Below are 104,250 nucleotides of genomic sequence, written 5' to 3'. Positions count from 1 at the left end.
GGAGGTATAACGACAGGTGTTGCTTGAATCCAGGCACATGTGGGGAGTGGGTGGTTTGGCCGAGAGTGACCAGTTTAAACCAATGAGAATGTCTTCCGGTGTAGCTGTGGATCTGTGGACAGAGTGGAGTAGCGATGTGATGGCGTTCTGAGTTTGCAGGAGAAGGTACCTGGGGAGGGGGTGGTTTGGGTGGGAAGGGACGAGTTAACCAGGTAGTTGCAGAGGGGACGGTCTCTGCAGAAGGCGGAAAGGGGTGGAGATGGGAAAATGTGGCTGGTGGTGGGATCCCATTGGAGGTGGCGGAAATGTTGGAGGAATATGTATTGTATGCGATGGCTGATGGGGTGGAAGGTAAGGACTAGGGGGACTCTGTCTCTTTTGCGACTGGGGGGGGAAGCAAGTGTGGAGCTGCGGTGTATCGAGGAGACACAAGTGAGGGCCTCAACTATGATGGGAGAGGGAACCCCATTCCCAAAAGCTGCGTGGTACCACGTATTTTCACTCTCTGGTAAACTGCACGCCCACGCCATTGATGGAGACAGGGGACAGGGGGCAAGAAGGGTCTTGACCAAAAAACATTATCCATTCCTTTTCTTCAGAGATGTTGCCTGTCCAACTGAGTTACCCCAGCATTTTGTGTCACCCTTTCTTGCAATTTCAGCAAGACTAAGGAGATAGTGATCAACTTCAGAAAGCAAAGTTGTACACTTGCCCCAGTTTGCATTGATGGTGCTGAAGTCGAGATGGTTGAAAACACCAAATTCCTTGGAGTCAATATCACCATCAACTCCTGGACTACTCACAATGAAGCAACGACCAAGAAAGTACACCAATGTCTCCACTTCCTCAGAAGGCTTAGGAAGTTTGGCATGTTGCCTACAACTCTCACCAACTGCTACAGATGCGTCATAGACAGCATTTTATCAACATGCATCACAGCTTGGTTTGGGAACAGCTCCATCCAAGACCGCAAGAAATTGCAGCGAGTTTTGGACGCAGCCCAGACCATCACACAAACCAACCTCCCTTTTACTGGCACCATTTACACCTCACGCTGCCTCGGCAAGGCCAGCAGCATCATCAAGGATGAGTCATACCCTGACCACTCCCTCTTCTCCCCTCTCCCATCAGGCAAAAGGTATAGAAGTGTGAAAACGTACACCTCCAGATTCAGGGACAGTTTCTTCCCAGCTGTTATCAGGCAACTGAACCATCCTACCACAACTAGAGAGCAGTGCTAAACTACTATCTGCCTCTCTGGTGACCCTTGGACTATCTTTGATCAGAATTTGCAGGCTTTACCTTGCACTAAACGTTAATCCCTTATCATGTGTCTATACACTGTAATGGCAATAGACAATAGAAAATAGACAATAGGTGCAGGGGTAGGCCATTCGGCCCTTCAAGCCAGCACCGCCATTCAATGTGATCATCCCCATGGCTCAATTGTAATAATGTATTGTCTTTCTGCTGACTGGATAGCACGCAACAAAAGCTTTTCACTGTACCTCAGTACACATGACAATAAACCAAACTGAACTGTACTGGCTATGGGCCAAACGCAGGCAAATGGGACCAGCCCAGTATGCCAACTTGGTGGACGTATAAAGTGGGCCGCCGAGCCTATTTCCATGTTGTACAGCTCTATAATTCTCTATGCACCTTTACAGGCACCTTAATGCCACAACACAAACAAATATACAATAAACAATAATAACATTAATTGGGAGATACAAGGAACTGCAAAAAGAAACAAAGTGCTGGAGTAACTAACACACTCCGGAGAGAAGGAATATTTACCTTGGAGGACTTACACAGTTCCCGCTGCATCAAAAAATCCCAGAGTATTATAAAGGACATTTCTCACCCCGGACACTCCCTGTTTGAACTGTTGCCGTCAGGCAGATGGTACAGATCTACAAGGACAAGGACGAACAGACTAAAAAAACAGTTTTTACCCCACTGCTATTAAAGCACTAAATGTAGCCGCCAAGGAACGCAGGGGCGATACATACTAAGGGACTGTGGTACACTGTGAAATCGACAGAAGGATGGAGGGTTGGGTGTTTATGCGTGCTATTTTCATGATATTTATTTTAGTTGTTTATCTTTTAATATTTTATCTTGTATGTATCGTTAGCTTTTAGAAATGTTTGAATGGTGCACTGACTGGCTGACATTTTTAAATTTCGTTGTACATGTTACAATGACAATAAAGAAACTATTCTATTCTAGTGACATTTGAGGTTGGGATCCTTCATCAAGTTTCCTCCCAGCTGTTTTCAGACAACTTGATGGTCCTCTTATCAGCTAGAGTGCAGTTCTGAAAACCCATCTACCACATTGGAGACATTTGAACTATCTTTAATGAAATTTTATCACACTTTATCTTGCAGGAAATGTTGTACCCTTTATCCTTTACGTGATTTTAATCATGTCTCGTCTTTGCTTTGACTGTAGAGCATGCAAACAAAAGCTTTTCACGGTGTCTTGGTACATGTGGCAACAATAAACTCAACTAATGTAAACTTAACAAAACCTAGACTGTGTAATCAGACCATGATAGTGGAAGCCGGTACATTGTGCAAACTGTATAGTCCTTTGTGTTTCGTTGTTCTGACGTAGGGTTATACATAGGATTGTGTTGGTTGGTCCAGGAAACTGATGGTTGACAGGGAGAAGCTGTTCTTGAACCTGGAGGTAACGGTTGCGCAGAGACTGATGTTCATGTGAAAATGTTTCCAAAAATAGCTTTGTTTCATCTCATTACAGCAAAGCATTTATTTTCTAAATGGGGTGAGAATCCAGAAATCGGAGGTGCAAAGGGACTTGGGAGTGTTGGTGCTGGATTCCCAAAAAGTTAATCCCCAGGTCAAATCAGTAGTAAAAATAAGCAAACACAATGCTCGCATTTATTTGAAGAGGGCTTGTATACAAGTACAGGGATGTAATGTTGAGGCTCTATAAGGCGCTGGTCAGGCCACATTTGGAATATTGTGAGCAATTTTGGGCACCATATCTGAGGAAGGATGCGCTGGCTCTGAAGAGGGTCCAGAGGAGGTTTATGAGAATTAGCCCAGGAATGAGTAGGTTGACCTATGATGCGCGTTTGTTGGCACTGGGCCTGTACTCGCTGAGGTTTAGAAGATTGACGGGGTACCTCATTGAAGCATACAGAATAGTGAAAGGCTTGGATAGAGTGGATGTGGAGAGGATGTTTCCACTAGTGGGAGAGTCTCGGACTAGAGGTCATAGCCTCAGAATTAAAGGACGTTCTTTTGGGAAGGAGAGGAGGAGAAATTTCTTCAGACAGAGGGTGGTGGATCTGTGGAATTCTTTGCCACAGGAGGTTGTGGAGGCCAAGTCAGTATTTTTAAGGCAGAGATCGATAGATTCTTGATTAGTACGGGTGTCAGTGGTTATGGGGAGAAGGCAGGACAATGGGGTTTGGAGGGAGAGATAGATCAGCCATGATTGATTAGCGGAGTAGACCTGACGGGCTGAATGGCCTAATTCTACTCCTAACCCTTATGACCTTATAAAGCTCCATGCTTTATTTTAGGAAAACAGCTGGAACTAAAATCCAGAAACTGATGTAATATAGGATTTCTGATCTCAAATGTTAATCCTGATTCTCTTTCCACAAATGCTGGCTAACGTGCTGAGTGTATCTTGCATATTCTGCGTTTTATTCCGTTTACCAGCGTTTGCAGCCGGTTAATTTTCACAAAACATTGAAATGAATAACACAAACCATGAATATCTTCACTAATGTGTTTGATGCAGCAAGGCCTTTCAGGTTTGGAAATCTGCCTTTTTACCTGATCTGCCATGTGTGATTTCAGACTCACTAATGTCATGAATTATTAATTAGAAACATAGAAAAATAGGTACAGGAGTGCAGAGCCATTCGGTCCTTCAAGCCAGCACCGCCATTCAATATGATCATGGTTGATCCTCTAAAATCAGTACCCCGTTCTTGCTTTCTCCCCATATCCCTTGATTCATTTTGCCCGAAGAGCTAAATCTAACTCTCTCTTGAAAACATCCAGTGGATTAGCCTCCACTGGCTTCTGTGGCAGTGAATTCCACAGATTCACATCTCTGGGAGGGAAAGTTTTTCCTCATCTCAGTCCTAAATGGCCTACCCCTTATTCTTAAACTGTGACCCCCCTGGATCTGGACTCCCCCAACATCGTAAACATTATTCCTGCATCTAGCCTGTCCAATCCTTTCAGAATGTTATATGTTTCTGAATAGAATAGAATAGTTTCTTTATTGTCATTGTAACATGAACCATGTACAACGAAATTTAAAATGTCAGCCAGTCAGTGCAGCATTCAAACATTTCTAAAAGCTAACGATACATACAAGGTAAAATATTAAAAGATAAACAACTAAATAAATATCACGAACAAAGCACGCATAAACACCCAACCCTCCATCCTGTCGATTTCACAGTTACCACAGTCCCTTAGTATGTATCGCCCCTGCGTTCCTTGGCGGCTACATTTAGTGCTTTTATAGCAGTGGGGTAAAAACTGTTTTTTAGTCTGTTCGTCCTTGTCCTTGTAGATCTGTACCGTCTGCCTGACGGCAACAGTTCAAACAGGGAGTGTCCGGGGTGGGAAATGTCCTTTATAATATTCTGGGATTTTTTGATGCAGCGGGAACTGTGTAAGTCCTCCAAGGTAGGGAGAGGGCAGCCGACAATCCTCTGGGCGTTGTCAATGGCCCTCTGGAGCGCTTTCCTCTGAGCCGCTGTGCAGCTGGTGTACCACACGCATACACAGTATGTTAGTATGCTCTCAATGGAGCACCGATAAAAGGACAGCAGCAGTCTCTGAGTGATGTTATTCTTCCTGAGCACCCTCAGGAAGTGCAGTCTCTGCTGGACCTTTTTCAGCAGCGCAGTGGTGTTCACGCTCCACGTCAGGTCCTCCTCAATATGGATTCCCAGGAAGCGGAAATCCGCCACCCTCTCTACACAGTCCCCTCTGATAGTCAATGGTACCATGTCCGTTTTATTCTTCCTGAAGTCTATTATTACTTCCTTTGTCTTTAAGGTGTTGAGGAGCAGGTTATTTTCTTCACACCACACTGTCAGCTGCTCCACCTCATCCCGGTAGGCGTACTCGTCCCCCCCGGAGATGAGTCCCACCACCGTAGTGTCATCCGCAAATTTGACAATGGTGTTGCTGTGGTGGGCGGGGGTGCAGTCATGTGTGTAGATGGTGTAGAGCAGGGGGCTCAGTACGCAGCCCTGTGGAGAGCCGGTACTGAGGCTGAGGGCCGTGGATGTGTGATGGCCCACTCTGACTCTCTGGCTGCGACCTGACAGGAAGCTATTTATCCACGTACAGGTGGAGTGTGGAAGTCCCAAGTTCCCCAGTTTGTCCACCAGTTTGTGGGGAAGGATGGTATTAAAAGCAGAGCTGTAGTCCACAAAGAGCATCCGCACATAGCTCCCCCGCTGCTCCAGGTGAGACAGTGCAGCATGGAGAGCTGTGGCTACAGCGTCCTCTGTAGATCTATTTGCTCTGTACGCAAACTGGTGGGGGTCAAAGCTTCGGGGCAGAAGTGATGTGATATGACCCCGGACCAGTTTTTCAAAACACTTCATCACCACTGGTGTGAGTGCGCCTGGCCGGTAGTCGTTGAGGCTGGAGATGTTGGTTATTTTGGGCAAGGGGACCATGGTGGAGGACTTCAGGCAGGGTGGGACAGTGGACTGGGCCAGAGACTGGTTAAAAATCCTTGTAAAGACTCCAGCCAGCTGGTCTGCGCAGTCCTTCTGTAAGACATCCTCTCATCCTTCTAAATTCCAGTGAATTTCTTTCATCATATATCAGTCCCGCCATCCTGGGAATTAACCTGGTGAACCTACGTTGCACTCACTCAATAGCAAGAATGTCCTTCCTCAAATTAGGAGACCAAAATTGCACACAATATTCCAGGCACGGTCTCACCAGGGCCCTGTACAACTTCAGTTGGACCTCCTTGCTCATAAACTCAATTCCTCTCGCAATGAAGGCCAACATTCCATTAGTTTTCTTCACTGCCTGCTGTATCTGCACGCTTACATTCATTTGAAATGGCCCTGCTCATTACTCAGTACAGAGAGCAGGTTTCAGAACACATTAAATTCTGTCCTCACCAGTCATATCTTTTGCTGAAACTTGATCACGGGTGTAAAGATGAAAAGGCACATTTGCCTGTTGTTTACAAGACTCCCTTACTGCCTATTATGCCTCCCGGCATAGAAACATAGAAACATAGAAAATAGGTGCAGGAGTAGGCCATTCGGCCCTTCAAGCCTGCACCGCCATTTGATATGATCATGGCTGATCATCCAACTCAGTATCCCATCCCTGCCTTCTCTCCATACCCCCTGATCCCTTTAGCCACAAGGGCCACATCTAACTCCCTCTTAAATATAGCCAATGAACTGGCCTCAACTACCTTCTGTGGCAGAGAATTCCACAGATTCACCACTCTCCGTGTAAAAGTAGAGGAGCATGTAGGGGAACCACTCCTGTCTGCCATCACACCCAGTAGTGTTGATTCCTTCAGTTGCTGTTTCCGTAACATATTTGTTTTACGAGACAGGGTTGTTAGCCCTGTGCTCAACCCTCCAACCTGGAGGACCAGTGGATCGCTCTTCGTCTTGCCTCTACCCTTTGACCTGTCCAGCATGGGAGACCCTAACAGGAGACGAATCTCCCGCTGACATAGCTCTAGGGGTCACTGAGACACGCAAGCTCCCCGACCACGACAAGGTTGCAAGCCGACGGAGAGCTACAAGACACAATCTCAATGAAAAAACAAATTATTATCCAGAAAGAATAGACACAGAGTGCTGGAGTAACTCAGCAGGCCAGCCAGCATCCCAGGAGAACATGGGTGGGTGATGTTTTGGGTCGAGACCCTTCTTCAGGTGCTGATTTGACCCAAAATGTTACCTTTCTATGTCCTTGTATTAAACTAGCATCTGCTATCCTTGCTGTCCTTGCTGTCTCCTCCCATCCCCCAGCCTTCGGGCTCCTCCTCCTTTTTCCTTTCTTGTCCCCGCCCCTGATCAGTCAAAATCTCCTCTGCTATCCTTGCTTGTACAGGTAATAATCCAGTCCTTTGGAAAGCGACATAACGGCTTTCACGAAAATCACAAGGCATTTTTTCAAAGTACATTGTAATCTGTTCTTAAGTACATATTTTATATATGTTTATTTGTTTGAATCCAATTTAGTTAAAATTGTTAACGAGCAGCAACAATCACATTTGTAGCATGTTTTACAGATCTATGCCAGTTATTTATGTTACTCCCCACAGGACATGAGAAGAGAATACAATCATCTTTCAACATTAATGAGTTATATAACTGTGGGTAAACTTCATTTGAAATATGGCACATCATAATGTGGTCCTCAACCTCGGGAGCATAGTATATTTATAAGCAATATTACAGGATATTGCTATTGAGGGAGTGCAGCATAGGTTTACAAGGTCAATCCCCGGGATGGCGGGACTGTCATATGCTGAGAGAATGGAGCAGCTGGGCTTGTACACTCTGGAGTTAGAAGGATGAGAGGATATCTCATTGTTGAGGGCTTGGACACGCTAGAAGCAGGAAACATGTTACCGATGTTGGGGGAGTCCAGAACCAGGGGCCACAGTTTAAGAATAAGGAGTAAGCCATTTAGAACGGAGACGAGGAAACACTTTTTCTCACAGAGAGTGGTGAGTCTGTGGAATTCTCTGCCTCAGAGGGCGGTGGAGGCAGGTTCTCTGGATGCTTTCAAGAAAGAGCTAGATAGCGGAGTCAGGGGATATGGGGAGAAGGCAGGAACGGGATACTGATTGGGGATGATCAGCCATGATCACATTGAATGGCGGTGCTGGCACGAAGGGCCAAATGGCCTACTCCTGCACCGATTGTCTATTATCTATTGTCTACAGGAGACTTCTGAGGTTATAATGATATTGAGGTAATTTTTCAGAAGGTTCACAGAAATCTTTTTACATAATGTGTAGAACATAAGGAGCTGGGTTACATCATTCAGTCCTCAAGCCTGCTCTGCCATTCAATCAAGATCAGTGCTGATCCTCTCCAAATATTATTTTCCTGTTATCCCTAGATTCTCTTCATGTTCAGAAATGTATCCATCTATGCACACATCATATCAGAAAGACAATTTGCAAAGATCATGCTTCAGAACCAAGTTTTGAAATTATTGTAAACCAAAAACTAAAACAATAAATTGTTTGCAATATCCCGGGTATTGGGGAAGCTAACGGCATGTTGGCCTTCATTGCAAGAGGATTTGAGGACCTGATCCGTCATGGGTATTACCTCCCTACTATCATAGGATGTCAATGGCTCTCCACTCTGCACTGGTCCACTTGGGCACCAAGAGCACAGATGTCATTGACAACACTGTACAGCTTGGCGTTGTACACTAAAATCATCATCAAACGTAGGGAACTCATCCCTATGCAATTGGATCTTCGACTTCCTCGTTGGTGGCCCTCAATCAGGATGAACAAATACTTTCTCCTTGCTGATTATTAACACAGAGGCACCATAAAGTTACATGCTCAGTGCCCTGATCTGCTCTCTGTATACTCATGGCGGTATAACACCAAACACCAAACCCAAACCAATTAGGAGCAGACCAGGGCATTCGATCCAATTTGAGATACCATCTACCAAGACAGATGTGCACAGCAATTTGTTCTTCCCCTGCACAATTAAAGCATGGAATGGTCTTCACCCTACCAGAGTTACCATGGTAATCATAGTTACCTAACCAAATGCAACTAAATTTAAGGTAGCTCTTTCTTCCCAAAAACTCTTTCTGGCTTAAGTCCTCCCTTCACCACCTCCAGTTTAAACTTCATTTGGAATATTTTGGAGGACCAAGAAACCAAGAACCAAGAACCAGTAGTCAGACAACTCCAATGCCATTTTTAAATTTGTCAAAGATACCGCTGTTGGGGGATAAACAATGGGCCGGCGACGATGAGACAAAGTCCAGGAGGGAAATCAATAATCTATTTGAATAATGCCAGAACAACAATTTTGCTCTTAACATTAGCACGATCAAGGAGCTGATTGTTGACTTCAGGAAGGGAATGCCAAGGGTCCCACAAACCTGCCTTCATCAATGGTGGTGGTGGAGAACTTCAGCAGTTTGAAGTTTCTGGGCGTCCAAATCTCTGAAGATCTGTCCTGGGCCCAACACATTGACGCAATTACAGAGAAAGTTCATCAACTTCCTCAGAAGTTTGGAGAGATTCAGCAGGCCACTGAATACTCTATCAAACTTTGCCAAGTGTACACGATTGTCTGCATCAAGTTTTTAAGAAGGAACTGCAGAATCTGGAAAATCGAAGGTAGACAAAAGTGCTGGAGAACCTCAGCGGGTACGGCAGCATCTATGGAGAGAAGGAAATAGGCAACGTTTCGGGTCGAAACCCTTCTTCAGACTGCATCAAGGCCTGGTTTGGTAACTAAAATGCCCAAGGACAAAGGAGACTACAGAAAGTGGTGGATATTGCCTGCTTAATCACAGGTATTAACCTCCCCACCATTGAAAGCATCAACAGTAAGTGCTGCCTTAAGAGGCAGCTAACATCATTTAAGGCCTGCAACACTTTAATCTAGCTGCTACCACCGGGAAGAAAGTACAGGACCCTTAGAGCCATGACCTGTAGTTTGAACAACAGCTTCTTCCCATCAACTATCAGGCTCTTGAAGCACCCTGCAAAATCTAACCATCATCTTACCCCAGCACTGAACCACTATGGATTTTGTATAAGGTTGCACTCATGTACTTTGGCTTGCACTATTATGGCCTGGCTAGTTAGTGCAAGTGGTAATTTATTATATCATTGTTAATGTAGATTTATCTATTGCTTTGTTGAGATCATGTTCCCAGGCAAGAATTTCATTGTTCATGCGAAAGATAATGCAACACTCTTTAACTCTTGAGTAATAATTCTCACAATGCTCCTGGACCAAATGCATGAAAGCAATAAATGTCCATGAGATGGCAGTAATGACTGGGGTTACCAATATTCATGCCATTAAATCAGATGTTAAAGCAAAATTATGTAATTCTGTATTATAATTAACTAATTAATACACTTGCCTAACTATAATAGACATTGTATGCTGAGAGAATGGAACAGCTGGGCTTGTACACTCTGGAGTTTAGAAGGATGAGAGGATATCACAGTGAAACATATAAGATTGTTAAGGGCTTGGACACACCAGAGGCAGGAAACATGTTCCCGATGTTGGGGGAGTCCAGAACCAGGGGCCACAGTTTAAGAATAAGGAGTTAGCCATTTAGAACGGAGACGAGGAAACATTTTTTCTCACAGAGAGTGGTGAGTCTGTGGAATTCTCTGCCGAAGAGGGCGGTGGAGGCAGGTTCTCTGGATGCTTTCAAGAGAAAGCTAGATAGGGCTCTTAAAAATAGTGGTCAGGGGATATGGGGAGAAGGCAGGAACTGGGTACTGATTGGGGATGATCAGCCATGATCACATTGAATGGCGGTGCTGACTCGAAGGGCCAAATGGCCTACTCCTGCTATTGTCTATTGTTTATTGTTTTAGCTATATCGCAAACGCTAATGTTCATTTTTGAATATTTCCACTTCTATGATATTTTTTCATTATTAATTTAATTAATCTCCAAATTGTCATGTAACAGCTGTAAGACAGTGGTGAAATTTGTGAAATTGTTTTGTAGCCTTTCAGTGTTGCAACATCATGCGTTGCTAAGGTGTAAACAAAGAAACATAGAAACATAGAAACATAGGTGCAGGAGTAGGCCATTTGGCCCTTCGAGCCTGCACCGCCATTCAATGTGATCATGGCTGATCATCCAACTCAGTATCCTGTACCTGCCTTCTCTCCATACCCCCTGATCCCTTTAGCCACGAGGGCTGCATCTAACTCCCTCTTAAATATAGCCAATGAACTGGCCTCAACTGCCTTCTGTGGCAGAGAATTCCACAGATTCACCACTGTGTGAAAAATGTTTTTCTCATCTCGGTCCTAAAAGACTTCCCCCCTTATCCTTAAACTGTGACCCCTTGTTCAGGACTTCCCCAACATCGGGAACAATCTTCCTGCATCTAGCCTGTCCAACCCCTTAAGAATTTTAAGAAGGAACTGCAGATGCTGGAGAATCGAAGGTACAGAAAAAAGCTGGAGAAACTCAGCGGGTGCAGCAGCATCTATGGAGCGAAGGAAATAGGCAACGTTCCTCCCATCCCCCAGCCTTCGGGCTCCTCCTCCTTTTCCCTTTCTTGTCGCCGCCCTCCCCCGCCCCGATCAGTCTGAAGAAGTGTTTCGGCCCGAAACGTCGCCTATTTCCTTCTCTCCATAGATGCTGCTGCACCCGCTGAGTTTCTCCGGCTTTTTTGTGTACCCTTAAGAATGTTGTAAGTTTCTATAAGATCCCCCCTCAATCTTCTAAATTCTAGTGAGTACAAGCAAGTACGAGTGTAAAGTGATGGCTCGTCACACCTTCTGCAGATTGCTCATTTCTTTCCCCAGCTTCTCCTCACAGACTGCATCTCCAGGGATGGTGCCTGGTCCGCTGAGTTACTTCAGTATTTGATATCCTTTTTTGTCAACCCACATCTGCGGTTTCTAATTTCTACTAACTTATATCCTCGAAAATGACCTGTTAGTCACCTAATTTTCTTAGATGGGGGAGGGGTTAATATCAAATTTCCAAATTACTAGTTACGTCCACAGGATGTGAAAAGGCTCATGAGAGTCAAGATGTTGAAGGCATTGGTGTAACATAATGGAACAGTTCTACCTCTGGTCCAAAAGAGGTGAGATAGGTGTAGCCTTAGCACCGAGCCAAAAGCAGCAACAACGACCAGCCTCAAGAGCACCTAGCAGTTGGACCTGCTCTCCGAATACTACAACTGAATGTTGAAGGCCTCTCTGCAGCCAAGTGACGCCTCATCGAAGTCCTTGCCCACCAACACAGGACTGGACATGGCCCCTGCTTGGCCAGCCTTCACAAATGGGGCAGCAGTCCAACCCCACGGTGTGCTTGTGGAGAGCAGCAAACAATGCAACACATCATTGAAGCATGCCCTCAACAAAGGCTCAAAGGAAGACTTGTCACCCTTCATACAGCAGATCAAGAGGCAACTGCTTGGCTAAAGGACTTTGCATTCGCTAAATACCGAGCTTTTGACAGATTTAAGAAATCATGGAATTTCATATCACTATTAGCTTATTATTATCATGTGCACGGAGATACATAAAAACACTTTGTATACGTGCCATCAGAACATGAATACTATCTAAAGACACAATTCCGGAGTAACTCAGCAGGTCAGGCAGCATCTCAGGAGAACATAGGTAGGTGACATTTCAGGTTAGGACCCTTCTTCAAACTGATTCCAAGTCTGCTTGACCCACTGAGTTACTCCAGCACTTGGTGGTTTTTTTTTTTGTTAATCGGCATCTGCAGTTCCTTGATAAGATGAAGACTTTACATTTTTGCTATGAGATCCGCACTTGTATATTCTCTCATGTAGGAATGTCATTCTCCTCATTCTCCCTCTTAAGACCTCTCGGACCCTACACATTTCAGTGTAGTTTCACTCTTCTAAACTTCAGGAAACACATGCCTAGCTTTTCAAAGTCATAGGAAGGGAATGGGAGCTGATGGGCTATGGAAAAGCAGATGGAGAAAACTTGGATATGATACTGTTGTAATATAGCAAGAATGAATGACTGAAAACTGGAGGTCTACGCTGTGAAAAGACATAGCACCAGTCCTCATTTTGAGGCAATGCTGCACTTCGAAAACATTTAAAAGGATTTTCTACATTTTTAGAGTTTTATCACAAAAAGATTACGAAAGTTTAAAAATGAAATTTATTAACCAAATTAGATAGTCAGCAGTTTGTAGGATGTCAATCCACCATTGACACCAATAGCAAGGAACAAAGTCAAACATAGAAACATAGAAAATAGGTGCAGGAGTAGGCCATTCGGCCCTTTGAGCCTGCACCGCCATTGAATATGATCATGGCTGATCATCCAACTCAGTATCCCGTACCTGCCTTCTCTCCATACCCCCTGATCCCTTTAGCCACAAGGGCCACATCTAACTCCCTCTTAAATATAGCCAATGAACTGGCCTCAACTACCTTCTGTGGCAGAGAGTTCCAGAGATTCACCACTCCCTGTGTAAAAATTGTTTTTTCACACAGAGTGCTTTTGCCGAAAAAAGGCACAAAGTGCTGGAGTAACTCAGCGGATAAGGCAGCATCCCTGGAGAACATGGATAGGTGAAGGATCCCTCTTCAAACATGAGGAATATTAGTTCTCAAGAATTCTCTGTTTTACTAAGCTTCAGTCTTGAAATGATTAGTCGAAGAACTGCAATTATACAGTCAATAGTTTTGAATGTAGATTATCTTGTTGAACAAACTAATCACATCAATGTTAAACTCACCTTGCTCGATCTAAAGGAAGCCCTACACCTGACTCATTTCCTCCTGCCCTGACGTAAGGAAGAGAGTTAAGACTGTGTTTATATGGAAACCTTTATCTATGCATGATATACAGCTCTTCACTGATTTCCATATCCACCTGCAGCTGAAACCGCACAGATTATAAACTGGAACTGACAACGTTCGGCAAACCTTAGGAGCAAAGTACAAGATATTGTGGAGGAGGTAAGTACAGTACTATAAAATGACACTTATTTCAATTTTTTAAATTTCAAAATAGACTTTATTCAAGTAATAAATATATACAATGCGTGAACCGTGCGAAAAATTCATCCGACATTTTTCGGAGTCTATATAAATTGTTCAATACAGTTTATACATTTTTCAAATTCCACGAAACTGTCCCCCACTGACACTTATTGCGACTTAAATATGAAAAAAATGAAATGATGTAAAAATAGCTAAGATTCAAGTTATCTTTATATTTATACTGTACACACTGTTGAGCAAAGGTTTTGTGTGGGATTCAATGCAGTGAATCAATAAGGAATGATTCTTTCTGCTAGAATTCTATGTTTCTATGTTTCTAATTTGAGTCAGTGACCAGAAGCACAGATTTCATGTAAATGACCGAGACAAAGAGGAAGTATATTTCAACTGAGTGAAGTTGCAATTGGAAACATACTTTCTGAAAGAGTGGTGGAAACTGATTTGAAAGGCGTTTGTCAGTAGAGTTGGGGTTAAGCTCTTGCAGGGAACTAGGACAGGCACAATGAGACACGTTTTGGTAGCTCTACACGATAGTATTCTGTGACACTAAGTCTCGATTTTAGTTTGCAAGCCTATTCTGCCCTGAGAATGTTGCTTTATTTAGCCTGCTCTGCATTATCCAATCTTTCAATTTTCTGTTTCCACTCCCTGCTTCCCTTTCATTCTCCTTTCCATTTTATCCAATTCTTTGGTGGTAAATCAGTAGTAAAGAAAGCAAACTCAACGCTAGTATTTATTTCAATCATCATCCTCATCATCATCGTTGAAAACATTAGTGACGCAGTGGGTTACACAAAAAAGCTGGAGAAACTCAGCGGGTGCAGCAGCATCCATGGAGCGAAGGAAATAGGCAACGTTTCGGGCCGAAACCCTTCTTCAGACTGATCGGGGTCGGGGGTGGGTGGGGACAAGAAAGGGAAAAGGAGGAGGAGCCCGAAGGCTGGGGGATGGGAGGAGACAGCAGGGGGGCTGAGGAAGGGGAGGAGACAGCAAGGACTAACAAAATTGGGAGAATTCGATGTTCATGCCCCCGGGGTGCAGACTCCCCAAACGGAATATGAGGTGCTGTTCCTCCAATTTCCGGTGCTGCTCGCTGTGGCCATGGAGGAAACCCAGGACAGAGAGGTCGGAGACGGAGTGGGAGGGGGAGTTGAAGTGCTGAGCCACCGGGAGGTCAGCTTGGTTATTGCGGACCGAGCGGAGGTGTTCGGCGAAACGAAATGATCTTCCAACCTCATCTATTGCGTCCGCTGCTCTAGATGTCAGCAGTGACGCAGTGGTGCTGGTTTGCGATGGGCACAGTGACAGACGCACCACACATCTCTCTCCACCGTGCAGCTGGCAAGCTCCTCTTTTGTCTCTACACATGCGTCCTCCATCACCGTCTTCAGTGTTGGCCGTCCCGGGTCATGTCTTCCATGGGTGGGTTCCCACAGCACAACCTTGTTCGCTGGCATTTCTGGGTGGCGCTGGCAGTGACCAGCGAGCCTCATCCTTCTCCACCTGATCTTCTCCGTCAGTGGTGGAATCTCCCCGTGGAGCTGGGCGCTGGTGATGTGGTCCCTCCAACTGACATTTTGAACCTTTCCGAGCATTCGGGTGCAGGTACCATCGAGAGACTTGGACAGTGCTCGAGTAAGAGTCCATGCCTCATACCCGTACAATAATATGGTCTCTACAGTTGCATGGAACAATCTCAGTTTGAGACCCTTGGACATCCGAGACGTCCAGATTTTCCTCATGTTATTCAGGGCTTTCCATGCGAGCGCTTTCCGGACCTTGATGTCATTCTCCGCATCATCGCTCCCAGGTATTTGAAGTCCTCCACTTTTTTGAGAGATGCACCGCCACTGGTCTTTAGAGGCTCATAGTCACCAACGTTGAACGGCATGTACTCCGTCTTCTTGGTATTGAGGTGGAGGCCCACTTTCCCGCACTCCGTCTCGACCCGGCCCAGCAGCTCCTGTGCCTCTATAATCTGGTCTGACAGCAGCACAATGTCATCAGCGAAGTGGAGGTCTGACAAGTTGACTGGCCCGATTCTTCTCGAACGCCTTGGGGTGATTGTGAAGCCGAGGTCCTCATGTTCCTTGAGCACCTGCCTCATGGCATAATCAAGGACAATGACGAAGGGAAAGGGTGCCAGCGTGTCTCCCTGTAAGATCCCGGCGAAGATCTCGAACACTTTGTTCTGGGGTGACAACCTTGACCTTGGTGCCCAAGTAGACATCCTCAATTGGTCTAAGGAGACGAGGAGGGATACCCGTAAATCCTCATCATTTATCATCGATGAATCGAGTCAAACGCCTTCTTGAAGGTTAGGACGATGGCAGGTTGTTATTCTTCATCTCCTCAATGATTCTTCAGAGGGCAAGGATCTGTGTGACCATGTTCCTCTTCTCTCTGAAGCCGTTCTGATTATAATGTAGATTTGTGTCGATAGCAACCCTAATCCGGTTTAGAATCAAGCGGAGTCAAGTAGTTGTTGAATGCCGAGGCCTACACTAGGAGCTGGATGGAGCAGCTCAAGGAGGACCTGAAGGAGGCCAAACCCCAACTCTTTGAGGGGTTCGACAAACTAAAGGAGGAGGAGGTAGCGAGAATGATAGAGGGAGTAGAGCCAGCCAACGGATGGCAAGCGGTATAGCGAGGCATGGAGGGCCGTGAACGAGATCAGTGGCAGGAAGAAGACCAAGTCAGGTCAAGTCAATGGGAACTCTCCAGAGGACCGAATCAACACATGGTTTCATCCACTTCAAGAACCTGCTTGGGTCACCTCCAACTGACATTGAGGAAGATGAGGAGATCGAGACTGTCCTCATGGATGTACCATGGAGGAGAAGTGAAGACCTCGCTGAAGCAAGGGAAGAGTCCAGACCATGAAGACATCCCTCCAGAGGGGTTGAAAAAATGTGACTTTGACGACATCATGCTCAAGTTCTGCAACACAGTGCTAATGACGAATAACAAGCCAATACAGTGGTCACAATCCAACATCCCCGACCCCAAATCTGGGAGCCTGAACAAGACGGACAACTATCGTGGCATCAGCCTGACATATGCCTTGGCCAACGTCTACAACTGATTTATTTCAAGAGGGCCGGTGTACAAAAACAGCAATGTAATGCTGAGGCTCTATAAGGGCTGGTAAGGCGGCATTTGGAATATTTTGAGCAATTTTGGGCACAATATCTGAGGAAGGATGTGCTGGGTCTGGAGATGGTCCATAGGAGGTTTACAAGAAGGATCCCAAAAATTAGTGGGTTAACCTATGATGAGTGTTTGCCGGCACTGGTCCTGTACTTGCTGGAGTTTAGAAGAATGAGGGGGGACCTCATTGAACCATACAGAATAGTGAAAGGCTTGGATAGAGTGGACGTGGAGAGGATGTTTTCGTTAAAGGGAGAGTCTAGGGCTAGAATTAACGGACGTTCTTTTAGGAAGGAGATGAGGAGGAATTTCTCTAGCCAGAGGGTGGTGAATCTGAGGAATTCTTTGGAGGCCAAGTCAGTGGACATTTTAAGGCAGAAACAGATAGATTCTTGATTAGTATGGTGTCAGAGCTTATGGGGAGAATGGGGTTCAGAGGGAGAGATAGATCAGCTGTGATAGACTAGATGGGCCGAATGGCATTTTACTCCTATCACTTATGACCGTATAACCTTATGACCTTCTTCTGATAGAGCCACACAGCATGTGTGAGGCATCACTTAGAATAAGAGAACCTGATTTTCTAAAATGTTAATGCCAATCTAATTCATATAAGGTTAACATCCTTAGTGATAAATGCTTTATATTAACTATCCATTGGATTTGTTGTAAGGTCAGAACAATCTGAAGATATATTGCTCAAAATCAGGTGGCAGAGGTGAACCCAGTCCAGGTGACGTTGCAAGGTCCCTCTCACAAACAACTGGGTACGTGTCGACATTAGGCGAGCTATTCTATAAACGAGTGAAGTAACAGCCAGAACCAGAAGTGCCTCAAACAGGCAGCTAATATCATCAAAGACCAGGGGCGGCACGGTGGCTCAGCAGCGCTTGCAGCGATGGAGACCCAGGTTCGATCCCGGCTACGGGTGCGGTCCGCGGTGATGTTTGCATTGAGTTTGTACGTTATCCCCGTAACCACGTGGGCTTTCTCCGAGATCTTTGGAGAACGGAGACGAGGAAACACGTTTTCTCACAGAGAGTGGTGAGCCTGCGGAATTCTCTGCCTCAGAGGGCGGTGGAGGCAGGTTCTCTGGATGCTTTCAAGAGAGAGCTAGATAGGGCTCTGAAAAATAGCAGAGTCAGGGGATATGGGGAGGAGGCAGGAATTGATTGGGGATGATCAGCCATGATCACATTGAATGGCGGTGCTGGCTCGAAGGGCCGAATGGCCTCCTCCTGCACCTATTGTCTATTGTCTATTGTCTATTGTCCTCCCACACTCCAAAGATGTACAGGTTTGTAGGTTAATTGGCTTGGTATAAATGTAAATTGTCCCTAGTGTGTGTAGGATAGTGTTAATGTGTGGGAATCGCTTGCCGATGCGGACTCGGTTGGCCACAAGGCCTATTTCCGCACTGTATCTCTAAACGAAACTAAACTAAACCCAAGCTGTCCTGGCCACGCTCTCATCTCACTGCAAACATTGGGAAGAGGGTTCAGCAACTCAAACACCCAGGAACAAAGTAGATGACAGAGAGTGTTAGACACTGCTGGGTCCATCCTGACCTCCACACCATTGGAGGGATTTATTGGCAAAAAGGCAGCTAATATCATCAAAGGCCCACATCAGCCATGTTACATTCTCATCTCGCCTCCACCATCATGAGCCTGAAAATCATGACCTCCAAGTTCAAAAACAGCTTCTTCCCAGAAACCTTCAGGCTCTTGAACACGGCACAACACAAAACACAACCCTACCTCGAAACTGCCCAACTAGGCTCAACTCTGGACTTTGCTTTGGATGTTTTATGAACTTTTGATTTTACACTATTAGGGCCAGGTTATCTAGTGCCCCATGATTAATTTGTAGGAAGGAACTGCAGATGTTGCTTTAAACCAAAGATAGACACAAAAAGCTGGAGTAACTCAGCGGGACAGGCAGCATCCCTGGAGAGAAGGAATGGGTGACGTTTTGGGTCGAGACCTTCATACTTCTTACATGATTAATTCATTGTATTATTGATTATTGTATATTTATTTGTGTGTGATTACGTTAATGGGATTCAACAGCTGCAGTAAGTGAGAATATTATTGCAGTACATGTGCCAATTACACACCAGACTCTTAAAAGATCGAATATTCGACTGAAACGAGCCACGTTGTCTGTGCCGAACATGCTGTCAGGCTAAACTAATCTCATCTGCGGAAAGACATTCTTGCCATAGAGGGAATACAGAGAAGGTTCACCAGACTGATTCCTGGGATGGCAGGACTTTCATATGAAGAAAGACTGGAATTTAGAAGATTGAGGGGGGATCTTATAGAAACTTACAAAATTCTTAAGGGCTTGGACGGGCTAGATGCAAGAAGATTGGTCCCGATGTTGGGGAAGTCCAGAACAAGGGGTCACAGTATAAGGATAAGGGGGAAGTCTTTTAGGAACAAGATGAGATTTTTTTTTTTCACACAGAGAGTGGTGAATCTGTGGAATTCTCTGCCACAGAAGGTAGTTGAGGCCAGTTCATTGGCTATATTTAAGAGGGAGTTAGATATGGCCTTTGTGGCTAAAGGGATCAGGGGGTATGGAGAGAAGGCAGGTACGGGATACTGAGTTGGATGATCAGCCATGATCATATTGAATGGTGGTGCAGGCTCGAAGGGCCGAATGGCCTACTCCTGCACCTATTTTCTATGTTTCTATCAGCCGGCACATGTTCCACATTGCTCCATTCCCGGGATATTCAGCCTAAAAGGTTTTAAACCCACTATCATATCTGCTTCCAGCACCACCCACAGCAACTTGACCCAGGCATGCACCACACCCAGTGTGGGTGTTGTGAGTGCCTGATACCACTGCTGATGGGGGGTGGTGGAGGCAGACATGACTGTGGTGTTTAACCTGTTCACTGCCAAGTTTTTTTTACACTATTGGCCATCACCCAAGTTTGCTCGGGGCTGCCACGGAACAGGTTAAAGGTCATTTAGACAGACATATGAATATGCTGGGAATGTGTAAAAACACTGCTGTCTGCTGCCTGTGTAAAAAACATGCTCCTTTAAACCCTGCCTCTCTCACCTTAAAACTAAGTCCTCTCGTCTTTGACATTTCTATCCTGGTGGGAAAGATCTACCCTATCTATGCCTGTCGGAATTTTCTATACTTCCTCCCAGCCTCCGGCTATCCAGAGAAAACAATCCAAGTGTTCCCAAGCTCTGAAGATAGACACCGAATGCTGGAGCAACTCAGCGGGTCAGGCAGCATCTCTGGGGAAAAGCAATAAGTGACATTTCGGGTCGAGACCTTTCTTCAGACTGCATGTCTGGTTTAAAATGTGGAGGTAGAGTCGGAAAGCAGGAGGAGGCACAGAACAGGGGCAGCGAGAGAAGGTGTCGCAGAACTCTCGCCAGAGAGAGGAGGAGAACGTCTTCAAAGTAGGCACACCTTGAGGAGATTTCACAGTGGAGCGGACAAAATGAGCAGGGAGGAACTGCAAAGATTGATTGAAAGATACAGCATGGAAACAGACCCTTCGGCCCACCGAGTCCATGCCAACCGCCAATCACCAGTTCTCTGTTATCCCACTTTTCCATCCACTCCCTACGCACAGAGGGTGATTTACAGAGGCCAATTAACCTACAAGCTTGCATATTATTAGGGTATGGGAGGAAACCCATATGCTCACAGGGAGAATGTGAAAACCTCACACAGACAGCACTTGAGGTTAGGGTGGAACCCGGATCTCTGATACTGTGAGGTAGTAGCTCTATCAGCCCCTGCCTCACCGCCAACTGTGCATGGACACTAATGGACCATAAATAATGAAAACAGCACTGCAGACGACATCTTTCCACAGAAGATAGACATAATTGCCGGAGTAACTCAGCAGGACAGGCAGCATCTCCGGATGGAAGGAATGGGTGACGTTTCAGGTGGAGACCCTTCTTCAGACTGAGCTGAAGGGTCTTGACCTGAAACATCACCAATTCTTACCATCCAGAGATGCTTCCAGACCCGCTGAGTTACTCCAGGAGTTTGTGTCTATCTTTGGTGTAAACCAGCATCTGTCTCTTTCCACAGAAGTTGAGTGATCTTCGGAGTACTTTCAGCATTTAAAATTAGATTTCAGATTTCCTGCAGCTGCTGAATTTTTGCTTTTTGACCACAGAATGAGGTCTATGATTCAATACCAGCCAAATGCAAATCAAATTGAGTTTAGTTTAGAGATACAGCAAGGAAACAGGCCCTTCGGCCCATCGAATCCACACCAACCAGCGATCCCCAAACATTAACACTATCCTACACACACTAGGGACAATTGCATACTAATACCAATCCAATTCACCTACAAACCTGTATGTCCTTGGAGCGTAGGAGGAAACCGAAGATCTCGGAGAAAACCCACCCGGTCACGGGGAGAACGTACAAACTCCATACAGACAGCACCCGTAGTCGGGATCGAACCCAGGTCTCCGGTGCTGAAAGCGCTGTAGGGCAGCAACTCTACAGCTGTGCCACATTGCAGCCCTGTGTTGTGGGAACTATTTTATCTCCTAGGATGGAGGGCTGTACTGTTGCCAGAAAGTCTAAACTGAATCCAAATCACCACTCTGATATAACCATATAACATATAACAATTACACCACGGAAACAGGCCATCTTGGCCCTACAAGTCCGTGCCGAACACAACTTTTTTTTCCCTTAGTCCCACCTGCCTGCACTCATACCATAACCCTCCATTCCCTTCTCATCCAAATGCCTATCCAATTTATTTTTAAATGATACCAACGAACCTGCCGCCACCACTTCCACTGGAAGCTCATTCCACACCGCTACCACTCTCTGAGTAAAGAAGTTCCCCCTCATGTTACCCCTAAACTTCTGTCCCTTAATTCTGAAGTCATGTCCTCTTGTTTGAATCTTCCCTATTCTCAAAGGGAAAAGCTTGTCCACATCAACTCTGTCTATCCCTCTCATCATTTTAAAGACCTCTATCAAGTCCCCCCTTAACCTTCTGCGCTCCAGAGAATAAAGACCTAACTTATTCAACCTATCTCTGTAACTTAGTTGTTGAAACCCAGGCAACATTCTAGTAAATCTCCTCTGTACTCTCTCTATTTTGTTGACATCCTTCCTATAATTGGGCGACCAAAATTGTACAACTTACTCCAATCTGCGAGGCTTCCTCCGTGGTGCGGGGTGTAACCCCTGTCCCACTTAGGAAACCTGAACGGAAACCTCTAGAGACTTTGCGCCCCACCCACTAGGTTTCCGTGCGGTTCCCGGAGGTTCCCGGGGGTTTTTGTCAGTCTCCCTATCTGCTTCCACTATCTGCAACCTCCGGCAACCACCTGCAACCTCCGGGAACCGCACGGAAACCTTGGGTGGGGCGCAAAGTCTCCAGAGGTTTCCGTTCAGGTTTCCTAAGTGGGACAGGGGTATATAAGTCTCAAACTGAAGGAGGGGAAAACAAGAGTCCATGAATGCTTCTCATTACCTTTCCCTTCAGAACCATCACTCATTACCTGTTGTTAATCTGGCACCAGAGCGGCTGTCGTTATCTCATGTGCAATATATGCTTTGACATATTTCAGGCTTTCAAAAGAGGTGATCAAATCTCCTGACCTGGACCAAAATGGGGACATGTTTTGAAGAGTTGAGAATAAGGCAGAAGATCAAGAAGGCACGGCAATCCAAGAGCATGTTGGTAGTTGTTGTTTATATTGCACTCTTTCTGGACTATATTCTGCTGACTGTTGTTGGTAAGTTCAAATGTAACTTTACCTGGGGAAGGTAAAAAAAAACATCCCATGGGTGGGTATAAGGAACAAGCTGCCAGAGGAGGTAGTTGAGGCACATTCTATAATAGTAGCAATGTTACAAAATGTTGAGATTTAAAAAATCAAGTCTGCAATTTATCCCATCAGATAAAGCATAAAAAAGAAGTTTAATTTGACACCTGATTCACTTTCATATCTCAAGTATTTAAAAAGTTATGGCCATTTTCATACTCGGAAATTAGCATCTTGTTCCCTATTGATTTTCTATGGACATAACAAAAAAGCTGTGATCGTGGACAGTCAAAAGCCCATAACTTTCTTAAAAATTAAGAGAACTGAATGAAATTTTCAGTTATCATAGATTGAAGCATTCTGAAACAAATATAAATCAATCTTACTTGGATGACCTGAAATTAAAGCATATAATTAGTTAGTTACCCAATTGGAGCTAATTTCAAACTTCAATTACTAGATCTAAACATCTATCTATTTCTTAATGAACGATTAAACATTTTTAAATAGCCTAAGTGTCCAAATAATATTCACAAATAATTCACAATAAAACATGATTTTTAAATCTCATTTACATTAATTTATCGGCCAAATGGAAGGAATTTAGTGTTCAATTGCTGTAAATTAAAGTCAATTTAAATCAGCTTTCTAGTGGGATCCTGTGAACGCGCTGGTTTAGAACGTTCACATTGCGCTAGATTTGTGCACTCAAATGCCCAGAAAAATACTGCGGGATATAATGGGCCCAAAATGAGCTACTCGCAACATTAACCTTTGTATAAAGGGATCTTAAGAAGCCCTTTTTAATGTAAAAATAAACAGCCTACCTTCTGTTGTCTGCTGTATGAGACCCTGCCGGTTGCCGGTGGTCGCGGGTTTAGAGGTTAATTTTTAAACTACTACAACAATTATATAAAGCCTTTAAAACTAAAAATAGCTAAAGCGACGGAATATTCCAGCGATTTTCCGTTAATAATTAACTAGGCTGAACATCCTCAATTGGAACAGCCTAGGGAAAATCGCGTTTTAAAACCCCGCCCCCCTCTAAACGGCGCAAAAATCGCGCACACGGGCTGGGACAGATTTTCAGCGACGCTTCAGGTAGGCTTTGCAACATACCTAATAATAGCAATTAAGATATATAGAAACATAGAAAATAGGTGCAGGAGGAGGTCATTCGGCCCCTCGAGCCAGCACCGCCATTCATTGTGATCATGGCTGATCATCCCCTATCAATAACCCGTGCCTGCCTTCTCCCCATATCCCTTGACTCCACTAGACCCTAGAGCTCTATCTAACTCTCTCTTAAATCCATCCAGTGATTTGGCCTCCACTGCCCTCTGTGGCAGGGAATTCCACAAATTCACAACTCTCTGGGTGAAAAGGTTTTTTCTCACCTCAGTCTTAAATGGCTTCCCCTTTATTCTAAGACTGTGGCCCCTGGTTCTGGACTCACCCAACATTGGGAACATTTTTCCGGCATCTAGCTTGTCCAGTCCTTTTATAATTGTATATGTTTCTATACGATCCCCCCTCATCTTTCTAAACTTCAATGAATACAAGCCTAGTCTTTTCAATCTTTCCTCATATGACAGTCCCGCCATCCCAGGGATCAATCTCATGAACCTACGCTGCACTGCCTCAACCACAAGGATGTCCTTCCTCAGATTAGGAGGCCAAAACTGTACACAATACTCCAGATGTGGTCTCACCAGGGCCCTATACAACTGCAGAAGAACACTTGGACAGGTACATGGATTGGGAAGAGTTTAGCAGGATATGGGCCAATGGGCCTAGAAGGGGTGTCTAGGTCAGCATGGACATGTTGGCCTGCTCCCATACTGTACAACTCTATGACTCTATTGGAGTTCAGGTGCAGATGGAGTAATGAGGGACTTTGGCGGGCCTGAGGTTCCTTCCGCCATGTTTCTGTAATAGTTATAATATTTCAAGTCTGTGCACCGACCAATGTCACGTTCACAAGTTACAGGAGTAGAATGAGGCCATTCCGCCCATCGAGTCCACTCCGCCATTCAATCATGGCTGATCTCTGCCACCTAATCCCTTTTCCCCACCTTCTCCCCATAACCCTGACACCCGTTCTAATCAAGAACTTGTCTATCTCTGCCTCAAAAAATATCCACTGACTAGGCCTCCACAGCCCTCTGTGGCAATGAGTTCCACAGATAAAACACCCTCTGACTAAAGAAGTTCCTTCTCCTTTTTAAACGAGCGTCCTTTAATTCTGAAGCTATGACCTCTGGTCCTAGACTCTCCCACCAGTGGAAACATCCTCTCCACATCCACTCTATCTGTGCCTTTCATTATTGTGTGAGTTTTAATGAGGTCCCCCCTCAACCTTCTAAACTACGGTGAGTACAGGCCTGAGTTCAGCTCCACCGGCCTTCCCTCACTCCCTGTCCTGTTACTGATCTAGTTCTTCTTAGTCTCTGTATTTGCCTCAATCTTCTCATCTGCCTCACCGTAGACTTGGCTCTCACATCCCTGCCAGTCTAGTTTACACCTCCCAAGGGCTAGAAAACCTCCCCGCCAGGATATTGGCTACCCTCCATTTCAGGTGCAAACCATCCCTCTTGCATAGATCACATCAGCCCCAGAAGAGATCCCAATGGTCCAAAAACCTGAATCACTTCCCCCAGCCCTGCCTGCCTAGGCCTACACGATCTTGCAGTTGCTGAACACTCCCCTTCCCATACTGACCATTCTGTCACAGGCCTCCTCCACCATCGGCTTTGTCGCTAATTGGTTCAGGTAAGACTGTAAACTGTCCGAAACCGAAGTACCCGGGGAAAAGATACACGGTCACAGGGAGAACGTAAAGACTCTGTACAGACAGCACCCGTAGTCAGGATCCAACCCGGGTCTCTGGCGCTGTAAGTCAGCAACTCTACTGCTGAGCCCCGTCACAGAATAGACAATAGACAATAGACAATAGCTGCAGGAGTATGATCATCCCCTGCCTTCTCCCCATATCCCCTGACTCCACTATTTTTAAGAGCCCTATCTAGCTCTCTCTTGAAAGCATCCAGATAACCTGCCTCCACTGAGGCAGGGAATTCCACAGACTCACCACTCTCTGTGAGAAAACGTGTTTCCTCATCTCCGTTCTAAATGGCACACTCCTTATTCTTATTCTTTAACTGTGGCCCCTGGTTCTGGACTCCCCCAACATTGGGAAACTGTTTCCTACCTCTAGCGTGTCCAAGCCCTTAACAATCTTATATGTTTCAATGAAATTGAAAGCTGGGATGTAATGTTAAAATTGTACAAGGCATTGGTGAGACCAAATCTGGAGTATGGTGTACAATTTTGGTCGCCCAATTATAGGAAGGATGTCAACAAAATAGAGAGAGTACAGAGGAGATTTACTAGAATGTTGCCTGGGTTTCAACAACTAAGTTACAGAGATAGGTTGAATAAGTTAGGTCTTTATTCTCTGGAGCGCAGAAGGTTAAGGGGGGACTTGATAGAGTTCTTTAAAATGATGAGAGGGATAGACAGAGTTGATGTGGACAAGCTTTTCCCTTTGAGAATAGGGAAGATTCAAACAAGAGTACATGACTTCAGAATTAAGGGACAGAAGTTTAGGGGTAATATGAGGGGGAACTTCTTTACTCAGAGAGTGGTAGCGGTGTGGAATGAGCTTCCAGTGGAAGTGGTGGAGGCAGGTTCATTAGTATCATTTAAAAATAAATTGGATAGGCATATGGATGAGAAGGGAATGGAGGGTTATGGTATGAGTGCAGGCAGGTGGGACTAAGGGGAAAAAAAAGTTGTTCGGCACGGACTTGTAGGGCCGAGATGGCCTGTTTCCATGTTGTAATTGTTATATGGTTATATGGTTATATGAAATCTCCTCTCATCCTTCTAAACTTCTAAATTGATCGACTGGGCTTCTTTTCAATGGAATTTGGAAGGATTAGAGGGAATCTTATCGAAACATATAAAATTCTTAGGGGATTGGACAGGTTGGGTGCCGGGAAAATGTTCCCGATGTTGGGGAGTCCAGAACCAGGGGTCACAGTTTAAGAATGAGGGGTAGGCCATTTAGGACCGAGACGAGGAAAAACCTTTTCACCCAGAGAGTTGTGAATCTGCAGAATTCTCTGCAACAGAAGGCAGTGGTGGCCAATTCATTGGATGTTTTCAAGAGTTAGATATAGCTCTTAGGGCTAATGGAATCAAGGGATATGGGGAGAAATCAGGAACAGGGCACTGATTTTAGATGATCAGCCATGATCATATTGAATGGCGGTGCTGGCTCCATGGAAACATTCAAAAATTAGGTGCAGGAGTCGGCGATTCGACCCTTCGAGCCAGCACCGCCATTCAATATGATCATGGCTGATCGTCCAACTCAGTATCCTGTACCTGCCTTCTCTCCATACCCCCTGATCCTTTTAGCCACAAGGGCCACATCTAACGCCCTCTTAAATATAGCCAATGAACAGGCCTCAACTACCTTCTGTGGCAGAGAGTTCCACAGATTCACCACTCTCTGTGTGATAAATGTTTTTCTCATCTCGGTCCTAAAAGACTCCCCCCTTATCCTTAAACTGTGACCCCTTGTTCTGGACTTCCCCAACATCGTGAACAATCTTCCTGCATCTAGCCTGTCCAACCCCTTAAGAATTTTGTACGTTTTATACCTTACAAAACTTACAAATCCCATCTGCAATTGCTTCAGTGTAATGTTTATTATCTGAATGGTATCTGAATGGTGGCCGATTAGGAAAAGAGGAGATGCAACGAGACCTGGGTATCATGGTACACCAGTCATTGAAAGTAGGCATGCAGGTGCAGCAGCCAGTGAAGAAAGTGAATGGTATGTTAGCATTCATAGCAAAAGGATTTGAGCATAGGAGCAGGGAGGTTCTACTGCAGTTGTACAGGGTCTTGGTGAGACCACACCTGGAGTATTGCGTACAGTTTTGGTCTCCTAATCTTAGGAAAGACATTCTTTCCATAGAGGGAGTACAGAGAAGGTTCACCAGACTGATTCCTGGAATGTCAGGACTTTCATATGAAGAAAGACTGGACTGTCTCGGCTTGTACTCGCTAGAATTTAGAAGATTGAGGGGGGATCTTATAGAAACTTACAAAATTCTTAAGGGGTTGGACAGGCTAGATGCAGGAAGATTGTTCCAGATGTTGGGGAAGTCCAGAACAAGGGGTCACAGTTTAAGGATAAGGGGGAAATCCTTTAGGACTGAGATGAGAAACACATTTTTCACAAAGAGAGTGGTGAATCTGTGGAATTCTCTGCCACAGGAGGTAGTTGAGGCCAGTTCATTGGCTATATTTAAGAGGGAGTTAGATGTGGCCCTTGTGGCTAAAGGGATCAGAGGTTATGGAGAGAAGGCAGGGATGGGATACTGAGTTGGATGATCAGCCATGATGATATTGAATGGCGGTGCAGGCTCGAAGGGCCGAATGGCCTATTCTTGCACCTATTTTCTATGTTTCTATGTCTATGTTTATGCTGTGGTCAATGGAATATTGTTCAATGTCGGTTTACTGCGGTGATTTATTTTCGATTTCAGTGCCCATCATCCCCAGTTTCCTGTATGAAAAGCATCAAGCAGAATCTATTGCTGCAACGTCACCAGAGCTGCCATCCACTCCACCCTCTGTCTTTTCTCATCCTAACCGCAAGGTATTTGCTCTCGAGGGGAACACTACGGTGGCTGAGGTTGAGCCCGGAGGTTTTGAATGGAGCAATGCAACAGGGGTGACGACTCCTGACATGCTGGCCGCCCAGTGCCCCAAGAATGATTCATTTCTCGCCGAGGAAAATGTTCGCTTTGGACTGTTACTGGCTTCCAAAGCCATTGTGCAGCTGGTGGTGAATCCATTTGTTGGGGTACTGACCAACAGGTAAGTGAGGAATCACCTGTGGCAGCAGCAGAGGGCTGGCCATCCAGGTCCGTATACACCAGTGTGCCACCCCCCAGATGCTCCAGTCTGTTGTTCCCCGGCTCCGCAAACTGAGATTAAGGTCTCGGTGACCATGACACCAAATCTCCACTTTATACCAAAATTGGGCCGAGTAGGATTTGTTCATTCATTCTGAATTCAAGAGTCAAGAGTCAAGAGTCAATTTAATTGTCATTTGGACCCCTGGAGGTCCAAACGAAATGCCGTTTCTGCAGCCATACATTACACACAAATAGACCCCAGACACAACATAATTTACATTTTACATAAACATCCATCACATAGCTGTGATGGAGGGCCAAAAAAACTTATCTCTCCACTGCACTCTCCCCCCCCCCGATGTCAGAGTCAAAGTCAAAGCCCCCGGCTGGCGATGGCGATTGTCCCGCGGCCATTGAAGCCACGCCGGGTGGTGCGAGGTCGCACACCGGGTCTTGGTGTTGTAGCCCCCGGCGTGCGCTCGCAAAGTCCCGCGGCACTTCCAGCCGCGCGGGGCAGTGGTGCTAGGCCCCGCTCCAGGAGCTCTTCGACCCCGCAACTCGGGCGGGAGAAGTCGCCGTTGCGGGAGCCCTGAAAAGCGGTCTCCCTCCACGGATCCGCGGGCTCCCGGTGCCGCCGTCCGCAGACCCGCAGTAGCAGCCTCCGAATCAGCAGCAGCAGCGGCATCGGCAGCAGCAGCAGCGGCAGCAGCAGCGCTCCTCCACCGCTCCACCCGCTCCGGTCTCGGCCAGCTCCGCGACGGTGAGGTGAGTCGGCACCAGAGTCCCCGGCTTCTTCCCGTTGGAGGCCGCTCCTCGTTGCGGCCTCAACGACAACTGAGACCCGACGAGAAAAGGTCGGGTCTCCAGTGCAGGGAGAGATTCAAAAGTTTCCCCCCCCCCCCTCCCACCCCACCCCCATCCCCCCACACACACACACCCCAACATAAAATAACAAAAACTACATAAAAACACAGACAAAAAATAATAAAAACGCGGACAGGCTGCAGAGGCCGCTGCTGGCCAGAGCCGCGCCGCCTACCGGCTAGTTAGGACATTCTGATTATTGTTAAGGGCTTGGACACTAGAGGCAGGAAACATGTTCCCGATGTTGGGGGGGTCCAGAACCAGGGGCCACAGTTTAAGAATAAGGAGTAAGCCATTTAGAACGGAGACAAGGAAACACTTTTTCTCACAGAGAGTGGTGAGTCTGTGGAATTCTCTGCCTCAGAGGGCAGTGGAGGCAGGTTCTCTGGATGCTTTCAAGAGAGAGCTAGATAGGGCTCTTAAAAATAGCGGAGTCAGGGGATATGGGGAGAAGGCAGGAACAGGGTATTGATTGGGGATGATTAGCCATGATCACATTGAATAGAAACATATTGTAGAAACATAGAAAATAGGTGCAGGAGTAGGCCATTCGGCCCTTCGAGCCAGCACCGCCATTCAATATGATCATGGCTGATCATCAGTTTCCTGTACCTGCCTTCTCTCCATACCCCTGATCCCTTTAGCCACAAGGGCCACATCTAACTCCCTGTTAAATATAGCCAATGAACTGGCCTCAACTACCTTCTGTGGCAAGGAGTTCCAGAGATTCACCGCTCTCTGTGTGAAAAATGTTTTTCTCATCTCGGTCCTAAAGGATTTCCCCTTTATCCTTGAACTGACCCCTTGTCCTGGACTTCTCCAACATCGGGAACAATCTTCCTGCATCTAGCCTGTCCAACCATTTAAGAATTTTGTAAGATTCTATAAGATCCCCCCCCAATCTTCTAAATTCTAGCGAGTACAATTCGAGTCTATCCAGTCTTTCTTCATATGAAAGTCCTGACATCCCAGGAATCAGTCTGGTGAACCTTCTCTGTACTCCCTCTATGGCAAGAATGTCTTTCCTCAGATTAGGAGACCAAAACTATATGCAATACTCCAGGTGTGGTCTCACCAAACCCTATGCAACTGCAGTAGAATCTCCCTGCTCCTATACTCAAATATAGGCGGTGCTGGATCAAAGGGCCGAATGGCCTACTCCTGCACCTATTGTCTATTGTCTATTATTGGTCCTTCAATTGCCACAGGCAAAAGCTAGTTAGTTAGTTAGTTAGTTTACTTTATTGTCACATGTACTGAGGTGCAGCGAAAAGCTTCCGTGGCGTGCTAACCAGCCAGCGGAAAGGCAATGCATGATTAAAATCGAGACATACACAGTGCACAGATACATGGTACGCGAGGACTCGAGATTTAAAAGTGTGGAGCGAGTGTAATATGTGATTGTAGAGCTGCTTCTGTGGTTGGCACATAGAAACAAAGAAATTAGGTGCAGGAGTAGGCCATTCGGCCCTTCGAGCCTGCACCGCCATTCAATATGATCATGGCTGATCATCCAACTCAGTATCCTGTACCTGCCTTCTCTCCATACCATATAACCATATAACCATATAACCATATAACAATTACAGCACGGAAACAGGCCATCTCGACCCTTATAGTCCGTGCCGAACACATAATCTCCCCTAGTCCCATATACCTGCGCTCAGACCATAACCCTCCATTCCCTTCCCATCCATATAACTATCCAATTTATTTTTAAATGATAAAAACGAACCTGCCTCCACCACCTTCACTGGAAGCTCATTCCACACAGCTACCACTCTCTGAGTAAAGAAGTTCCCCCTCATGTTACCCCTAAACTTCAGTCCCTTAATTCGCATGTCATGTCCCCTTGTTTGAATCTTCCCTACTCTCAGTGGGAAAAGCTTTTCCACGTCAACTCTGTAATACCCCCTGATCCCCTTAGCCACAAGGGCCACCTCTAACTCCCCCTTAAATATAGCCAATGAACTGGCCTCGACTACCCTCTGCGGCAGAGAGTTCCAGAGATTCACCACTCTCTGTGTGAAAAAAGTTCTTCTCATCTCGGTTTTAAAGGATTTCCCCCTTATCCTTAAGCTGTGACCCCTTGTCCTGGACTTCCCCAACATCGGGAGCAATCTTCCTGCATCTAGCCTGTCCAACCCCTTAAGAATTTTGTAAGTTAGTAGTCGCCTAATAAATAGTCGCCTGGGTAGTTTAACATTGCTTGATCAATCTAGAGCGGGCCCTACCACAGAGGCGCAGAACTGGTTCTTCACCTAGGTAATGAGGTAGCGCAAGTGACTGAAGTGTCAGCAAGGGAACCTTTGGGACCAGTGGCCATCATTCCACACGTGACCATAATTCTATGAGTGAACATAACTCTATATTCTATTAGTTAAGTAGTCATGGAAAAGGATATGACTGGAACACAAGTTGTGGCCATGGATTGGGGTGAGGCTGATTTTTGAAGCATTCAGCTGGAATTTGCGGATGTGCATCAGGTGAGTCTGTCGGCAGGTATGGGAGCGGCTGGCAAGCAGGAGGCTTTCAAAAATGAGACGGTAAGAGTACAGGAGCAATGTGTTCCTGAAGGGGTGAGTTTAGAGAACCCTGGTTTACACGAGAGGTCAAGGGTCGGGTCAGAAAAAAATAAAACACATCAGATTTAGACAGTCGGGATGGAGTCATAAACTCAAACAGCACGGAATAACGTGCCCATACTGACCACGATGGCCAATCTCCACTAGACCCACCTGCCCAGGGGTGGATTAACCATTAAGCAGACTAAGCACGTGCTTAGGGCACCAGGGCCAAAGGGGGCACCACAAAGTTGGGAAAAGGGTGAAAAGAAAAAAAAACAAATGAAGATTTGTAAAAAAAAAAAAAAAAAATTGATAAAACTAGTGCAAATTGATCATAATGTTCTGTTTCTTGATCATGGTGCACCGTAGGGTTATCTTCCCAGGTGTACCACAAGGTCAACAACTAAAATGGACTGGGCCAGTGTGGAAAGGAGGGGGGCACCAAGATTGGTCAGTGCTTAGGGCACCAGTGAGCCTTAATCTGCCCCTGCACCTGCCCATGTTTAGCCCACATCCCTCTCTACACCTTTCCTATCCATGTGCCTGTCCAATTGCCTTTTAAATGCTATGGTATCTGCATCAACTACTTTTGGCAGCTCATTTCATATACCTACCACCCTCCCTGTGAAAAAAGCTGTCTCTCAAATTTCTACTAAATCTTTCCCCTCTCACCTTCAAACTATATGCCCTTTGGTTCTCAGATTCAGATTCAGATTCAGATTCAATTTTAATTGTCATTGTCAATGTACAGTACAGAGACAACGAAATGCATTTAGCATCTCCCTGGAAGAGCGACATAGCAAGTGATTTGAATAAATAATAATAAGTGTCCGGGGGGAGTGGTGATTGGCAGTCACCGAGGTACGTTGTTGAGTAGAGTGACAGCCGCCGGGAAGAAGCTGTTCCTCGACCTGCTGGTTCGGCAACGGAGAGACCTGTAGCGCCTCCCGGATGGTAGGAGGGTAAACAGTCCATGGTTGGGGTGAGAGCAGTCCTTGGCGATGCTGAGCTCCCTCCGCAGACAGCGCTTGCTTTGGACAGACTCAATGGAGGGGAGCGAGGAACCGGTGATGCGTTGGGCAATTTTCACCACCCTCTGCAATGCCTTCCGGTCAGAGACAGAGCAGTTGCCATACCACACTGTGATGCAGTTGGTAAGGATGCTCTCGATGGTGCAGCGGTAGAAGTTCACCAGGATCTGAGGAGACAGATGGACCTTCTTCAGTCTCCTCAGGAAGAAGAGACGCTGATGAGCCTTCTCGATTCCCCTACTCTGGGTAAAAGACTAGGTGTTCACCCTATCTATTCCCCTCATGGTCTTATACATTCCAAGGAATAAAGTCCTAGCCTGCCCAAACTCTCCAAATGGCTCAGGCCCTCAAGTCCTGGCAACATCCTCGTGAATCTCGTTTGCCCTCATTCCACCTTAACAACATCCTTTCTATAGTAGGGTGACCAAAACTGAACACAATACTCCAAATGCGGCTCGCCAATGTCTTGTATAACTGTGGCTTTAAGAGTGATGAAGGCCAATGTGCCAGTAACTTTCTTGACCATCTCACCTACATGTGACACCACTTTCAAGGAACTATCGAGCTGCACTCCCTCTGCCCAACACACTTCCCAGGGTCACTCCGTTCATCGTGAATGTCCTGATCTGGGTTGACGTCACAAACCACATCACCTTGTAGTTATCTGCATCAAACTCCATGAAGCATTCCTCCATACTTGCCCAATGGATCAAGATCCTGCTGCAACTATTGACAACCATGTTCCCTATCTACAATACCACCCACAGGTGTATGGTTCCTGAACGTGGGTGTGCAGGTGTACAGGGTGGCGAGGAAGATATTTGCCACTTCATTGGAGCTGGTATTGATACCACGATACAGCTGTACAATAAACAATAGACAATAGGTGATGGAGCCAGGCCACTTGGCCCTTCAATGTGATAATGGCTGATCAGTACCCCGTTCCTGCCTTCTCCCCATATCCCCTGACTCCGCTATTTTTAAGAGCCCTATCTAGCTCTCTCCTGAAAGCATCCAGAGAACCGGCCTCCACCGCCCTCTGAGGCAAAGAATTCCACAGACTCACCACTCTCTGTGAGAAAAAGTGTTTCCGCGTCTCCGTTCTAAATGGCTTACTCCTTATTCTTAAACTGTGGCCCCTGGTTCTGGACTCCCCCAACATCGGGAACATGTTTCCTGCCTCTAGTGTGTCCAAGTTGAAGGTGAAGCCACACTTAGAGTAATGTCTGAAGTTCCAGTTGCCCTGCTATAGAAAGCATGTCATTAAGTTGCAATTGATTCACAAGCATTTTACCTGGACCTGCGGACTTGACGGCATGAGAGGAATAGATCGGGTAGATGCACAGAGTCTCTTGCCCAGAGCAGGTGAATCAAGGACCAGGGGAGATAGGTTTAAAGTGAAGGGGAAAAGATTTAAGAGGAATCTGAGGGGTAACCTTTTCACACAAAGGGTGGTGGGTGCATGGAACAAGCTGTTAGAGGAGGTAGTTGAGGCGGGGACTATCCCAACATTTAAGAAACAGTTGTCTAATAGGATAGGTTTAGTGGGATATGGACCAAAAGAGGGCAGGTGGGACTAGTGTAGCTGGGACATGATGGCCGGTGTGGGCAAGTTGGGCCGAAGGGCCTGTTTCCACACTGTGTCCCTCTATGACTATGACTCTCTGAGAGGTTGGATTGGCTGGGACTTGTTCCTTCACAGTGAAGGTTGGTGAGGGGGTGACCTTATTGAGGTTTACAAGATAATGAAGGGCACACTCACAGTTTTTTTTCCAGGACAGAGGATTCTAAAACTGGAGGGCAGAGGCTTAAGGTGAGAGGGGAGAGATTTAAGAGAGACCTCAGTAGCAACATCTTCACAGAGAGTAGTCCTTATCTAGAATGAGCTCCTACAGGAAGCCGCAGAAACAGAGACAGTTACAACTTTCAAAAGACATTTGGACAGATATATAGATAGGAAAAGTTTAGATGAGTATGGGTCAAACGCCCACTTTGTTAGCATGGATACATTGGGCCAAAGGGCCTGTTTCCATGCTGTGGAGTTCTATGACTCTGGGCTCTTATTTCATTTAAAATGCTTATTATCCCATTCATTCTGAGTCCAAAAGTGCGTTCTTCATTGCAGCTAAGAAGCTGTTGGAGTATATAAAGGTATTTCCTCAATACTGAATATATAAAATGCAAGATCTAAAAGTACAATATCTAAAGTACAATATATAAAGTATAATATGCCTCATGAGATTGGGTAGATGCAGGGTCTCTTGCCCAGAGTAGGTGAATCGAGAACCAGAGGACATAGGTTTAAGGTGAAGGGGAAAAGATTTAATAGGAATCTGAGGGGTAATGTTTTCACACAGAAGTGTGGTGGGTGTACGGAACAAGTTGCCAGAGGAGGTAGTTGAGGCAGGGACTATCCCATTGTTTAAGAAACAATTAGACAGGTACATGGATAGGACAAGTTTGGAGGGATATGGACCAAACGTGGGCAGGTGGGACTAGCGTAGCTGGGACATGTTGGCCAGTGTGGGCAAGTGGGCTGAAGGGCCTGTTTCCACACTGTATCACTCTTCGATTCTATGTAAAGTTTACTCTTATAACACCAGGACTGCGGATTCTGTCATTCTCAGTGTTTTTGGAATAAAACCTATTTTCTTCCTTCCAGAATCGGATACAACATTCCAATGTTCACGGGCTTGCTGATAATGTTTGTGTCCACAATAAGTGAGTAGACCCTTGCAGGACATTTAGTTGGTGTGATGCATGGGACATTGCTGGATGCTGACAACATTGCCCAGATTCTTTTCAAATGACATCAAATAACGCATTTCAAATGATTTGGTACCAGAGGCTTTTGACCAAAGTGCAAATCTTCAAGATAATTGCACATTTGCAGAATTGAATGTAGATCAAGAGTGATGATAGCCCAGGAGAACCTTTATAACCGAGCTGGTGATCACAAGGTTCACACCACATTACAGCATTGCATTCGACAGCAGAGAGTGGAATGACTGAAGAAGGGGGGGGGGGGGGGGGGGGAGAAGTCGTGGAGAGAGGGCCTGGTGATCTCACTGGATCTCAGGATCTCACTGTAAAAATGAAAACAATTCCTTTAGTTTTGGTTTTATTTCGTTTAGAGATACAGCACAGATACAGTCCCTTCAGCCCACTGAGTCTGTGCCGACCAGCACTATCACTATCCCACACACTAGCCCTATCCTACACACATTAGGGAGAATTTACAATTTTACCAAAGCCAATTAACCTTCAAACCTGTACGTCTTTGGAGTGTCGGAGGAAACCGGAGCGCCCGGAGAAAACCCACACAGGTCACAGGGAGAATGTACAATCTCCCTACAGACAGTTCCCGTGGTCAGGATCGAACCCGGGTCTCCAGCGCTGTAAGGCAGCAACTCTACTGCTGCGCCACCCTTCTGCGATGTGGAAAAATATGTGGCATTTTGAAAGCTCATTCATATTCTTCTTCTTCCTACATGACAACCCCTCGCGCCTTGTCGACAGTGTACGCTTTCTCCAACACCTACATCCAGCTATTTGTTGCTCGGTCCCTTCAAGGAATTGGCTCGTCGTGTTCCTCTGTGTCAGGTATTTCTACCGATGTTGATGAATTCTAGTGCCTTAGATTGATTGATTGAAAGATACAGCACGGAAACAGGCCCTTCAGCCCACCATGTCCGCGCCGACCACCGATCACCCATTCACACTAGTTCTATGCTATCCCACTTTCTCATTCACTCCCTACATATTCAGGGCAATTTACAGAGGAAGCTGTTGAGTTTAGAACTTCATTCAGGCAGAGAGTGCTCGAGGACGGAAGTTCTTGCGTAAACGAGTTTGTGAAATGGAGGGATGATTATGAAACAGAAATGGCAGGCTGGAAGTTGAGCCAATAACTCCACCGCAGTCAGAGTAATTAGAGAGAAAACTAATGTGCCATGATCATGGATGTGGTGGCAAGCAAGAGTTCAGAGGTTACCTGGTCACCACGAGCAACCAGGTGGACAACAGCAAAGATCCTATAGCCAGCAAGATAGTCCACTCGACGAAAAAGACGTAGTACAGTCATGGGCAGATTCACGTGTAACTTTCGGCCCCATTTCTGTAACCGGCTTCCGTCTCCGCACCAAAGATCCCAAAGATAACTAGTGCGGAGACGGAGGCCAGTTACGGAAACATCCTCGTAAAAATAAAAGTTCCTTGGTAAAAATCTTCTCCTCATTTTCAGAATTTTTATTTATTAACACAAACTGTTCCCCTGCAACGTTGATCACACTGCGAGCCGGGTCGGGTCGGGTCGGGTTACGGAAATGGATGAAAAAAAGGCCCACGTTCCGCTCCGTTGCGTACTACACGTCAGCCCGTTGCATTTAGCAGGAGTGGTCTATCTTGCTCCGCTATAGGATCTTTGGACAACAGGTTTGCCCAGGAGTTTTCAAAAGCAGATCCCTGGGGATTAGAAACTCTGGTCAGCTGAGACATCGAGCTGGACAACACAAAAACATGTCCTCTCAGCCATCTTAAATATGCTCCACAAGTTGGTGTACTGGGCTCATCCTAACGATGCAATAGTGACATTTAAGATGCATTTAGATAGGCACGGCTAAGCTGGAATGGAGGAATATTCATCACAAGCAAGCAGATGAAGTTAGTTTAGCTTGGTAACATTATTCAGCATGGGGTTTGTGAGCCAAGGGGCCTGTTTCTGTGCTGTACTTTTCTTTGCTCTATGCTCTATAGACTGTAAGGGTGCCTGAGTTGTTACAGAGTTATATAGAACATAGAACAGTACAGAAACATGCCCTTCAGCCCTCAATGTCCATGTCAAACATGTCAGTTAGACTCATCTCTACAGCCTGTAAGAAACCCGCCCCGCACATCTCCTTGAAACTTTCCCCCTCTGACCTTAAAGCTATGCCCTCTAATAGAAACATAGAAAATAGGTGCAGGATGAGGCCATTCGGCCCTTCAAGCCAGCACCGTCATTCATTGTGATCATGGCTGATCGTCCCCTATCAATAACCCGTGCCTGTCTTCTCCCCATATCACTTGACTCCACTAGTACCTAGAGCTCTATCTAACTCTCTCTTAAATCCATCCAGTGACTTGGCCGCCACTGCCCTCTGTGGCAGGGAATTCCATAAATTCACAACTCTCTGGGTGAAAAAGCTTTTTCTCACCTCAGTCTTAAATGACCTCCCCTTTATTCTAAGACTGTGGCCCCTGGTTCTGGACTCGCCCAACATTGGGAACATTTTTCCTGCACCCAGCTTGTCCAGTCCTTTTATAATTAAAAAATGTTTCTATAAGATACATCCTTCTAAACTCCAGTGAATACAAGCCTAGTGTTTTCAATCTTTCCTCATATGACAGTCCCGCCATCCCAGGGATCAATCTCGTGAACCTACGCTGCACTGCCTCAATCACAAGGATGTCCTTCCTCAAAATACGAATCTTTGACACCCTGTGACTGTCCACCGTATCGATGCTCCAGAGCGAGTATGGAATCATATTTCTTAGGGAGGAAATGTAGAATTAAAGAGAACTAGACCAAGTGCAGACCCGTTGGGTCTGCTCCCCCAACGCAGCCGTTCCCTACCCGTAGCCCCCACGGGAGACGTGGTCCTCCAACTGAAGGTTCGAGCACTCAGCAGTGCGGCTGTTTTTAAATGGCGTCTTTGAGGCGAGAGGCGGGCGCCAGCAGCCGTTATGGTCACTGGCCAGCAGGGGGCGACAAAATGAGGGTGGGGGGAGGGGGGGGGGGGGGGGGGGGGGAAATTATTTTTATTAAAAATGTGTACATAAACACGACAAAATTTAATGTGGAGTGGATACTTGGAATGAAAAGTGAAATCTCTACCAAAATGGAAAAATTCTGGGCGTTTGTGGGTCTGGTGTTGGCGTAGCAACGAATCAAAGGCTGGCACCCACAAGTCAGGCACACCAAAATGATCGCCAAAACCGGTCAAGAACAGAGTTTTAGTAATATATATAAGATAGATAGAAGATATAGATATAGATAGATATAGATAGAAGATAGAGATAGATAGATAGATAGATAGATAGATAGATAGATAGATAGATAGATAGATAGATAGATAGATAGATAGATAGATAGATAGTCCATCATGAAGTACTTCAATTTAAAGGAGATGCAAAGATTATTGACCTGAGAGTAGATCAATAAGATTGAGTGAACAAAATGGGAAAATGTTGGCTTGAGGTACAGTCACACATCACGGAAACAGGTCCTTCTACTCAACTTGCCCATGCTGACCAAGATGCCCCATCTACGCAAGCCCGAGCTGCCCACATTTGGCCCATAAACCTCCAAACCTCTCCTATCCATGTCATGTACCTGTCCAAATATAGGCAGGGGAAAAGATAAAAAAGACCTGGAGTAACTCAGTGGTGCAGGCAGCATCTCTGGAGAACGTTTCAGGTTGGGACATTCTCAGCTCCACTGCCTAATCACCTAAAGGTAGGCATACTTTGAAGAACTCCTCTTACAATGTTGCCTGGGGCCGCTGAATTACTCCATCGCTTTATATCCTTTTCTTTAACCAGCATCTAAAGTTCCTTGTTGCTACAGGGGAAATAGTTGCTGTCTTTACCCAGAATGGAGACTAGAGATCAAACTGGTGAGTTTACCTTCTTTCTTAGGATATCTCACATCTGAAAGATAGCGGAGTCAGGGGGATATGGGGAGAAGGCAGGAACGGCGTACTGATTGGCGATGATCAGCCATGATCACAGTGAATGGCGGTGCTGGCTCGAAGGGCCGAATGGCCTACTCCTGCACCTTTTGTCTATTGTCTAATGTCTATCTCCTTAATTTTGAAAGAACTATGTAAACTCAGTCAAAATTATGTAAGGCACAGATAGGGTAGACAGTCAAAACCTTTTTCCCCAGGGTGGAAATGTTAAAGATTAGAGAGCATTGTTTTAAGGTGAGAGAGGCAAACTTTTCACTCAGGGAATAGTCCTAATCTGGAATGAACCTGCCCGAGGAAACTGTAGAAACCGTAACAATAATGATATTTAAAATACAATAGGATAGATATATGGATTGGAAGGGTTTCAAGGGATATGGACTGTGAAGGCAAAAGGAACTAGCCCAGAATGCCAACTTGGTTAGCATGGACAAAGTGGATTGAAGAACCTGTTTCTGTGCTGTACAGCTACATGACTCTACAAGATAGACACAAAATGCTGGAGTAAGTCAGCGGGACAGGCAGCATGGAAGACTGAAGAAGGGTCTCGACCTGAAACGTCACCCATTCCTTCTCTCCAGAGATACTGCCTGGCCCGCTGAGTTCCTCCAGAATTTTGTGTCTATCTTGAATCCAGCACCAGGGGCCACAGTTTAAGAATAAGGAGCAAGCCATTTAGAACGGAGATGAGGAAACACTTTTTCTCACAGAGAGTGGTGAGTCTGTGGAATTCTCTGCCTAGGCAGGTTCTCTGGATGCTTTCAAGAGAGAGCAAGATAGGGCTCTTAAAAATAGCAGTCAGGGGATAGAAACATAGAAACATAGAACATAGGTGCAGGAGGAGGCCATTCGGCCCTTCGAGCCGGCATTGCCATGGCTGATCGTCCCCTATCAATAACCCGTGCCTGCTTTCTCCCCATATCCCTTTGACTCCACTAGCCCCTAGAGCTCTATCTAACTCTCTCTTAAATCCATCCATGGGGAGATATGGGGAGAAGGCAGGAATGGGATACTGATTGGGGATGATCTGCCATGATCACATTGAATGGCGGTGCTGGCTCGAAGGGCCGAAGGGCCTACTCCTGCACCTATTGTCTATTGTCTATTGTTTGATGAAGACTGGTCAACAGTTGCAAATGATCAAAGCATTGAATGAATGGGAGCTGAGGCAACTCATTCACTATAGCTCGAAGGACAATGAAAGTGAACCAAGACACTGAGAACGCTGATCCATGAGGTGAAGTTCCTTTGTTTCTCATTGATGATTCATGTCTGTGTGTCTCACGGTTTCTATCCTTGTAGGGTTGGGAATGCTGGCCAGTAATTACACTGATGATGATGAAAGAGGCAAAGCCATTGGAATAGCCCTGGGAGGGGTTGCACTGGGCGTCCTCAGTAAGTCATTTCCAACCTGCAACAGGATTGAATATATTTTTTAGGAACAAAAAGGACCAAATATTATATCGTGCGTTTCACTGTAAGGGTCACCTTCGGAAGGGGGAATTGAAAGTAGAGGGATGGGGAGGAGAGGATAGGGAAGGAGATAAGTTGGGGTGTAGGGAGTGCAGGGGGAGAGAGGTGGAGGAGAATTGGGAATGAAACTGGGAGGAGTGGGAAAAGGAAGGATTGTGGGGGTGGGGGGGGGGAGGTGGAGGGGAAGGGGAGTGCAGGTGAAAGAGGATGGGTTGGGAAGGAAGGGAGGAGAGGAGAGGAAGAGAAGAGCAGGGGGAATGACAGACAGTGAAGGGGGTTATTGAGAAACGGGGTAGGCATGGAAGAGAGGTATGAAAGGGGGGACGTGGGAACGAAGGAGGATGAAGGGGTTTGTGAGAGGAAGGGAGAGCGAGAAGGAGGAATTAGAGAGGCCGGATGCAGAGTTTTCCCATGTGATTCCTATCGGAGCAAGAGGTGTAGAAATAGATGGAGAGGGAAACCCAAGAAACCCTCACCCAGGACTGCACCACCGCTCATTCCAAACTAATTTGTCGAAAGAGTGCAAAGAGAATAAAATGAATTGTCCGCTGACTGATGCTTTGAGATGTTTATCTGCCCGAACACGGATTGATTCCAGCTGTTCTACTACTTGTAGTTGGAGCACCTTTTGGAAGCGTGATGTATGAATTTGCAGGGAAGTCATCTCCTTTCCTGACCTTGGCTGCCTTGACTTTACTCAATGGAGGTTTGTTCAATTTAAATCATAAAGGCCCTGTCCTACGATGCGAATTTACCCAAGGGCTCTAGCGAGTTAAAAAAAAAAATCAAACTCGTGGTAAGTACGTAGAATGTACGTAGCGGGTACGTCGGAGCTCGTGGATGTCTCGTAGCGGCTCGTAATGCTAACGGCGGATACTCGGGAAACGCGGAAACTCGTGAATTGTGAAAAATTTCCAAGAGTAAAAAAATACTGGTGATGAAATACCACGATTCTGATTATATTTTTAACTTGGGAGAGCTCTAGGGTAAACTCGCATCATGGTACAAGGGATTAAAGATAGCCTGATTTGTGAAAAGGTTTTGTGGACAAAATGTCCTCCTGTTGACTGTTCCACATCAGGTGACTTGTCGGAGAACACCCCTCTGCATCATCCTTGAAGAAGGCAGCACTGACTGACCTCATGTCGAGAGACACAGGAAACCACAGATGCTGGAACCCTGAACAAAACACACGGTGCTGCAGGAACTCAGCAGGTCAGGCAGCATCTGTGGAGGGAATGGCCCAGTTTTTGCTCCACCCCAACCCGCTGTCTCCCCTCCACTCCATCGGTCCTGGCCCGAAACGTTGCCTGTCCATTCCCCTCCACGGGTGCTGCCCTGACCTGCTGAGTTCCTCAAGCATTGGTGTTGTGATCTTTACCCGAGCCCAGAAAACAACAAGAAGCTGGACAAGCTGATTAAACGGGCTAGCTCAGTGCTGGAGGGGAGAGTGGACTCTGGGATGGATGTGCTTGAGAGGCGTATGAGGCACAAGGTGCAGGTCATCCTGAAAAACCCCGTGCATCCCCTCCATGTCATTCTGGAGAGTCAAAACAGCACTCGGAAAAACAACCGACTCCTCTCCCTGCGCTGTAGAACGGAGCGGTTCAGGAGATCCTTCACCCCTGCAGCCATTAGATTTTATAATTCAGACCCCTAGGCTGTAGGGGGATGCATTTTTGCATGGTTTAATATTATAATTGTGAATTATTGGTCTTTTTAAGTATTTATTGCTCTCAGGTAGTGTCCACATTGTATTTTATGTATTTCCTGTCTGCATTCGATTTGAATGTGTGGGTTTGTTGGCTGAGGGCTTCTGGACATCTGAATTTCCCTGAGGGGATCAATAAAGTATTTTTTATTATTATTATTATTATTATTATTATTATTATTATTATTATTATTATTACCAGAGTTTCAATGAGTCTCTTTTCAAATGTGTCAGCCGGGATTCTGTGGATGTGTTCTCACCATGTGAAGAATTTCAGAATAAATGCTTGGCCTGCTATTGAAAAGCAAATTATTAATTCATTTCATTTGATTATGTGCACCCCTCTCTCAATATAAATTTAGGTTCATGTTTATTATTGTTGCACGTATGTCCTGAGGAACAATACTTTGTTGTGTATGCTGTCCAATCAGATCAGATGATACTATACATAAATACAGTCTGAAGAAGGGTCTCGACCTGAAACGTCACCCATTCCTTCTCTCCAGAGATGCTGCCTGTCCCGCTGAGTGACTCCAAGATTTTGTGTCTCTCTTCGGTGTAGACCAGCATCTGCAGTTCCTTCCTACACATAGCCTTTATAACAAGAGGAATCAAATATAGGAGCAAAGAGGTCCTTCTGCAGTTATACAGAGCCCTAGATAGACCACACCTGGACTATTGTGTACGGTTTTGGTCCCCTAATTTGAGGAAGGACATTCTTGCTATTGAGGGAGTGCAGCGTAGGTTTACAAGTTTAATTCCTGGGATGGCGGGACTGTCATATGCTGAGAGAATGGAGCAGCTGGGCTTGTACACTCTGGAGTTTAGAAGGATGAGAGGATATCTCATTGAAACATATAAGATTGTTAAGGGTTTGGACATGCTAGAGGCAGGAAACATGTTCTCGATGTTGGGGGAGTCCAGAACTAAGGGCCACAGTTTAAGAATAAGGAGTAAGCCATTTAGAACGGAGACGAGGAAACACTTTTTCTCACAGAGAGTGGTGGGTCTGTGGAATTCTCTGCCTCATAGGGCAGTGGAGGCGGGTTCTCTGGATGCTTTGAAGTGAGAGCTAGATAGGGCTCTTAAAAATAGCGGAGTCAGGGGATATGGGGAGAAGGCAGGAACGGGGTACTGATTGTGGATGATCAGCCATGATCACATTGAATGGCGGTGCTGGCTCAAAGGGCCGAATGGCCTACTCCTCCACCTATTGTTTATTGTCTATAATCCATTTTCTCTAACAATTTACACTAGTTTAAATCACCTGCTGTATATAGTAAGTTGACGAAATTGTGAAATCATTTTAAAATTGATTCTGAATTCTGTGACTAATTGGTTAGGTCTCCAACTTTGGATTCTACAACCCACCATGCCCACCCCAGAGGTAAGCAACCATTTGTTTTCAACAATTTCTATATCCATTGAATCACTTGCATGTAAATGTCCTGCTGAACTGGTTATATATCTGAAGGTGACTCACACAGCATATTCTGACAGTATCAGAAACTAAACTGTAAGGACCAGAAATCAAACGTTTGATTAATAGTATACAAATAATAGTTATCAGCATAGTGAAGGTGTACATGCCAGCCCGTATCTATCTCACTGTTATTTCTTTTATGCGTTTAGAGTCAGAAAGGCTCATCGCTTTTAACCTTGCTGAGAGACCCATATATTCTAATCGCCACTGGTAAGATCATCACTTCTTTGTTCAATTGAGATCTGCTTGAGGGTGGCACGGTGGCGCAGCGGTAGAGTTGCTGCCTCACAGCGCCAGAGACCCGGGTTTGATCCTGACTATGCGTGCTGTCTGTACGGAGTTTGCACGTTCTCCCCGTGACCGCGTGGGTTTTCTCCGCGATCTTCGGTTTCCTCCCACACTCCAAAGATGTACAGGTTTGTCGGTTAATTCGCTAGTGTGTGTAGGATAGTATTAGTGTGCGGAGATCACTGGTCGGTGCGGACTCGGTGGGTCGAAGGGCCTGTTTCTGATCGGCACGCCCGATCCACCCGTCGAACAACTGCGCCACCGCCGACCAGAATGCGCCCGACTCGCCCCACAGGCCTCCCAGGGGACTGCGGAGAATCCGGGCGGTGAGGCCTGCCTGGGCCGACGAAACCTCAGTGGCAGCGGCGATGGGAGTATCGGTGGCGACAGCCTCGATGTATACGGTGGTGGAGCCTCGACAGCAGTGTGAGCCTCGGCATAGACAGCGGTGGGGCCATGGCGGCTACAGGAGCCTCAGCGGTTGTGGGGTCTCGTGATTGACCCGCGATCAGCGGTCGATGAGCGTGACGGGGGGGAGGGGAAGACAATGGGGATCCGGCGTGGGGGAGGGGGGGGGGGGCACTCTAGTTTTAGAAACCTCTGCCCAGAGGATAAAATGGCGTTTGATTGTTCATTCATTCGTTCCTGTTTAAGCGCTGTCCACACGGCAGCCAGCCAACAGTCGCTTGCCTTTTTCTTTTTGTTTTCGTTTTAAATTTAATTTCAATTTCACGTTTTTGTTATAGGGAGAGGTTGAGCAGGCTAGGACTCAAATCCTTGGAGCGCCGGAGGATGAGGGATGCCCAAAATCATGAGAGGAATAGATCACGTAGATCCACAGTCTCTTGCCCAGAGTAGGGGAATCGAGAACCAGAGGATATCGGTTTAAGGTGAGGGGGGAAAGATTTAATAGGAACCTGTGGGGTAACTTTTTAATGGAAAGGTTGGTAGGTATATGAAACAAGCTGCCAGAGGAGGTAACTGAACCAGGGATAATTGCAATGTTTAAGAAATATTTAGACAGGTACATGGATAGGACAAGTTTAGAGGGATATGGGCCAAATGCAGGCAGGTGTGACTAGTGTAGATGGGACATATTGGCCGGTGTGGGCAAGTTGGGCTGAACGGCCTGTTTCCACGCTGTGAGACTCTATAACTCTTTGAAAGTTGACTGTTCCTGAAGTTCTTTGGGCTCCACGAATAACGATTGTTCAACATCAATGCAGGTACAGGTACCTCAAATCTGAAACACCTTCACATTATCTTGAACAACAGATATCCCTGTGGGGTACACACTGGGGGGAAATAGATGGACTGGTGGGGCTTCTGAAGACAAGACAAGAGACAAGCAAGAGACATTTATTGTCACAGTGAAATTTGTGGTCACCTTACAGCCATACAAATAAAAAAAGAATACAGAACACGATAGTCTTTAACACAAACATCCCCAAACAGCGGAATCAAGTTTCCCACTGTGAGGGAAGGCACCAAAGTTCAGTCATCCTCCTATGTGTTCTGTTGTTTACCCATGGTCGGGGCCTCCTGAGCCCCCCCCCCGCTCCTCGCCGGGATGATGGAACTCCGTCGTCGGAACGGGAGACCTCCGAATCAGCCACCTCCAACCGGAGTCCACAGGCCGCGCTGGGCGGAGATTCACGCTGGCGGCCCTCGGCAAAGGGTCCCAGGACTCCACAATGTTGAAGTCAGCGCCGCCCGCGGCTGGGAGCTCCGCAAACCACAGCTCCACGATGATGAAGCAGCAGGTCCAACACTCCGGAGCTTCAAAGGACGATCCGGGTAAAGCGTCGTCCGCCCCGCGATGAATCCAGTGCTGCGCCGCCGCCGAATCATTGGCCGGTCTCCGGCAGGAAAGGCCGCACCAATCCAGTTGGTAGGGGGGCCAGAGGGGGGTGAGGACGCAACTCAGAGAATAGTTGCATCCTCGCCAGGAGATGACTGGGAAACGGTCTCCCTCTTAACCAACCCCCCTCCCCCACACAGAAAAGCTAAATAAATCCTCCAAAACATACTTTTAAACAAATATAGGTAGGTTACATTTTGGGGAAGAAGTCTGAAGAAAGGTCTGATCCAAAAATGTTATCTACCTATATTCTCTAGAGATGCTGCCTAACCCACTGAATTACTCCAGCACATTGAGTCTGAAATATTTTGTGTCTGAAATGTTCCATATTTATTCAGGCTTTCAGCACGGATTTGCCAAGTGCAAATTCAAATGAGTTTACTTTAGTTTCGAGATACAGCCTGGAAACAGGCCATTCGGCCCACTGAGTCTGCGATGACCTGCAATTCCCGCATACTAACACTACCCTACACACACGAGGGACAATGTATAATTGTACAAACCTGTACATCTTTGGAGTGTGGGAGGAAAGAAAGAGATTAGTTAAAACAAATGTAGGTCCCTTGCAGTCAGAAACAGGTGAATCATGGGGAACCAGGATATGGCGGACCAATTGAATAACTACTTTGGTTCCGTCTTCACTAAGGAAGACATAAATGATCTGCCGGAAATAGCAGGGGCCCGCGGGTCAAAGGAGGTGGAGGAATTGAGTGAAATCCAGGTTAGTCGTGAAGTGGTGTTGGGTAAATCTGGATTAAAGGCCGATAAATCCCCAGGGCCAGATAGGCTGCATCCCAGAGTACTTAAGGAAGTAGCTCCAGAAATAGTGGATGCATTAGTAATAATCTTTCAAAACTCTTTAGATTCTGGAGTAGTTCCAGAGGATTGGCGGGTAGCAAACGTAACCCCCCTTTTTAAGAAGGGAGGGAGAGAAAAACGGGGAATTACAGACCAGTTAGTCTAACATCGGTAGTGGGGAAACTGCTAGAGTCAGTTATTAAAGATGGGATAGCAGCACATTTGGAAAGTGGTGAAATCATTGGACAAAGTCAGCATGGATTTACGAAAGGTAAATCATGTCTGACGATCTTATAGAATTTTTCGAGGATGTAACTAGTAGCGTGGATAGGGGAGAACCAGTGGATGTGGTGTATCTGACTTCCAGAAGGCTTTCGACAAGGTCCCACATAAGAGATTAGTATACAAACTTAAAGCACATGGCATTGGGGGTTCAGTATTAATGTGGATAGAGAACTGGCTGGCAAACAGGAAGCAAAGAGTAGGAGTAAACGGGTCCTTTTCACAATGGCAGGCAGTGACTAGTGGGGTACCGCAAGGCTCAGTACTGGGACCCCAGCTATTTACAATATATATTAATGATCTGGATGAGGGAATTGAAGGCAATATCTCCAAGTTTGCGGATGACACTAAGCTGGGGGGCAGTGTTAGGTGTGAGGAGGATGCTAGGAGACTGCAAGGTGACTGTATAGGCTGGGTGAGTGGGCAAATGTTTGGCAGATGCAGTATAATGTGGATAAATGTGAGGTTATCCATTTTGGTGGCAAAAACGGGAAAGCAGATTATTATCTAAATGGTGGCCGATTGGGAAAGGGGGAGATACAGCGAGACCTGGGTGTCATGGTACACCAGTCATTGAAGGTAGGCATGCAGGTGCAGCAGGCAGTAAAGAAAGCAAATGGTATGTTGGCTTTCATAGCAAGAGGATTTGAGTATAGGAGCAGGGAGGTTCTACTGCAGTTGTACAGGGTCTTGGTGAGACCACACCTGGAGTATTGCGTGCAGTTTTGGTCTCCAAATCTGAGGAAGGACATTATTGCCATAGAGTGAGTGCAGAGAAGGTTCTCACCAGACTGATTCCTGGGATGTCAGGACTGTCTTATGAAGAAAGACTGGATAGACTTGGTTTATACTCTCTAGAATTTAGGAGATTGAGAGGGGATCTTATAGAAACTTACAAAATTCTTAAGGGGTTGGACAGGCTAGATGCAGGAAGATTGTTCCCGATGTTGGGGAAGTCCAGGACAAGGGGTCACAGCTTAAGGATAAGGGGGAAATCCTTTAGAACCGAGATGAGGAGAACTTTTTTCACACAGAGAGTGGTGAATCTCTGGAACTCTCTGCCACAGAGGGTAGTTGAGGCCAGTTTATTGGCTATATTTAAGAGGGAGTTAGATGTGGCCCTTGTGGCCAAGGGGATCAGAGGGTATGGAGAGAAGGCAGGTACGGGATATTGAGTTGGATGATCAGCCATGATCATATTGAATGGCGGTGCAGGCTCGAAGGGCCGAATGGCCTACTGCACCTAATTTCTATGTTTCTATGTCTATGTTTCTAAACCGGAGATCTGGGAGAAAGCAGAAACTCCGTACAGACGGCGCCCATGGTCAGGATGGAATCTGGGCCTCTGGCGCTGTAAGGCAGCAACTCTACCGCTGCGCCACCGTGCCGTACTAATGAACGTGTGAGCAGGCGGGTGAGATTGTGCGTTTTATTTTCTCTGAAGGAAGTTTGATTTTCGCCAACATGGCGGTGGCCATGCTAGAACAGGCCCTGCCCCTATGGATGATGAAGACCATGTGTTCCCCTAAACTACAGCTGGGTATGAGATCAACAAAAACATTTGTTTACAAAGCCGACGGTAACGGACAAGATCAGCTCCCTACCGCCTCCACATCTTCATTAATCCCTGTCTGTTTCTCCGCATAGGTCTGGCTTTCTTGCCCTCCACCATTGCCTACCTGCTGGGCACAAGTCTCTTCGGAGTCCTTGCCAATAAAATGGGCAGGTAGGAACAACGTGAGATGTGAACTGGGTGTCATGGTACACCAGTCATTGAAAGTAGGCATGCAGGTGCAGCAGGCAGTGAAGAAGGCGAATGGTATGTTAGCATTCATAGCAAAAGGATTTGAGTATAGGAGCAGGGAGGTTCCACTGCAGTTGTACGGGGTCTTGGTAAGACCACACCTGGAGTATTGCGTACAGTTTTGGTATCCTAATCTGAGGAAGGACATTCTTGCCATAGAGGGAGTACAGAGAAGGTTCACCAGACTGATTCCTGGGATGTCAGGACTTTCATATGAAGAAAGACTGAATAGACCCGGCTTGTACTCGCTAGAATTTAGAAGATTGAGTGGGGATCTTATAGAAACTTACAAAATTCTTAAGGGGTTGGACAGGCTAGATACAGGAAGATTGTTCCCGATGTTGGGGAAGTCCAGAACAAGAGGTCACAGTTTAAGGATGAGGGGGAAATCTTTCAGGACCGAGATGAGAAAAACATTTTTCACGCAGAGAGTGGTGAATCTCTGGAATTCTCTGCCACAGAAGGCAGTTGAGGCCACAGTTCATTGGCTATATTGAAGAGGGAGTTAGATGTGGCCCTTGTGGCTAAAGGGATCAGGGGGTATGGAGAGAAGGCAGGTACAGGATACTGAGTTGGATGATCAGCCGTGATCACATTGAATGGCGGTGCAGGCTCGAAGGGCCGAATGGCCTACTCCTGCACCTATTTTCTATGTTGTTATGAACACAAACTGGATCAGACCTTGCTTACAAATAACTCATTCCATGTAGACACAAAATGCAGGAGTAACTCAGCGGGACAGGTAGTATCTCTGGAGAGAAGGAATGGGTGACATTTCGGGTCGAGACCCATCAATGTTCTTTATTAGTGTCAGATTCATCACGTGAATGGGCTTCAAAAGTATCTAAACCTCATCTTCAAATTGGAAAGGTATTATATAGAAACATATAAAACATAACATTTTGAAGGGATTAGACATTTGGGGGAGTCCAGAACCAGGGGTCACAGTTTAAGAATAGGCCATTGAGGACTGAGAAGAGGAAAAACAGAGAGTGGTGAATCTGTGGAATTCTCTGCCACAGAAGGCAGTGGAGGCAAATTGACTGGATTTTTCAAGAGAGAGTTAGATATAGCTCTTAGAGCTAAAGGAATGGGGTGGGAGATTGCAACTTTCACCCTGTTTCGACAAATGCAATCAACCTGGTGTGCACAATCAAATAAGATCAAATAGAACAAGTTGTCCTACAACTTTAGGCTGTGCACGCCATATGCAAGAAGTAGAAGTTAAAGGAATCAAGGGATTATGGGGAGAAAGCAGGAGCCGAATTTTGGATGATCAGCCATGATCATATTGAGTGGCGGTGCTGGCTCGAAGGCCCGAATGGCCTACTCCTGGACCTATTGTCTATCTAAGCCTTTCATTGTTCTGTACGTTTCAATGAGGTCCCCCTCATTCTGCTGAACTCCAACGAGTCCAGGCCCAGTGTCGACAAACGCTCACCATATGTTAACCTACTCAATCCTGGGATCATTCCTGTAAATACTTCACTGTCAACAACACTTCTTGTTTACAGTGGGCGCCAAACCTTTTGTGCGTTAGTTAGAAACATCTGCCGCGCACTTTGTGTGTAGGAGATATGACAGGGGAATAATTCCCGATCCGGGAAGGAATTTGGACAGTGTGGGGTCGACTTTCCTGGGGAGCAAGATGTCCAGTCACAGAATCATACGGAATGGAAACAGGTCTTTGGACCTAACTTGTCCATGGTGACAAAAACGCCCCATCTAAGTGTGTCCTGTTTACCATCATTTGGCTCACATCTCTCTTAAGGGCCTGTCAAACTTGGGCGTCATTTGCGTGTCACACAGGTTGCGTGCAAAGAATTTGTACATCCCAAAGTCCTAGGGCGCCGTGCACGGCCGTGCGTCACTGCCTACGTCACCACGTACCATGCGTGCGTCGTGACGCGTAAATTATATCGCATAAATTACGAGCAAATTACGCCCAAGTGGGACAGGCCCTTTAGACATTCCATTCCTACTGTCCTCTGAATTTGTTTACTGTATCAGCCTCAACTATTTATTCTGGCAATTAGATACAATTGCTGCAGGAACTCAGCGTGTGAGGCAGCATCTATGGAGAGAAGGAATAGGCGATGTTTCCAGCCGAGACCCTTCTTCAGACTCGTTGTTGTGGGAAAGAAAGGAAGAGGCGGAGACAGTAGGATGTGGGAGAGCTGGGAAGGGGAGGGGAAGCAAGGACTACCTGAAATTGGAGAAGATCAGCCATGATCACTTTGAATGGCGGTGCTGGCTCGAAGGGCCGAATGGCCTACTCCTGCATCTATTGTTTATTGTCTATTGTCAATGTTCGACCCGAAACGTCACCTATTCTCCATAGATGCTGCCTCACCCGCTAAGTTCCTCCAGCACTTTTATCTAATTTTCCCAGCATCTGCAGTTCTTTCTACAGTCCTCATACTACCTCTGGCAGCTAATTTATATATCCATCACCCATTGAAAAGGTGCCTATTACATCTTTTCCCTCTCACCTTAAACCTATGTCCTCTAGTTCTTGATTCATCTACCCCGGCAAAAAAAAGACTCCCTCTATTCCCTTGATGACCTCTATAAGATCACCCCTCTGTCTCCAGCATTCCAATGAATAAAGTCCAGAAACGGGTGCAAACACTGATAAAACCTTACACAACTGCTTTTCTTGGTCACTTTTTTTCTAATTCAATTGACAATAGACGATAGGCGCAGGAGTAGGCCATTCGGCCCTCCGAGCCACCACCATCGTTCACTGTAATCAAGGCTGATCATCCCCAATCAGTACCCCATTCCTGCCTTCTCCCCATATCCCCTGGCTCCGCTATCTTTAAGAGCCCTCTCTCTTGAAAGTATCCAGAGAACCGGCCTCCACTGCCCTCTGAGGCAGAGAATTCCACAGACTCACAAATCTGTGTGAAAAAGTGTTTCCTTATCTCCGTTCTAAATGGCTTACCCCTTATTCAGTTTCCAAATCTTATATTTCCACAGTACCATTAATAATAATTTGTAACTAAATGTGAGGTTAAACAGTAGCATTTATGACGAATTAAAGATTTCAGACACATTAATGGTCAGGTCTTGGGGAGTGTTGCTGAACAGAGAGCTGGTACATTATTCAATGAAGATGGTCACACAGGCGGGCAAGGTGGTGAAGAAGGTGTTACACTTGCCTTTATCAATCCACACACTGAGTACAGGAGTTGGAACATTATGTTACAGCTGTACAAGGCATTGGTAAAGGGCCTGTCCCACATGTGACAGGCCGGTAGTGACTGACGTTTGACGGAATGGATGATGTTTCGGGTCGAGACTCTTCTTCAGTCTGAAGAAGGTTCTCGACCTGAAACGTCGCCCATCGCTTCTCTCCAGAGATGCTGCCGGTCCCGCTGAGTTACTCCAGCATTTTGTGTCTATCTCCAAACATCTTGACCCCGCTCTGGGAGTAGAAGTGGGGGAGGATTCGGACCGCAACGGCCGTGAGCCCCAGGCCGAGCTCAGCGATCGTTTGCCTGCTTCTGCTGCTGTTGGAGGTGAGATGTTGCGTCACGCCAGGGTCTTGGGCCTGTCGCAATTTGGCCGTCGGTTACGTGACAGTCCGGTGGCGAGCGACGATTTCGTACAGGACGAAGTCCACACTTCCCCACACCACTCCATGCGCCCGTCCCGCACTACCTACGCGTACCCACGCGCTACCCACGTGCTACCCGCATGCTACCCACACACTAGCAGGTCGAGTAAATGGCGCGCGAATGACAGCCAAGTGGGACAGGCCACATTTGGAGTTTTGTGTACAGTTCTGGTTTCTCCTGCCATGGAAACAATATATTTAAACTGGAAAAGGTGGAAAACAGGTTTTATGAGGATCTCACCAGGTCTGGAGGGGTTGCCTTATTCTTCTAGGTTTTTCTAGTTTTTTTCTCAGGAACACGAGTCGCTGAAGGTGACCTTATAGAGGTAAATAAATCCATGAAGAGCGTAGATAAAGCGAATAGCCACAGAGGGAAAAAAGTTAAGATGAAATGGGAAAGATTTAAACGGGACCCAGGAGGCAACTTTTTCAGACGGAGGGTGATGCATACATAGAACTTACTGCCAGAGCAATGATAGACAAGTACAACTATAACATGTTAAAGACACTTAGGATAGGAAAGGTTTGGAGGGGTGCGGACTTGGCAGTATAGAATGAGTATAGTATGAGTATAGAATGAATATAGTATGAGTATAGAAGCAATTTTGGTCGCCCAATTATAGGAAGGATGTCAACAAAATAGAGAGAGTACAGAGGAGATTTACTAGAATGTTGCCTGGGTTTCAACAACTAAATTACAGAGATAGGTTGAATAAGTTAGGTCTTTATTCTCTGGAGCGCAGAAGGTTAAGGGGGGACTTGATAGAGGTCTTTAAAATGATGAGAGGGATAGACAGAGTTGATGTAGACAAGCTTTTCCCTTTGAGAATAGGGAAGATTCAAACAAGAGGACATGACTTCAGAATTAAGGGACAGAAGTTTAGGGGTAATATGAGGGGGAACTTCTTTACTCAGAGAGTGGTAGCGGTGTGGAATGAGCTTCCAGTGGAAGTGGTGGAGGCAGGTTCATTGGTATCATTTAAAAATAAATTGGAAAGGCATATGGATGAGAAGGGAATGGAGGGTTATGGTATGAGTGCAGGCAGGTGGGACTAAGGGGAAAAAAAAAAAGTTGTTCGGCACGGACTTGTAGGGCCGAGATGGCCTGTTTCCATGCTGTAATTGTTATATGGTTATATGGTTGTTATATATGGCACAGGCAAGTGGGACCTCCTTGGTTAAGCAACTTGGTCAGCATGAATGGACTGTGCAGAAGGGCCTACTCCATCCTGTATAATCCTGTGACTCGAATTAAAATAGCTTAAGAATAATTTTAAGACCAGAGAGACAGAAAAAAAAAAGATGTTTATGGAAGAGGTGCTACAGTTTAGAAGCTGGAGATGCAGCTTCTAATGCTGGGTCGATAATGAACCAGAGATTTGTGAATGTAGATTATGTCTAGGAGAGCGCTCAGAGGACGGACGAGCTGGAGCGGAAAGCAGAGGTAGAGTGGGAGCAGGAATGAGAATTGAATAGGATGTGTGGCATTGGATCAGAAATGGACACAAAATGCTGGAGTAACTCAGCAGGACAGGCAGCATCTCAGGAAATAAGGAGTGTGGGTGACTTTTGGTGCCGAGACTCTTCTTCAGAAATGGACAGCTGCCAAATATTCATCATCACTCAGACAGAAATATACTGTAGCGGCACCTAGTGGTGGTTTGGGGAAGTTCGAAAACCCTCGTCACTGGTTGGCTCGATCACGTCGGGGTCACCACTTTAGCGAGACAGGCAGGTTGAGTTAAAGGATTTTTTATTAACAAACAAAAACGATAATTGAACTCAGTAAACGCGTGCCTACTCAGTCGTCAGCGCTCCTCCCAGCAACAGGAGCTCTTTTAGAGTTAGCTGACCTGGCATGCGTGTACACAGTTCAATTTCCGTGTTTGTTTGTTAATAAAAAATCCTTTAACTCAACCTGCCTGTCTCGCTAAAGTGGTGACCCCGACGTGATCGAGCCAACCAATGACGAGGGTCTCGCTAAAATACAATAAATTCAATTCAACATCAATGCAGTGATTTAAAACACTGAGGTACAGGATTATGGAACTCCTTGAGGTATTAAGGTTGTAACCCAACATAGCTATTCCGCTCTTTAATAATGACAATACTCTCTCATATTAATAAACACCTGTGTATAAATGTATTTACACCCTTATTCTCTGTCTATCCATAGGTGGCTGTGTTCCCTAATTGGAATGGTGGTCTTAGGGATCAGCATAATCTTAGTAAGATACTCATCTCGTTTTTTTAAATGTTTCATTCAAATTGAAGCTCTTTTGACTGCTTGCTCTCCTTGTTTCTAATATAAATATCTGTTGTGTCCTAGGTTCCTTTTGCAACGAGCATCTTTGTGCTGATAGCGCCTGGTTTTGGAGCAGGCTTTGCTATTGGTCAGTGGGACAAAGGATAAGAATGCATTTGTTCATGTTGACTTGGTTTATACTCTCTAGAATTTAGAAGATTGAGAGGGGATCTTATAGAAACTTACAAAATCCTTAAGGGGTTGGACAGGCTAGATGCAGGAAGACTGTTCCCGATGTTAGGGAAGTCCAGGACAAGGGGTCACAGCTTAAGGATAAAGGGGAAATCCTTTAAAAACCGAGATGAGAAGAACTTTTTTCACACAGAGAGTGGTGAATCTCTGGAACTCTCTGCCACAGAGGGTAGTTGAGGCCAGTTCATTGGCTATATTTAAGAGGGAGTTAGATGTGGCCCTTGTGCTAAGGGGATCAGGGGATCAGGGGGTATGGAGAGAAGGCAGGTACGGGATACTGAGTTGGATGATCAGCCATGATCATATTGAATGGCAGTGCAGGCTCGAAGGGCCGAATGGCCTACTCCTGCACCTAATTTCTATGTTTCTATGTTTCTATGTGCACCTACTCTAACCTCATCTACTGCGTTCAGAGCAAAGATACTAGCTCCTCTAGTATCTGTGGTTCAGAGCTCCCCATGTGGCCTCCTTTACATCGGCAAGACAAAATGTAGACTACTTACACAAAGTCTGCCACCTTACCCCTACCCCCATCACCTTCCACCTATATTCCTTCCTCTGGCTTCACAATTTGCACTTTTTCTAACCTTATCTCACACTTTTTGTCTTTTCATCCCTGGCCTTTGTCCAACCATCTTCCCATCCCCCCCCCCCCCATATGTATCCACCTATCACATGTCAAACTTTGTCCCCCCGCTAGCCTAGCCCCCCCCCCCCCCCCCCCCCCCCCCCCCCCTCCCGCCTCCCACCCCCCCGGCACTCCCACCACCACAATCAGTCTGAAGAATGCCCCGATCTGTAATGTCACTTATCCATGTTCTCCACAGTTGCTGTGTGTTACTCAATCACTTTGTGTCTCTTTTTGTAAGCTACCATCTGCAGTTCGTGGTATCTACATTTGAATGTATTTGCAACCAGGATTGGGTGACAGGCAGGGTCAGTTTTTGTACAGCCATTTGTGAGTGGTCTACTCGACTCAACAGCTACTCATTGATATGATCTGTGTCTCTCAAGCTGCAGAATAGCAGACATCTAAAACATATGTCATCATTTCTGGGTTCAGTTCATTGGGAATTCAGCATCCTCGAGCTTTAGGTAGGGCGGAAGATTCTGACCAGCTGACTGATAATTATGACATGTTGAACCAAAAATGGTTCAACATGTCCTTTTGCTGACGTATGAAGTGGGAGACTCAATCACATTTCAACTGGAATTCCTTTTATTGTTACACAATGAGAAGGATTAAAAAATTGGACACTTCAAGTTCAAAAGCCAAAGCAAACATCCTTGTTTGTCATCACAAGCTTAATGCTTTCTTTCATAGAACATAAAATATACACCACAAGAACAGGGTCTTCGGCCCATGACATCTGTGCCAAATATGAAGCCTGTTAGACTAATCTACCCTGCCTGCATGCAATCCAAATCCATTCCCTACATATCCATGTGCTTATCTAAAAGCCTTTTTAAATGCTACCTTTGTAGCTACTACTGCACCAACACAAGACATGCATTCTAGGCATCCACCACAATCCCTGTAATAATTTGCCCCACACATCTCCTTTAAATTTTCCCCCTCTGACCTTAAAGCTGTGCCCGCTAGTCTCGGACATTTACATCCTGGAGAATAAGGTTACTGTCTACCCTATCTATGTCTTTCATCATTTTATATACTACGCAGGTCTCCCATTGAACTCCGACGCTCCAGAGAAAAATATGCACATTTTTTGTTTTCATTTTGGAGATACAGCATGAATACAGGCCCTTCAGCCCATCGAGTCCATGCAGATGAACCATCACCTGTACACTAGTCCTATCCTACTTGCTGGGGGGACAATTTACAGCAGTCAATTAACCTACTGGTCTTTGGAATGTGAGAGGAAACCGAGGCACCTGGAAAAAACCCACGCAGTCACAGAGAGAGTATGCAAACTCCACACAGACAGCACCCGTAGTCAGGATCGAACCCTTGGCCTCTGGTGCTGTGAAGCAGCAACACCACCGCTGTGCCTCCTGTCTTTCAAACTCTTCTCAACTTCATGCTATTACAAAACATGGGAAAGCAGGATTTAGTTACTATGCAACAAATAGCTGGAATAAACTTCCTGAAGATTTAAGACTTGCCTCAACTTTGACCACTTTTAAAACAAGACTGAAAACTTTTATGTTTACTTTAGCTTTCAGCTAAATCTTAACTACATTGCACTTTTAACTTTTGCACTTTCTATAATGCATTTTTAATTTTGCTTTTCTTTTCTTTTAGTTCTATTTTATTTCATTTTATTATTTCATTTTATTGTATGACATGTTTTTATGTGAAGCACTTTGAGTCTGCCTCGTGTATGAAATGTGCTATATAAATAAAGTTGCCTTGCCTTGCCTTGCCTTGCCTTCTAAAGCAGGCGGCATTCTGGTAATCCTCTTCGGCACCTCTCCAGACCCTTCACATTCTTCCTGTAACGGGGTGACCAGAATGACCCACAAGGCTCCAAATGCGGCCTAGCTACATTTCATAAAGCTGCAACATGACTTCCTGACTCTAGCACTCAGTGCCCCCACCCATGAAGACAAGAACACCGTATGCAAGCTTCACTGTGTGAATCCTCACACAGCCTATTTCAAACTATCACCAAAGTTACATATGAGGCACAGAGCTAAAGCAAGCCCCCGCCTCTCCTGGTCAATAACTACACGCAGCGGGGCATGGACTGGCCACGTCCCACACATAAAGGTTGCTTCAAGCCATTTGCTTTTGACAATCCATCCTCCATTCTCAGTATATTATTGTTGGGGCTCTCTGGGATGGAAGAGTAGAATTGCAGCCTCACAGCGCAAGAGACCTGCGTCTGATCCTGACTACAGGTGCCGTCATTGCAGAGGTTGTACCTTCTCCCTGTGGCCACATGGGTTTCCTCAGGATGCTCTGGTTTCCTCCCCTATCTCAAAGAAGCGTGGGGTTTGTTGGATTATTGGCTTCTGCAAATTGCCCCCAGTGTGTGTGCGATGCGAGAAGGGAATAACGTAGACAGCATGTACAGGCGATCGATGATCAGCATGGACTTGGTGGGCCGAAGGGCCTCTTTCTACGCTGTACCTCAAAACTCAAAACTGAACATGGTGTTGAGACTATATAGAGGGTTGTTCCTAAATCAGATGCATGATTTGTAAAGTACGACTGATACTTAAATTTTGAGAGAACTAAATTTAGCTCTTAGAGCTAAGGGAATCAAGGGATATGGGGAAAAAGCCGAAACTGGGTACTGATCAGCCATGATCATATTGAATGGCGTTAATGGCTCAAAGAGCGTAATGGCCTCCTCATGCACCTATTTTGTATGTTTCTATCTTTATATCTTCTGATGTGAGCAGGGATGATCGATGCTTCGATGGTCCCCACGATGGGTCACCTGGTAGATATTCGTCACGTGTCCGTGTATGGAAGCGTTTTTGCCATCGCTGATGTGGCGCTTTGTATGGGGTTCGCTATTGGTGAGTCAATATTTCTTGGGTGGGAGTGAGGCTATTCGGCCCAACGGGTCCAGACTTGCAGCTCTTTAGGTGACCCTCCCCCCAGCTTTATATTTGACCTCTTCCTTCCTGGTCTCACACCCTGTTGTCCAAAGATCCTATAGTGGAGCAAGATAGACCACTCCTGCTAAATGCAACGGGCTGATGTGTAGTACGCAACGGAGCGGAACATGGGTCTTTTTTTCATCCATTTCCGTAACCCGACCCGACCCGACCCGCAGTGTAATCAACGTTGCGGGGGAACAGTTTGTGTTAATAAATTATAATTCTGAAAATGAGGAGAAGATTTTTACCAAAGAACTTTTATTTTTAAGAGGATGTTTCCGTAACCGGCTTCCGTCTCCGCACTAGCTGGGGGGCAGTGTTAGCTGTGAGGGGGATGCTAGGAGGCTGCAAGATGACTTGGATAGGCTGGGTGAGTGGGAAAATGCATGGCAGGTGCAGTATAATGTGGATAAATGTGAGGTTATCCACTTTGGTGGCAAAAACAGGAACGTAGACCATTACTTGAATGGTGGCCGATTAGGAAAAGGGGAGATGCAGCGAGACCTGGGTGTCATGGTACACCAGTCATTGAAAGTAGGCATGCAGGTGCAGCAGGCAGTGAAGAAGGCGAATGGTATGTTAGCATTCATAGCAAAACGATTTGAGTATAGGAGCAGGGAGGTTCTACTGCAGCTGTACAGGGTCTTGGTGAGACCACACCTGGAGTATTGCGTACAGTTTTGGTCTCCTAATCTGAGGAAGGACATTCTTGCCATAGAGGGAGTACAGAGAAGGTTCACCAGACTGATTCCTGGAATGGCAGGACTTTCATATGAAGAAAGACTGGATAGACTCGGCTTGTACTCGCTAGAATTTAGAAGATTGAGGGGGGGATCATATAGAAACTTACAAAATTCTTAATCGGTTGGACAGGCTAGATGCAGGAAGATTGTTCCCGATGTTGGGGAAGTCCAGAACAAGGGGTCACAGTTTAAGGATAAAGGGGAAATCTTTTAGGACTGAGATGAGAAAAAACATTTTTTACACAGAGAGTGGTGAATCTCTGGAATTCTCTGCCACAGAATGTAGTTGAGGCCAGTTCATTGACTATATTTAAGAGGGAGTTAGATGTGGCCCTTGTGGCTAAAGGGATCAGGGGGTTTGAAGAGAAGGCAGGTACAGGATACTGAGTTGGATGATCAGCCATGATCATATTGAATGGCGGTGCAGGCTCGAAGGGCCGAATGGCCTACTCCTGCACCTATTGTCTATGTTTCTATGTTTCTAGCTCCGCTATGGGATCTTTGGTGCGGAGACGGAAGCCGGTTACAGAAATGGGGCCTAAAATGACCCATGAATCTGCCCATGACCGTACTACATCTTTTTCGTTGAGTGGACTATCCTGCTCGCTATAGGATCTTTGCTGTTGTCTCCTCACCTTTGCCACTTACCCTTCCACTAATCATAGGTTATACAGGCATGTATGGGCAGGGGCTGATTAGGGATAGTCAGCATGGTTTTGTACGTGGACAGTTCATGTCTCACATATCTGATTGATTTTTTTGAAGGCGTGACCAAAAATGTTGGTGAGGGCAGAGCTGCAGATGTTATGTACATGGACTTTAGTAAGGCATTCGACAAGGTTCTGCATGGTAGACTGCTGTGGAAGGTTAGATTGCATGGGATCCAAGGAGAGATAGCTGAATATTTCGCAAATTGGCTCCATGGAAGGTTGCTTCTCGGACTGGAGGCCTGTGACTGGTGGTGTGCCTCAGGGTTCGGTGCTGGGCCCGTTATGTTTATCATCTACATCGGTGATTTGGATGAAAACCTTCAGGGCAAGATTTGCAAGTTTGCTGATGGTACAAAAGTGAGTGGGTTCGCAGATAGTGAAGATGGTTGTGAAAGATTGCAGCACGATCTGGATCTGAACCTGGAATTACTGCCTTGGAAGGCAGGCAGTTTGATTAATTTAATTTGAAAACAGCACCTACCGCATCTCAAGGATTAGTAATTTTGTGTTTACCGACAGGGCCTTCTCTTGGAGGTGCTATTGTCAAAACGATCGGATTCCAATGGCTGATGTTCATCATCGGGGCCATCAACATTTGCTATTCTCCACTCTGCTTCATCCTGAGGAACCCGCCCGTCAATGAAGAGAAAATGGTAAACAATGTTAAAAGGCCTTTGGCTTACGGTGATGGATGGGGTCAGGGATGGAGACTGGAGTCAGTCTGCAGTGGGGTGCGGTGGGGAGAGTAATGGGTGAGGGATGGGGTCAAGTCAAGTCAAGTCAAGCCAAGTCAAGTTTATTTATCACATACACATACGAGATGTGCAGTGAAATGGAAGTGGCAATGCTCGTGGACTTTTGTGCATAAGACAAACAACAAAACAACCAAACAAATTATAAACACAATCATAACACACATATTCTTTTACATAATAAATAATGGAAGGAAAAACGTTCAGTAGAGTTAGTCCCTGGTGAGATAGGCGTTTACAGTCCGAATTGCCTCTGGGATGAGGGGGTGGGGCGCTGAGCATTGGGAGGGGAGAGGTGAGATGGTGAGGGATAAGATGGTGAGGAGTGGGCTGGCGAAGGATGTTGGGGAGGGGGTGAGGTGGTGAAGAGAGGGAGGGTAGAGGAGCGGGGTAGCGATGAATCAAGTGGTGAGCAGTGTGGTGCTGGGGAATGGGAGGGGAGGGGAGTGGGGATGAGGAGTGGAGGTGAGGAGTTGGCCGGTGAGGAGGTGAAAAGGTGAGGATTGAGGGGGTGAGGATTGAGGGGGAGATGAGGTGAAGAGGTGAGGAGTGAGGGTTGTGAAGAGTGAAGGGCTGGTGAGGAGAGAGTACAAGGGGTGAGGAGTGAGAACAAGGGGTGAGGAATGGGGTGACAGGGATTATTTCCCAGGGTAGAGGAATCAAGAAACAGAGGAGATCGGTTGAAGGTGAGAAGGGAAGGGATGTTTTTCACTCAGAGGGTGCTGGATACAGGGAACGAGCTGCCAGAGGAAGTAGTTGAGGCAGGCACTATAATAAGATTTAAGACACATGAGCAGGTACATGGATAGGACAGATCTAGAAGGATATGGTTCAAACGCAGAATGGCTCGATGACTATGACTCTAAATGTGTGTGAATTGGACTGTCGAGGTATCAACATTGTAACATAGAAACATAGATAAACATAGAAATTAGGTGCAGGAGTAGGCCATTTGGCCCTTCGAGCCTGCACCGCCATTCAATATGATCATGGCTGATCATCCAACTCAGTATCCCGTACCTGCCTTCTCTCCACACCCTCTGATCCCCTTAGCCACAAGGGCCACATCTAACTCCCTCTTAAATATAGCCAATGAACTGGCATCGACTACCCTCTGTGGCAGAGAGTTCCAGAGATTCACCACTCTCTGTGTGAAAAAAGTTCTTCTCATCTCGGTTTTAAAAGATTTCCCCCTTATCCTTAAGCTGTGACCCCTTGTCCTGGACTTCCCCAACATCGGGAACAATCTTCCTGCATCTAGCCTGTCCAACCCCTTAAGAATTTTGTAAGTTTCTATAAGATCCCCTCTCAATCTCCTAAATTCTAGAGAGTATAAACCAAGTCTATCCAGTCTTTCTTCACATAGACAGTCCTGACATCCTAGGAATCAGTCTGGTGAACCTTCTCTGCACTCCCTCTATGGCAATAATGTCATTCCTCAGATTTGGAGACCAAAACTGTACGCAATACTCCAGGTGTGGTCTCACCAAGACCCTGTACAACTGCAGTAGAACCTCCCTGCTCCTATACTCAAATCCTTTTGCTATGAAAGCTAACATACCATTCGCTTTCTTCACTGCCTGCTGCACCTGCATGCCTACTTTCAATGACTGGTGTACCATGACACCCAGGTCTCGCTGCATCTCCCCTTTTCCTAGCCGGCCACCTTGTAGAGGCCCATCCATTTCCAGTCTATTGCCAAGGAATCTAATGAATACATTGTCTCCTTTTACTTAATGTTCACAACCCTTCGCTCAATCCCAGTGCATAATCTACTGGAAGAGGGGCAGCACGGTGGCGCAGCGGTAGAGTTGCTGCCTTACAGCGCCACAGACCCGGGGTTGATCCTGACTACGGGTGCTGTCTATACGGAGTTTGTACTTTCTCCACATGACTGTGTGGGTTTTCTCTGGGAGCTCTGGTTACTAAAACAACTATCAGATCTCTCCTCAACCTCTGGCATTCTAGAAGAAAAAATATATCCACCTCTCCTTATAGCAAATACACTCTAATCCAGGTAGTTGAGTTCAGAGATTCAGAGTGGAAACAAACCCTTCGGCCCACTGAGTCCATGCTGACCAGTGATCCCCGCACACTAACGCTATCATTCACACTAGGGGCAATTTTACATTTAGACCAAGCCGATTAACCAATGTACGTCTTTGGAGTGTGGGAGAAAACCGAAGCTCCCGGAGAAATCCCACGCGGTCACAGGGAGAACGGACAAACTTCGTACAGACAGCGCCCATGGTCGGGATCGAACCAGGGTCTCCAGCAGTAACTCAACCGCTGCACCACCGTATGTAAAATTTTGAGAGGCATAGATAGGGTAGACCCCTTTTCCCTGACTGAAGGCCTGTTTCCATGCTGTCTGGCCCTATGCCTAATATCTATCCAAACCAATCCAATCCAACTTTATTTGTTAAGCACTTTAAGCCAACCAATGTTGACCAAAGTGCTGTACAGAAGAATAAACAAGACATCATAAACAGACAACATAACATAACAGCTCACATAAAGCGCAAAAATTACATATGAAATACAACAATAAATTAAAAGACATAAAATAATAACCACGCAATAATGCAATCAAAATAAGAAATTAAATCAAGTAAATAAAGTCGACATCTTACTGGGTATCAAAGGCCACAGAGAAGAGATGGGTTTTAAGAAGTGATTTAAAAACAGACAGAGAAGATGCCTGTTTAATGTGGAGACGCAGATCGTTCCATAATTTGGGTGCCGACACAGCTACTTAAATACTAATCATTTTGCTTTTATTTATAGATGATTTTGAACCAGGACTATACAGCCAATTGTTACACTTCCGAGAGGTTCGGTCAAGATATCCCGATGGCAGGAGGCACTAAATAAAGTCTGTGCAATGGTGATCAGAAAAAGTCTTGTAACCCTATTCTGCCAATAAATTGAAGCCATCATTTAGTTCGGTGTCAAATGACCAGTATGTGTGACCAAACGCAGCGTGGAGACACTGGGACTGCTGTATTTGAAACAACAGTGAAACATCAGAATGCATAAGAAGACCACAGGCCGTTCGGTACAACCCTTTCTTCCTCCCCCCTCCCTCCCCAATCCCCTGCATCCAAATCTCTTAACATATCCGTCTATTCCTTCCTCTTGTGTTTGTTTATCCAGCTTTCATTAAATAGCCTTCATATATTAACCGGATCTGCCCTTGTGATAGTGAATTCCAGATTTCTAAAACTCATGATGCATGGCAGCATATTTCATTTGTAACTATCATAATTATGGACTGTAGTTTCACAATCTACAATGTCTATCTTTTTAAACGTTCTAATTATTTAAAGGTCGTATTGCCTTCAAGAGATTCAAGTCTTTACCATCATATGCATCAGATGTGAACTGGAACAATGAAATTCTTATTTTACACTCCATGAATCACCATCCTTCTAATCAAGATTTGATATGTTGACATAATTGCTTTTTAAATATCTCTCCATAAATGAACTGCAGAGTCTTGTTTGCCTTTTATATCCTGATTAACTTGTCTCAATTACATTTGTGTTCCACAAGTTAATTAATTTTTAGTTTAGTTTAGAGAGACAGCGCAGAAACAGGTACATGGATAGGACAGGTTTGGAGGGACATAGACCAAGTACCGGCAAGTGGGACTAGTGTAGCTGGGACATGTTGGCCGGTGTGGACAGGTTGGGCCAAAGGGCCTGTTTCCACACTGTATCACACTATGAACCTAAGGAGACAGGGTGGTGAAGGTTTTTGGCACATTGGCTTCTCAGTCAGGGGACTGCTTATACACATTAGGATAATATGTTACATCTGTACAAGACGTTGACGAGGATTCACACTGTATAGATGGCATTTTGGTCAGCATGGATTATTTTGCCCGAATGGCCTGTTTCTGTGCTGTGTAACTCTTTGACTCGAAAATACACGAGTGACAATGAACAATTTTAATGGTGGAATAAAACTGGATTGTTTCCATAGAACAGAGTAGACTAATGAAGTGAAAGTTTAATAGTTTTTATAGCATTCAAAAAATTGAGACCGCTGCAGGGAGAGTTGGTAAACAGATTGAAAATAATTGGAGAACAATAAAAGATTGATTCAAACCACAGAGGCCCATCAGCTATTCATTTCCTTACGTTTATTACATAGAAACATAGAAAATAGGTGCAGGAGGAGGCCATTCGGCCCTTCGAGCCAGCACCGCCATTCATTGTGATCATGGCTGAACGTCCCCTATCAATAACCCGTGCCTGCCTTCTCCCCAAAACCCTTGACTCCACTAGCCCCTAGTGCTCTATCTCCCCTTCTCCCCATATCCCTTGACTCCACTAGCCCCTAGAGCTCTATTCTGTTCTTTACAAAAAGTTACAATTGAATTGAATTACAATTGCTCTTTAATACAATATGTTCTATTAAACCAAACACTTGCGGCATGGTGGCACAGCTGTATAGTTGCTGCTTTACAGCTTTTGCAGTGTCAAGTCCGGGGTTCGATCCCGACCACGGGTGCCGTCTGTACAGAGTTTGTACGCTATCCCTGTGAACGCGTGGATTTTCTCCGAGATCTTCGGTTTCCTCCCACGCGGTCCCTCGTGTATAGGATAGTGTTAATGTGCAGGGGATCACTGGTCAGTAGGGGCTCGGTGGGCCGAAGGGCCTGTTTCCACGCTGTATCTCTAAACTAAACTGAACTAAACTAAACTTCTCAGTCTGCTCGCCCCATCACAGGAAAGATGTGGAGTTTTTGGAAAGGGTGCAGAGGAGATCTCCCAGAATGAGGCCTGGATTATGGTGCTAGCTACAGGGAGAGGATGGACAAACTCAGATTGTTTTCTCTAGAATGCCGGAGGTTTGGTGGAGACCTGATAGAATTATACAAACTTATGAAAGCCATAGATAGGGTAGACAGTCAAAACCTTTTCCACGGAATGGAAATAGCAGCATTAAGGAGAGAGGGGTAACATTTAAAGGAGGTGTGCGGGCCATGTTTTTTTTATACACAGGGTTGCCCGGTGAGTGCCTGGAATGTGCTGCCATGGGTGGTGTTGAAAGCAGATAAAATAGTGGCATTTTGGGAGATTTTTGGATAGACACATGGATATGGGGAGAAGGGAGGAGAATATGGTTGGGAGGGAGAGACAAATCAGCCATGATTGAATGGCAGAGTAAACTTGATGGGCCGAATAGCCTGATTTTGCTCCTTTCGCATAATCTTATGATCTTATGAATGGAAGAATGGGTTACATGCAGGAAGGTAAAGTGGGTCTTGGCATCTGGTTCGGCACAGACTTTGTGGGGCAAAGGGCCTGTTCCTGCACGTACTGTACAATGTTCTCATCTCTGGAGAGAATTTAAGATATTATATGGGTGGCACAGTGGCACAGTGGTAGAGTTGCTGCCTCACAGCGCATGCAGCGCTGAAGACCAGGGTTCGATCCCGACTACGGGTGTTTATCTATATGGAGTTTGTACGTTCTCCCCGTGGATTTTCTCTGAGATCTTTGGTTTCCTCCCACACTCCAAGGGTAGGTTAATTGACTTGGTAAATGTAAAAATTGTCCCTAGTGGGTGTAGAATCGCGTTAATGTCCAGAGAAGGGCCTGTTTCCGCTAAATTAAACTAAACAAAGATTTCTTGACAAAGAGACTGACTGAAGATTACAGGGACAATTGGAAACAGCTGCCGGAAAACATGGAAACATTGGAAAAACCGGGAACTGTAGACGCTGGAATCTTGAGCAACCCATAAAGTGTTGGAGTAACTCAGCGGGTCAGGCTGCATCTGTGGAGGGAATGGACACATGATATAGAAACATAGAAATGTAGAAAATACGTGCTGGAATCTTGAGCAACGAGCCAGCACTGTGCTGGAGTAAAAAAAAAAAAAAAATTGGCTGCATATGTGGAGGGAATGGACACATGGTATGAGAAAGGTATAGGAAACTAGGGGAGAGAATGTGTTTCGGCACGGACTAGAAGGTCCATTCGGCCTGTTTCGAGCTGTAATTGTTTATATGGTTATATGGTTATATAACATGATCATGGCTGATCATCCAAAATCAGTAACCTGTTCCTGCTTTCTCCCCATACCCCTTGATTCCGTTAGCCCTAAGAGCTATATCGAACTCTCTCTTGAATACATCCGGATAATATTTCAGGTTGGGATTGGCACAACATTTTGGAGAAACTCAGTAGGTCAGGCAGCATCTCTTGAGAAAAGGAAAGGTGACATTTTTGGGTCCAGACCCTTCTTCAGTCTGATACTATCATATCTGCCTCCAACGCTATCCCTGGCTGCACGTTCCAGGCACCCGCCACACTCTTGTGTAAAATACTTGTCCCTCACATCTCCATAAGACAAAGAAGGAGAATTAGTCCAATCAGCCCATTGAGTCTCCTCCATCGTGGCTGATCTATTTTTCCCTTCTTCTGCCTTCTCCCCGTAACCTTTAACGCTTGCTATTCAAGAATCCATCAATCTCCACTTTACAAATACCCAATGACGTGGCCTCCACAGCCATCGGTGGCAATGAATCCACAGATTCACCACCCTCTGGCTAAAGAAAGTCCTCCTCATCTCCATTCTAAAGGTACATCATTTTATTCAGAGGCTGTGCCCATTTGTCCTAGACTCTCCTAGACTAGTGGAAACATACGCTTCACATCCACTCCATTTAGCCCTTTCATTATTTGGTTGAATTCAATGAGACCCCCCTCATTTTCCTCAACTCCAGCGGGTACAGGCCATGCTAGTTTCTTCCCTCTAAAATGTTAGGAGGCTCCTATCATTTTAGCAGCCTCGTGTGTGTGTGTCACCTTATCAAAGACCTTCTGAAAATCCAAGTAAACTACATCCACTGACTCTCCTTTGTCTATCCTGCTTGTTATCTCCTCACAAAAATGCAAAATATTTGTCAGGCAAGATCTCCCCTTAAGAAAATCTAACTTTAGCCAATTTCATATTTTGCTTCCAACTCCCCTGAATCCTCAACCTTAATGATGGACTCTAAAATCTCACCACGCACTGAACTCAGACTAACCAGCCTATGATTTTGCCTCACACTCAAGGTAAGCTTGCCAATAATATAAAAGAGGATACCAAACGTTTTTCAGATATATAAACAGTACAAGAGAGGCAAGAGTGAACATTCCTATCTATTGCCTCAAACTCTTCCCAAACAGTGTAGTTACATTCACCATTTCCCAATCCTGTGGAACCATCCCTGACTCTAGTGCTTCTTGAAAGATCACTGCTCAAGTCTCCACAATGTCTACAGCTACCTCTTTTAGAACCCAGGGGTGTAGTCCATCTGGTCCAGGTGACTCATCCACCTTCAGACCCTGCAGCGCCCAAGCACCTTCTCCTCAGTATTAGCGACTGCATTCACTTCTGCCCCCAAACTCTGACTTGAATTTCTGACACATTGTTAATATCTTCCACTGTGAAGACTGATACAAAAGACTTAGTCTGTTTGTCCGCCAATTCTTTGTTCCCCATTACTACTTGTTTTTGCCGCAGTCGAATGTCCACACTAGCCTCTCTTTTACTCTTTCTATATCTGAAAGAACTTTTGGTATCCTCTTTTATATTATTGGCAAGCTTCATATTTCATCTTTTCTCTCCTTATTGCTTTTCTAGTTGCCTTCTGTTGGTTTATAAAACCTTCCAACCCTCTAGCTACCCACTATTCATTGCAATGTTATATGCTTTGTCTTTTGCTTTTATGCTGTCTTTGACTTCCATCGACCACGGTCACCTCATTCTCCGCTGAGCATGTTTCTTCATCTTTGGCTCAAAAATAACCAGCGTCTTCTGAATTACTCCAAGAAACTCCTGCCATTGCTGCCCCATTGTCATTCCTGCTAGGATCCCCTTCCAATCAACACCTCCCTCATGTCTCTGTCATCACCTTTACTGAACAGTAGTCAAGAGAACCAAGTCAAGAGTGAGAGAATCAAGAGTGTTTTATTGTCATATGTCCCAGATAGAACAATTAAATTCTCACTTGCAGCAGCACAACAGCATATGTAAACATAGTACACTGTAAACTATATAATAAACAAGAGGAAAAAAAAGTTCAGTGTGCGTGTGAATGTACACATACTCATATATATACAATATACACACACATACGTATAATAGTGCAGATCATATATAGGTTGTATGTTTAAAAGCACGGACATGGATGGTACAATACTCCTACAAAGGCAAAAAAATGTGTGGGTCATCAACAATGAGTATAGTGGGAATAATTACAGTAAATCTGGAGTCTATGTAGTTCGCCCAATTATAGAGGATGTCGTATGTTTACTAGAGGTGGGTTTCAACAACTAAGTTACAGAGATAGGTTGAAAAGTTAGCCGAATGTCTGGAGCGCAGAAGGTTAAGAAAGATGCTGTTTCGGTTGAACAAGCTGGATGGTTCACAATTTTCAGGGACTTTAGGGGTAATATGAGGGGGAACTTCTTTAACCATCTGTGGAATGAGCTCCCAAAGGGTGGAGGAGTGGTAAAAATGAGTGTGTGGAAGGGAATGGAGGGTTATGATCATGCTGGCTGCCTTTTCGGCATGAGGCAGTGACTCCAGGTAAATACTGTAAATACATCTCATTTTGGCTTCTCCCTCTCAAACTGCAGGTTGAATTCTATCTAGTTCTGATTACTGCCTCCAAGGGGTTCCTTCACCTTAGTCACCCTAATCACATCTGGTTCATTGCACAACACCAAGTCCAGAATTGCCTTTTCCCTAGTGGGTTCGACCACGAGCTGCTCTAACAACCCATCTCATCGGCTTCTTTAAACGCTGCCCCTCGCACTGCAAAGCTAAGCGCTCCCATCTTTATGGCATTTCCCCCCTGGGAAAACTGGTTCTGGCTGTCTACCCTATCTATGTGGCTCATAATTATATACACTTCTATATTTGTAATGTGTAATCACATCTACCGGGGTGACGGTGTACGATGGCCGCCTCGCCAACAGTCTGTCTGGTCCTTTTTTTCGTTGTTGTTTTTAGTCTGTTGTTAAACGTGTGTTTTTAGTGTATCTTTAGTTTTGTATTATGTGGGGGGTGGGGGACTTTTTAATCTCTTTCCTCGCCAGAGATGCGTCTTTTACCGTACCGTATCTCCGTCCGCACTGCGGCCTAACATCGTGGAGCTGGCGGTCCCTTTGTGCTCCAACCGTAGGAGTTTCAACCGCCCCGACGCGGGAGCTTCGATCGCTGGCTGCGGGTACTTTGATCGCCACGACTGCGGATGTTTCGACTGCCCCCACCACGGGAGAAAAGGTGGGAAGAAGATAATATGTATTACCTTCCATCACAGTGCGCTGTGGTGGATGTTTATGTTAATTTTTATGGAGTTGTGTGTCTTGTTGCTTTTTTCGTACGGCAAATCAAATCCTCTGTATGTTTTTACATACTTGGCGAATAAATTACTTACAATTACCGTTGACTGACACATTTCTAAAAATATAAGAAAATAAAGAACCCTTTGTCGCCTTTCACTGAGTGCACAGATCTCTCTTCCTCGGCAGCAGCTGAACAAACATCACTTTGGAGGAAATTTGTCAGGAGCTCTTTGTGTGATTAATGCATGTGTACATCGACAATGACCTTTTCTCTGCCCGGATTTAATGCTTGTCTTTGTCGCTAGTATCTGACCGATGCTGGATGATAAGCAGCACTTCTCCGTTGCTGGTTACCGTGTATACAATGCAGGAATCAAGAGGTTGTGTGCACACTGCCATTATTACATTTCCAAGTATTTAATCAGACGGGGCTGTCACACCACCGCATGTGTTGTTCCACCTTTGGATAGATGTCAGCACCTTCAGTCACCAACAACACTATGATCGTTGAGTTCCTCCAGCCTTTCGCCTTTTCCTCAAGATTCCAGCATCTGCATCTCTCTATGTCATCTTTCATGACTTTAGGGTTCTCTGAACTGCTAAACAACCATTTAAATGCGGGTCTCTCAACGTCCAAATTGTGCACAGTAATATTTCACAAACAGAAAAAAGAAAATGACCAGGTAACTTCTCAAGTAAAGGTACAGTGGCGTCGGGCCGGTTGAAACTCCTGTGGCGCAGCGGTAGAGTTGCTGCTTTACAGTGCTTACAGCGCTAGAGACCCAGGTTCGATCCTGACTACGGGTGCTGTCTGTACGGAGTTTGTACGTTCTCCCAGTGACCGCATAGGCTTTCTCCAAGATCTTTGGTTTCCTCCCAAACTCCAAGGACATACTGGTATGTAGGTTAATTGGCTTGGTGTATGTGTAAATTGTCCCTAGTGTGCGTAGGATAGTGTTAATCCTATCTAGTGTTATCCTGATGTTATCCTAATAACCAGTGTTATAGTCATCCTAATCTGGCGCTAATACTGGTGCGGACTCGACTAAACTAAACTAAACTAAAGTTGGTTAAGGGATAAGCTTTGTCAAGAAAACAACATTGTGTTATGTTAAAGCGCTCTGTGGACCTAAGTGACGAAATGGGGCCCCAGCCAAAGAAGGCACTGTGGGTAAAGTAGTCGAGTGTCAGTCTAAACTGTTGTGCTCAACATTTGTGAGTTGGTGTAGGACTCAACTCACCACTTTCTGGGTGGAAAAAAATTGCACTTCAGGTTCCAATTAAATCTTTTCCCTCTCACCTTAAACCTATGCAGGGCTGGCAGCTTTCTGTAGACCAGGTGAAACAGCTGAAGTTCCCACAGCACATTGCCACGACCACCCTGAAGCCAGACATCCTCCTGGTCTCAGAGGCGAACAAAAACATCCACCATTTGGAACTGACAGTGCCGTGGGAGGACCGTCTGGAGGAGGCCCACGAGAGGAAGATGGCCAAGTATGAAGAGCTGGTCATAGACTGCCGTAAGCAGGGCTGGAAGGCGAGGTGTATGCCCATCGAGGTTGGCTGCAGAGGTTTTGCAGGGCAATCGCTCTACAAAGCCTTGAGTGCACTGGGTATAACATCAACGGAGATGGCGATGGAGAAGGGAGTATAGAAGCTGGGATGTAATGTTAAAATTGTACATCAAGAATACCACAGATAGGCAGCAGAGAAGAATGTTGCTTCAAGAAGTTACAGAGATGGTTGAATAAGTTAGGTCTTTATTCTCTGGAGCGCAGGAGGGGGGAGAAAGTCCATGGGGAGAATAGGGAAGATTCAAACAAGAGGACATGAAGAATTAAGGGACACCTGAACACAAGTCATTGGGGTCTGGTATGAGTGCAGGCAGGTGGGACTAAGGGGAAAAAAAAATGTGTTCGGCATGGACTTGTAGGGCTGAGATGGCCTGTTTCCGTGCTGTAATTGTTATATGGTTATATGGTTATATGGCTCTGGATCAGGAGAGAAGGTCCATGGGGAGGAGCGAATGGCACCTGAACCACGGCTGGGTCGCCTGGTGTCTGATGTTGAAAGACCCAAAACCCCAGGTTACATCACTGATGATGTGTTCAGGAGCATCAAAAGATGTATTTTTTATCAAAATGTCCTCTACTTCTTGATTCTCCTACTCTATACGATCTATAAGATCACCACTCAGCCCCTTGCTCCCCAATTAAACGCAGCACAAAACGAAACCCATCAGACAGTGACTTTGCCTAACAACTATATTAATTATGATTGGTTTTAGAGATGAAGCATGGAAATGGGCCCTTTGGTCCACTGAATCCTCGCTGACAATAGATCGCCTCTTCACACAAGTTCCTCGTTACCAAGCACACATTTACAGAAGCCAATTAGCCCACAAACCCGCACGCCTTTAGGACATGGAGGAAACGGAAGCCCCCGGAGGAAACCATGAAGCAGAATGAACAAACTCCACACAGATAGCACCTGAGGTCAGGATCGAACTCGAGTCTCTGGTGCTGTGAGGCAGCAGCTCTACCAGCCGTGCCATTGTGCTGTCCTGATTAGTTCAAACAACTCGAAGATTTATGACCTCGTTTTGAACAATTACCTAGTCTTTGATTACAGAAATCTTTGATCTACTTTTTTCCAGCATCCAAACCCCACCATTTGTACTCAGATATCACCCACGTCTGGTGAACCAGCCAGGGCTCCATCTTGGCTCGTTCTTCTCTGAGTCCTTGACTCTGGGTTTTCTTCCTGATTGGTTGGTTTCCACAGTCACTGTTACTAGGCATTTCAATAGGAAGAACGAGGATTGGGCTTCGAAGGATAGGTAAGAGGTGATCCTACCGACTACAGTAGGAGGGGGCCGACTCTGGAATCCACGCCGCTGAGGACGGCCCGCAGCCCCGACGTCGGACTTGTATCACCCCGGCGAGCGGTCCTGGACATCGGCCCGCCCGTAGCTGCAACAGCGGAGGGCTTGGGGAGGCCCTGACCACGGGGAACAGTGGAGGAAGAGAATGACTTTGCTGCCTTCCCACACAGTGGGAAACTTGATTCTGCTGAGTGGGGATGTTTTATGTTAAATTCTATAGTGTGTGGAGTCCTGTTTATTTTTTATTGTATGGCTGTATGGGAATTCATTTCACTGTGCCATCTGGCACATGTGACAATTAAATCTATCTTGAATCTTGAATCTTGATTCTTCAAGAACTGGATTCCTAGGATGGATAGGAATTAGGTTTTTATCATTTAAAAATAAATTGGATAGTTATATGGATGGGAAGGGAATGGAGGGTTATGGTCTGAGCGCAGGTATATGGGACTAGGGGAGATTATGTGTTCAGCACGGACTAGAAGGGTCGAGATGGCCTGTTTCCGTGCTGTAATTGTTATATGGTTATATGGTTATATGGGTAGAAGGGTCTCGACACGAAACGTCACCCGTTCCTTCTCTCCAGAGATGCTGCCCGTCCCGCTGAGTTACTCCAGCTTTTTGTGTCGATCTCATTAGGAACGTGTTCATCGCACTTCTTCCAAACATTGTCTTGCTCTTTATTGCCATTTATGCAGCTGTAACTTAAGGCTTTTTCCATATCAGTCAAGGTATTGTGTATAGAAGGTGGGACATTATGTTACAGTTGTACAACATAGTTGGGTTTTAGTTTTAGTTATGGAGGGACAGCATGGAAACAGGCCATTTGGCCCACTGAGTCCATGCCGACCACTGATCACCGGTCACACTAGTTCTGTTATCCCACTTCCGCATACATTGCCCACAATCAAATAAGATCAAATAGAACAAGTTGTCCTACAACTTTAGGCAGTGCACGCCCTACGCAAGAAGTAGCAGAAGAAGCATCCATTACCCACACAGTAGGGACAATTTACGGAGACTAATTAACCTACAAATCCGCACATCTTTGGGATGCGAGACGAAACCGGAGCACCTGGTGGAAACCCACGTGGCAACAGGTAGTACATGCAAACTCCACACCAACAACACCCGAGATCAGAATCAAACCTGGGTCTCTGGTGCTGTGAGGGAGCATTTCAAGCAGCTCCGCCACTTTCCCACCGCTTTGAAGAGACCGCATTTGGAGTATTGTGTTCAATTCTGATCACCCCACTATAGGAAGGATGCCATTAAGCTCAAAAGAGTGCAAAGAAGATTTATGAGGATGATACCAGGAGTTGAGCACCTGAGCTATAGGGAGAGGTTGGGCTGGCTAGGACTTTATTCCTGGTAGCGCAAAGGATGAGAGGAAATATTATACAGGTGCATAAAATTATGGGAGGAATAGATTTCCCTCCTCCTCCCCGCCCCTCACCTCCAACCTATTTCCTCTGGTTCTTGATTCCCCTACTCTGGGTAAAAGACTCTGTGCATTTACCCTATCTATTCCTGTCCAGTAGGAGAGCAGAGGGAACGGAGGTCTGGCCTACCCCGCCCTCGTGGTTGGCTGCGGGAGACACTCCCGCGGAACAAAGGAAGGGGGAAGAGAATGACGTGACGTCGAAGGAAGGAGACAACTGGAGGCCAGCAACAGCCTGGGACTTGCCTGGGTAGATCTAGAGCCTGGATTTTGAACATGGGCCCAGATCATGTATCCTCCTGCATGTGGCCCAGTAGATGATTCCTGTACACTTTAACTAATCTGGGGAACGGCGACATTCTACTAGACTGTTTTTTTTAAATTTCAAAATAGACTTTATTCAGGTAATAAATATATATAATACATGAACTGTGCGACTAATTCATCCAAAATTTTTGGAGGCTTTACAAATTACATTGCTCAAATTTCACAAATGTATCCCCCACCCTTGCCACTCATGTGCCCACTGGCGTGGATTCCCTTCCCTTATTTTGAGGGGCGTCTCCATCACACCGTGCCCCCCATGTCCAGCAGTGGGGAGAACCCTAGACTGTGGTCCTCCCCCACCGAGCCTTGGCGTTGGCTGCAGCAAGCTTCAGTGAGTCCCTCAGCACGTACTCCTGCAGTCTGCAGCGGGCCAGTTGGCAACATTCCCTGACGGACAGCTCGCTCCGCTGGGTGTTGAACAACGCTCGGGCAGACCAAAGAGCGTCTTTCACCGAGTTGATGACCCTCCAGCAGCACTCGATGTCAGTCTCTGAATGCGTCCCTGGGAACAGTCCGTAAATCACAGAGTCCTCTGTGACGGAGCTGTTCGGAATAAAACGTGACAGGGACCTTTGCAAACCTCTCCAGACTCTCTTTGCAAACCTACACTCTGCAAAGAGGTGGGCAACCGTCTCCTCCCCATAGCAGCCGTCCCGAGGGCAGTTACGACAGTGCAGGAAGGATCTAACTGGGGGGGCTCCCCTCACCGCCAGCCAAGCCAGGTCTTGGTGCTTGTTGGTGAGTTCTGGCGATGAGGCATTTTGCCAGACAAGCTGGGCAGTCTGCTCTGGGAACCACGCCACCGGATCCATCGAGTCCTTTCCCTGCAGTGCCTGCAGGACATTCCGTGCTGACCACTGCCCGATGGACATGTGGTCAAAGGTGTTGGTCCGGAAGAACCTTTCCACAGACGACAGATGGGGCGGCAATGTCCAGCTGACTGGCACATTGCGTGGCATCTGCGCCAGGCCCATCCTTCGCAAAACCGGGGACAGGTAGAACATCAGCAGGTAGTGACACTTGGTGCCCGAGTGCCTTGGCTCTACACTCCACCTGATGCAGCGCTGCCTGGCAATGTCACTCCTCTTATGCTCGCGTCCTTTCTGATAGAATAGAATAGAATAGAATGCTATTTATTGTCATTCAAACCTGGGTTTGAATTAAATTCCATTTCTACAGTTTTTTACATTACAAACACAATCCAAGACCCACACGTAACACAGTTTACATAAACATCCATCACAGTGAGTCTCCAACATCTCCTCACTGTGATGGAAGGCAAAGTCTTTATCTCTTCCCTTTGTTCCCTCTCCTGTGGTCCAGCAGTCCAACTGCAGTGTAGAGGAGAACTGGGGCTCTGATGTTAAAGCCCCCGGCGGGCGATGGTAAGTCCTGAGGCCGTTTAAGCCACGCCGGGCGATGTTAGGCCCCGGCTCCATGTCCTTAAACCCGCAATTCCAGCGGGAGAAGTCGCCGTTGCGGAGCTCGGAAAAGCGGTCTCCCACCAGGGACCTGCGAGCTCCCGATGTTCCCGTCCACCGGGTCTGCGGCCGGTGCCTCCGAACTCCAAAAGTCGGGTCGCAGCCGCACGCCACCACAGCTCTCCCCGCTCCGAAGTTGGCCAGCTCCGCGATGTCAGTTCCGCAGGCTCTGCAACTGGAGCCCTCAGGTTAGTCCCGGCCGGAGGTCGCCGCCGGCTCCACGATGTTAGGCCCAACGACATCCGAGACCCGACAGGGAATAGTCGGGTCCCCGCACAGGGAAGAGATTTAACGGTTTCCCCCACAGCCCCCCCCACCACCCCCCACGTATAATCAGCTAAAAAATAATAATAAAAACTGACTCAAAGACATACATTTAACAAGACAAAAATAAAAAAAAGACAGACGACTGTAGTCGAGCCGCTGCCGTTAGGCGCCGCCACCCCCACTTCCGGTCCTCCTGTAGGTGACAGGAAGCCTGAAGGAGGCAGTGGTCAGTGAAGAACACGGGCGTGAGGTCGGTGTGTCTCACCGTGAGGGCCTTCGTCATGAAGAGGAAGTCTATCCGGGATCGGGCTAAACCGTCCGATCTCGACCAGGTGAACCGCGGCTGGGACCCACCTGCAGGGTCGCTGAAGGCGTCGTGCAGCTTTGTGTATTTTACTGTCTCCATCAGGAACTTGGACGTGCTGTCCAGTCTGTTGTCGGCACTGCCGGATCGTCCAGCTGCATCAATGATGCAGTTGAAGTCACCGGCCAGAACGAGCTGCCGGGACTGTTCGTAAGGAAGAGAATTTCACAGTGTTAACAAGTAACGTAGGTGGCAATAACAAAAACACTATTAACTAGTGGCTCCACCAGTTGTGCTCAGCTCCATCGCTATTGTTTGCTCAAATGCAGGAGTGAGTAAGTATTTATGTCGTGGTGCTAGTTACAACTGGCTTTGCCACCATGCAAAAGGCTTTCTGGCTGGATGTAATTATACAGAAGCATTTGGTTAACACTACTGCCATCTAGAGATGAAACTGTTGAATTGTTCGGTGTATCAAAGCTGTGATGCTTTCCAAAGGAAAACCTTGCTCACATCAAATGAAACACAATGATATGTCCCAAGGATCTATGCACCTAAATGAGGAAATATATATATATATACATATATGCTGGAGCAACTCAGTATGTCAGGCTGCATCTCCAGAGAATATGGATAGGTGATGTTTTGGGTGAGGACCTTTCTTTAGACTGATAAGAGTCCCTCTCCATGTTCTCCAGGGATGTTGTCTGACCTATTGAGTTCCCCCAGCAGTTTGTATTCTTTGGTGTAAAGAAGTATCTGCAGTTCGTTTTTTCTATATTTCTGAGAAACGGTGTAATATTGGTAACAAAACTCAGTGACCTCGACTCATCTTAAAATCTGTTTTGTGCAAAGAGAAGTCTTCAGCCGCTCTGCATTTTAACTGGATCTTGACGATTCCGTTTCTCATCTTTGTTCCTGCGTCTTTTGTTCTACTTGATTCCTTCCTCAGGGCTGCCAACATTGGGTGAGAGTTGAGAGTGAGAAATTGCGAGGGTGCGTTGTGACTGGGGGGGGGGGGGGGGGGGGGTGGTGGGGGGGGGGGGGGGAGGGGGGGGGGGGGGGGAGGAGGGGGTGTTCAGGTTTTTTGGGTTACGGCCCGTGTGCCGTAGGTTGCCAAACCCTGTCCTAGATGTTTGGCCTCATTGTGGTCCTCCCCATGTTTTTCAACCGATTCACCTGGTTAGTTTTATCTCCGGCTGCTTCATGTTGTCGGTGGCTGCACATCCAACCAAGAAAGAAGAGAAAGAGATGCGACGTCACTCACAGCCGCCAACTGGCGCGCTTCCACAGACCGCACAGATCGTTGTGGTATGGTGCAAAAAGACAAACTACGCAGGGACTGAATACAGCGTGAGAATTCTGTCATCAGCGTGAGAATTGGCTGAAATGCGTGACTCTCACGCTCAAATCGTTAGAGTTGGCAGCCCTGTCTAAGGCCAGGATGTGACAACAGACGCACAGGGAGACACATACACAAAAGAAGACACACACACAAAGGGAGACAGACACACACACAGGCACACACACAGGGAGACAGACACACACACACACGGGGGGGAGACACACACACAAATGGGGAGACACACACACACATACAGGGATACACACACACACACACAGGGAGACACAGACACACACACACAGGGACACACGCACACACACAGGGACACACAAACACACATACAGGGAGACACAGACACACACACACACACACACAAAGGAAGACACACACACAGGGAGACACACACACAGAGGGACACACACAGGGAGACACACACACAGGGAGACACACACAGACAGACACATACACACAGGGAGACACACACACAGGGAGACACACACACACACAGGGAGACACACACAGAGACACACACACAGAGGGAGACACACACACACACACACACACACAGGGAGACACACACACACACATACAGGGAGACACAGACACAGGGAGACTCATCCACAAAGGAAGACACACACACAGAGGGAGACACACACACACACACAGGGAGACACACAGACATACACACACAGGGAGATACACACACACACACACACACACAAACATACACACACACACACACACAGGGAGACACAGACACACACACAGGAAGACACACACACACACACACACACAGAGACACACACACACACAGGGACACACACACACGGACACACACAGAGACACGCACACAGGGAGACACACACACAGGGAGATACACACACACACACCTTTCCTTCCCCCCACTTTCCTTCCCCCCTCTATCCTCCCCCTCCCTCCCTCTCTTTCCTCCCCTCCCTCTTTCCTCCCCCTCCCTCTTTTTCCTCACGCTTCCTCTTCCACCGCTTTCTCCTACCCTTCCTTCATCCCCTTTCTACATTCCCTCCCCTGTCTCTCTTTGCCTCCATCCCTCCCTTTCTCTCTCTCTCTCTCTTTCTCCCCTCCCTCTCTTTCTCCGGCCGCCCAATGGGGAGTCTGGCGGGCACGGTGCAGCGTGGATTGGCGATGCTGTGCTGCCGTGTGAGTTGAAGGGCAGGAGCGAGGGAGGGAGGGAGCGTGGTTGCCGCGGTAGCCGGAAGCGCAGCGCTCGCAGACGGCTCACAAAAGCGCTGGCACCCGCTGCCCGGGACCGACGCGCTTCCCCAATCCGTGCAGATCGCTGTCATGCGGCGCAAACTTGGGACAAACTGTGCAGCAAAGATCTTTGCTGTGCAGGGACTGAAGACAGCCTGTCAGTGTGAGAATTCTGTCTTCAGCGTGATGGCGTGAGAATAGGCTGAAATGCGCGAGTGTCACGCTCAAAGCGTGAGAGTTGGCAGGCCTGCCTTCCTTAACATAAATCTATCCATAACCTTTGTAGGTTAGAACTTTATATTTACATTAGTGTTCAGAAGTGCTCCGTGATGGAACTACTAATGGCCAAACTCAAGATTTGTTAGAGTCATTGTCATACAGTGTGGAAAAGGGCCCTTCAGCTCAACTTGCCCACACCGACCAACATGCTCTGTCTACACCGGCCTGTATTTGGCCCATATCCCTCTAAACCTATCCTATCCATGTACCTGTCTAAACCACCTTCTCTGGAAACTCGTGAAAAATGTTACCCCTCAGGTTCCTATTAAATCTTTCCCTCCGTACCTTAACCCTATGTCATCTACTTCTTGATTGCACTGGACAAGAGGCTGAGTCATGATTTTGTACACCTATATAAGATCACCCCTCATCCTCCTGAGCTCCAAGGAATAGAGTCCTAACTTGCTCAACTTCTCCCTATAGCTCAGACCCTCGAGTCATGGCACTATCCTCATAAATCTCTGCATCCTTTCCAGCTTAACAACATCTTTCCTACAACATGGTGACCAAAACTGAACACAATAGTCTAAATGTGGCCTGGCCTATGTCACCTATTTCTCCACCAGGATTCCACCACTGGCCACATCTTCCCATCTCCTCCCCTTTCTGCTTTCCGCAGAAACTGCTCCCTCCGTAACTCCCTAATCAATTTGTCCCTTCCCACCCAAACCACCCCCTCCCCGGGTTCTTTCCCTTGCAACCACAAGAAATGCTACACTTGTCGCTTTACCTCCCCTCTCGACTCCATGCAAAGACCCAAGCAGTTTTTCCAGGTGAAGCAGAGGTTCACCTGCACCTCCTTCAACCTCATCTACTGCATCTGCTGTTCCAGGTGTCAACTTCTTTACATCGGTGAGACCAAGGGCAGGCTTGGTGATCGCTTCGTCCAACACCTCTGCTCAGTTCTCAATAACCAACCTGATCTCCCGGTGGCTCAGCACTTCAACTCCCCTTCCCATTCCAAATCCGACCTTTCTGTCCTGGGCCTCCTCCATGGCCAGAGTGAGGCCCAGCGCAAATTGGAGGAACATCACCTCATATTTAGCTTGGGTAGTTTACACCGCAGCGGTATGAACATTGACTTAATAGACAATAGATTCAGGAGTAGGCCATTCGGCCCTTCGAGCCAGCACCGCCATTCAATGTGATCATGGCTGGTCTGCTCCAATTTCAGGTAGTCCTTGCTTTCTCCCTCCATCCCCTCCCCTTCCCAGCTCTCCCACAGCCTACTGTCTCTGCCTCTTCCTTTCTTTCCCCCTCCAATCAGTCTGAAGAAGGGTCTCGACTGGAAACATCGCCTATTCCTTCCCTCCATAGATGCTGCCTCACCCGCTGAGTTTCTCCAACATTTTTGTCTACCTTCACCTATGTCTTATATAATTGCAACACACATAGTCATGTAATGTATAACATAATCTCCCAATATGACTCAATATACTCAATATGTACAGGAAGGAACTGCAGATGCTGGTTTAAACTGAAGATAGACACATAAAGATGGAGTAACTCAGCGGGTCATGCAGCAACTATTCGGTTGGGTCCGAAGAAGGGTCTTGACAGAGAGTGGTGAGTCTGTTGAATTCTCTGCCTCAGAGGGCGGTGGAGGCCGGTTCTCTGGATGCTTTCAAGAGAGAGCTGGATAGGGCTCTTAAAAATAGCAGAGTCAGGGGATATGGGGAGAAAGCTGGAAAGGGAAACTGATTGGGGATGATCAGCCATGTGAGAAAAGGGTTAATAGGGATGGTTGGTTTATACTAGAACTCTGAAAAATATAACTTAGAAAGAAATGAGCTGTCAGCAGAAGCCAGACTGCTGGTAGAATAAAGTAACAATATACAGAACAGAGAGAAATTCTAGATAAAGAAAGTAACAAAGATAAAAACTCCAGCAGAAGCCTTTGACGTCAGGAGATGGTCCGAGACATTCCTGGACATTCTCGTGGGAATGTGGGCTTTATGTTATGATTGGACGAAACTCGATGGGGAGACATGAGGTAGTGACCATAGTGAAGAAAGGTATAAAGATAGAAAGCATCTCCATCTTCGTGTGCCTCTAGGGGACATCAGAGGAGAGGCACCTATTCTGCAGAATATGAAATTAATAAAAACACTTCTTTGTCTGAATTTGTCTCAAGAGCATTTGTGATTTTTGACTCTCACAGCCATGATCACATTGAATGGCCGAATTACCTCCTCCTGCTCCTATTGTCTATTGTCTATTGACCCGAAACGTCATCTGTTCCCTCGTTCCAGAGATGCTGCCTGACCGGCTGAGTTACTCAAGCTTTTTGTGTCTATCTTCTATACTCAACAGAACTCTGACTGATGAAGGCCAATGTATGTGTTCTTTATATTCTTCTTAAGAGGAACATTTCTCGACCTGCTAAACACCCAGATCAGAGTCAACCTTATAGGTGACGTTGAATGTAGACAAAAATGCTGGAGAAACTCAGCGGGTGCAGCAGCATCTATGGAGCGAAGGAAATTTCCTTAGATGCTGCTGCACCCGCTGAGTTTCTCCAACTCCAACCCGCTGAGTTTCTCCAACCCTTAAGGGTTTCGGCCCGAAACGTTGCCTATTTCCTTCGCTCCATACATGCTGCTGCACCCGCTGAGTTTCTCCAGCATTTTGGTCTACATTCGATTTTCCAGCATCTGCAGTTCCTCCTTAAACAGGTGATTTTGAATCCCGTGTCTCTCCGAGTTCGGTCCAACCTTGGAGGCAGCCGTTGCTAGGGCCGTTGCTAAGGTGCTGAGGGATCTGCTCCTCCCCAAGTTAAGCCCCCGGAACCAAAGTGCGAGCCGAACGTGTCAGGGGGGTTCGGAGAGGCGGGGACACGGAGCGCGTTGGCGGGGTCCGCGGAATATTCGGTCCGCGCCGGGGGGGGGGGGGGGGGGCAAGGCTGGGCGGGGATTTCCGCTGGGTCTTGTTTTTTTTCCTGACCGGAAGCAGACGCCGCGCCGTGGCCGAGGGGGAGGGAGGTGAGCGTTTGTTGACGTCCAGGGGCCGGCGGTGGGGGGGAGGGGGAGGGGGAGGGGGAGGGGGGGAGTGGCGCGCGGTCCGAGCGACGGAGGGATGTCCCCGAGGCCCAGCGTGTCGCCGCCTTGAGGGCCGGGCCGGGCCGGGCCCTGCTTGCGGGAGAGGCCGGTGTCCTGATCCCGGGGCCTGGGGGTGGGGGTTGGGGACCCGCCCGGACCCCGGCGCCGCCTCTTGCCCGCCTTGGGTGGGGGGATCGGGATCCCCGGCACTTCCACACACACACACCCGGGGGAGGGAGAGCGTGAGGCGGCCTCAGGATCGGCTGCACTCGGGGCCCAGGCCTCGCTCCATGAAGCTCCTGTGCGGTTCCGACGTTTCATAGAAACATAGAAAATAGATGCATTCAGCCCTTCGAGCCAGCACCGCCATTCATTGTGATCATACCCTATCAATAACCCGTGCCTGCCTTCTCCCCATATCCCTTGATTCCAGGTTCCTTGGTCCTCCAAAATATTCCAAATTGGAATTTAAACTGGAGGTGTTTCCACTAGCCCCTAGAGCTCTATCTAACTCTCTCATAAATCTATTGACCTGTTGTTTCATGATCTGTTGTAACATAAGACAACTTTCGCATTAATTCAGCAAAACGAGCACAGCGGATTGGGCAGCATCTGTCATCTGGGAATGGTCAGACGGCGTTTCGGTTCCAGGCCCTTCTTCAGGCGGCTGTAGAAACATAGAAAATAGGTGGAGGGATATGGGCCAAATGTGGCTAGCGTAGATGGGGCATCTTGGTCAGCAGGGGCAAGTTGAGTAGAAGGACCTGTTTCCATGATGTGTGACTCTACCTCCAGCCCACATTTTCCCATTTTGTTCACTCAATCCATGATCTACTGTCATAGAAACATATAAAATAGTTGCAGGAGTAGGCCATTCGGCCCTTCGAGCCTGCACCACCATTCAATATGATCATGGCTGATCATCCAACTCAGTATCCTGTACCTGCCTTCTCTCCATACCCCCCCACGATCCCTCTAACTACAAGGGCACATCTAACTCCCTCTTAAATATAGCCAATGAACTGGCCTCAACTACTTTCTGTGGCAGAGAATTCCACAGATTCACCACTTTCTGTATGAAAATAAAATTCTCATCTCGATCCTAAAAGACTTATCCTTAAACTGTGACCCCATGTTCTGGACTTCCCCAACATCGGGAACAATCTTCCTGCAACTCCTCCATAGATGCTGCCCAGTCCGCTGAGCTCCTCCAGCACTTTGTGTCTTGCACAAGATTCCAACATCTGCAATTCCTTGCATCTCCATTTGTACCGTATTTATTGTCTCGACTTTAACACTGGAGGCAAGAGACGTGAACAAGGGTGAACATCCGTTTTTTCTGATACCACAGACAAAGCAATAAAATGGGATATTCTAAATCGACCAAGAATGTTGACACACAAGGAACCGCAGATGCTGGAATATTGAGTAAAACATAAAGTGGTGGAGGAACTCAGCGGGGCAGGCATTCCAAGTTTAGATTATGGGGATCTCATTCAGAATGTGGGTGGAATCAAGGTGGATACAAGGAACTGCAGATGCTGGTCTATTTAAAAATAAATACACAAATTGCTGGAACAATTTGGGGTAGCGCAGTGGTATAGTTGCTGCCTTAAAGCGCCAGGGATCCGGGTTCGATCCTGACTACAGCTGCTTTCTATGGAGTTTGTACGTTCTCCCTGTGACCACATGGGTTTTCTCCAGGTGCTCCAGTTTCCTCCCACATTCCAAAGACGTTCAGGGTTGTGGGTTAATTTGCTTCTGTAAAATTGTAAATTGTTCCTAGTGTGTAGGATAGTGTTAGTGTGAGGGGAATGCTTGTCAGTACAGACTCGGCGGGCCGATGGGCCTGTTTACGCATTTTCTGCTAAATTATGCTCAGTGGGCCAGGTAGTAAGTCTGGAGAGCATGGATGGGTGACATTTCAAGTCAAGATCCTTCCTCAGACTGAAGAAGGATCCTGACCCGAAATATCACCCATCCTTGCTCTCCAGAGATGCTGCCTGACCCGCTGAGCTGCTCCAGCATGTTATTATTTTATAGGTGTAATCGAACAAGGTCCAAAGACCAAAATAATGAAACAGCAAATTATTTTATTTGCTGAGAGATTTTCTTAATATCACATCTTGTTAATTTTCATCTGATGATACAGTCATTTATTGTTTCATCAATTTCTCCCTTATCATGAGGCCATTTTAAATAAAAATGCTGGAACATGAAAATTCAACATTTTGTTTGTTCTAAAATTTGTGCTGATTTCAATAAATAAAGATGATTACTGTTCAAATACTTAATAATATATTTTAAATATTTAAAATCAGTCGTACAGCACAGAAACAGTCTCTTTGGCCCAAATTCTTGCTGCCCAAGATGCCCCATCTAAGCTGGTCCGATTTGCCTGCATTTGGCCCATATCCCTCAAAACTACTTATCCCATTATCTTCATTAGAAGATAGCAAATCTTTGCCAAAACAAGCAGTGAAATATTTGTTAAATCTATTCACGCTGAAGTTTTCAGATATTAATGATTTAAAATGGATTTAGGATCAGTGCAGGAAAGTAATGTTAAGGTAAAATATGTCGTAATCTTACTGAATGGCAGAACAGGAATGATGTGCCGAAAGGCCTATTACAGTTAGAGTCGTACAGCGCAAAAATGGACCCTTCAGCCCAATTTGCCCATTCCGACCAAGATGCCCATCTACGCTAGACCCACCTGCTCGTGTTAGGCCCATATCACTAAACCTTTCTTCTGCACATATTTGACAAAATGCATTAAAATGTTACAGTAGCTGCCTCAACTACTTCCTCTGGCAGATAGACACAAGATGCTGGAGTAACTCACTGGTCACAGTTGTGAGTCTGTGGAATTCTCTGCCTCAAAGGACGGTGGAAGCCGGTTCTCTGGATACTTTAAAGAGAGAGCTAGATAGGGCTCGATAGGGATGATCAGCCATGATCACATTGAATGGCGGTGCTGGCTCAAAGGGACGAATGGCTTACTCCTGCACCTATTGTCTATTGTTTAAAGATAGTGGAGTCAGAGGATACCTGTATGTGGAGAAGGCAGAAACGGGATACTGATTGGGGATGATCAGCCATGATTACTTGAATGGCGGTGCTGGCTCGAAGGGCCGAATGGCCTACTCCTGCACCTACGGTCTATTGATCAGGCAGTATCTCTGGAGAAAATAAATGGGTGACCTTTTGGGTCAAGACCTTTCTTCAGACTTATGTAAACCATACCATATAACAGCATCTGCAGTTCCTTCCTACATTCTTTGTCTACTTCCTCTGGCAGCTTGTTCCATGTACCCACCACCCTCTCTGAACATGTTGCTATTAAATCTTCCCCATCTGACATTAAACCTACGTCCCGTGGTTCTTGATTTCCACTACACTGAGTCAAAGATTCTGTGCATTTAGTCTATTCCTATATGATCTTATACACCGCTGTAAGTTCCCTCTCCTGTGCTCTAAGGAATAAAGTCCTAGACTGCCCAGCTTCTCTCTATGGCTCAGACCCTCAAGTCCTGGCAATTTTCCCATAAATCATTTCCGCACTCTTTGGTTTAATGGCACCCTTCATATGGCAGTATGACCAGAACTAAACACAATACTCTAAAAGTGGCCTCACCAATGTTTTGTACAACGGCAACATAACACTTCTATATTCAACTATATTGTTATTAATAGGGGGCATGAACATTGAATTCTCCCAATTTTGTTAGCCCTTGCTGTCTCCTCCCCTTCCTATCTCTCCCTCAACCTCCGTTCGGTCCGCATTAACCAACTTGACCTCCCGGTGGCTCAGCACTTCAACTCCCCCTCCCATTCCTAATCCGACCTCTCTGTCCTGGGTGTCCTCCATGGCCAGAGTGCGCACCGTCGGAAATTGGAGGAACAGCACCTCATATGGGCAGTCTGCACCCTAGTGGCATAAACATTGAATTCTCCAATTTCCGGTAGCCCCTGCTGTCCCCTCCCCTTCTCAGCTCTCCCTCAGCCCTCGGGCTCCTCCTCTTCCTTTTTCCTTTCTTCTCCCCGTTCCCCCCACCCTCCATCAGTCTGAAGAAGGGTTTCGGCCCGAAACGTTGCCTATTTCCTTCGCTCCATAGATGCTGCTGCACCCGCTGAGTTTCTCCAGCACTTTTGGCTACCTTCGATTTTCCAGCATCTGCAGTTTCTTCTTAAAGACTTCCACCATCTCCCTCTACTTCCTTTCATGAAGCCAATTGTTCTATCCAGTTTTCTTCTGTTAGTAGAATTTGAGAATTAGGAGAATATTCTATTCTACCCATTGTATTTCTTCTTCCTCTAATGTAGACTCCAAAAAATGTCCAATTAGCAGGGACATTGATCTGATAAGTTGAGATATGCGTATGATATCAATAGACAATAGGTGCAGGAGTAGACCATTCGGCCCTTCGAGCCAGCACCGCCATTCAATGTGATCATGGCTGATCATCCCCAATCAGTACCCCGTTCCTGCCTTCTCCCCATATCCCATGACTCCGCTATTTTTAAGAGCCCTATCTAGCTCTCTCTTGAAAGCATCCAGAGAACCTGCCTCCACCACCCTCTGAGGCAGAGAATTCCACACTCACCACTCTCTGTGAGAAAATGTGTTTCCTCATCTCCATTCTAAATTGCTTACTCCTTATTCTTAAACTGTGGCCCCTGGTTTTGGACTCCCCCAACATCGGGAACATGTTTCCTGCCTCTAGCGTGTCCAAACCCTTAACAATCTTATATGTTTCAATGAGATAACCTCTCATCCTTCTAAACTCCAGAGTTTAAGCCCAGCTGCTCCATTCTCTCAGCATATGACAGTCCCACCATCACTGGCATTAATCTTGTAAACCTACGCTGCACTCCCTCAAGAATGTCCTTCCTCAAATTAGGGGACCAAAACTGTACACAATACTCCAGGTGTGGTCTCATTAGGGCTCTGTACAACTGCAGAAGGACCTCTTTGCTCCTATATTCGATTCCTCTTGTTATAAAGGCCAACATGCCATTCACTTTCTTCACTGCCTGCTTGTTCCTGTATCCATGTACACTTTCCTTCCCTCCTGCTTGTTACACTGTTTCGGGGCACAACAACAAAAATAATGCTTTCTTTTTCCCAGGTTAAATATGAATTACTGATTGCAAGTGAAAGGAAAGACACCATGGAAGATCCTTCAGAAATCATCCAGAAACTGCAGCTTGCAGGCCAAGGCAGGGCGGAGCGAGAGGAACATTATCGGAGTATGAAAGTCCCCATAGTTGAGGAGGTTCTTAAAAATCTTCTGGAGGACTTGTCGACCGAAAACCTAAGGAGAGACAGAGGATCAGTTGTGGATGATGTAAAGGATTTGCTTTTACATGCTGACCCTCTCTGGCTTCTCAACCACTACCGTCAAGGTGAAACTCTGAACATTGTGCACTTGTACATTGACCTGACCGTTTCTTTGACCCTGTACGCGGCACTGCCGAGGTGTGAGACTGACATTGGGGAGCTGCCCAACAGTGCTTATTCCACCATACCCAGCAAGGCGCAGAGCGTGGCCGAAACATTTCAGCTGCTCCTCACTAAACTGTCGGTAAGGCCGCTGCAAGCCTCGTCTTCCAGCCCCGCTGAACTCTCGCCCGACTCGGTTTTGAATGCCGTCTCGCCACACCTGGTCATCTTCTGTGCCACGCACTGCCAGGAGAGGCCGTGGACCAACGCGGCGTCCCGGCTGGCTGCCGACGAGCTGCTGGCTGCCACTGTGCAAGCGACCGGCTGCAAGACCGTTGTGGAGCTCCTGTGTGGATCACAGGAGGAAGGACACGGGGCTCTGGCAATCGTGCTGCATCTGATGAAACCTCAGATGAACAAGTAAGTCAATGGTAGATATGCAGGTTTAGATTTATTACTGTCACTCGCACCGAGGTACAGCAGAAAGCTTTGTTTTGTATGCTATCCAGTCGGATCAGATATACCAAACTTATAAAAACATAAAATTATAAAAGGACTAGACAAGCTCGATGCAGCAAAAATGTTCTCAATGTTGGGTGAGTCCAGAATTAGGGGCCACAATTTTAGAATAAAGGGGAGGCCATTTAAGACTGAGGTGAGAAAAATCTTTTTCATCCAGAGAGTTGTGAATTTATGGAATTCCCTGCCACAGAGGGCAGTGGAGGCCAAGTCACTGGATGGATTTAAGAGAGAGTTAGATAGAGCTCGAGGGGCTAGTGGAGTCAAGGGATATGGGGAGAAGGCAGGCACGGGTTATTGATAGGGGACGATCAGCCATGATCACAATGAATGGCGGTGCTGGCTCGAAGGGCCGAATGGCCTCCTCCTGCACCTATTTTCTATAAATCTATAAATGTTTCTATAAATACAATCAAGTCAAACTCAAGCACAATGGGTAGAGCAAAGGGTGCAGAATATATTTCTCAGTTATAGGTCAGTATAGTTCACTATAGTTAGATATATTTCCCAGTGTTATAGCGCATCCAGAGACAAAGTCCAATTTCTGCAATGGGGTCGAGGTCAATCAAACAGTACCTTAGTTTATGAAGGACTATTTGGAGACCTGATAACAGAGGGGAAGAAGCTGTTCCTTTGGCCACCAATGCCTGTGCCAATCATGATGGCAAGCAAACTTAATCTCAACTACCTGCACGTCATCCATATTCCTCCACACTCTATTCAAAAGCCCATTAAACATCACTTCCTGTAGACACCAGTATTGTATCTGACTGCCCCAGGCAGCACGTTTCAGACACTCATCAATTTTTGTGTTAAAAACAAAAATTGCCCCACATATAAATTTCCTCCTCTGACCTTAAAGTTACGCCCTCTAACCTTTGTCATGTCCACCCTATGGAAAAAAGTTCTAACCATCTACTTATCTATGCCTCTCAATATTTTACGTGCTAGGTCTCCATCAACTTCCGAATCTCCAGAGAAAACAATCCAAGTTTGTCCAAGCTCTCCTGATAGTTAAAACCTTCCAATCTAGGCAAACTACTTGTGCACCCTTTCCAAAGCCCCCACACCCTTTCTGTAATGGAGTAACCAAAACAGCATACAATCCTCCAAATGTGGCCGAACCAAGATGTAGCATGACTTCCTGACTCGTATGCCCAGTGCCACAACCGATGAGGGCAAGCATACCACTCTATCTACTTGTGTTGCCACTTTCAGGGTGTTATGGGCTTGGACTGGAGCTAAGTCGCCTACAAATAATGAACTTAAAACTTGTGGCAATGTACGACGCTGCTGACAGGAACCGCTCATGCCCATCTTCCACAGCTCTTGGGTCTCACACAAGGGCCTGCTACGTCTGCCACTCTTCCCTGCTTGTTTTCATTTACTGAACAGAGTGCTGGTAACTTCATTGTGTGTGTAAACCTCCACAGAAACACGTGGAAGTTGAACCCAGCCACGAAGCACGTGTTCCGGTGGCTGCTGCAGAGGGTGAGGAGACCCTGGCTGAGCGAGCACCTGGACACAGTGCTGCCACCATCCCTCCTCTTCTCCGACGACTACAGGACAGAGAATAAGATTCTGGGCGTGAGGTGTCTGCAGCACGTCATTGACAATGTGGTAGGTGGAGGCCAGAGAGTGGAAATTACGCCAAGAGGAATGGGGGGGGGTGGAAATCACACCGGGACCAGTGCGGCGGGGTCTGATGTGGGTAAGGTGGCAGCATCGAGTGTGCTGCCCTGTGCTGTTGATATTCAAATGATACTCCTGTCGGCCTGGTTTCTGGTGGATGAGAAAGAAGCCTGAAGTACAATGAATGTGAACGGGTGATTGATGGTCAGGCTGGACAGTGGGCTGAAGGACCTGTTTCAATGCTGTATCTCTAAACTAAGCTGAACTAATATGCAGGGTCAGGGATATGAATCACATCCAGGCAGACGTGATTAGTACAGTATGAACAGCAGAGTTCCACTGGGGTTCACTCTTGCTGTTTGTGGGACCTCTGCAGATTTTCACCTGCTCTTGTCTGCAGAGCAGTAACTGTACTTGTAAACAAATTTGAAGCAGAGCATTTAGCTTGTATTAAAATGCTGTATTCATGTTTTCTTTTAATATAAACTGAAGGGTAAGTTACCTTCAATAATGTGGCACAAATAGTTCAGTACAACCCAGGAACAGGCCTTCAGTTTGGCTCGGCCACCAAGCACGACACCTGGAGGCTGCAGCGAATCGTCCGATCAGCAGAGAAGGTTATTGGCTGCAACCTTCCCTCCATTGATGAACTGTACACTGCAAGGGCCAGGAAGCGAGCGGGCAAGATCATCTCTGACCTCGCTCACCCTGGCCACAAACTCTTTAAATCACTTCCCTCTGGAAGGCAACTCCGGACTGTCAAAGCTGCCACAGCCAGACATAAAAACAGTTTTTATCCACGAGTAGTTGCTCTACTCAACAGCCAATAATCTGTAGCCTCCCTTTGATCTGGTATTTTGTTGGTTCACATGCTTGATCAATGGTGTTTTATCATTAATGTTTTATTATTATTAATGTTTAGTGTTTTCTAAGTCATTCGTAACTGTCACTGTATGTCATGTTGTTACTTGTGGGCGGAGCATCAAGGCAAATTCCTTGTATGTGAATACTTGGTAATAAACTTACTTACTTACTTACTTCAGTCCACAATGTCCAGACATGTTGTCTTTAAACTAATCATATTCCTGCATAGTTTAGAGATACAGCATGGAAACAGGCCCTTTGGCCCGCCGAGTCCGCTCTGAATATCGATCGCCCATTCACGTCAATCCTATAGCATCCCACTTTCCCATACTCCCTACACACTAGGGACGATTTGCAGAGGGCCAATTAGCCTACAAACACAAATGTCTTTGGGATGTGGGAGGAAACCGGAGCTCCCAGAGGAAACCCATGGGGGTCACAGGGAGAACGTGCAAACTCCACACAGACAGCACCCAAAGTCAGGATCGAACCCGGGTCTCTGGTGCAGTGAGGCAGCGGCTCGCCATATTCATGTGACTATCTGAAAGCCTTTTAAATACCACTATCGTATCTGCCTCCTCCGCTACCCCTTGCAGCCCATTCTAGGCTCTCACCACTCTGTGTAAAACAAAAACATCCCCCACATCACCTTTCATCCCCTCTCACCGTAACTTACGCTGCCCCCTCTTTTTGCCATCTATTTACTGTAAGAAATGAGAAATATATTGTTTATACTTGGTTGGATGTTGGTGGCAAAAGGCAGTAAAGATGACTACAGGGAACTGTACAGAGGGGTACTGTGGATTAAATTGTAATTGTGGATGAATTATGAGAGACCTTGTTGTGCCCAACAGTGTGGACTTTATTATACGTTGGTGTACAAGGCAGCGTGGATGTGTTTCTGTGCATCTAACAGCTCTGTGTTCTATTCCAGCCGGCTGCTGAACTCTTGCAGTATAACCGGGCACAGGTGGTCTACCACGCTCTCTTCAATCACCTGTACACTCCTGAAGCCTCACTCGTTCAGGTGAACAATATCCTTTTGCCTCCTCTTGCAGCCGCTCGAATGTTATCCACGTTGCACTACTCGTAATGGCATGAATAGGTCTATTCGGTCCATCCCAAGTGGCAAGTTCCTTCTTCCATTCCTGCAGCTTAATTCTTACTTCCTTCTAACCCCACCCATTCGCCCTCATATGTCCATCAATTCCCCTTAAATTATTTTCCCACGTTCCCGCACTAAGGGGTAATTTACAGTGGTCAATGATCCTACCAGCATGTCTTTGATGTGGGAGGAAATGGGAGCATCTATTGACAATACACAATAGACAATAGGTGCAAGAGTAGGCCCTTTGGCCCTTCGAGTCAGCACCGCCATTCAATGAGATCATGGCTGATCATCCCCAATCAGTACCCTGTTCCTGCCTTCTCCCCATGGATGGATTTAAGAGAGAGTTAGATAGAGCTCCAGGGCTAGTGGAGTCAAAGGATATGGGGAGAAAGCAGGCACGGGTTATTGATAGGGGACGATCAGCCATGGCTCTCTCTTGAAAGCATCCAGAGAACCTGCCTCCACTGCCCTCCGAGGCAGAGAATTCCACAGACTCACCACTCTCTGTGAGAAAAAATGTTTCTTCGTCTCCCATCTCCTTATTCTAAAACTGTGGCCCCCGGTTCTGGACTCCCCAACATTGGGAACATGTTTCCTGCCTCAAGTGTGTCCAAGCCCTTAACAATCTTATACGTTTCAATGAGTCCTCTCATCCTTCTAAACTCCAGAGTGTACAAGCCCTTTGACACCCAGCAAGGTCACAGGAACAATGTGGAACCACCACCTAGACGGTGAACCCAGGCCCTGGAGCTGAGGCAGCACTAACGGTGGTACCGCCTTTACTTTTGCACACTTCATGATCTGCAAACTCTTCCAGCGTCCATTCATTTCTCTTTACAGACCAGAACAAAAAGTGATACATTTCTCACGACATATGTGGAGGCCCTTTGGCCCATCGAGTCTATGCTGGCTCTCAGAGCAATCCGATCCACCGCATTCTCTCATATTTTACAGCACCATCTACAGCAGTGGGAATTTATTGCAGGCACCCTACCAACCAGCACGTCTTTGGGATGTGGGAGGAAATCCTGGGAAAACTGGAATGTGCCCGGGGATCAGGGTTGAACACGTCATTGAAGCTGTGAGGCAGCAGCACTACCAGCTGTGTCACTGCCTGCTAGTCATTGTTTCTCACTGCTTTCAGCAGAGAAACACATTACAGTCCTATCTGCTTTCACACTCCATAACATTCATAGAAACATAGATACAAAACATAGAAAATAGGTGCAGGAGGCCATTCGGCCCTTCGAGCCAGCACCGCCATTCATTGCGATTATGGCTGATCGGCCCCAATCAATAACCCGTGCCTGCCTTCTCCCCATATCCCTAGACTCCACTAGCCCCTAGAGCTCTATCTAACTCTCTCTTAAATCCATCCAGTGATTTGGCCTCCATTGCCCTCTGTTCCATAAATTCACAACTTTGCGTGAAAACGTTTTTTTCTCACCTCAGTCTTAAATGACCTCTCCTTTATTCTAAGACTGTGGCCCCTGGTTCTGGAGACTGTTTTCTCAATGCAAGGAGCTTGTAGTTGGTAAGCAAGCAGGTGAGGGTGATTCTGCCCCCGTTTTCTCCTGCCATTGATTGTCATCGCCGACCTTGTCTTGAGCTTGGTGAAAATGCACGTGGAACATTTTCTATGGTTTTGGTCTCCTAGCTTTCAAAGGGATCTACTTTCCATTGAGGAAATGCAACAAAAAAAGCAGCCTGGCTCCTTTGAAGACAGGCTTGACTGGCAGGACTGATTGCCTAGATTAGGCCTGTAGAAAATAAGTGGGGGATCTCATTGAAACTTGGGAAACTCTTGCCCTGCAAGCTGAGGAGTCTAGAACCATGGGTCACGTTCCCAGAATAAGAGGTTTTTCCTTAGAGCGTGGTTAGAAAAAAATGAGGTGGAGATGAACAGGGTGACCAGACACACAGGACCACTATTTTTGAACTAACAACGTAATAATTTATTGTGTAGGCTATGGGCTGTTAGACAACCCATAAACTGAATCCAAAGCAGATTAGTTTCAGATCCACGTTTCAACAATGTATTCCTCGCCCCTTCACCAAGATGAGTCCTCGTAGATAAATGTGCACTAACTTATAACCATATAACAATTACAGCACAACTTGGAGCCCTCATTCTATTTCTCTCTCCACAGATAGGGCAGCACAGTAATGCAGCAGGTAGAGCTGCTGCCTCACAGCGCCAGAGATCCAGGTTCAATCCAGGCCTCGGGTGCTGTCTGTGTGGAGTTTGCACGTTCTCCCTGTGACCGTGGGTTTCCTCCGGGTGCTTCAGTTTACTCCCACATCCCAAGGACGTGCGGGTTTGTAGGTTAGTTGGCCCTCTGTATATTGCCCCCTGGTGTGTAGGGAACAGAAGAACAAGTGGGATAACATAGAACTGGTGTGAACGGGTGATTGATAGTGGACGTGGACTCGGTGGGCCAGTGCTGTATTTGTAAAGTATAAGAGAAGGAATGGCCTGAGTTGCTGAGCATCAGAGACTCAGGTTATTCTTAGAGACTATCTTTGCATCAGCTTCATAGAAACATAGAAAATAGGTGCAGCAGGAGGCCATTCGGCCCATCATATAACCATATAACCATATAACAATTACAGCACGGAAACAGGCCATCTCGGCCCTACAAGTCCGTGCCGAACAAATTTTTTTCCCCTTAGTCCCACCTGCCTGCACTCGTACCATAACCCTCCATTCCCTTCTCATCCATATGCCTATCCAATTTATTTTTAAATGATACCAGTGAACCTGCCTCCACCACTTCCACTGGGAGCTCATTCCACAAATTCACCACTCTCTGCGTAAATAAATTCTCCCCTCATATTACCCCTAAGACTGTGGCTCTTAATTCTGGAAGTCATGTCCTCTTGTTTGAATCTTCCCTATCTCAAAGGGAAAAGCTCCTGTTATACATTTAACTCTGTCTATCCCTCTCATCATTTTAAAGACCTCTATGAGGTCCCCCTAGTCTTCTTCAATCTTTCCTCATATGATAGTCCCGCCATCCCAGGGATCAATCTCTTGAACCTACGCTGCACTGCCCCAATGCCCCATTAGTACTTCGACAGCTCTTGATCTCTCTCTATTTCGAGCCAACACCACCATTCATTGCATAACTAATGCTTGTTAAAACCTTCCCCTCACCTGTACCCACCTATCACTTACCAGGCTTTGTCCCACCTCTACATCTCTTCCAGCTTCCTTCCCCCTACTCCTATCAGTGTGAAGTAGGGTCCCAACCCAAAACATAATTTGTCCATTTCATCCACAGATGCTGCCTACCCTGTCGAGTTCCTCCAGCACTTTGTGCTTTGCTCATAACTAAAGCCTTCTTCGTTTCAGGTCGTGTTGTCCTGTTTACTCGACCTTCTCCCACTCATAGAGAAGCCACTCGTCACCCGAGGACAACAGAGAGCAAATCGCTACGACAAAGTATTCTGTCTAATACTTACCCACATGGAGGTTGAAGACAAGATCCCCCTTCGAAGAGTGTATGCCAAGCACCTGCCTGTCTTCATCGAAAGGTCAGAGTGCGATATTGTCAGGAACGTGTATTGGGTTGTGTCGACCCTGCCAACGGGAAGCAGTGTACTCCCGCCACATCTCTGTTCCATCCACATGGATCTGTAATTCCAGTCCTATTCTCACCCCGCTAGTCTGGTTCAGTAAAACACTGAGTCAAGCACTGGATCAACTCACTTTATTTTCCGAACACAAACACACGATACCAAACAAACACCGCGCGTCCGATCCTTGTCTCTACTCGTCCAAGCCCTTCAGCCTCGTGCCAATAGACACCTCCAGATAGTCAGCACTGTCCCAAGTGCTATCCCAGAAAATCGACACAGACTCCCCTCTTCTTTTATACTATATTGGAACCTTGGCGCAAAGTACATGGAGGGGGAGAGAGGGGGGTAACCTCTACAAGCCAATCATAAATAAAGATCGTGCAATACATTATTTGACAGTTCCCTGACCCAATCACAGAATATCCCATTACATTGTTTCTACAGAAAATTCTTAATGGAAAACAGTTCCCTTAAGTAAGGAAACATTTTAGCAGGTAATGTGGGCAAGGCCCCTCTCCTTGACCAATCACAAAAAGCAGTGCAAAGACCATGCAACATAGTTAACAATAGTATTATAACCCATCCGGTTGTTCCGGAAGTGGCGGCGCTGTGAAACGGCTGGGGCTCGCCTGCAGTCTGTCTGTTTTTACTTTTTTGTGTTGTTTTTTTGTCTAGTTCAGTTAAAATTTTGGTTATTAGGTGGTGTTATGTGTGGGGGGGTGAAACAGGGCTTTCTGTCTCTCCCTTCGGGGGAATGCGACTTTTTTGTCGTATCCCCCTTCTCTTCCCCCCCCTGAGCTGAGGCCTAATGGCGGAGCTGGCGGCCTCCAACCTGCGACCGACCTCAAGGCTCCGGAGGTAGAGCCAGCCAGGCTGGCCGTCTTCGAGCTGCGGCGACGTTCGGGCAGCGGCACGACTCGGCATTTCTGTGAGGGTGGACTGCGCGGGGCTGAGACACTCCCGTGTGGGCGGCGCGGCTACCGGCTGGAAGGTGCTTCCGTGAGGGCGGCCTGGGTTCCAGCTGGAAGGTGCTCCCGGCTAAAAGGCGCTCCCGTGGGGGCAGCCCGGTGCGGGGCGGAGACGGTGCTCCGGTGGCTGAGGCGGCGTTCTGGCGGCAGCGACCTGAATCCGGGGCTCGGCCGCGGGCCAGTGGACGATATCGTCGGGAGCTCGCGGGTCACAGGCTGGTGCCTGTTTTCCGGAGCTCCCGTGGCAACAGCTGCGTCCGCTGGACTGGAGGGCGGCAGCTTCGACCACCCCTGGGCCGCGGAGCTTGAACCGCGGGACTGACTTACCATCGCCCAGGGGGTATCGCCTCAGCACAGAGGGAGAAGAGGAGGGAAGAGACAGTAACTCTAAGAATTTTGCCTCCATCACAGTGAGGAGGTGCTTGTCGAACTCACTGTGGTGGATGTTAATTTGTGTTTATTGTGTGTTGTTATTATTACATGTATGGCTGCAGGCAACAACATTTCGTTCAGACCGAAAGGTCTGAATGACAAATAAAGGATTCAAATTCAAATCATTTCCAAACCAATCCAGATCATGCATTTGCAACAGGACCCAGCTCCTTCTGCAAAACCCTCATACATATTATCAGTCAAAGGACATCTGGACATCACCCTGTACTCAACTTCCTCCCAGGTCACCGACATTCTGGAGCCATGATCCTCGTGGTCTTTTATGTCAAGCAGGTTTTGCAAAGGCAGAAATCCTCCATTTTGTCACGGACTTAAAAATGCCCAATATTATCAGATCTACTCCCCAACTCCTGATTCCAAGAAGCTTTATGGATGTGGACGTCAAACAAGTTGAATATTAAAAAAAAGACATAAAGTGCTGGAGTAACTCAACGGGTCAGGCAGCATGTCTGGGGAACATGAATAGGAGACGGTTTGGGTTACCAATCCGAAATGTCACCTATCCATGCTCTCCAGAGATGCTGCCTGACCCACTGAGTTACTCCAGCAATTTGTGTCCTTTTGTGTTGACGCTTACAAGCAGTGATCCACTTTGAAATCAGCAGCTGTGTAAAAACAGGGTAGTGAACAGCTGGAAGCCACTTAGCACATGGTCTGGAAACTGATCATATTTGTGCGCTGATTATTTTTTCAATGTATACTTATATGGAGGTATTTGTTGGAAAGATTTTGGGGCATCGTGGAGCCAAGCTTGTGAATACACGGATGGAGAGAGAAAATCAGTGGCCATTGAGTGTATACATGGAATGTAGACATCTCTCACTAATGCCAGGACCCATCAGATTCTGCAACACTCTGACATACAGAGCCCTCCATAACGTTTGGGACAAAGACTCATCATTTATTTATTTGCCTCTGTACTCCACAATTTGAGATTTGTAATAGAAAACAATCACATGTGGTTAAAGTGCACATTGTCAGATATTATTAAAGGCTAATTTTATACATTTTGATTTCACCATGTAGAATTTAAAGCTGTGTTTATAGATAGTGTCCCCCCTATTTCAGGCGACTACACCAACAGCACCAGAGGTCAGGATTGAACCTGGGTCATAGAGTCATCCAACATTCGGTCTAGCTTGCTCATGCTGACCACAGTGTCCCAACCACACCACACTAGCCCCATTTGGCCTATAGCTCTTGAAACCTTTCCCATCCATGTCCAAATGTCTTTCAAATGTTGTTATAGTTTCTGCCTCGACTGCCTTTTCCAGCAGCTCGTTCCATAGACCCACCATCGTCTGTTTGAAAAAGTTGCCCCAGATTCCTATTAAATCTTTTCCCTCTCACCATAAATCTATGTCCTCTGATTCTTAATATCCCTACTCTGGGTAAAAGACTATATATGTATATCTACCCTATCTAACACCATTATGATCTTATACACCTCTGTAAGATCACCTCTCATCTTCTTACACTCCACGTAATACACTCTGAGCCTGCCCAATATCTCCTTATAACTCATGTCCTCAAGTCCTGGCATCATTCTTGAAACATTTCCAGCTATGTCCAGCTTAAAAACATCTTTCCCATAACAGGGTGACCAAAACTAAGCACGATACTCCAACTGTGGCCTCATCAGTACCTTGTGTAGCTGTAACATAGCATTCCAATTTCTATATCCTACCCTGAGTGATGAAAGCCAAAGTGTCGAAAGCCTTCTTGACCATCCTACCTATCTACGACGCCCATTTCAAGGAACAATGAACCTGCACCTCTAGATCCCTCTGCTCTACAACGCTCCCGAACCCTTTCATTTTTCCTATGAAGGAATTGTTCTGCATAGGCTTCACATTGACCTGTATTGAACTCCATTAATCATTCCTCTGCCCACTTGCCCAACTGATCAAGATCCTTTGATAACCATCTTCGCCATCTACAATCCCACCCACTTTAGTGTCATCTGCAAACTTACCAATTATGCTTTGTGCGTTCTCATCCAAATCGTTGATATAAACTACGAACTGCAATGGGCCCAGGTGTCTGGCAACATGAGGCAATAGCGCTATCAAGCTCTGTCAATCGTTCCTCGAGGGATAAACAGCCAATGAATCACTGAACCTTCATTTGCTTCTGTTGCCAGGCTTGGTATTCTGGTTGTTCGACACTTGAAGCGGCTGCAGAGGGTGATTCTTGGATACCTGGAGGTGTACGATGGACCTGAAGAAACAGCCAGGCTCTGTGTTCTACAGGCGTTCCAGAGCATGATCCAACAGGCCTGGCCCAGGTACTAAGTCATCAAATGTTACGGGGAGAAGGCAGGAGAATGGGGTTAATGGGAAAATGGATCAGCCGTAATCGAATGGCAGAACAGACTCGATGGGCCGAACAGCCTAATTCTGCTCCTATGTATTACGACCTTATGACCATGAAACTAAAGAGTCAGAGTACATTCTGCATCACCAACCTTTCTCTTTGTTTCTCATTATTGAACAGAATGTCCATGAGGCTGGAGATTTTGCTTAAATCCTTGCTCAGATTCATCTACGATGTGGCAACTGACCAGAGCCCAACACCACCCCGGGTGAGGGAGGAACTGTTACAGGATGCCACCCAGTGCTTGATCCTGCTCAATCGCTGTTGTGAGCGCAAAGTGACGGTGAGTTGTGTACAGTGACTACCAGCACATTGGCATTTGTTCGTTTACGGCAAGGGTGGGCAACCTGGTTCTGCATAGGTGCCAGAACGCATGGTCTGTGAGCGGATGGCGGGCCACATCTATCACGTGTACACATGGATCCCGTCCCGGATGGCAGGCATCAAATCACGTGTTCACAGAAGGTAAACAAAAATGTTGGAGAAACTCAACGGGTGAGGCAGCCTCATGCAATCCTTGCATGTCTCACCCGCTGAGTTTCTCCAGCATTTTTGTCCACCTACGATTTTTCCAGCATCTGCAGTTCTTTCTTAAACGTGTTCACAGAAGGTGCGCGGCCGTGTCAGCGGCTTTGCGCAGGATGCAGTACAGCCAGAGCTCGGCGGGCCGGATGATATCGAGTTTCGGGCCGCATTCGGCCCGGGGGCCGTAGGTTGCTGACCCCTGGTTTACAGCATGGACAAAGGCCCTTTGATCCACCGAGTCCACACCGACCATAGATCACCCGTTCACGCTAGTTTTATGTATGCCCACTCTCATTCACGCTCTACAACACATCAGAGGCCAATTAACCCACAAACCCACACATCTTTTTGGGATGTGGAAAGAAACCGGAGCACCCGGATGCAACCCACAAGGTCAGAGGGAGAACGTGCAAACTCCGTACAGACAGCACTCAAGGTCAGGATTGAACCTGGGTCTCTGGCACTGTAGCTCTACCAGCTGATCCACTGGGCCGCTCATTTGTCTTGATTCAGGTTTTCCACATAACCAAAGCTTCAAAAACAGTAATTCATTACCTCCATGTTCGGCTCAGTTAGTCATAGTCACACAGTGTGGAAACAGGCCCTTCTTGCCCACACCTACCAACATGTCCCACCTACACCATTCCCACCTTCCTGCATTTGGCCCATATCCGTCTAACCCTGTCCTATCCATGTAGTTGTCTAAATGTTCCTTAAACATTGTTATAGTACCTGCCTCAATTACCTCCTCTGGCAGCTCGTTCCATACCCCCACCACTCCTCAAGTTCCTATTAAATCTTTCGCCACTCAACTTAAACCCATGTCCTCTAGTTCTCGATTCTCTGGGCAAGAGACTGTGCGTCTACCCCTCATGATTTTGTACACTAAGATTACTATTCATCCTCCTGCGCTCCAAGGAAGAGTCCTAGCCTGCTCAACCTTTCCCTATCGCTCAGGCCGTCGAGTCCTGGCAACATCCTCAGAACTCTTCTCTGCACCCTTTACAACATCTTTCCTATAACATGGTGCCCAGAACTGAACACAGTACTCTAAATGCAGCCTCACCAACATCTTATACAACTGCAACACTACCATCGAACTTTGATACCCATTGGAGCATTCTTGCCTCTGAATCAGAAAGTTGTAATTTAAGTGTATAGATAAAGTGATAGGATAGGATGGAGGATTCTAAAACTAGAGGGCACAGGTTTAAAGTGAGTGATTTAGAAGGGACTTCAGAGGCAACATTTTCACTCTGGCTAGTCCATATCTGGAATGAGCTGTACATTTACAACTTGTAAAAGGCATTTGGACAGGTACATTGCTAGGAAAGGTTTAGATGAATATGGGCCAAATGCAGGCAGGTGGGACTGGTGTGCACAGGGCATCTTGGTCAAAGTGGGAAAGTTTGGCCAAAGGGCCTGTTAACATGCTGTATGACATTGGACAGGTATATGAATAGGAAGGGTTTAGAGATATGGGTCAAATGCAGGAAAATGGAACTAGCCAAGTATGCCAACTTGGTCAGCATGGACAAGTTGGGCTGAAGGGCCTGTTTCTACACTGTGTAGCTCTCCAAGTCCAGCTTCACGATTTGGGCACATAAGGGTGCTTTCAGTGGTGTACAGTGGTGTTCAGGGGGAGTGCTCAACATGTACTTTATCTGGCACATATGCAACTGCACAGTGAAATTATTTTTGCATATATTACACATGGAAGCGCCGCTATTATTCAAAGTCCAAAACCTGGTCAGCACATGCCCTCGGTGTACTGAAGCACTTTCTGCAAACTGGTGTCCCCCTCTTCTCCTGTCTTTCGAAAGATGGTAAAATAGTGGTACAACTGGAAGTCGTAGTTGTCATCGTGGTTGAGGGCCCTGGCATACACTGCCACCTGCAGCGGGTTGTCAAAGGTGTTTCGAATCGAATGGATCGGAAGGTGGGGAGCAGCAAGCTCAATGTTCTGTGCCGAGGCTGGGTGGGGGTGGGGGGGAGACGAGGAGCAGCTCGTAACCCTGCCCCGCTACACTGATGGAGGTGCTCTCTTTTAGATGAGGCGTTAAACTGAGACCCTGTCTGCCCACTTTAGTGAATGGAAGATTAATTTGTTTTTAAGAATGTAATTAAAAAATTAACTTCAATCACATTTTAACAAAACCACTTTTCATAATTGAGCTTTTGCAAAATACATTTTTATTCAAAGATATCATATTTAATAATACTGAAATAACCCAATTGATTTTACAGATCCAGGAGTCTTTTGCTGGTTGCGGCAGCTGCTGACAATACTTGCAATATTGTCAATAATTTTAACACCGACACAATACTGTGTCGGTGTTAAAATTTACCCTCCGAGGGTCAATGGAAACTGCACTAGAGCTGTCAGAATTGGACCAGAGCAGGCTTCAAGAAAGTTTGGATCTGAAACAATTATGCTTAAAAGACGTTAAGTTAGATACATGGATAGGAAAGGTTTCAAGGGATCTGGGGCAAATGCAGGCGTATGGGACTAGCTCAGATAGATATCTTGTCGATATAGGACAGTTGCTGTATTATTCTTACTCAGTTCTTGTATTGCAACACTCCAATGCCACTTGATTCCACCAAACAATCTGCAGCCAAAATAATTTGCTTTTAACTCTTTGATCTTTAGGTTCTCCTGGAAGGCGTGCGCCAGAACTGCGAGAATGCAACAGTGCTGGAGTGTCTGCTCAGGGTGCAGCAAGACGTGTAACAATTTTTGTGAGAACTGTATCTGTACAGAACTGTAATAAACATATGGCCAAAACTTTGTTGTCACGATCCATCTCACTACAAGTCCATCATAAAATAGACATTGACCCCACAACTCACTATGGCTGAGTCACATTTGCTTGTTCAGACTCAGTCAGTTAAGTTACAGGAAATGATTCTCACATTCTCAAATATTATTTTCACACAAAAACTCACCACATTAAATCAAATGAAGCAGGTAACAGCTGTGGGGGGGGGGGGGATAATTTGAAAAATTAAGAAGGCATTTGAATGTTCGATGGAAAGAAAGAAAGCATGATTGGAGTGCAGAGATCTCAGAATGCCAAGGGCTGAAATCTAAAGCTAGACAACTGAGAAAGCTCAAACATTGATGGTGCTATTGGACCGACGTACCTCCTCAGGTCCTGTGCATGGAAAATCTATTTAATTCTGAGAAGAATTGTGCACTGACACTGAATGCAGGAATAGTTACCCGATTGCAACATATTTGCCCAAGTATGGTGATTCCGCGAGGAGTCTCACAGTGACAGTCCCTTCCATTGCCAACGTCTATAGTCACGCACAAGTTACTCTGAGGGTATTAGCACGATATTCAGAGGATACACCTCAAAATCGCTGACAAACAGCA

General features: G+C 46.4%; 2 protein-coding genes across 2 annotated transcripts; both read left to right on the top strand.

The window, feature by feature from the left end:
* Positions 1 to 13,398: 13,398 nt before the first annotated feature.
* Positions 13,399 to 66,960, top strand: LOC129713172 (synaptic vesicular amine transporter). Its single transcript, XM_055662014.1, has 16 exons — positions 13,399 to 13,724; positions 22,514 to 22,681; positions 28,276 to 28,609; positions 35,775 to 35,833; positions 36,632 to 36,715; positions 41,143 to 41,235; positions 41,930 to 42,019; positions 44,368 to 44,411; positions 44,657 to 44,717; positions 49,181 to 49,276; positions 49,384 to 49,462; positions 55,339 to 55,390; positions 55,492 to 55,555; positions 59,029 to 59,148; positions 61,205 to 61,338; positions 64,225 to 66,960. Exons 2-16 carry the CDS (start codon positions 22,555 to 22,557, stop codon positions 64,309 to 64,311), a joined length of 1,524 nt encoding a protein of 507 aa, XP_055517989.1. The 5' UTR covers positions 13,399 to 13,724; positions 22,514 to 22,554; the 3' UTR covers positions 64,312 to 66,960.
* Positions 66,961 to 83,242: 16,282 nt separating this feature from the next.
* On the top strand, positions 83,243 to 103,656 carry tti2 (TELO2 interacting protein 2). Its single transcript, XM_055661997.1, has 8 exons — positions 83,243 to 83,335; positions 88,525 to 89,258; positions 90,791 to 90,977; positions 92,788 to 92,880; positions 96,320 to 96,501; positions 100,111 to 100,254; positions 100,464 to 100,626; positions 103,522 to 103,656. Exons 2-8 carry the CDS (start codon positions 88,567 to 88,569, stop codon positions 103,600 to 103,602), a joined length of 1,542 nt encoding a protein of 513 aa, XP_055517972.1. The 5' UTR covers positions 83,243 to 83,335; positions 88,525 to 88,566; the 3' UTR covers positions 103,603 to 103,656.
* Positions 103,657 to 104,250: the final 594 nt, after the last annotated feature.

This window comes from Leucoraja erinacea, chromosome 35 (genome assembly GCF_028641065.1).
Source record: "Leucoraja erinacea ecotype New England chromosome 35, Leri_hhj_1, whole genome shotgun sequence".
NCBI classification, from domain to species: domain Eukaryota; kingdom Metazoa; phylum Chordata; class Chondrichthyes; order Rajiformes; family Rajidae; genus Leucoraja; species Leucoraja erinaceus.
This window is presented reverse-complemented; position numbering and strand designations above follow the sequence as displayed.

What these genes read in the sequence shown, in the direction of transcription:
- LOC129713172 (XM_055662014.1), top strand. Translation starts at nt 22,555, where the DNA reads ATGGGGACATGTTTTGAAGAGTTGAGAATAAGGCAGAAGATCAAGAAG. An exon ending in GGTTGCACTGGGCGTCCTCA is followed by an intron (nt 41,236 to 41,929) that starts GTAAGTCATTTC and finishes TACTACTTGTAG; the next exon opens with TTGGAGCACCTTTTGGAAGC. An exon ending in TTGTATGGGGTTCGCTATTG is followed by an intron (nt 59,149 to 61,204) that starts GTGAGTCAATAT and finishes GTTTACCGACAG; the next exon opens with GGCCTTCTCTTGGAGGTGCT.
- tti2 (XM_055661997.1), top strand. Translation starts at nt 88,567, where the DNA reads ATGGAAGATCCTTCAGAAATCATCCAGAAACTGCAGCTTGCAGGCCAA. An exon ending in CTGCCTGTCTTCATCGAAAG is followed by an intron (nt 96,502 to 100,110) that starts GTCAGAGTGCGA and finishes TTCTGTTGCCAG; the next exon opens with GCTTGGTATTCTGGTTGTTC. An exon ending in ATCCAACAGGCCTGGCCCAG is followed by an intron (nt 100,255 to 100,463) that starts GTACTAAGTCAT and finishes ATTATTGAACAG; the next exon opens with AATGTCCATGAGGCTGGAGA.